The sequence below is a fragment of the Ischnura elegans genome, chromosome 8, assembly GCF_921293095.1.
Source record: "Ischnura elegans chromosome 8, ioIscEleg1.1, whole genome shotgun sequence".
In the NCBI taxonomy this organism is placed as follows: domain Eukaryota; kingdom Metazoa; phylum Arthropoda; class Insecta; order Odonata; family Coenagrionidae; genus Ischnura; species Ischnura elegans.
Genome location: NC_060253.1, coordinates 41,809,953 through 41,954,131, shown reverse-complemented (window position 1 = coordinate 41,954,131; position 144,179 = coordinate 41,809,953). Strand labels below are relative to the sequence as shown.

At 38.8% G+C, this 144,179-nt stretch overlaps 4 protein-coding genes across 4 annotated transcripts; 1 reads left to right on the top strand and 3 right to left on the bottom strand.

Annotated features, from left to right (window-relative positions):
• Positions 1-40,382: 40,382 nt before the first annotated feature.
• LOC124164108 (protein RCC2 homolog) lies at positions 40,383-77,223 on the bottom strand. Its single transcript, XM_046541285.1, has 9 exons — positions 77,041-77,223; positions 76,532-76,763; positions 64,563-64,694; positions 63,091-63,179; positions 60,522-60,636; positions 57,388-57,554; positions 55,264-55,444; positions 45,721-45,899; positions 40,383-42,810 (listed from the first exon to the last, which is right to left on the bottom strand). Exons 1-9 carry the CDS (start codon positions 77,221-77,223, stop codon positions 42,640-42,642), a joined length of 1,449 nt encoding a protein of 482 aa, XP_046397241.1. The 3' UTR covers positions 40,383-42,639.
• A 530-nt stretch (positions 77,224-77,753) lies between these two features.
• Positions 77,754-86,409, top strand: LOC124164109 (zinc finger CCCH domain-containing protein 10-like). Its single transcript, XM_046541287.1, has 4 exons — positions 77,754-78,071; positions 78,677-79,111; positions 84,004-84,300; positions 85,829-86,409. Exons 1-4 carry the CDS (start codon positions 77,754-77,756, stop codon positions 86,126-86,128), a joined length of 1,350 nt encoding a protein of 449 aa, XP_046397243.1. The 3' UTR covers positions 86,129-86,409.
• Positions 86,270-99,513, bottom strand: LOC124164110 (dephospho-CoA kinase). Its single transcript, XM_046541288.1, has 5 exons — positions 99,245-99,513; positions 91,916-92,075; positions 91,631-91,834; positions 90,378-90,465; positions 86,270-87,001 (listed from the first exon to the last, which is right to left on the bottom strand). The coding sequence occupies exons 2-5, from the start codon at positions 92,025-92,027 to the stop codon at positions 86,725-86,727; spliced, it is 681 nt and encodes a 226-aa protein (XP_046397244.1). The 5' UTR covers positions 92,028-92,075; positions 99,245-99,513; the 3' UTR covers positions 86,270-86,724.
• A 6,023-nt stretch (positions 99,514-105,536) lies between these two features.
• Positions 105,537-117,582, bottom strand: LOC124164111. The gene is made up of 2 exons (XM_046541289.1): positions 117,150-117,582; positions 105,537-106,050 (listed from the first exon to the last, which is right to left on the bottom strand). Exons 1-2 carry the CDS (start codon positions 117,406-117,408, stop codon positions 105,719-105,721), a joined length of 591 nt encoding a protein of 196 aa, XP_046397245.1. The 5' UTR covers positions 117,409-117,582; the 3' UTR covers positions 105,537-105,718.
• Between the last annotated feature and the right edge of the window lie 26,597 nt (positions 117,583-144,179).

Here is a 144,179-nt window from a genome sequence, read left to right as displayed (position 1 = left end):
ATTGCCATGAAAAAAAATGTTTAAAAACTAACAACAGTGTTTACCCCTAATTTGATGAAATAAGAATAAAATATCAATTTCAGTGCTTATATAATACTGAAATATGTATGAACATGATTTCGAAACCTCTAAATGACGATGAGAAGTACAATCATTTGTCACAGATTCAATCTTTCGTTTAGAATTAGAAGTGAGGAGACTCTCCACTTCCTATTTGTATTTGAAGTCAATTTTGAGAAAGAAATACTAAATTTCTGCAGAGATAGGATAAAAGTGGGTCCAGTTGACAACGTGACAGCGTGACAACATCCACCGCACCGCAATAATATAAACACTACTGAAAAAAGACAAATAATCCTTAAATAATCTGCACCATGTCTACTTATTGATTTATAAAAAGTCCTCCACCAACACACGCTTCATTTCTCCAGCTCCCGGACATTCTAAACGCAAATCGCTAATTGGCGGATTTGTGAGGACAGAAGTACTTTTATATCCACGATGACGAGGACGAAATAATGAAAAGCGGGGAAAGATGGATATCAAGGATTTGCAAAAAAAAATTAAAAAAGGGAATAAATTATTTATCCCCACCCACGATCAAAGCCCCAACCTTCATATATTTCCCATCTTTTTTTTCTATTCCGCAAGGGAGCAGCACATTCGTCTCGAAATTGCAGCGTGGGGAATGCCTACGTAGTTAAGCGGAGAGGATGTTGACTCGTGGGACCAAGTGTGCGCCTATTCCACCTCTTTTGTTTTTTATCTCCCCGTCATCCTCTCCCCTTTACCGTTATGCACTTGCAACCAACCCATCTCGACTCACACCCAAAGTAGAGTGCGAGTAACATTTCAATTTCCCTAACAGAAGTCCCCCCTTCCTTACCCGCCTTTCAGTATCACTCTCTCCCACCGATCACGAGATAGAAAGCTTTACCAAGCTTCCCAACGCTCCAACCGTTCAAACTCTTTTTTTTTACATTTCACTCGAAAAACTCGTCCTTCCCCACGCTGATATCCTCTCGATTTCTCTCTTCGATTTTTAACGGGTGGTTAGGGGCTTATTGAGGATCTTCCTGCTCGATGGCTAAATGAGAACGGACTAGAACGCAAAATGAAAGGAGAATATTTTAAAGCGAATGGTCTTAGAAGGAAAAATCCGCTGCGACACACTGCCAGCATCGGCGTCAGATGGATGTTCATCATTGATGAGGGGTCGTCAAAAATGGAGGAAATGCGTTCCTAGGTAGAGATATTAAACTAGCAGCCACATGCTTCAATCGTTGGGGGCTCAACTTTGTAAAATTTTGCCATGATGATGGCAGTAATTCATCATAACTGGTCAACAATCCTAGGATTGGTTTGACGCAGCTCTCCACTCAGTTCTCCTATCACCTAATCTTTTCACACCTACGTATTTCTTCTCTTTCACATCCTTCTTTACTTGTCCCATATATTTTGTTCTAGGTCTTCCGTTTCCGTTCTTGCCTTCCACTTGTCCCTCGACGATTGTCTTCATTAGGCCATCATGTCTCAAGATGTGGCCTATAAGGTTGTTCCGTCTTCTTGTTAAGGTTTTCATGAGGCTTCGCTTCTCTCCTACCCTTCTTAGGACTTCCTCGTTACTAACTCGGTCGATCCATTTGGTCTTCATCATTCTTCTGTAGCACCACATTTCGAAGGCCCCTATCCTTGCTTTCTCCGCTGCGGTCATTGTCCATGCCTCACTTCCGTATAGGAGCATACTCCAAATGTAATGCCAGTAATTACGACCTAGTAATTTTCCACACAATTTATATTTCTCTCAACCGGTTTCGACTATTACTGTGTTATCCCCAAGGGTTTATCTCTTGGGTACGGTAGAGATGTAACAAATAAATCCCTTGAGAGTGTCACACTTAAGAGTCGGAACCGGTAGGGTTAAATATGCGCTGTATGGAAAAAATACTAAGTCATTATTACTCCCTTACTGCCTTAATCGTATTACCCATAAGTAAAGTTAAGTTAAATATGCGAAATCGCGGCCGCAATTGAACTAAATGAGCTAGGATGAAAATGTATCAAAACATAGATTTTTTATTTATTTGATATTAAGGCCTCTAAGGTCAGGGTGAGAAAGTGAGCCAAAATTAACTGCCAAAAGTAGCACAGTGGGCGGAAATCGGAAAAAGCCGTGCAAAATTACAAAATTGCTTCTTTTGAGTTATAAACTCGAAATTTCGCAGTTATACTAAAAAATAATTGAAATTTATGGATATGTACTTCATTTGATATAGGTATTACCCGTTACTGAGATGCAGAGGCTCAAACGTGAGCAAATTTCCATAAAAACGCCCGTCTTCAATTTTCTCTGAAAATATTCCACAGTAAGTAGATGGTGAAGCTATAGGTGGATTCTTGCGGAATAAAAATCCCAGCGTAGATTGGATACCCCTGAGTTAGGAGATAGCAAGCGAGAATTCCCTCTGACGCCTAGCGTCATTATGACTAAATTCTGGATGCATACAATGGGAATATGCATAAAATTTAATTATCGATTATATTTAATGTACTCGATGAATAAATTCCATAAAAATGCATTTATCAATATCAAAAAGAAACTACCAGCATCGGTACTCAATGACTGCGTATCGCATATGAGAAGTCGTAAATAATTGGCGGAAACATCTTACTTTTTCCAGATTTTAAACCATTACCCAAGAGTTTCCTGGAGAAAATATTCGACAAATCACCACCCGAATCGCATCGAGATAAAGGATTGAGTACAGACGTTTCCTCAACTAAAGCCGAACATCATTATGACCAAAGTCGAGTAAAATAAATTCGCAATAAGTAATATTCATAATCAGTATTGGAGAGCTCAGAAGCAACTGCATGTCCATGCACGACAGAAAAGCGATTTTTAACCATAAATAGTTAACAAAACGTGTCTCTGAAACAAAGGGATTACACGTAACCTTGACTGCTATTTGGAGCATATTTAGCAATCAAAGAAACAAAGGTTCTGGGGTGCCTCCGATGGAAAATTACCACTCATGAAACGCCAAACGGTGTGGTGAAATAAAACCTTAAATTTAAATTATAGATTTTATGAAATACAAATTTTTCAGCACAAAGATTATAAAATTCTATGGTTTCCAAATATTCGGTATTTTAATTAACGAATATCTATACTGCAAAGCTCACAAAAGCCTCAATTTTCACTAACCACCGTAAATAATTTGTAATTTTGGCACCGATACTATAGACATCATAAGCATAAAAAAAGTTCATATTAATTTTCTGTTTTCAATTCAGCCACTCACAAAACCGTACAGGCATTTATGAAAACATATCGTACTCCCACATTATAACATTTTCCTCATTAGTTGTGTGCCTCATAACCTGGACTAGATTGCAAAGAGAGACTCCCAGGGAGAAAGTCTCTGTACTATGCTTCGAAATAGATTTTAGATTTTACATTTAGATAAAGTTCTGACTGCATTTTCTACTCCAGGGATCAGCAATCCATTAATGAAGGCAGCCCTTGCGGAAACTGAAATAACTATGTGGAAGGCAAATACCTGAATTACTTATGGGGACTTTTTAAAACATAAAATATGTACAAATTACGAGAATAACACTCCTTCTTTAATCAATATCACTAAATCAAAAGTTCAAACAAATACTAAGAAGTCCACGACAGTCTACTCCATCCTAGTACTACGGCCCCTGTTAAACGACATTAAATGGGGGTCTCAACCTACTTACCTTACCCAAATAATTATATTTCTTTAGATGCTCCCACAACAAATTAAAATGTAGACTAAATTCATTCGTACATATTCATATGTTATTCTCTCCTAGATTCCTCCGAGAGATTTTGTCAATCGTATGAAATGAAAATGGTTAAAATAATAAATTTGCCATGATTGCAACCATTTCAAGAAATAGCAACAAGATTTACGCATAATCAACATTCGTATCGACAAATGAATATAAAACGTTTTAAAATATCCATGAAAACATTATTGCAGTTTCTAACATTTTGCCTCTTGGATCCCATCCCCTCCGGTTATAGAGATGGATCGAAAAGAACCGAACTACCGTCACGAACTGTTTACTGAATGAACCGGTTCAAAATAAACTGTTCTCTTCGCTTCCTTGTTCGCTATTCATGCCTGCACTGCACTAGTCCGGCGTATTCGGACAAGTATGAATTCTCCTCAAGAGGTACTTTGAACTGCACCTCAATCGCCAGCTTACTCCGGCAAGCGCGTTGTGGTTATTTAACAATGGATGAGAAGAACTCGTCCGGAGAAAGTCTACGGAAGAATGCAATCATTATTTCCGGGGCAATGAAGAAGTACCGTTGTCAACCAAGTCGATTTTATTTTACGAAACGTTATTTGACGACATGTCCATGTAAAGCTATTGTGACCACTACACTGAATTGCACACAAACAAACCTCAAAACTTAAGCTCTCTTTCATGTTTTAATCTTCACCGCGTTGTAAGTAATACGGATTCACATTAAGACAAAATTTATTTTAAATATTTTAGTAAGATATATCATCATCATTAGTCAACAATCCTAATATTGGTTTGACGCAGCTCTCCATTCCTCTCTCCTATCCACCAACCTTTTCATAGCGACGTATTTCTTCTCTTTTACATTCTTTTATAACCTGTCCTATGCAATTCATTCGGGGCCGTCCCTTGCCCTTTTTCCCTTCCACTTGTCCTTCAACGGTAGTCTTCATCAGGCCATCGTGCCTCAAAATGTGGCCAACTTAGTATATACTTGTAAAAATAAATAGTACCAAGGAAGGAGAAATAAAATTAATAAACGTTGGCCGAAAGTAAGTTCTAAATATATATTTGAGAAAAGAGCGTTTTACTTCTTGGAGAGTGGCGGCAGGGTTAAGCCTTTGCCTGCGAAAACATAAGGTCGCGGGTTCGAGTCCTGGGTAGGTTCTCCTTATACCGGGCATGATTGTTTGTGAATGTTCAAAGGTCCCGCTGTAAAGGCCTTAAATGAACTGTTTCCGGGGCGATGAAGATCGACCAACCTTCACAACACGGTTTAAAGAATATTATATAACGCGTCAGGAAATAATGAATAACCATTTTCTTCGCTTCATTTATTTTTTGCATAATTGTAAAAAAAATCAATCGTGGAACATTGTAAGAACCACGTATTTGAATCGCATATGCAATTTAGAGAGATGGGAACTGGACTTTCGAATTGCTGAGTACAGAAACTTCTAGGGGGAAGATGAATTTACCGGCTCTCATAGTAAAATATAGGAATAGCATTAACATTCACCGTTATCTCTAGCAGGGGCAAAACGTGAGAGCAAATAGTTAGGAAAAATAGAACTGCTTTTTCTATGCAATATGATGATAATGAGCGGTTTATCAATACGAATAGTTAAACTCACCTCAACCCTCCAGAAATTACGGAGGGAATATGTACTCATCCTAACGAAGATCATGTGATTATTCGCTCAATAAATCTTAAGAAATCTCAGAAAATCTCCACTTTATTCATACTATAAACAATGAGTAATATGCATGAATCCACAACATGCTTTGCAACACAACATTCATCATTATGTGTTGTCATGGTATCCCACAAAGGGCCAGCATCGCACTATACTGGCCTGTGTTGACGGGAGAATTTCCAGGATTTCTCTAGCGATATCTTTGCATAAACAACTTCGAAAGGCACACTTATAAAAAAATACATGCACGTAACAAGGCGAGATGGTTTTTTTTTCCTACAGTATCTGGTAGCACGTAGCAGGCTCCGTCTCTCAGTGAGTCCTACGTTAATGAAGCGCTGAACCACGAAATATTATTCCATCCGCTCCAGGTACGCGTCCATATTTCACCACCTCTAGTACGCACATCTGCAAGTCCGAGGCTTATTTAAATTTTCATGCCAAGGGAAACACCGACGGTTTCATGAATATGAGGCTCCTCACGGTGTAGTGCGACAAGTCCCATGCTCACGGATGCTTTTCCTATAGCATCCCTAAGCAAATTTGCGGTCGCAACGCACCGTTCTGTGACGCGAAGTTCCATCACAGTGAGTAAGTAGAATAACTGCGAATATATTTCTAGGTCAATCAGCGCATTCAAAGATGAATGGAGATATTTCACACGAGTAATTCACGGGGTATATCAACGCTAAGGGAGCACTCACACAAATTAGAATTATAGGAATAATATATGCATTGTGAAGCCCTTCCATTATTTCTACTGAATCAATTCTTTAAATCTCTTTCAATGACTTCTTTGTAACAAACACCCTCATTCAAACACTTAACTATAAACGTTATACTAAATTTCTGAATTGCACTGACAGTTGAAATCGTCCGTAGTAACAGTAGAAGATTGTATAAAACAGTGAAATTAAAAGAGCAATTAAAAAGATATTGTGGTATTTTATATCACTTATATTAGATTAAGAAAGGGAAAATTACTAAGTCAATATTTCTTCCATCATATTAGCCATATGTTTACTTGAATTAAAGTATGCAATATCACCTACAAAACCGAACTTAAAGAGTTAGGGCAGAGGTCTCCAAACTATTCAGCCCGACGGGCGACGACTGCATTGACTATTTTACATCTATTAAGTTTATTATCTACGATTACAGCTTTAGTTTATATTTAAAATTTCACTATTTTCTCGTACTATTAAGGATAGCAACGGTGTCTCAATTACTAAAATTAATGGCGACACTCGCTAGGAAGTATCATTGAATGATTTTATTTTTCCATTGCTCTAACCTTGAATGGAATGGCTATTGGAATTACTAATCGTTGGTTAGGTTTTCTATAGCATGAAAGTGGGTGCATATTTTGTTATTATGCGTTATAGTTTTGGGGCCGATTATCGCCTTCATTCGAGATCCAAATAAAACAATCAAAACATAAATGTTTTTAATTATTCATTTGATTCCAATGTCCTATTTGGGCCGGATAAGACAGAGTGAAATGCAGTATTCTGTAGGGCCGCCCTACCAGTTCATTATTTTCCGCAACGCCTTGATGGTATGCAAAAATCATTACAGTAATGCATCTGCTTAGGCAAATAGCTTTCAGATATTCTCCGATCACCTCTAAACGTTGCTTGCTTCAAATGAAAACTTAAACTGAAGAGCTACCTTATTTCATACCATCTTTTCCATTTTTCCACAAATTACCGCCCTCACGAGACCCCGACGAGAAGTTAAAATCAAATACCCTATTTTTGTGTTGCAACATACGACGACAGTTCAGGAATTCATAATACATTGACATTCAACGTTTTTTAGCCCACGGTTACCTATTATCCGTTTCATATTATTAGTAGCCATAGTAACAAAGAGCACAAAGATCGTATTGGCAAAATATCAATCTAAATGGATGGATTTAGGATGGGAATCTTTACAGAAGCGTAGAGCAAAGTAGAGACTAAATTTAACTGGTAAATTAGTAGAAGATTTTTCTCAGAGGATGTGAAAAATATGCTCCGTTCACCGTCGTAATACTTTAGACATGATCACGAGAAAAAAAGAAAAGAAATAGACTACAAAACAGAGAGATTTAAAACGACATTCTTTCCTCGTGCTAACAGGAATAGCAACGGTGTCTCCATTAATAGAATTAATGGCGTCACTCGCTAGGTCGACTTATTGCATGTTTATATTTTTTCCTTTGTTCTAAACTTGCACGGATTTGCTATAGGAATTACTATCCGTTGGCAACTGTTGCCTTTTCATGAATTTGCACGCATACGAGTATGCTCGTATTTTGTCATTAAGCATAATATTTAATGATCGCGAGGTGTGCATGTAGCGGTCCTCTTCCATGCTGCATATTGGTGATAGATCAGCCCCTGCCAAACACCATAGAGGTGGCTTTTTGTAGGTCCAAGGCTACTTTAACGCCTCTTTGAGACCGCGTGTGGGTGCCGTGGCACGCTTGTTAAAACGTCTATGTTGTTTCGTTTATATGTGACGTAAGCATTACGATATAAAATGTAAATATCAAAATGCTACATGTTCCTCCTCGTATTTTTAGAGACCTCGTAAAAACAATACCAGATATCAGAAAGGATGCTGAAAATAAAATGTTATTATGCTTAATATTTTACAGCCGTGTCGTGTTCATGTGGCGGTCCTCTTGAATGCTGGTGACTGATCACCCCTTGCCAAACACCTAGAGGTGGCTCGTAGAGTATTATGAAGATGTAAATTGTCAATCATGCTTGAGGACATGCATATACATCATCATGTGGTTTAGAACATTCTAGGCGAGTTTATGTGCACAAAAGAAATTAATTATATTTTCCAGGGTTCTCCATGCGAGAAAATACTTTCCCAGGTCGCACGCTCGCTCGACGTCGATATGAAAACTTTCGCGAGGGGTAGAGAGGGAAAACGGGGGCGGGGAGGTAGAGAGGTCGTGCGCCCGGGGGTTTCGGGTTACGCGAACCTGAATATTTAATGGACAAACAAGAAGGCCGCGGAGGGGAAGAGAATCAACAAATCCAGCACATCATCTTGGTCCAGCCTCCCGAGGAACGGTAAGAGGCCTGGGGAGTAGCGAGAAATAGTCCAGAGGGTCAATTTCCAAGTTTTGTGGTGAGTAAAATTAGTCCGCATGGACTTGCTTCGATTTTTTTCGCGAGGGTTTCTAGATTGCTTATATACAATCCCTAAAAATGTAATCTTTCACATGAATTTTTGTGAAGTAAGGGACCCGATGTGTATAAAATATTTTTATGACCATGTGCAATGCATGTGGTGGTCCTCTTGCATGCTGCATATTGGTGATAGATCACCCCCTGCCATGAGACCGTGAGATTTTGCTAAATACGATTTAGAAGATACAGATATTTTTCATTTATTATCTTGTTTTTTTAGGATTTGAGTTTACGTTGTATGCTACCTTGTTTGGGAGCTCGGTAGTCTCTAAATATCCTGCGAGTCACGTTTAAGGCGTTTGACAGGGGATGATTAATCACCAGCATGCAAGAGGACCCTCACATGAACACCATACGGCCTTAAAAATATGACGCATAGCAACAAAATATACGTCCACATCCATTCATAGGCAAAACTTGCCGACGGTTATTAATTCTTATATCAAATCTACGCACGGCTAGAACAATGGAAAATAAAAAAATGCAATGAGTAGTCCTAACGAGTGACGCCATTAATTTTATTGATGAGACACCATTGCTTTCTTTAAAAGCACGAGGAAAGAATGACATTTAAAATCTATTTTTCAGTCCATGTCCTTTATTTTCTTCTCGTGTTCACGCCTGCCATAGTGCGAAGGTAAGCCAAGGATACGTTTCACGTCTTTTATAGAGCACTATTCTTACAGCTGAAAATACCAGCATAGAAGTAAGGAAACAATTCATCAGATGCTACATATGGAGTATGTTTCTCTATGGAAGCGAGGCTTGGACGTTGACAGCAGCAGAGAAGTCAAGAGTGGAAGCATTCGAAATGTGGTGCTACCGAAGAATGATGAAGATAAAATGGATTGACCGTGTGAGTAACCATGAAGTGCTAAGGAGAGTAGGAGAAAAGAGAAGCCTCCTAAAAACATTAAGCAGAAGAAGGGACAACTTAGTTGGCCACATTTTGAGGCACGATGGTCTGATGAAGACAATCGTTGAAGGACAAGTGGAAGGGAAAAAGGGCAAGGGACGGCCCCGAATGAAGTATATAGGACAGGTTATAAAGGATGTAAAAGAGAATAAATATGTAGCTATGAAGAGATTAGCGGATAGGAGAGAGAAATGGAGAGCTGCGTCAAACCAATCTTAGGATTGTTGACTGATGATGATGACAGGTCAGAATCAACTTTAATTTCCGGAGAACCTATTGTAACACCTAATTTTGAGTGGTTTGTTTTGGTTGTTGGTGTGACGAAATAAAAGCAATAATAAGCAGCAGAGGTGGAGTGAGGTAATTGTTGGGTTTGTTGACGGCGCGGGAAGAAGTGAAAAGAGGGGACTCGGATTGTAATAGTTATGGCGGACGGGTGTTCCCTCGCTCCCGAGTATGTATTATTTAAAGTGAAATAAAATGTTTGAAAGTAACGTGAAAACGAAGTGAAATTAATTTAAACGTTACATTTTGGCGCCGCAACGTGTAGGGCACGACTTCTCGAGAGGATCGAGACCACGGAACGCCTGAGGAACGAGTCGCGTCGTAGAGAGCGGGAATTCAAGATGGTGGGAGTGAAAAAATTTTACGAACTGAAAAAGGTGGATTTACAAAGTTTGTTGAGGGATCGGGGATCGACGACCCAAGGGGCGAAATTTGAGCTGCAGGAGCGTTTAAAAGCGCTTTTGATAAAAGAAGGGGTAGATATAGAGACACATGAGTTTGAGATGGAGACGCAGGACCAAGGATACAGTGACCTACGGGTGCTACTAAGACAGATGCTAGAAGAACAGAAGAGTCGAAATAGAAAATGGGAAGAAGAACGGGAGAGTCGAGATAGAAAATGGGAAGCAGAACGGGAGAGGCGAGATAGTAAACAAGAAGAAAGAGACAAAAAGTTGGAGGAGACAATGAAAAGCATCAACGAAGGGCTAGCGGCGTTTCGGCGAGAATGTGAGGGGAGAAAGGAAAAACAAGCGGAGGAAGTGCCCGGGAAGATGGCGGACGAGATAGGACAAGAATCCACCACAAAGGCAGCTGGGCTAGATGAGGAAGCAGTCCAACGCATCGTGCGTGAGAAAGACACGAGACCCAGCGTCACGATGGCATCCGCGGTACAGTTGAAGGTCCCGACGTTCGATGGGAGGCATACATCAGGACCCCGTGAGGAGAGTGCGTGGAGGACGTCGGGAGGCGCGTTCCAGCACAACCAGCAGCACGGATGGGACTCGAGGAAGTCGCAGCAGCAGGAGTGGCAGGCGTCGAGCCAGCAGAAAGAGGGACGACGAGACAATGACTTTCTCGGCGATGGATACTTTCACCGGCCAGGCGAGAGATCAGCTGATCAGCGGCCTGCACTAAACAATGTAGCGGAGGTGCGCCAACCGGAGCGACAGCACCTTGTCAATTCCATGATGGCGGAAGGAAGCAGTCACATAACCGAGCTTGGATCGGCGGGAGAAGGTGACTCTGACAATGAGAGGATCGCGAGAATATTTAGGATACGTGAAGGTAACGTAAGAAGGGACGAAGGTCGGGTGAAGAGAAGAAGGAGGAAGGAGAAAAGGAGGAGAGTAAAATTTAAAATGGGGCAATTAGATAGGTGGCGAGAGTGGTTACACCCTGGAGAGACGGTGGAAGGGTGATGTGACAGGAGAAAAGTGAGGGTAAATACATGTGTAATAATTTGATATGGAGGATTGCAGGAGTGTTTGTTGATTGTTTATTAAGTGCATGGTTGGTATTTATATGCTTGGAATGAATGATGACAGTGATGAATGAATGAGTAAAGTGAACGGAGAAGGGGAGTGATAAGTAAGAGAAGTGTGACAGATGGAATAATGAAATGCCGGTGTGTGAAGTGGAGTGAACTGTGTTTGTGTGATGAAAAGGGGGAAGTTCAAAACTGAAGGCGTTGGGGCCACGCCTGTAACCAATAATACTTTGTTTTTGAAGGCTTTGAAAAAGAAAATTGCATGTCATTCCATTTTCTTTTCCAATGGGGCAAATGTAACACCTAATTTTGAGTGGTTTGTTTTGGTTGTTGGTGTGACGAAATAAAAGCAATAATAAGCAGCAGAGGTGGAGTGAGGTAATTGTTGGGTTTGTTGACGGCGCGGGAAGAAGTGAAAAGAGGGGACTCGGATTGTAATAGTTATGGCGGACGGGTGTTCCCTCGCTCCCGAGTATGTATTATTTAAAGTGAAATAAAATGTTTGAAAGTAACGTGAAAACGAAGTGAAATTAATTGAAACGTTACACTATCAAAACAATCTTGGTATCACATTCATCGATATTATTGAAAGATGGAGGCCACAAAGAAGGCTGAGAAGAAATTAGACCGAGAAAAATTGAGGAAAAATTAAACTTCAATCCCTACGAAGCACAACTCAAGGGCATGGGCGTACCCAGCAAGGGGCAGTAGGGGGCTGGTGCCCCCCCTAAGAGCAAAAATCGCAAATTTCTTTAATGAAAATAATATATTTTCAAGAAAATAATTTTAAAAACTAATGAAAAGCTGTTAAAGTTTCCTTAAAATGTTGGTTTCATTCACCTTTTCCATGCCATAAACTTACCTATAACTTGAACAACCATGGCTTGCCCCCCCCCCCCCAGTTTTGTTCCTGGGTACGCCCCTGCTCAAGGGGAATGCATAGAGGAGGCCCAATACCATCCGATAGGAGGGTAATTTCTGTTGCCACTTAGGTCACATTTTAATCGGTTCCCAAAAATGTCCGCGGCGCGGTGATGAGTTCAAAGCGATGCACTTTTTTCCCAGTGATTTGCAGTACAATTTTTGAAATGGCGAGGATTGGCATTGAACTTTTGCGACTTCGATAGATTACATCACCATTCATATATACATAAATTTCGGATAAAACTCCTAATCAGGCCTTATTTCTCCGTGGAATTCGGATCGCTTTGCCCGTCAGCGACGCTAGTGGCGACTTTTGCAAACACATTTAAATACGCTATGATTGACAACACATTTATAGGAAGACTAGAGTTTGTAATATTCATGGTACAACTATTACGTTGTGTGCTTTCCATTCATCGTCACTTGTCGACACAAGTCGACTTGCGTCGCGGTTTTCGTGTTCCATTCTATGTGTCGGCGACTGTTGTGACACAAGTCAACAAACGATTACGCGCAGGAATTGGAGAGTTTTAAATAGATGCCGTGATTCGACACTAGTCGACGCGTGAGTCGCATGAATCGAAAGCACCCATTCACGTGAGTCATTTATTTTTTGGCATTCGGCCCCGTTCACGGAGATACCGTTGCTATGTGACCATAGCAACGTTTCATTTGCCTCCGGGGCCTCCCCCCGAGGTGCCTTAGGAGAAACCGAGAACAGACCATAATCCAGCCATTTATACCTTCCTGGAAACCAACGGCTCAATATCCCGTAGTATCGCTGAAAGGGGCTTAATTGTGCAGCTGCTGTAGCCGGGATAATTATCGCATGCTGATGTAATGAACGCCTGCAAGCTTTCTGCCGATCTAGCACCGCATGTTCCAGACCCTGATCGATATCTTACACGCATGAAGTATGCAGCCAGTGGATAGTCCAAGAATATCACAATAGAGTACCCTCTAGTAGACCCCTAGAGGTTTTATCACCAATTGCGCCTTTAAATTGGTTTGCAAAAGTTGCCATTCGCGACGCTGATGGTAGATCCGAATTTATCGGGGAATCGATATATAACTACGGCTAATTTACGATGTTAATATTGTCAAATTACTGAAACTTTCTAGGTCCATGTCCGTCAAAATTAATGGCTTTTCGGTTAACCTGCGTCACTATTTTAAAATGACCCATTAGCACAGTTGAGGTCTCGGGCATAGGATGGGAAACATTGGCAATTTTAAAATCTGGACGCGCGTTACCCCAAAACCCATTAATATTGACGATGCCAATAATCGATATTATAATATCTAACGGATTCATAACTTTTCATTGCTCTTCCTTGACAGTTGAAACACTATTGTAAACATTGAGAATAAATGGATCGTTCTGTGCTCATCGCCGCTTTTCGGACATTTTTAAGTAACCGAAATGGTAGCATAAATCAACCTTTAAAGGGAGGGGGCATCCTCTGTGTAGTCTCATTGGGATAGATTGTGGAGATCGGAGCATTATACTACAATCTATATCATCTAAATTAACATATTACCCTGCCAGCTACCTAAAGAGGTGATGGGCAGGGTGTGAACCACCACCAACACGCACCAGAGGAATAAAATTTACTTCCACGAACATGCGCTACGCAACTATGCGCTATACAGACTGTCCCACAGGTCGTGTGTCATTTTTGACCTCAATGGTTAGTACTTTTACGTCGAGCAATATTGATGAAAATTGGCATACTTATGGGGAAAGGTCCTAAGTTTTGTTATGTGAAAGAAAAATTTTACAATTTTGACCCCTTGACCTCACAATGTGGGTCCAAACCAAACATTTGAATTTGCCTAATGGGGTTCCAATGTTTAAAAAGTCGAGATTGAAAAAAGTCTAAATTTCATTTACCAAGATGTCGATTCTTAGGTTTTTGGACACGATAAAACCGAAAATAAGACTTTCATTCACGAAAATTCAACCGGTGACCCTGTGAGGTCACACACGCAATATAGGTCACAAGGGTGGCAAAAAGAATAGCATCAACAAAGGTGTGGATCCATGGGTTTTAAAGGGTGCCGAAGTCAATGGCATTGTCCTAATACCCCTATTATCCACTAATTGACCTCAAAGGTTAATACGGAGGTCAAAGGTCATCGAGGTAAACGTAACGCGACAACCAACGTGTAGATTCATAACCTGTACATGATACATAAGCTATTGGATTAACCAATATCTTACTTATGAAGGCAATCTGCATATGAAGCTAGAACATGCGAAACATGCTGTTAGAAATACTAGGGATATTCAGAAACATGTATTAAGAAATACATAATTAAGCTGCAATGCCAGTCAACTAATGTATTTCTCAGTCTTAACGCTGCCGCTAACACCGCTTATCAATCGTGAAAAAAACGGGATTCTAATCTATCTATATATCGTACAGTCTATCTCTCTCATTTTATTTTTATGGTCTGATGTATCGTAGTATGTTGGCGTTCGTAAGATATGACTAGCATCGTCGGAAACTTAACTGCTCTTAATTTACATGATACTTTAAGTCTACTTTTCAATCTACGGACTGACAGTGGTTTCTACCTGAGTTGTTCTAAGAGGTCAGTAACACTAACAAGACTATCGCAACGGATTTTCACGTACCTGGCAGCTCTTTTCTGCAAATTTTCTTATTCTGTTTTTAAAACTATTTCATAAGGGGGTGCATTAACTCAGCAGAAACTAACTAACATTTCTTGAAGTAATAACAGCGATTACACCGCTATTTTCGAATTAAAATCTTGCACCTCTGTATTTATACACATAAGCGTACAATATATAATATACTTACGAATATTTTGAGTTTTATCGATAATATCGTCCACATAGCAATAAAAAAATATCCGTAACATTCTAAGTAGTGTAGCTCATCATTCTTGAATGAAGTAATGCATACTGATCACATTCGACGATAGGGCCAATATTTGCAACTACTTGGTGAAACCTTAATTTTATGGGTCGAAACTGCAAGAATGAATTTTGAAACTCTTGGGGAGGGGGAGAAACGCTGGTTTTAATTCTAATTATCCTTAGTCTTATTGCTGAAAATAATGTCCGGCAATAACCACAAAAAAAACCTTTCTGACCTAAAACGTAATATTAGGTTTTGGGTATGTAATGGCCAAGGTTACACAACGAATTGAGATATCGTGTTGGCGTGCAGCGATGATTTCCGCCGAAATAGCGAGCCTTCTTAAACACTCGTTAAAACTGGTAAGCCGAAGTATGAGTGCAACTTTTTTTACTTCAGAGCTCAACTCAAGCACCGGCAGGTGAGACATGCTAAATTACCTCGATAAATTCATATTTCAAATTGACAATACTGGGTGCTTTCTCTGCGCGTCGACTGTGTTACTATAAAAATGGAATCGACAATAGAGCAAAGTTTAAGTTTTGTGCTAAACTGAAAAATCTCTTGAAGAAACAAACAAAATGATTCGCGAGGCTTTTAGAGACTCTTCTCTGTACTACTCACAAGTTTTGAGGCGGTTAAAGGCCTTAAGAAGGTCCGGGAAGAGGTAAATTCCCCAAAATAGCAAGAATGAGCAAACCAAAAGTGAAATCAGTGCTCATGGTCTTTTTAGACAGCAAAGGAGTGGTCTACAAGGAATTTATTTATCAAGGAAAGACTCAGAATCACAATGCTGCCTATTACAAGTAATTGCTGGAAAGACTCCGAAAAAGGGTCATCAGGGCGAGAAAAGACATCTCCGCGACCTGGCTACTCCATCTAGAAAAAGCGCCTTTCCACAACGCTCTACGAGTCCGCGAGTTCCTAGCAAAACATGAGGTTCAAACGATGCCCCACAACCCCATAGTCCAGAAGTCATCCCAGCAGACTTCTTTCTATTACCACAGATTAAGGCAGGACCAAAATGAACCCAATTTTCGTCCTTAGAAGAGAGACGAGGACTTTGCGAGAGGTCCCCGAAGAAGCCTACCTGGCCGCGTACCGGTTACAGCAGATTCGTTGGAAGAAATATCGATGACTAAGTTCTAACAACACGTATCTCAAAAATAGCAGATCTTCAGGAGAGCAAAAAAACGATTAATATTTGTTAGTTGCACACTGAAGTTAAAAACCAAAAGTTCATAAAATTGATAAAGAAGCATTCATTTGCAAACTAAGAGTTGCTTTTTGCTTGTATTTTATTTTTTAATGCTATTACGCTTTGTTATAAGACGCCTGTTTCAAACCGGCCGAATTTGAGACACGTGTTGTTAGAACTTAGCCATAGATATGTAGAATCACAATGGAAGTACTTTGAAGAATTTAAAGTGATTGTGCAAATATGTTCAATAAGTTTCTTTAAAAAAACTAACTGCATTACTTTCGGAACGCACCCTGTAATCCACCCTTGCGTAGAATATGAAATAATAGAAGTGTTTTTGTGAGCGACTAAAATCGAAATATTTACTATAACGGCTTGCCATCACATAAAGTACCTGCGCAAATACAAATGATTTTTATTTTTAATTCAAACAATTGTTTTATTTTGGAGATGTTGCCACTAAAACAGCGTCAAGTTTAAACTAAAATGTACACAAATTAATAAAAAGCCCTAATAATCAACTCATAACGGATAAAAATATTAATTTATAATACTAGTTAGATAATGAGGGATATAAACATTGTACATGCTTTGTTTGCAGGTACTTGTGGAAAGATTCAATGAAGTTTCCCCCAAAGTTACTATGCAGGCTTTAGAGCCGTTTCTTTTATGCCAGGCGTACAAATAGACAATCAAGGAATCCTCTCGTAGTGCTTATGAAATGAGCTTTCAACAGTAGCGTTAAAGAAGCCGCTCAGTAATTGTTTGAAACAAAAAAATTGAATTTCACTCGATGTGTTTGTCGATTCTCTCATTAAAACATTTCAGCTTCAGCACGTGAGCCTCACTTCTTTTATCCTAGATCCCGAGTACTCTGCTGTAGGTAATTCCCCAAAGTGAATCATAAAAGTCAAACAGAAAACAATTCGTATGCTCAAAGGACTGTTGTTGAATGATTTATATTCAGTTCCTGTTTGCATCATCCCGCAGGTAACTCCCCAGATCCGTATGAAAGACTCCACCGGAGAAAAAAATTCAGCCGTTCTACAACTCACGTTCTATTTCTCTCTTTATCACCTTTCTTCTTTTCTTCGTTCCAAAAATAACGCTCTTAAAAAATCTGAGCTGAAGTTAACTTCAAAAAGTGTTCGCAAGTCGAGTCTTTATTCGGCAAAATAATATTTTAGAGCAGAAAAGTTGCCTCCAGTACAGCCTCCATTAACATAGCAAAGTCAACATTTTTTGGAGTTCTGATTTTTTTCTTTCGAGATGTACAGTACATAGTGAAAAATACTGAGTATTTTAGCTGATACATCTACTTTACGATCAGTTGGTTATGTGAGAAAAATTAGCTGGTTTCAATATAATATTTAGCGTAAATGAACATAGCTGAACTTGATTTTGTTCTAAGACGAGGAGCCACCAATTATTATTATTAATATTGAGATGGATAAATTCACTGAGAATTGTATGATATTAAAACAACTATCGGAACTTATTGATATTATAAAAAATTGAAAGGCAAAAACTAAGAAAAATGATATTCAGTTTCCATTTGCTATCGCAAGAAGTAAATTTCACGATTATTTTTTTTATTTTTCAACAAATACTGCAGTTGGCGGTTACCAGAAAAAAACTTTCCTCGTACACTATTTTTTCAGATAAAATGGCAGAAATACCTATTAAAGGAACAGTTATTTACTCTGTTTCTTTCCGAGATTTCGTCAAAAGGAAAGGTAGACCCAAATATACTTTGCAATACGACTGCTGGTGAATTATGAGAAGCGACAAGATAATTCTGAAAAGCTCATAAATATTACATTTCTCTTGGCAAAAATCGTGAAAATTCTAAATTCATCTCATTATTTTTGCCAAAATGGTAATAAAACGTGCAATCCTCAATTCTCTTAAAATTTCCATACCAGTATAAAATCTACAGCTTCACCGACATTTTATAAATCTAATTGAAAAACTATTTCTAACCGTAACTCGGAAGAGGGTTAGAATAATGAACTACTTGTCGTTTCCAAATACATGAGGGGGTTTAGAGAACTTGTTTTTGACATTATTCCATCCAGTGGTGTAGCCAAAGGGGGGCTTCAGGGGGTCCGAACCCCCCCCCCCCCCCCACCCCCCCGAAATAAAAACTCAATAATTTCATTTCATAAAAGAAAACAAAATATTGAAAAAATCACGAATTTACAAAATATTTCTTTAACAAATGAAGTTTTTTTTATTATGAAATGTGTTTAAATTAGTTTAAAACCCATTACTTAGTACCCCGTTTTTCAAAAATTTTCCCCCCTGGTTTTGAACACCCCCTTCCCGAACGATATTCCTGGCTACGCCCCTGATGCCATCTGTTACATAAACATTAGACTTCAAATATAGGCGGGTGAGAGAGTACGTTACTTGTTACATGCAGTGCTGGGATATGCACCTAGAGAAAATCTTTTCCCCTTTAAATATAAATACGTCACATTCACTTCAGTCGTTCAAAGGAAGGCTGTACTCCTATTTGAAGTCTATGGCTTAAGTTAGTCTCTTCAACTTATTGAAGTTATCGTCTTAAACTTGTGAATTTACCTAAAATTTCCACATGAATATACAGACTGTCCCAAGGGTCGTGTGTCATTTTTGACCCGTTATTTTAGTAACTTTCCATAGAGCAATGTTCATGAAAATTGGCACACTTATGTGTAAAGGTCCTAAGTTTTGTTGAGTGTAAGCAAAATTTTACAATTTTGACCTTGTCAAAGGTCATTTTGACCCCCATTGTGACCCTCGGAGGTAAAAAAAACCAACAATACGGATCTATGAACTGCCTAACCGACTTTTGCACCCTTCAAAACCTATGGTTTGACACGTTGGTTGCCGTGATGGACCGACGTTTAACTCCATGACCTTTGACCCCCGTTGTGACCCTCGGAGGTCAATTAGTGAATAATACGGGTATTTGGACAATACCAATGACTTTGGCACCCTATAAAACCCATGGATCGACACCTTTGTTGTTATGCCATTCTTTTTGTCACCCTTATGACCTTGACGGTGACCTTACTGGGTCAACGGTTGAATTTTCGTAAATAATAGTGTTATTTTCGGGTTTCTCGGGTCCGAAACCCTAAGAATTGACATCTTGGTCAATGAAATTCAGACATTTTTCTATCTCGATTTTTTTAACATTGAAACCCCATAAGGCAAATTCAAATTTTTGGTTTGGACCCAAATTGTGAGGTCAAAAGGTCAAAATTGTAAAATTTTGCTTACACTCAACAAAACTTAGGACCTTTACACATAAGTGTGCCAATTTTCATGAACATTGCTCTATGGAAAGTTACTAAAATTACGGGTCAAAAATGACACACGACCCTTGGGACAGTCTGTACATATGTATGTGTGTGTTCATTATGATCTATATTAAAACTTATATTTTTGTGTTATTAATACTGAATTTTTTTACATAGTTTGTCTAAATATCTACTACTTGTTAGCCTATCAAAAGTCTCCATAATGCCATATTTTTGTCAAAATGTCATTTATTAATAGTAGAGTATTTCCTGTATTTTCTATTTTTTTGCTCTCTTAGGTTTTACCTAGAGCATAATAAAAATATTCATATTCATTCCCCAATCACTATATCCCCCATTTAGGTAGCGTTCCTTTAAAACCTTTCTGTGCACTGTCCATCATCATTTCTCTCCCCTGCGGTAGCAACATAATCTTCTTCCCTAGGATGAAAGATACGAACATCCTCTCTATGGAAGGAGTAAAAATGGTCCATCTATTCCAGTTATCCTCCAAATTAGTTTTGTAACTCGCTTTCATTACCTTGGAAGACCTCAACAGGATCACTCTTTTTATTTACATTATTTCCATGTGTATCTATTTCCACTTTTATTCACTCTGAAACACAACAGTAAACCCCACACTTAATTTAATTTTGACTGACTTGGGTTTTGGCGGCTCAATATCACTTTCTAGGTACTACGATATCCTGTGGCGGTTGGGTGTATTTAGGTAAAAAGCTTTGAAAATAGATTTTTCCTATACCCACCCAAACACCGCAAGGTATTTGTACCTATAACATGACGCCCAGCTGTTAAATATTAAATTACGAGTGGAGTTTACTGTTTTGTTTCACAATGAAGATTAATATCTTCCACAACGTATCGCCTCAGGCGATTTCTTAATTCCCCTTAATCAGACATATTTGCATTATCTTTCACGATACGAACTCCATTTTCACTTTAATATTTAATAACACGGCTGTTGAGAATCATTACGGATTATATATTTCAAAAAGGCAAGATAAGAAATTTATAACCCAGGAACCCAGCAGGAATAATCCTAAACACGTCTATGCTGTTAGGTACATATTTTTATAGATATGTATCCATCATTCTCAAAACTGAAAGCAGTAGGCAATTACGTAGTAAAGCGCTAATTTGTTCGAGAAACAGTCTCTATGCTAGGGTGCGATGGAGACGATTTGCGGCGATCGCAACATGGACACACGAGCGACATAAACCATGAAATCGGTCGTTTCGACAGTCGTTCAGGAAGACGTGGAATTCCTGCCGGCTCGGCCGACCAGCAGTTTGCATACTTCGGTAATGACGTACACACGGCGATCACCTGGGAAACGGGCTGTCGCACAGTTGATCTCAACAGCTCTCCGTTTTAATGCCGCACGAGACGATAAGGATCGTAAAGCGGAATGGGCAAGGTATATGGAGCAAGCGAAGATGCTCCGCCGGTCATGAAACATGAAGAGGAGGTCCCCGAGGGGGAGGTCTCCGGTGAATGGAATAGGGACTTCCCGGAGGGAAATTAAAAGCCCTAAATGTACTCCGGCCCCATGGCGAGATGCAAGCGATGCAGGTATGCAGGCACTTTTATGCTCCCCTCGACATCCTCCTTGCGATAAGAGAGCGTGGCGCTAGCAGGTGTCCAGCAGGAAATCGCAAGTAGCTCGACGTGTCTTCCATAAAATGCTAGCAGGCCACGCAGCTTTCCTCGGGAAGGAGAGTACCCAAAGAAGTTGAGAACCTTGGAACTTGGAATGCATGGTCACATGACAGTATTTTAAGCAGGGATGGCAACAGAAACTAAACAAAAGTCAAAACCAGTAGAATTTTATTAGTTCCGTTTCCAGGAGTGAAATTTATTTGTTTTATTTATTTATTTCCTCACCCACGAAAACAGCACTAAATGTAGAAGAAACGAAACGAAATGGATCTAAACCCGTGGAGCTAAACGCAGGGTCGAAAAAAATCAGAGTGAAAACTACTTCGGGTCGAAACTAAACTAGAACTCTGGGACGAAACTTAACGCAGATAATGTTTCGCACCGGAGAAACCACGTGCTTCACCTCCGAATGGTTTCGATTGGTTTCGTCCCACACACCGAGTACGAAGCACGGTTGAATGAAGTAGAGGATCCACCTATCGCCATTAGATGCATGGGGCACTCATATTTTCACCGCTAACAGGAGAACGGTGAATCCAATCTGGCCATTCGATTTTTAAGCTAAATGCTAACTACACGAATGTAAAACGTAATGAGTCGAAGCTATTCTTTCTTATCCCCTTTCCAATCAACTTTTGGGATCGAAACTTAACTATGAGCAGCGGAGTTTCGATTAATTCAGTTTCATTCTCGGGGGTAAAGTTTCGTCCCGGGTCGAACTAAACTTCTTGGTGATTTTAATTTCTTACAGGAACGAAACTAAACCTAGGCCTCGTATTTTCGTTCCCCTACGGGTCGAAAGGAAACATTTTCGTTTCGTTTCATTTGCCATCCCTAATTTTATATAAAGAAACAATGCAGTTATGAGATGGTACATACATATCAGCAAACAATGGAAAAAATGATTTCCGTGTACCGCGCACGGGATCAGCTTATACATAAGCACACGATGTCGATTCGCGAGGTCGAGGGTTAGCAAAGAACCGGTGACGTCACCTTATTTAAAGTCGACGCCCAAATTTCATGACATCATCACAGTTCCGGTTCATTAACTCTCGGTCAGGAAGGGCCGCTCATTAAGAGAACAATACGCTCACAAGGATGTTAAAAACGACTTATCACACGAGTCCAATACGCGAGGCAGAGTAGTAGTAAAGAAGTAGGGACCCACATGAGTTTGCTACGTCATCAGCTTATCTGAAAAAGGATTAAGGTCGTATATTTTTCGCCGCGAATAGCTCGAGAAGCTGGCGACGGATTGAAGCAAGGAATATTACGAGTTTCTTATGATAAAAATCTCTATCGCAATCAATTATTTGAAAAAAATTGGCGGACGAGTTTTTCCACTACGATCCACATGATATAGTTGTACTAATACTGCGACGCAAGCGCTAAATTATACACGCATAAATGCCAACACAGAAGTCAAAACATTTACTTCATCTGATGCCGCAAGTTTAGTTATTTATAGCCGCATAGCGCCATGAATCTCGACACAGATTTAGAATATGGGGTATTCAATGTGCCTAATATTTCCTATACCATGAAATAGGATAATTCACTCGCACCTGAAATTGCAATTCCTTGAAGATGGAAAGAAAAGAAAAGTTAAAACGGAAAACATACCTTCCTCAATTAGCTATTCTCTCGTAAGTTTATAATGAGAAAACGAAACGTTTCCACCAACTTTTCATGAGTTGGTGACGTCATTATTTTTGATTCCAAAATTCCTAAAATTAAAAAAAAAACATACCTATCCCGCGATTCCGAAAATGTAAAAACAATACCCGATTTGTAACATCGAAAACTAAGTTTCTAAATAATTCGTTATCTATAATTCCATATCTGTGATAAAATTAGTGACGTACTGATTAATTGTAGGATCAACGGGTTCTCACGATTAAACGGTAAAAATTTTGGATTTTCAAAAAAAAAATAGTCGCCTCCTATGGAGAACAACAATTTTATTCATCATCACAGACTTCACATCAACAACGATCCAAAATTTTAATGAATATGCATTACACAAAGTATCTATAGAAATGACAGCAGGGCGACTGGATTTTTCCGTAACTTTAAGCGATTTAAATAGGAATGAGATTAGGAAAAGCTGATTTCAATATGATTTTGGCATACATGTTCAAAAGAGATTTCCTTTGTCACACGAAATAAACGGCTTTCTTCGAAGATCACCAGTGATCGGTGATCACCAGTTGAGATAAACGATTAAATTTTAAATTGTGATAATGTTTAAATGAATCACTCTCAACCACCGGCGCACAGTGGGCTAGAATAGAAAAAAGCTGGCCAAAAGTCTCTAGAGTCTAAGTTATTAGTAAATTAACGAAACATTTTACAAATTGTGTATTGTAAATGTGCAATTTAACTTATTTAGGATTATGTAGGCCAAAATGTTGTTTAGAAGGGTGATAACAATTAAAATAGGCGAATGTGATGCGGAAAGCAAACTCTACAGGGGCACGCCTATCTTCTGCTCAGGAAATATCAAGGGAAAAATAGAATTTTTTCTACTGCTAACAACGTTAAAGCTATCAAATAGTCGTGCATAAGGCAAATTTTGAGTCAAAAAGTCAACTTTTCTGGTATGTTTTACCCGATTTTTTCTAATCTTCTAATGTTCTAATCCTTGTGTCGGGCTTCCAATGCCTCTTCGGAAAGCTGCCCAATAGGAAGAGTGTCAGATTTCACGATTCCCGCTCCATGTATAAAAACTTTGTGAATAGTTCCCTCTCTATTTGCCAAGACGACACTATGTAAATCTTGACTAGTCACTGTCGTTGTATCCATAACTGAGCAACTACTCTGTGGACGTCCTTCGGCAATTCGACAAGGAATACTGAAAGGAAACTGACTCGGCTAGAAATGAGCGAGCCAATCGCTTAGACGGCTTATTTTGGGAAAATTAAATTTCTAGATTGGAAAAATTTGCACGTGTTCAAAGTAAAAGAACAAATCTGGGGACACAAGTGGGCAGCCGCCGAGTGAAAAGGGCTAGGAAAGCGCGCGAACCGTTAGGTTTATTACCGTCCGCACGCGGCCTCCGCGCGAAGACCCAAGGGTAAAACCGTCAGATAAGGGTACATACCATAAAGTCACCGCAAATAATAAGTAGTTGAGTGATATGCAACATAAATGTAAACCAGTGGCAGAGACCATAATAATTTATAATTTTAATATTGAAGAAATATTAGCTAATAATTTCACTGTCAAAAACTTGAATCAAAAAGACATTAAAAATATCAGGTAATCAGTTCCATCGAAAACCGAACTATCATTATTCTTACATGGGTAGCAAAAAAAATTGCGGACTACAACTAGGAATCATTTTAAAAATTTTGCTTAACTTCGAACTGCTACTCGCTACAATAGAAAGTAAAATCTTTTTCGATGGATGCGACGAACACTTATTGAAGTCACAACGAAACGGAGGCGGGTGCAAGGAGGCTTTGGTTCCCAGGAACAAGTAGGTAACTATATCCTCTTTTAAAGCGCTATGTTCACTCGACACTCTCTCTAGGACAACTGATGGATGTGGTACGCAAAAACAACCGAAAAACCCTAACTAAGAATTCCATTTGTCGGAACAATGGCGGTAAGGGTCGGCAAAAAGAGACAAAAAAGTGTAAAAAGCATAACATGGGATAGCTACCGATGAATTAGGGGAAGTAGAAAAGAGTCATTACTGGTAAGGTTGTAAAACCAGCATTGTCGGGCCAGTAAGTACGGAGGGTCGCAAATCCTCAACCATTCGACGTGGGCGCCTGTCGCTGCACGTGCATGACCTTCCTAAACCCCTCGACCGCAGCCTGCCCATGATGCATTAGGGAAATCCGAAATTCTGAGAAAATCCTTTCAAATATATTTTAGCCATAACTCTGCCGAGGATCCTTCCAATGACCTAATCGTAGAATTGCCAGTCACCAACATAGCAAGAAATTGTTATTTGCGACAAGATGTTCGTTGAATTTAGACATTTACAGTATAATGTGCAAAAACAATATGACAATTATTCATAAAATATGTATTCAAGTGACAAATGTCATTGGACTTTTAGTATTCCGTAGTCTTTATGCACGGATATCATATCCTTTCTTCGCTTAGTCCCGCCGCCGTTTCGTGGCCGCCACAGTGGACCGTGCGGCCGGGGTGGATTCACAGAAATATGGTTGTTAAAATTAGGATCGCAAGTTATCGCAAAAACTGCATTCTGGAAATTATTCTATATGCTTTTGTCTATCTCACAGTGCAAATAACTCCGTGTATTCTGATGTATATACAAACGATAATTGCCGTTAAAAATGAAATTCAATGAAAAATCAACACAGTTTTTGAAAAATTATAAAAATATGAATCAACAAGTAAAATCAAACAAACACTGTCCATATTCATTTTATGAAGACCATTTTTATGGATAAAAATACATTGAAACCAATATTCGTAACAACGACACTGTAATGAAGCTACAAATTTAGCTATTTTCAACGGAAAAAATTTGGTTGCTAAAATCACTCCGACATGCTCTACTTTAAACAGCTGTAAAAATGATATTAACGTATTCCATGCTCTGTATGGTATCCTATCTTATAGAGTACATGCTTAATAATGAATATCAACTGTTTTTGGTTGATTTGCGCTAACTTCATTTTTCGACTTTTGGCCAGCTTTTTTGGATTTTGGCCCACTGTGCGGCGCAACTCTATATTATTTGAAATACTGACTGCATCTCATTATTGACCGAAAAAAGAAATGAGGACATAAAGATTTCAAAACCTTCATTTTTTTTTTCTTCCTGAAATTCTCATTTTATCTAGAGAGAACAAATGAAATGGATCAATAGAGATATTTCCCTAGGGATGGAATAAATATTAATTAATGACAGTGATCTGGAATATATAATGCGATTTCCGTCAAGCCTAGATGTTGCATGTTCTCCTAGCATAACCAGGATATCGATCCGCTAAAATTCAGGGGCATGATTGTGAAACTCTGGAAGTGTGTTAAAATGACCATATTAATCGGACGCAAGCGGAACCAGGGGCGCAGCGAGTAATTAAGGCTGGTGGGGGGTGCTTAGGTGCAACTAATACCGGGGTGTGTGGCGGTATGGAATACCCCCACACACCCCGGTGGTACCAGGATAAGCGGTATAGGTGCGAGATTAATAAATTGCGGAATTTTAAGATAAATGGTTCAAAATAGTGAGTTTAACGGCTTTCTGAGGAATATTTTATTAATCCATTTACTATTCTATAAGTAATATCAATCCAATAAAGTGAAATGGATTAAACTTTTTAAAAATTTCTGAGCTCTGGGGGGTTTTTATCCCCCAAACCCACCCCTTCGCTGCGCCAATGAGCGGAACGACCTTATTAACGCTGGCCTACTATAAGCTAGATCAGTTAATCATATTAGCTAAGCTGACACTAGGCAATGTCAAATAGTCACGCACTCACGCACATTATGGTACAATTTAAAGAACGAAGACATGGTAAGACACTAAATTACAAGCGAGGCTTAAAAACAGGATGATCACAAAGAATAACATTATTTATAACAGACTTTATGCTTGACTGAGGTGAAATTAAGGGATAAGTTTGGTGTGCCGATTATCCGTGCCCTGCTGGCCTCCGGCCCAGAGGAACCTGGTTTAAACCTCAGAGCGGCAGTGTTGGACATTATACAGAGGAGGCCCAATCGCTGATTGGCTGCTATGTTGAAAGCACTTAAAGAACATTCCGTCGGATATAACGCTCAGCCGTGTTTCTTTATTTCTATAAGTTAGAATTTAGATAATACCGACCCCGGGTTTCTCTATCCTCAGGAAAATTGTTTCTTGTTTCCTTTGCCTTGCATCTCGACGGGAGTCAAGTACATATCGCTTTTCGTTATTTTGCCACAATTCGCAGGCAGAGGGCAATATCCTGGATGCTTCGTTTTGCGCTGGTTTCATATGCGTTTAATGCGTATTCACTTTAAATTCAAACAGAATGTCATGGCATTGAACAGGTGGGTTTACTAGGGTTGGGAAAGTGGTTAAGGTGAAGGGAATATTTTTAAGGAAGACTGTGTTTTGGTTTCAGTGGAAGGTGTAAGTCCCAGAAGTGTTTCAATAATTCATCATCGGTCGCGAAGAAAGGCTTGGAAAATTTAGTAAGGATAAATTTCAAATTTATTTCCATGGGGATTTATCAAGTCTTTCCTGATATTTCTTCCGCTGGCGGCCCACGGTGAGCTATTCATGAAGGAATAAGTGTAGGAGGCGCCCTTCGCCACGATATGAGCCAGACCAGTGGCGCAGCGAGGGGGATAAACCCCCCCCAGAGCTCAGAGAAATTTTTAAGTTTAATCCATTTTACTTAATTGGATTTATATTACTAATAGACTAGTGTAATGATTAACAAAATATCCCACAGAAAGCTGTAAAACTCACCATTTTGAACCATTCATCTTAAAATTCCGGAATTCGCTAATCTCGCACCTACAGCTTATCCTGGTGGGTATACCATACTCCAACACACCCCGATATTAGTAGCACCTAAACCTCCCCCAGCCTTTATTCCTGGCTGCGCCCCTGAGCCAGACGACGCGTTGCCTCAAAGGTAGGCAAAGAAGAGGAAGGGAGAACAACGAAATAACCCGCGCCGTCACTAGGGAAGACCAACGTTCACATAGAAGTGATGCCCCAGGATTTTTCTCTCGAGTATAAAGAGTTTCAAAAATGTGCGGCAAAAATTGAAGGTGGACGCATTCCTGGCACGTAGACAAAAAGATAATGAAACGTGAACATGGGTATGAGGAAGTGCTTTGTTTCCATGTCACATCTCAATTACAGATTCTGCATTTCAATTGCAGATTCAGAGAGAGCTGAATGGGTACAGGTGAATAAAATTTCATGGCCTAGGAACTCCCCGGAACTAAACCCACTGAACTTTATTTTTTGGGCCATTTTTGTCATCGAAACCCAGACGAGATGTTCAAAGGCCCTTCGTCAGTTTTATATATAACCACACGAAACCATACAACAAACCTGCGAAGTGCATCAGGGATACATCAGCGCGTCCGAGATTAACGACGACGGCGCGCGTTCATACGGAGCGGCGGCTTGCTCGGCGTGAGTTTGTGACGTCATCAACTTATCTGCGAAAGGATTAAGGCCGTCGATTTTTCATTGTGAATAGCTCAAGAAGTAGAGGGCGCAGTGGCGTAGCCAGAAATTTCGTTCGGGGGAGGGAGGGGGGTCGAAAACCAAGGGAGGGAATTTTTGAAGAACAGGGCACTAAGTAATGGGTTTTAAACTAATTTTAACACTTTTCATAATTGAAAAAAACTTCATTTGTTGCAGAAATATTTTTTAATTTATGATTTTTCAATATTTTGTTTTCTTTTATGAAGGAAAATGATTGTTTTTATATTTCGGGGGAGGTCTGGACCCCCCGGACCACCCCCGTGCTGGCCCCGGACCTGGCTGTGCCACTGAGAGGGCGGATCGAAAAAACGGAAAAGTATGGGTACCTCTATTTTATCAAACTCTACCAAAATGATCGGCAATAAAAAAATAGGAAACAAGCCCATTGAAAAGAGTGTGTGTGAACGGTGGCTGGAGGGTTGACTTTCAACCCAGAGGAACCGGGCTCAAAATTTGGCAGTGGTGGAAATGATTTAAAGGAAGCGTGATCTCAACCTGAGAGCTGGATAGAGGGCACTGTATCTATCAGATTAGTAGTTAAGGAACGGTCCACTCCACACCTTTCACTAAAAACGGTGTAATGACTCTCCCCTGTTTCATCATCCACCGCTAAGAACTGTATGTAATGTGGACTGTGTGGTGCAAACTTCATTCCTTCGTTCAGGATTTCCTCTTCCGAGAAAGTGAAGATGTGGCTTGATAGGTTCACCATCCTGGAATGAAATTTCAATTCTGTCTTGTCTAGCTCAAGTTCGTGCTGAGACCCTGAAGAGTAAGCCCGCACACAAGTCAGTGACATTGCTTCAAAGAAAAAGACTACCATTGGGAACAAGTTGGATAAGCTATGACCAGTGGCGGATTCAGGGAGGCCTTAGGGGTCATGCAAATGACCCCCCCTTAAATTTTATTTTAAAAAATTCATTTTTGTTACTTCCATCAATGAGAGTGGGAAGAGAGGAAGTGGAGGACTGGCAGCCATCACTGTAGTAGGGGAGTATGCTATCGGCCCTTTATGGAGTAGCCCTCCCAGCACCATGCCTCTAGCATGTGGCAATGTGTCACTCTCAAATGTTCAATGCTTGGTTTTGGTGCTGCTGATTGCTGATTAATGTGCCGCCACCTGGGAGTCAGACTGAGATCAGTGACGTACAGAGCCGCCAGGGATGTGCCACCCAGGTGGTTCCAATCCCCTATTTTTTCAAATTTAGTTGTCTAACTATGCTAAATTGTTAATCTCAGGAATAAGGTTGAATAACACACTGAGAAAATGCTTTGTGTTAAAAAATGCCTTGCAGAAAGGTTGCTTCTCATCATGTAAGGGTTATCCAGAAAAAAAGTTTTATTTTTATTGTTAAAAATATTTTTCAGAAGTTTTTGTACCCTTAAATGTCTGAAATTGTTCCATATCTCCTCTTATTGAGTATAAAAATGAAAATTTTGGGCCCCAAAAGGCAAGAAAATGGGTATTTTAAAAAATTTTACACAAGATTACGCCCCTTTCTCCCAGGGGGTATTCAATGATCCCCAGACCGAGGTCATGACCCCCCCAATTTGATGCCGTATCCCCCCCTGGTTATGCCAGCAACAAGACTTCCCGGATGCAGCCATGTCATCAGCTGTGGACCAGACAGAATTCAAATTCCATGCCAGACATGGTGAACCTATCATGCCGCACCTTCACCATCTTGGAAGAGGAAATCCTGAACAAAGATATGAAGCTCGCACCACACAGACCATTGTAACATGCATGTGTGAAAAATTTAATAGCGGACTGTGAAATATCGCTCTGGAGATAGAAGAATAACACGAAGCTAACTTGTGGGAGATAACCTTAGGAAAAACATTCTCACACCCCCACACAACAACAATGTACCTACCTCCTCTATTCACAACATAATAGACTAAGCAAACAGTAAAAAATAGTGATCACAAAATCAGATATAAAGGGAACTCCATCATGACAATGGACAGGAATGCTTATGTTAAGAAATCAGAAGTGGCAACAAATTTCAACTCCTACATAAGGATCCCACAATCTCATTCCAAAAGAAAACACATAACATGATTCATACGAGTAACATACCGTTAAATCCAGGGAAAAGAAGTTGGTTGTTGCAGAAGAACCCTCTCCCACCCCAGTTGTATGGTTTGATAAAATTACACATGGTTAACTAGCCAATCAGGCCAGTAATTCCCAGTACATACTACTTCACCAACACATAAATTATCAGCAAAACTGAACCATATGATTATAAAGATTACACTAGGAAATATGGCTTGAGTGCATCACCAACTCTAGGCAACGGCAAGAATACGGACCCATTTAGTCACACAGTGCAGAAAAAGTAGTAAACCCACAATAGGGTAGTTTCCTTCATCAAAGAAAACGATAGGCATTGATTGCGATTCGTTGCCCACCATTAGTGTATTCATAATACACAAATTATTTGGTTTTTGAAATACCGGTTTAGACGAATGGCAAGGGTCAAATTTTATCCTCATTTGAAAAAGGCCAGATTGGCGCCCATGCGATTCCGCTCCGCGTGACGTCACAGGGACCTAGTTTCTACACGAGAGGATAGGAGTTATACATCGTCTGAGGTTACCAATGCATGCATGAGGCACAGAGCTCAGGGAAACATGTCTTAATAATCACCTATTAAAACTGGCTAAGGTCGGAAAGTTTTCTTCGCTTGATAAGGTATTAATAAACCTTTTTTAAGCCATGCGCTACCAGACAGGAAGGTACTCAGCTATCCGCTAGCATCCTGCGTCCTATCAGCGCTCAGAGCCTCGATCAAGGTCACTTCACAAGGAGAGAGGGGGAACCAGAAATGCGGCGCACGGACTTTCCTACTTACGCGTCGCGTTTTTGCGCGCTTGAAATTTTTCACTTTTCATTTAATCGCGAAAAATAGATATCGTCATTTAAAAATCTAAAAGCGCGAAATACGTACTCCAGGAGTAATAATCTTTCGATTTAGGCAATAAAAAAATAATAGGAAACCACCCTATTACTGGAGGTAACCACCACAATCTTAAACCAGGAAGGGAGATGTTATGTCTTGGTTCTAGCTCTTGTGGGTTATTGTAACTGTTGTTGATGCTTTTTTCGGGGTGCCCCACGTACTTATGAATAAGTACTCAGGGCCCACCCAAAAAATAGCAACACAAAGGGAGATTCAGCTCTACAGCAAAAGTGCTGAACACATGACCACAGTCTTGATTTTCTAGGGTTTATAGCACAAGAGAGGACATACACAATGAGAGACAAGCAAGAATACCAAAACTCATATCAAACATAAAATCTGATCAATAGGAAAAATTGTGCGAGGTCGGCAACTCCCAAGTCTCCTAGCTCTCTCACAAATGTATAAATGAGTGATACTGATACATTATCAGAAATTACTGAGACTTTTCCTTTAACAAATTAGAATAAGTAGGCCCGTGAAATACTACTACTGATGATACAGTTCATCCTGCAACCCTTCCTTTGAGGCAGGCTGTGTGTGGTGATGGTCATACCAGTGTAGAAAGCAGGGATAGAATTTCTTATTTTTTGTTCAAGATTTGTTTGGCAATTTTGTACTGCATTATGCCCTACGGCATTGCCTCTAAATAATATATTATCAAAATATTTAACATTACAAGGTATATGTGACCTAAAAATTAGTTTTTTGATCAGACTGGATAGGCCTAAAGGTACTAAAATTACATGAGAGTAAAACATAATTCTCATGTCGATATTAATTGGATATAAAAAAACTTAAGACGTATACGTGACCCAAAAATCATGAATAGAGACCATTAAATGAATCACCTATTTCGTAGTATTGCCCTTAATTGCTCTTTTGATCATTAAGTGATCATAAGAACCAACACAGATAAGATCATTGAAGTCCTCACTCCTTTACATGACCAATACGCAGATACGCGCGCACCACACAAAAAAGTGACTGCGCCACATGAGCGATACTGATACATTAATATTGACAACAACAAACGACTATATTCACGTAACTCAGCATGGAATGCGTTAAGTTTTAAAAGGTCCAGTGCTCAACTGCAGTCATTACCAAGAATCCATATATTTACGTCTCTCAGAGACTTCAACAGCCGGTATCTGTAACTAAAAAGCTTTAAAATGTTCCTTATACGTTTTAAACCATAGGAAATCATTTCACCAGGAATATTGCTCGTTATTAGCAGGAATTATTGAGACTCTTCCTTCAACAAATTACTCCTGTCTTCGGCGAATTCCGGCAAGGCTCAATATATAGATTCCACATAATGTAACACCGATAGTTCTACGATAAGTGTAACATAAATATTACTGAAGAGCACTCACTGGCTTTTCACTTTAACTGTAAGTTTTTTCGAAATTTTCAAGTCAAGAATACCTATTCTGATGGAGCACAATTTAAAAAATTAGGGTGCGATTCATAGACGGCACTTTAGGCTAAAGTATACTTTAGCCGGGCTAAAGTCTGCTTTTTCCGTTTCATAAACGCCACTTTAGAGGAAAAATGGCCGAATCGTCACTTTACCGTAAAGTGCCCAACCGGAGCTCACTTTAGGGCTAAAGTGTCCTTTACGGATGAATAAATATGGCTGCACCGGCTGTTATTGAAGTTGAAATATGAAGATATTTGGGTTACGGAAATGAATATGAACTAATTTTTTGGTGAGAACACAGCAGCAAACTGGCGCGTTTCAAGAAATAACCATACAAGTAACATATGTCTTTTCCCTGAATATATATCGAGTCGGTATTGATGGAGATGACCCAATTCTTATATTTTGAAGTTTAACTCTATCGGTCGTGTGATAATTACAACACAGTAATTGGTTGAACAGGTTGGCATAATTTATGTTGATTTTATATACAAGTTAATTGTTAAGTTCTTAGGTTATTTATACGTTCATATTCTAGAATTTTCCTTAAAGATACTTGAATATGATAGCAAAATTCTGTTTACATTGGCGTCAATAGCCTTCGTAAACAAAGACTTGATTTTCATATCGTTTTGCCAGCCAAATACTAGTTTCTACACCTTGCATTGCATTTTAAGCGTTTTCATTCAATATTTGCTTAATGTACTCTTTCCGTATGCCTCCATATCACGCTTAACATGTTTCTGTGATTGTGAAACTAGAGTCGAGTTTCTGTTTCGTTTTTCGACTATACATTTGCATGTTTACAATGATGATATAAGATCTCGTCATGAAAGGCAGCAATAAAAAGTAAAACGTACTTTCCTTCATAGCCATATTATCAGCAGCAAAGCAATGTTTTCTCGAGGATGTAGGATTGTTATGAAATGTTATTTACGCAGCATCACAGACTTCACTGACATTTTTTACTGCAAAATTCGTGAATGGATACTCGGGTTAGGTATTCACATATGTCGAGGCATCTTTTAAAGTAGACAAAGAGATATTTATTGATATAAGTCCATTCTCACATTCAACATGTTTCATTGCGTGGCCATTCATTCATTGGTTTTGATGATATAGATATTCTTGACTGTACATTCTCGTCGATTTCTCTAGAATATATAGGTAACCCCTTAGGTCAACATTCCAAGAATTAAAATATTGGTAAGCACAAAAGAATACAACAAACACCCATACCTCATTCAAAATATGCGTCCAACTGAGACAACCACTGATCGGTAAATCTTCAAATTAATTGGCAGTTTCAAGTTAACGCGAGAGAATTTCACTATTTCACCCACCTTCAATGAACGTACACACATCAAACTTCGACTAACATGTAGTCCAAACAACCGTATGCAGTTAATCATAGAAAATGATCATAAAATGACGTGAAAATATCAGCATTTGAATATTTACTTCGCTGGGAACATCGAAGGGCATTACCAATGCACGAAGCTAATTAAAATTGATCTTTTATTCAGCCAACTCAGTCATTAACGTACAAAAAAGCTAGTGGGGAAAAGCTTTCAATGACGCAGTATTCATTTACATTTGCACATAATATGAGAAAACGAGAAAATACAGCTTAATAAGTCTTAGCAAAATACAACACGAAAACCCAGTCGCCAGAAACATGTAAACAAGTACGCATTTAATATCGTGTGTCATCTTTTTCTTCACTTTTTCGCAGCGTTCATTGCCAACACTCAAAAATTTCAATGCATGATCGAGACTTTAGGAGTTAAAGTTCCACTTTATAAAGTGAGATCCTTGGAACGACTCTGAAACGAACTTTAGCTAAAGTCTCACTTTACCGTAAAGAGAGACTTTGTAAAGTGAGCAATTTCAGTGTCGTCTATGAATCGCACCCTTATTGCCTGACGATACCCCACAAAGATATATAACTATCGATCCTATACAACTTTGTCTCGAAATGAGAAAACATTCATAAACTACTTAAGTATTCACAAACAAAAATCTACATGAAATTCACAGTTATAATGTTAAATACACTGTTAAGAACATTTAACACTCAATTTTAACTCACATGTGCATGAACTGCATGAACATCTCAATAACTGAACATCGCGCCCATTGTAACAAAAGACGGTGCTGTTGCGATAGTTATGGAGCTATATATTAAACCGCTAACTTTAAAATTCACATCGATGACTGATAATCATAATCTTCGACCAACGTATGTCTTGATGGATATGATACTTTTCTTCCAATTATAAAATCAGAAAAAAAATTTAACGAATCAATTCTTTTGCCAGCGAAAAAGGTTCTTTTAAAGCATTTGCCCTTTTTCCATTACTTTAGAATATTATTTTATTATTAAAGAGTTCTACCGATTAAGTAGGTTTCATTGGATTACTTAAGAAGAATTCTGGGAGCCTCCCCTTTCATCAAGCTTCCAACTCCCTTTCATTCTACCTAAATATCCTATTCTTTTCCTTCCTCTCATGGGCGTAAATGTCTTTAAGGAAAAATAATATTTTTTCAAGCAAATAATTTTAAAACAAATAAAGAGCTGTTACAGTTTCCTTAAAATGTTGATTTCATTCACCTTTTCCATGCTAAAACCTTACCTACAACCAGTGGCGTAACTATGCGTTGGGGGGACGGGGAGATGAGAGGGTCTGGGGGTGAGGCCCTGGACCGTCTGAGCCACAGGGGTCGGGGAAAATTTTTGAAAAATTACATGCCTGGAAATACATTTTACATCATTTTGGCACTTAAAATTTCACTTTGAGTAAATGCAGTAATTATAAGTCAAAAATAGCCAATAGTTTCTCTAAGGCTTTGGGGGGGATCTATCCCCCCAAAGTACACCACTGCCTACAACTTGAACAACCATGGCTTGCCCCCCCTACTTTTGATACTGGGTACGCCCTTGCTTCCTCTCCCTTGTTTACCCAATATTCTACCCACTAACACTGTTTTCAACATCCCTTCCCCACTAAGTATTCGCTCCATCCATACCTTCTGCCTCCTCTGTAGCTGCTCAAGTTTTTGACCACCCATGTCTATCTTAAGTCTTACATTCCTCACTTGTGATGCTTTACAAAACCACATATCCTTGGTCTTCTCAACATTATATGTAAAGTTACTGCTGTAACATCAGCCAGCAGTCTATTAGGTGCTACCATTAACATCCACACATAACATAATAGTATTAATACAAAATTTAGCTACAAATAAAAATCATTATCACATTTGAATGCCCACCCAAAAATTTCATTTTGTCACCACTGCCTAATAAGGGTTGCCTTTCTATTATTGCAGATTGCTCCTTTCCTATGGAGGCATCCCTAATCCTGATGAATTATACCGCAAAAATTAAAACAAAAGAATTAATGATATTTAAGCATTCCCCGACAAAGATTTACCAGCACACAAAATAGTGTCAAAAACCCTTTCGCTACTAACGATGAAAATATCCGGCAGGATGTTTCTTGACTCAGGAGACGAAAGCCGCAAATTTTCGTCCGAGATTTTTCTATGCAGGAGAACAAATGCCGAAAATATAAGTTTCCTTACTCTCTCCCTTTTATGAGTCACCTGTTTGCGAAGTCTCAGTTTCGGGACCCAACAAAGCGGGACTGAGGCCACACCTTCGAAATTCGGGAACAGGCACCCTCGTCTTATATAACCCCTCTTTGTGGTAAGGGACTGCAGTCATTCAATTGTTCATTCAGTCAGTTTTTTAAATAAATATTTGTTCCTTTCTCAAAAAATATAAACTAAGAATTGAATTCTTTGTCTTTTGAGCAGCATTTACAATTTTCAAACAAAATTCTACGATAAATATTAACTTATATCTTGAAATCCTTAAAACATCAACATGGAAATTGTTGCTGCATTAAATGCGTTAACATTGATGGTAGAGCTTCGTTGAAAATTGGACAATTCTAAGGAACTCGATTCTGCAAGTCTGCAATTTACGTGCAAGCAACAATTATTCATATATGTTGGTGCGAAGGCTTCCGTGGTGCGCTGGTAAATGCACCTACATTATTCATATACGTAGCTAATTCATATAAACAAAGCACGATTGACCACGAAGCAATGGTAGGGTTATAAAATCCCAAAAGGAGGGAGCCCAATTACCCTCGGGGCCTGAGATAAAGCGGAGTCCCCACTAGGAAGGGTAAAAAAAGGTTGGTGTTAAAAGTGCATGATTTTCAGCGAACCCTTCTTAACAAATGTCCAGCAAAAATGCTCCGTACAGAGGCGACGAACGTCTCTTTGGCCTCAGTACAGCAGTCATGCTAAGGAGAGAACTCCACCGTCTCAAAGGGTTAAAGGAGTCATCCAACTAACATATCTGAAATTTGGGAGGAAATGGAGTCCTCCTCATCTAAAGTTTCATAATCGAAAGGCAAGGAAGTCCACATCTGAAGAGTCCACAGACTTGTTCATATAAACATCTGATAAATGAAATTATTTCATTTTATCTCGCAGTTCAATATTAAAACTTTATTAACAGAACATCAAAAAAGTGCTTACCACAGCTGCTGTGGGAAATATCCTCACATCATACATCTTCCAAGAGGACTACCTGGTGAGCAATTCATTCTGGCAAAAGCAGTCTGCTGAGGATCCAGACCCTTCGCCTGGATAGCTGTATACATTTTTGCAGCTCTTGTGAGAGCCAAATAAAAGGCACTGCCTTACATTCTGGCAGCACCATTATCATCTTCTGTGAACTACATACATCACATTTTTATAAACTACTACATTGCTAGACATCTTGCTACCCTGTTCCACTATATGTATAATGAAGAATCATTGAATAATTCTATAATGCCTGCAGAGCTGTAGCCACATTTGTATCATGAGCCCTAAAAGTCATGCTTAATTTAGGGATATTGAGAGCTTTGCTTCTATCTAACAGGTTATATCTTGCAATGAGAAAAGGGATCGGTAGGGAAAAATTCCTGGAAATCAGCAGCATAAACTAATTATGTAGTACCATTAATGATGGAGAAAATTCTGGCCAACCACTGTTTCACCATCTTGAGTTCTCAAGTTATTGATCAACACACAATGAATGATTTGGCAATTTTGTTGAAATTTTACCACAGCTCAAGTAAGGACATTTAAAAAATGGCAACCCCACCTCTGAAAAATACATACTCCCTATTCCCTTGAACAACCTATTTTACAGCGTTCTGGTTTCTATTTCCAATAACCCTCCTCACTACTTGTTAAGGATGATTAAAACTTCTAATCCTTTCAAGAATACGCAAGTGCTTAATTTGCCCATGCCCTTGAAAATGCAAGAGGCTTGAAGATGTGAATTAAATATGTATAATATAAAGATTTGTAAACCTGTACACAGATGTATTTCAAAACCCTAAAAGTATAATACCAATGGTGCTACCAGGGTAATTTCTTCTTCCTTCTTGTTCCATTAACAATAGGATAGTTTCCTTCATCAAGTAAAACGAAGGGCATTGATTGCGATTCGTTACCCACCATTATTGCATTCATATTATTTGGTTTTATAAGTCCCAGTTTAGACGAATTTTGATAGTCAATTTTAACCTCATTTTAAAAATGCCAGATTGGCGCCCATACGATGCCACTCCAGGTGACGTCACAGGGACCTAGATTCTATACGAGTAGATAGGAGTGCTACATCGTCTGAGATTACCAATGCATGCATGAGGCACAGACCTCAGGGAAACATCTCTTAATAATCACCTATTAAAATTGCCTAAGATCAGAGTTTCCTTCGTTTGATAGGGTATTAATAATCCTTATTTAAGCCAAGCGCTACCTGTTAGCAAGGTACTCCTATGCTACTGCCATGCTCGGCAGCAAGCAGCCTGCATCGTAGCGGTGTTCATAGCCTCACACAGCAGTAGACAGATGTCACATGGGCTTTTCCCAGCATTCATACTTAGCTGTCGCGTTTTCGTGCGCTTGAAAATTTTCACTTTTCATTAAATTGCAAAAAATAGATATTGTCATTTAAAAATCTAAAAGCGTGAAATACGTACTCCAGGAGTAAAAATCTTTCAATTAAAGCAATAAAAAAATAGGAAACCACCCTATTGTTCATCCTTATACACAGAACTCTTTCTTTCTTCAAGGTGATCATTGACAATCCTCATCATCAAAGGGGGGAAAACTAAAATTGAAACTCTTTGTGCTAGGGGGCAGCGACCATAAATACCGTATACTTCCGAATATAGTCCCCCCCCCCCCTAATTTTGAGGCTTTAGTTTCGGGAAAAGTTAAAAAAAAATGTGTTTGAATATAGTCCCCCCTTTACATTTATCACAGACATTTTTGGAAAAAAGGGAGGACTATATTCAGACATATACAGTACTAGTTTCAACTATACTTGCAGGTGAGATACCATTGTTTCAACTAGTTTGGGAGGGTGCCTGCAGTTCAAGCCTGGACACTGCGGGTGGACTTCAAGTATGGGGGAGGGGGAGTACCGGGAGAAAGACAAGGGCAAACTTGGTGTTTCCTAATGTGCATTGATTGATTGAATAACAATGGAGCAGAGGTCGCCATGAGGACTTACACCTAGGCAGTCCATTGTGCTATATAGCAATAAGTGATCACCAGTAAAGCACTATATCCTAGCTGAAGGATACCTCATCCACAGGTAAATTTCTGATCTCCATGGGCTCCATAAATGGTGAGCCCAGGTGCCTGTTTTGAGTCCTCATAATGGCAGGGCACTTGCTTAGCAGATTGTTTTGTTGTTGGTGGTTGGATTGGTTGCTTCCTCCTCTACCTCACATATCTGCACCTAGCCGAGTCTGCAACTCCCTGGAGATGCTAATGTCTCATCAGATGGTATTGCCCTCCAACGAGTACTTTGGCCTGTCGTAGACTTGGTGTTTCTTGCCAGAGTATCTTTGAGTGCTGGGCAGAGCCCCACATTATGATCTCTGCAATCTCAAAATGCACATACTGGCACCTATTTTTTAATTAAAAAATTCAATAATTCATGCACTTGGGTCATCATTTCCAGATGGGAAATTTAAGGTTAGCTGACTAAGACAGTAGACTAACAAGTTAATACGATGGAGATAGGGGAAGAATACAATTTCCCAGGCCCTAGACCAAGCCTATCTTCATCTAATTGCATTTGGGAATGCCATGCATGCCAACAAATGTTCCCTCTGCTCAGCGTCACTTCTTACAGCCCCACCCACAGTGATAACTGGAGCCATGAAGTGTTAGTCCTGGGCACCAAGTAGCCTACGAAAGCTGCTGAACCACACTAGTGAATATGGAAACATAATGAAAAAAGGTATCTTTTCAACAAACTCTTGAGGATGAAAATGAAGTTTAAGTACCATGCGACGCCTGGTTTTGGTTTAAGTCATTAAATGAGAATGTTTATAAATTGATGGTAAAAAATTGAAAATTTAATATTACTTTGCTCTGTATAGCTAATGCTATCTTATATAACACTCAATACATTTCAGGAAAAACATAAGTGACACACCACAAAGTATCAAAGGGTACTGGATGGAAAAATGAAGCACTTTACATGCTCATACACGTTACAACTTGCACCATTTCTGTTCATTTATGACTTCACAAACTTATAATTGCCAGTAATAAAAAGAATAGCATAAAGTTCACCAGTATGAATAAATAATAAATTACAGATAAAAATAGCTTCACAACCAACAATAAAAATGAAATTATATTGTCCCTCATCCTGTGGGCTTCTCCAGAGGAAGAAATTGATTAAAAAGAATTTAACTTGGCCACAGCAGCAAGCAAGATTTGAAGTCAATGAAAGGAGCAAGATGAAAGCACATAAAAAATACTTCCTTTTCTTTAAGAATAGACAATTCCATTGCCATAACACAACACAAGCAAAAAAATCTTCAATGATAAAAACCTTCGCACAATGTTTTCTTTTTTAATTCTCAAACACTCATACATTCTTCATTCAATATAATCTCTTCGTGAGAAAACATTCTGACTCTCGGTCATATTAAAGAGATATCCAAGATATTACATTACCCATTAGAAATCCTCACCCCATCATGTAAAAAACTAACAATGGCTTGATCAATTGAGGTAGATCTGTGATGCCTCAGAGTCTACACCACAGAAACAATTTTTTAGTACACTACATGCAATATAAATCCATCCTTTCGAGCAATCCAATAGAAACATTAAGAGCACTTTCTTCCCGGTATAAAGACATTGTTTCACTCAAGGTTAAACCCTCATCCGATCAGACTGAGGCCACAATTGACAAAACGACAACACCATGTCCCTTGCATAGTAATGTACTCTTGCCCTGTAGAGTAATAAAGTTACCATTTTTCTTAATTTTTTACTTTTAATACCAATATTTCTATTCAAAGATTTTTAAAGAGTTTGATTAGGATGTTTTTATCATCAAAAAATCACATTAAGTGGGGTTTATCACTCACCACAGCAACCATTGACACAACCAATGAATAATGGAGGTTTTAACGCTCACCATATACAGTTCAAGTACAGGAAAAATATGAAATGCAAATATTGAGATCCTTCATCACCATAATAAAAGTATATCTAAAACGTAATACTGAAAAGTTGGTCAAAACGTTGGTACAATGTACATTGCAAACATATTCTAAGTTCAGTTCAATCTATAACCCTACACCAATTGCGGTCGTTGAGTATGTACCATAAAGAATGCTTGGAAGGATATGGAATCCTCGCCAGCTATGACAACCCAAACGGCAAAAAGGACTATCAAAGCTTCAAAACAGCACCACATTACATCACTCTTCCCATTCAACCACTAGAAAACAATCTTCTCCTTCCACCTCATCACTCAAGCACAGTTTCTGAGAAATACTCTGAAACCGAATACAAAATCCACCTTCATTGCAAAACTAACTCCTGGAACATCAGCGAGAATAAACAGCCAAATATAAAAATGATTTCATTACCTTCCTTATATTTAAATACTGGTAGCTCAAATGTCTTAAAAATAAAAATATTACATAAACACATAAGGTTAAGTGCTGGTATCTACTCTTTTGGGAGCGATCACAGGTTCTCTTTAAAAAAAATGACCTCGCACAATTAAACACTACATGACGTTAAATTAAGAAATACATAATAAAACTAAAATGGAGGGGTCACACCAATATTGACAGGATGGAAAACATTTACATGGAATGCTCCACACAACATGCGAGACAGTAGAGAGCTTGAGGAGTGACCAATATACTGTCTACGGGGCCAATCTCAAAAGAGAATGACCGGCACTAAATCACAAACCAGACGAGAAACAGGATTCATCTGACTTGTCACACCAAATAACCTGCTCATTTACTTCTTTACAACTATTCGTGACAGAGAATGATGGAAATACGAACATAAAAGTACAGCAGAAGTATCGTTCAAACAAGATGTGTACAGACGGGAGGAGACTGGCAGTGGGATATATATATTGGACCCTCTACCAAATGCTTCATAAAGGGACTTGATGACACAGTTAACCAGATTTACATAGAGAGAGATAGAGAGAAGGGGAGCCCACCGTTGGAGCTCTTTTTTTTTGCCTGAACATGCTTGTCTATTTGGACCTTTTTTTCGCCCTACTCAGCGCCATGGGTGGGGTGCTCTCATACTTCGTTGTGCTCTCAAACGTTGTAAACTGGAAGTTTCTGAATACGGATGGATTCCTGCTCCGACTCTTCCCTGGCGATCATCACAGAGTGACCCATCCCGCAGGCAACCTGCAAAACGTGGACTCCTTCCAAAGATTTAACTTCAATCGGGGTCGTGGAGGACTTGCGGATCTCCCCAAAACCCTGAAGTAGATAAAAGCATACATTAGTTTCTAAACCTCTTGGCTTCAACAGACAAAATAGAGAGGGAGGCATGATAGGATAATAATTGGATATTTTCACAATCTTTATACATTATTATATTGTTAACTGCTGAGGTCTCCAATTAATGCCTACAGGCACCAGAGTTAAGGCCCTCTCAGTGGGCCTCAGGGTTAAAGATATTTTTTTTGTCTTAAGAAAAAATAGAATTTTATTAAACGACAGCTGGATAAAATAACATGAAATAAATAACAAAAAACCCACGTTTTCTTTTTCACTTGGACCTTGAATATGAAGTCAGGTCCAAAACTGCCCTATTGTTGAAAAGTTTGGAAACCCCAGGCTAACAGCAATGGTGAGCAGCTCATGGCCACCACAAGACCCCAGAAGGAATATCACTTGCCTATGCAAAATTTGGTTCAAATAACTTCAAACTCAAAATAAAGAGATTAAGCTCTATGAGTTTCTATTATTTATTAATTTAGTACACCAACTATACTTTCATTTACTACCCTCACAGGGAAGCCAGTAAGAAAATCCATCCCAAGAAAACATAGTGATTTAAACAGAGAGCCTACAGGTGTAAGAAGTTTGCCTTTCTCTGGCTTTGAGGATCTTTAAAAATGCACATTCCCAAAAAAATTCATTTACACAGCCTTACCAGGATAATAAATTATTAAATTAGGTTGAAGGGGCCTCATGAAAATTGGGAGAAACAGAAGGTGATTACTGTGATAATTAGAAAAGATCATCTGAAATCACACAAAAAGGAATGAAATTACATACTTATAGGCAAGGAGAAAGATTGTCTGAGCAGGCAAATTTCTAAATGGCAACTTCATTGATTCTATAACCAATAAATTCTGAGGATCACTCTAATTTAATCTTGGAAACCCATTACCATCATTCTAGAAAGACATATGTAGCATGATAAATATTTATGTAAATCTTAAATTCAACAATATAATGCAGCTAGAGATTTGAATTATTAAGATGGAAAATCACAGGTTACATTTCAAATTCCTTAAAGGTCAGTCATGCTGTTACAAGATTCATGAATTCAAATTTGCTGACATTTAATGGACATTATCTTCATTCCCCCTGACTTCTTCTCACATTCCTTGCAATCCTTACATAACATTTTTGAAGAGCAAGAGTCAAGTACACCATCCAATAATATACAAGCCATTCATAATATACCATTGTTAAAATATATTTGATTCTTTGCAAATTAAAATGCAAAGATAAATTTTTCTATAAATGTTGATAGAGGTTCACACCCTGTCTTTCTCTACTATGATGCTATAAAATCTCCTTTCTTTAACCCTTTCGCTGCTACAAGAGGGAATACCCGCAAAAAACATTATGGTTATTGCCTGCGACATGCGGGGATATTCCACGACTTTCAAAAAACTTTTCCTTTCAACACGACATGCGGGTAAATATCTACGTTTTCGAAAAACCCTCCCTTCGGTCGTAGGTGCTGTCATCTGCTCGAAATTATAGCGGAACTACGTCCATTTGTGCGGCGACATTCAGCGACGTCAAATGAATGATTCAATTCATTTTTTTCTGGATAATAGGCAAAATAATGGAACCGATGAAAAATCTATTGAAGCAGCAAAAGGGTTAAAAGGAACTAGTCCATTGGCTACAGCATTCATTGGAGACAACCTCCACACTATTTTCTTGTGTGAACGGTGCACAATCGGCACGTCACACGGCACATCGGTGCACAATCAGTTGGTATATAACTCACAAATTGGTAGATGATGCTAGAAAATTGAGCTCTGGGAAATGGAAAGGGCAAAACAATGATTAAATATACATTTTTCCTTCCAGCACTCAGTAAATGTTGGGAGTTTCACTGTCTAAAATGCTGGTTAACGTGAACCATGCATCAGTGGCTACGTGACACACAAAGTGTATTCATGGATCTGGGAAAGAGGTTTGCCAGGACGCATCAAACCACTGAGCAAAGTCAGGAACTAAATTGTACAAAAACATGCCACTCAGTAGCAGTGCACATAAGTAGCCTAGGAGGAAACTACTGATGCATTTCCCGAGATCACAGAGCAAAATGTGGGCCTGCTCCATCCGTGATGTTTGGAAACCAGTTTCTCAGAGTTCCTGTTAAGGCAACTGGTATGCAAGGATGCTGTCAGGCAAGTAGTAGGCTGGTGAGCAGTTGCAACATCTAGGGGAGGCTGTAACTTCAATTTCAGCTTGCGAGCAACCAGAATGCAATAGACGACCTTCTGAGTGAACCCGTTGCTTTCATTTCAGCAATTTCAACCCATGCATCTGATAGATTAGCATTTTGTTCCATAAAAATAAATTAATCTACATCAAACTAAACTTTGAAGGTCTCCATAGCCAATACAGTATGGAAACTGCCTGCACGATGAATACAGATTCTTAGAATAGAGAAATAATGCACGGTGTCCTTATTACACGCTATTTAATTAAAGCATGACCAGCTTCAAAATTAGCAAATTATTGTCCATTGTACAACCTCCCAAAGATTTTGATGTGCTGGCAATGAACCAGGTTGTGTTAAAATAAACGTTGTAGAATTTGCAGATAGTGTTTCTTCCATTGTTTACCTAATTCACATTTTCCCTGCCAGGGTAACTTGTTTCAAAATTTCCTAAGTTCCTTGTTTTATACACGTAAGAGTGGACAATTGGTTTTTTATCAACAGTTATCCATGTTTACAAACTAATGGCCCTGGTGCTGATGCACAAATAAACCATAACTTGGGAAAAGCTTCTTTTTATGTTACTTGGCCTAACCATCAAGGAAGTTTTAAACTGATTCTATATAATTGGACAACTTGGATAATAATTTTGCAGCACTCCAAAGGAAAAAATTTCAGAAAGGATTACATACCATTTCTCCATACGTGGGTGAAGGCCCCCACGCAATTACTGACTCATCAGCAGCCACCACGATGGAAGTGTGGGAGCATCCAACTGATCGGATTTGCCATCCTGCTAAGTCCTGGACTGGTTTGGGATACATGTTTGCTTCACCAGTGCGCTTTGTCTGACCCCATAAGTACAAAGTTCCTGAGATGAAATAAAATATTTTAAATTAACACTAAAGATTTTGTTTCAGTCATGCACATGAACAAAATTAAAGACACTTGTACATATATCCCATCAAAAAATGACACACTTAACCGGCTGAAATAGATATTCTGCGTTAATATATGGTCAAACGATGTCAGTCTTTCTTTAGGGCTACAGTGACTCAGGCTTAAGTATCACAATAGGGTGGTTTCCTATTATTTTTTTATTGCTTTAATCGAAAGATTATTACTCCTGGAGTACGTATTTCACGCTTTTAGATTTTTAAATGACAACATCTATTTTTTGCGATTAAATGAAAAGTGAAAATTTTCAAGCGCACGAAAACGCGACGCTTAAGTATGAATGTCGGGAAATATCTCCGTACGTCGTATTTCTGGTTCCCCCTCCCGCCCGGTGAGGTGACCTTGAGGCGAGGCTTAGCGCTGATACGTCGCAGGCTGCTAGCGGATAGCTGAGTACCTTGCTGAATGGTAGCGCTTGGCTTAAAAAAGGTTTATTAATACCTTATCAAACGAAGAAAACTTTCCGAACTTAGCCAGTTTTAATAGGTGATTATTAAGACATGTTTCCCTGAGCTCTGTGCCTCATGCATGCATTGGTAACCTCAGACGATGTATAACTCCTATCCTCTCGTGTAGAAACTAGGTTCCTGTGACGTCATGCGGAGTGGAATCGCATGGGCGCCAATCTGGCCTTTTTCAAATGAGGATAAAATTTTACCCTTGCCATTCGTCTAAACCGGTATTTCAAAAACCAAATAATTTGTGTATTATGAATACACTAATGGTGGGTAACGAATCGCAATCAATGCCTTTCGTTTTCTTTGATAAAGGAAACTACCCTATGATTACTTGAGGAAAAAAAGTATTAATTTTTCTAGACAAGCTGTATTTTTCTTGGCAGCTCCGAATGATTTATAAAGAGAAAAAATTCAAGGATGAAGATGGAAGTCTTAAGTGAAAAAAAATGGATTTCGAGTTGTATGATCCATCATTCTCATTCAAACTTGTTTAAAAGTTTCACATTCAACATCACGATGAAATTTGATGAAGGAGGGAACTTAATGCATGATAGGCATGAAAATAAATGTACGGAGTACTGAAAAGGGTTCTAATCGAGAGCATCAGGCTGAGTAGGGATAGTTTAAATATTAGAATGCATTTTTTTGTGCTCAACAATTTTTTAAATATTTTACTGTGTGTTTCACCATGTTTCCGTTTCATCAGGGTATTATAAAAATCCATACATATACATATAATAATTCATTCAACACTGTGGTTGACCAGTTAGGGAGCTAGAAGAAAGGTTGTCACAGTTGGTCGGTCTGTTTTGAGTTAGCTAAGATGGAATATGAAGGTGCGTGGACATCAAAAAATCAATAAAAGTATTACAAATTTCAGTATTTTTCTCCTTATGGAGGTAAAGCACAGCAAGATCAACACTATATTCCAACCACCACCCTGTTATACACAAAGGCAGAGTGCCAGGGGGACAAGAAAGTCTTCATATATAGTCTCAACTGGCATGTGTGATGTTAAGAACTTTCTACGTAAAATCTACCATTTGGAGCTAAAGTGGTGTAGACATTTGCAAGCTTGAATGAAGGGTAACTATCTATAGGGCTCCTACCTCAGTAGAAGCCCAGTTTAACGAGTGCTCATAATCCCTCCGAAATTACCCGCAAAAGCGAGTGCTCATTGTACCCGAAGGTGTTGAATAAACCCACAGAAGTCTTATAATCATTCGTATTAACAGTTTTTCTTTAGTTCCCATGGTATTTAATGAAGTTAAACTGGAAAAGAGCCATTATCAGGCACAATCTAGTTGAGTATCAACATATAAAAAGAAAGACAAGGGGGATTTTCAATTTTATTAAATATTAATTTGTGGTGATTTAATAGGGTAGTTTCCTTCATCAAAGAAAACGAAAGGCATTGATTGCGATTCGTTACCCACCATTAGTGTATTCATAATACAAAAATTATTTGTTTTTTGAAATAGCGGTTTAGACGAATGGCAAGGGTCAAATTTTATCCTCATTTGAAAAAGGCCAGATTGGCGCCCATGCGATTCCACTCCACATGACGTCACAGGGACCTAGTTTCTACACGAGAGGATAGGAGTTATACATCGTCTGAGGTTACCATTGCATGCATGAGGCACAGAGCTCAGGGAAACATGTTTTAATAATCACCTATTAAAACTGGCTAAGGTCGGAAAGTTTTCTTCGTTTGATAAGGTATTAATACACCTTTTTTAAGCCAAGCGCTACCAGACAGCAAGGTACTAGGCTAGCCGCTAGCAGCCTGCGTCGTATCAGCGCTAAGCCTCGCCTCAAGGTCACCTCACCGGGCGGGAGGGGGAACCAGAAATACGACGTACGGGGATATTTCCCGGCATTCATACTTAAGCGTCGCGTTTTCGCGCGCTTGAAAATTTTCACTTTTCATTTGATCGCGAAAAATAGATATTGTCATTTAAAAATCTAAAAGTGTGAAATACGTACTCCAGGAGTAATAATCTTTCGATTAAGGCAATAAAAAAATAATAGGAAACCACCCTATTCCCGTTATTACATTTTTTGATCGCCGAAGAAAGGGGTAAAAACAGTGTAACTAGTTGGAATCAATATGTTTGGTATGTGGTGGAAGTTTTTGGATAATTCTGCGAATACATCATGACAACTGTTTGGTTGTGAATTTCCCAGACAAAGTCGAGCCTTGCCACCTGTTGGCGATACCACACGTATTCGGGTTTTCGTTTCGTTTTTGTTTTTTTTTGTCACTCCGAGAATGTGAGTGAATTGTGCAGTCGTCCAGTGAACTTCGCAAGCGCATGGTTGGAGAGCAACCCAAGGAGAAGGAGCCATGTCGCACCCCCGACGGGAACAGCAGCGGTGAGTGGTATGCCACCGGCCCGGCTCGACTTTGATTTTAACAATATACAGTCCACATTTATAATCACGTTCGAAAGTGATCAACAACAATATCAGTTTTGTCGAGTTTTCGAATGTTCAAGCAGTACATCAGTCAGTAGAAAAAATTGGCCGAAAGGTTCAATGAAATACACCTACAGTAAAATGGTATGATAAATTAAATACAGTGGTCAAAGATGTTTCTCCCCACTCGAAATGTAGTTAGCTTTCGTCTTTAACATCCCACCATTTATGGGCAATCCTGTAGACCTTTGTCCACAAATACACTTGAATAGTGCAAATTTCATTTGCGGATGCTCCCCCAGCCGCTAATATTTTTGGCTGCTAAGTGTTTCTAGTTTGTTCACTGCTGCATGAATTTTATCTTTCTTTAATATTGTTAACAACGTAAATGATGAGACACCAAATTGCCTCCCGATATAAGTCTTTGATGTCCAGCTACCTTCGCACTCATCTATAATTTTAATTTTCGTTTGAAGGTCCAAAGATTTAAGGTCCCGGACATGATGCAATCACGCAAACCCCCTAATACTACTACGCCCCTGATACTGAGTGAACTCCGCCCCTTATCCACACCCCAACTCTCCATTGCCATGTGATTGGGCGCATCCAGTCGATGGGATGGTAGAAGTTTTTCAATCACTCTCTCCTGCTGAATGCTGAGGTCCCATCAACCCTCTGCCTTGGATCGTGCTCAAAGGATCGGGTGCATTGAGTTCACCCCTCTATACAGTGGATTCGGGGGCCCCAGGGCGGGCCCCGCAAAGGATACGCTCTCGAGGGCCGGGCACCAAGTTCCGAGACTTATACGCCCATGCCACTTCGAGAGGGGGAGGACAGAGGAAGGATAAGGATGGGAAGCATCGCCGCGACGACACCTCCAGGGGAACGATAGGAAAGGAAGGGAGGGGACGAGGAATCCCGCACCGTCACAGAGGCGGGCGGGTCCTACTACTAACAAAACCAAGCTTACGCAATTAATGTTCTAACAATCTTGGAGGACCATTCTATGAGGAAGAATGATCTAACGATCAAATCGTTAGATACCCCTCTATACAGTGCGGGCGCCGAGAATTGTCCAATGACAGGCAGAAGAGCCTAGTTCGGGGTAGGGGTTTAAGTCACCAGGTAAGAAAAGAAAACGCCCATGTTACATGTAAACAAAATGCTTCCATGAAGGAGGAGCCGGAAGGGACGACAACCTTGAAGGACCCAAAGGAAAAATCCCTTGTTTTGGTGTTTCAGGCTTGTTTCTTTGCTTCATATGCAGGTGACAATGTTGCATGACTAGGCAAGGGTGTGAGGTGCATTTTGGGAGCAGTGACTGGCAGCAAACCGTGCTGGTGCAAGGTTCTCCGCCCCTCCTTTTGGGCTGTTATCGGACAACTTTTGCCAGCCGGACTGTAGTATGAGAGTTTTTTGGATAGCGATTGCGAATATATTCATAAATATTATACTTAATGTACAAAATCTTCAGTTCCTGAAAAAAATAACCCTGGTCGGTTTACATACCTACAATAAAAGCACTGCATGGAAACGGATTAGCGAGGACGCATATGCTGCTTCGCAAAATTCAGAGCGGAATATTTTGGAGATTGTATATAGGCACATTTAATATCATTGCCAATAGATTCAAAGGATCTGCACCCTGATTATGTAACTGTGAGAAGGGTGAGAGCGATGTCGTTGATAGGGGCAATGCGATTCCCACGATGGAAGGTGATAGCAGCGATTATGAAACCGTGATCGCACTCTTTATTATGTTGCGAGCGTCATCAGCCTATCATGTTCGAAACCGATGGTGACAAGCATAGGCTGACATAAAAACGAGCACTAAATGCATATACAGTAAAACCTCTATGTAGTGAACCTCTTTACATCGTAAACCTCTATACATCGTACCAACCCTCTGGTCCCGTCAGATTTACATGTAAAATTATAGGCAAACCTCTCTATAGTGAACCTCTTTATATCGTAAAACCTCTATATATCATAGCAACGAGACACCCCCGAGACGGCCTAACTACCTCCGTATTTCGTACCGAGACAACTAGAGACCATTAATGCAGCCGCGATAACGAACATGGAATGACATTTTCAGCAATAAATGTTTCACGCTTATTCTTTTCTTTTACACCTTTACTATACTGTAATTTTCATGTTAACCATTACCTAGGGCCATTTTGTTCCATATGAGAGCATACCTAACAGTAAATAAGAAAAAGGCAACGAACTATCCTAATCATTTTAAGTGCCAGTAAATGAAGACAGAACGCATCGTTTTCTCTCGAATCATGGTAAAATTGCGCGATAGCACTCGCTTTCTGTTACTTATGGCTTTATTTTCCTGTAAATGCTTACATATTATGTTCAATTAATATAAGGGGCGATCAGCGCAGCCTATAATCCTTTGTCGGCGGAAATATTTCAACTAACTTCACTCCCATTCATGGAGACAGAATTACTCAACCGCATTGCTACTTCCGTTTATAAAATGAAAATATTTCATGAATTTACTGTGACTCGAAATAAATCAAATACAGTTTTGCAATTATTTTATTCCCATATTTCCCGGTGTAGCACTTTCTCACTGCCGCCTTGGTATTTTTTTCGATGCTTACGTGAACGATCGCATATTGCGCTTAGCGACAGTCATATGTCTTGCGTGCGTATTTATGCCGCGAAATCTGACTCTTCCATCGGGAGTCCGGGACGTCAATTTCAAGCAATACCGAACGAACATCACTCCATGCGCGACAATGTTAGGTGAAGGAGACGGCTAATTAGCTGATACGCGGTAGAGCAATGAAATTTTTTACCGTAGCCGCCGCATTCTGAAGTAGTTCCCCCAGCATTCTCACTAGGAAATCATGTCGTTTTGCAGACCTAGCGTTTCTTTGTGCCCTCGACAGAATTTTTCTACAGAACTCTATGAGCATTGTATTTTAGAGAAAGGGAATTCGACGAAATTTTCAAAATTACGCTCAATATCTTGTTTATTTTTTGCAATTGTTTATTTATTTTTTATAATCTTTAACAAGTCATACGTTATAAGAATGATAAATCAATTTTCTAAAATATATTATAAGGAGTATTTTCAATTGTTTGCCATAAAATATGAAAACATACGAAAAGTACTTAATTAATTATAAGCTACTGATGACGGATTCGACAGATAAAACAAGGCGGCTGCTTGACATTACCACATTCTGAGGAATTTTCCGAGCCATCGACGAGGGCATGCAGGAGAAAGATGTAGCAGTGACCTTTGGAATGGCATCATTTACCCTGACATCTATTTTAAACAACCCAGGAAAAACAGAAGAAACTGTATATCTAGGCTGCACAAATAAAAAATGTGGGCAGTGAAATAAGAGGATTAAGGAATTATGTTAAGAAATATAAAAGTTGTGTACTTCCCTCCAAACACTACTAGTAAATTACAACCCTTAGACCAGGGAATTATTTCTTTGTTCAAAAGACAATATCAAAAACAGCTGGTGATTTATTTTTTATGGAGAGTGAATAGTGAAAACGACTTTAAAAGTGCTCGTGGAACATCCTTCAGACTATGAACAGGCTGTGCCTTTCGTGGAAGGAATCAATATCCTCAATTTTTGAGAAATGCTTCATTAATGGTGGTAGCAAACAGGAGGAAAGTGAGATATTTGAGAATGAACCTACAGAGTACGATAAAATCAACAAAATAGTTGACACAAATTCAACATTTGAAGACTTTGTAAATGCTAATAATGATTTATTCATATGTTCCCCACATGAGTTGGAAGGTAGTGGTGAAGGAGATGTATACATATTGCACGATACAGGAAAAGATGGATTTAGAGGAAGATGTTGGTAATGAGGAATCATTAAAGTTCCCACCAAAAAAGAGGTTGAGGATTCATTGTATGTAATTGAATTGTTTTTATCAAGCATGGAGGAATGCGATCATAATATGATTATATTCAATAGAATAGAAAACATTATATCGAAAGAGTTTCAAACAAGGCTTAAGCAAACCCAATAACTAATTTCTTTCCTAAAAAGCCCTCTTGAACAAGTTACTATTACCTTTGTATGATCATTAAATTGTAAATATATGTTCACTAATGCATGCATGTATGTTTAAATATATTATTATTATGGTTTGTTAATAAAATGGTTCCTATCACTAAAACCTCTCTATAGTGAACCTCCATACATCAAATTGCCCAAATTTTGGTCCCCTCCATTACGATGTAAAGAGGTTTTACTGTATTAGCAAAAAATTATTGTTTATTTAATTTAAAAATGCCCTATAATCGATTAAAAGCCAATAAAATTCTTAATTATTTCTACTGGAGTGCTCTCTTGACATTATTAGTTGTCCACGTTGTTCAATTTTTATATGCACACGGTAGTGAATTCGATTGAGCTGCTTTATTTCCACACAGCAAATTGGAAAGTACTGCTAATTGAAGTACATCCGTGATTCAAACGTCAATTACTTTATATCGAAGTTTAATTATCAACATTTGCCAAGTACCTTCTCCAACATATCAACATCGTTAAACTCAAATGATTTGGGCGTTACTTGTTGGAACCATGAAATGTTCATGGTTCCAACAAGTAACGATGTTCATGGTGAAACAAAGCTCAGAACTATTCCACAACCTTTTATTTAAACAGTCAGGTTAGTCTTGATAATGACGGTATAAACGTCGAAAATAGTAGACTGTTAAAATAGAAGTTTGTGGAATAGTACTGAGTTTTGTTTCACCATGAACATCGTTAAACTCCTTTTCGATTTTTTAATCATCATAAATCAACTATTAACTACTTACCGTTAATCACATAAATACTTGACTATCACATAAATGTCTTATCACGTAAATCACATAAATACATAATACATAACTGGGTTTAGGTGTTCTAGATCTTTCACACACCTTGTATTTATAGTTAAATAAACAGATAATACAAAACATTATAGTTAACCCTTTTACTGCCAGCCCATTTCGAGTGGGATGTTTAAAGACTGCCAAGGCTATTTTCCAGAATTTGCAACATTTCATATTTTAAAATTTTTCAGCTACTTAATTTTATTTAATACATCTAGATTTTTCCCAATACTTAAGATATATCAATATCTTTTAACCATAGATATATTATGGGGGTTTACTTAAATTACAGCCATTGAAAAGGCCACAATCACAGAAAAAAAAGTCAAATAAGTCGGGCCGATAAAGTGGCCCCTGGCAGTTTTCGCTCAACCAGTCAGGGCCAATATATCAGCCCAGTGGCAGTAAAAGGGTTGCAAGGCGGTTCATCGCCCTCGAGAAATATCTGACATAATATCAAGCGTACACAGTGGAAGGAAATTTTAGACCTCGCTAAATCTGATTTATTTTACATGTAAAACATGGGCTCTTTGGTGGTACAAAGACTATCCCTTGCTATAACACGATTCTCATAAAACGTCATACTCGCTAAACCGGGCTTCCACTCTATATACATATATGTTGAAATGATAATTCAATAACATTTGGCAGCCTCTGAGCTTCTTCAGGTCAAAGTGCCAGGATTAACAATATCCACTTACCACTCCATCGAAGTGCCCAGATCACCCTACCATTTGGAGCTTTTCAAACCATGCTATGCCAGCATTTTCTGGTAATCTCAAACCACAGCAGCCGGGACAACCGATCTTGAATTTGCTTGCAGGCAGGTCAAGCTTTTCAAGATTTTGGCAGAAGAGGCTCAAAAATCCATTGTGGTGGTTTGTCATTGTCTTCATTCGATTGAAGTACATTGACTAGTTGTGTTACTTAAATGCTGTTTGTTTTATGCAGAGTTACCCTCCCTTGTTGCCACAAGTAATTAGAAATATTTGTCTTCAACAGGGAATAACAGTAAGAAACTTCCAGTTGAACACCTAATGCCACAATGCATGATGATAATTCATAATTAGCCTTAATGCTATGACTTGTCATGAAAATACAAGCAATTAATACCTTAATTATCCTTAGATACAGTGCAACCTCGATATAACGACATCCCACGGTGCACTAATAAACACTCGCTATAGCGAATTGTCGCTTTACCGGAGGTGGAGCAAATAATAGCCAATATACCTGTTGCGAACAGATATACAGGAACAGGAGTGGTGCGGCGACAGATTAACATCTATCCGATAAACGTAAGCATAAATCCAGACGAAAGGCGAAGTTTTTTTGCATCACTAAATTTCCTTACTCAAATAATGACTAACTATTCAAACAATTTATAAGCGCCGCACTGAATAAAAATCATGCAAAGCATTGTTTCGTCAATCATTATATTTATCGAACGACAGTTTACCACATAAATTTGAGACTGAGCACTCCATTAACTTCATATATTACTTTTATCCTAACTTAATCTCACCAAGTTCCGTTAGAGCCATACTGTAGGAATTGCCTGCAAAGACTGAGCGCACACCTCGAGATTGGGCATCAAAAACCTTAATGAGACGTGGGATCATTTCATCCTTAGGCTCAGCATGGCCCAAACGCCCATAGCCACCAAATCCCCAAGAGAAGACTCTCTTCTGGGCATCCACAATGACCTGAAAGTATAGGGCATAAAAATAAAATTTTACAATGAGAATAGAGTAGACTGGAAGAAGTAATTATGAAGAAATAATAAATTGGCAATTATGCATTTCCTTAACATATACATAAATATATAGAGATATCCAGGAAAAATTTATTATTATTTCCTTTACATCCATTTTTGAGTACATATAAATATGTACTAAAGTTCTGAGAATACAACACAATCACATTTTTTCGCTCCTTGCAAAGAGCTTTCCTTTATTGCTGCTTAATTACCCTTGGGAGAAGTAATATTGTTTTTTACAAACAAGGGTAAAAAACTCAACAAAAAATTACTACCAGTGACGACATGTTTACAATGGTGGTTTGCTTTATAAATGTATTTTTTTTAACTGCACATTGCATTGGGTAGAAAGATTGGAAAATGGACATTACATAGAACAACTGGCAGCAGACCGAGGATGAATGTTGTGGGAGGGCTCATAAAACTCTCATAATTTACGCAAGCGTCCCAACTACAGCAATTTCTTTAGCTATGTGGTCATTTGGGGTGTGTTTTTCAGGAATTCTAAAATGTGACATCATGAAGCAGCACAGGTAGTTGATTGCCTTAATGGGGAAAGGGACAACCAATTATGTACCTATCGTAGTTCACAAGGGATAGGAGGGAAAGAAAAGGAAGAAGAGAAACGAACAACAGATAATCCCAACATCTAAAGCGAGAGTCAGGTCATTCAAGGTTGGATGAAGTACTTAAAGCCTATTTTTGAAACCAAACTCGTAAAATACTGTCCCCATCACTTGAAAATAATTCCTTCGTAATTAACTGCAAAAACCTTAATGTCCTGGGTCCTTTCTGGCATAGGGCGCTACTTAGGCAGTGCTCGTGTGATCCTTTATGGCACTATGACATGAAATCATCCTGCACTATATGTGTTGTGCCTAACAAAGTTATTTGAAAACAACTGTAATATTTTTTAATGCTGGCCAAGAAGTGCTTAGAATCATTTCCCATCTTATAAACTAATGAGCGTAATGGATCTGGCGGTGGCACCAATCGTGGCAATTTCACTTTTCCAACAATGCAACATAATCCAGTAGATTCACTGCTGTAATTAACGCCTCACGATATTGAAAAATGATTTCCAATTTCCCAAATGTTAGTGATTTGACGGCACAATAATCTACTTCCAGATTGTGGTTGAATGCTACTCGTTCCAGGATCACAGGAGCACTGCGCCCAATTGTGAGTAGAATACCTCAATTTCATTGCGTTGTGCTAGCTGTTGTTGTGCTTGATGTGCACGAACTCATATGTAACTGGTTGTAACATAACATAAACAAGCCACCATATTGTTTTTATATAATTTAAAACTGACAATGGTAGTGAGGGACTGTTGTAACATAACATAAACAAGCCACCATATTGTTTTTATATAATTTAAAACTGACAATGGTAGTGAGGGATTGTTGTGAAGGAAAAGGGGAGTTGTGTATAGGGAGTTGAAGGAGGCAGACGTGTTTAAAGGAAGGATCGGGATAAGGACTAAGAAAGGTGGCGGTGTAGCAGAGAAAGGAAGAGAAAGCAGAGAAGGGGAGGCGCCTACGAGAGGAGAAGAGAGCGGGAGGAGAGGACTATAGCGGAACTCAGGATCCACGCTGATGCAGTTCATGGCGGTGGTTCAGAAGAGTGGTGGTGGTAGATATAAATGGAATTGTGATATCATGGTGGCTTTTGATGTTGGTTTTATGCTCTAAGTTTGAAAATATAGAGTTTGTTTAGAATTGTATTGTAATTATTTGTTTATAAAGCAGCGAAGATTTTTAAAAAGTTACATGGTGGTGGCAACAATTATAGCAATTTTACTTTTTCACCAGCCCAGCATAATCAAATGCTTATGTAAACTTACACAGAATTAAGAACATTAAGTGCAGAAGCATGTAAGTTACTTACCGTATGGTTTGTTCCACACGCAACATCAATCACCTCAACACCCTCAACTGGAACGACATGACCATCCCTTGCCTTTTCCACAAAGAAAAGAACACGCTTTGGAGATGTGACACAAGCAAAAGCTAGTTTATTGCTGGTGGCAAAGTATTTCCCATCAGTATTGTGGCCTGAAAAAAATCAAAACACATAATATGATATGGAAAGCAAAGCCAACACAAAGAGTATGAATGCATGGATTAAATGAGACTTTAAGCAGTAATTTGATAGATGCAAATGATTTTTTCTCTGTGGATTTTTTGCTATGGCAGAAACCACACTTCAAGCATTGAAATAAAATGAAACATGGAATCAATTTGCCCTTGATTAAAGCTAGCATTAATCTAATATAATAGCTCAATCAAGAGAACAGATTGAGAAATAGGTATAAACTCATACGTCACTATAAACATACAGAGGGGAAGAACAGGTACTCCTTGACATAAGATCAAGATATGAATACAGTAGAACTTGTTTAGTAAATCTCTGAAGGGACCACAAAAAATGAACAAACTAAACAGGAAAACCTGTTAACGAGGGACGTAAATAGAGTGAGTCCTCGTTAAACGTCACTCACCGTTCCTGAAAAACGTGACGATAAACGAATTGACGTTAATCGAAACATAATATCCCATAAGAAACAATGTAAAAAGTGAATATCGGCTCCTAGACCTCACAATTCCTACGCGAAAAAATTTTTAGCGTATCATATCTGGGGCATTTTTTACGATGGGAATGCCAAGCTACGGCATGAATACGAGTTCCTGTCTTCATCGACGACAATAGCAGCAGAGACGTAAATCCTTCTCCATTTATGGTGGTCGCCTGGGCGAGCGTCGCCTGGGCATCACCATCGCTGAAACATCGTCGCAGTTACAGGAACCAAAATTATTGTGAACACAGCGAAAAAAGTGACCACAAAAACTCCGAGTTCTACACGGAAAAATTCCTTGAAATAACTTTTTAGGTTCCTGAAAACCATTATGTCAAGTAAAACCTTGCAGCACCTACCTAAGAATTCATTTTGCAGAAAATTTGCTAAAACCGTAATCGCAATTAGCAATAAACACACCATTTTACACTTCATTTAAACTGACTGTATTACCGCCCACAAAACGAACAACCTGCAACGCCCGCCGCTTCGCGTTTTTTTCTGCACGAAATTTAAAAGCCTTGACGTTATCGCGAAGCGAAGGTGCGATAAACGAATGACGGTCTCAAAATTTTCGTGACGTTATTGCGAAATGACGTTAAACGGGGTGACGTAGAACGAGGACTCACTGTAATAGTAGTTGGGGTGATTTCAATCTGTGGAAAAGTCGTCATAATTACAATAACTATCGGTAGTTCTGGTAGGACCGCCTTCCTGAACTCTTTTCGCATTTAAAATCAAGAAAATGAGCACTACATTAGAAAACAATACCATGTGAATAAAAAACACAACGTTTCATAGATTTCCCTAAGACAATTACATGAAAATGGCATCGATCTCCCGTGATTATCCATAAATATATTTATAGAAAGAGGACAAGTGAAGCTAAGTCATTTCTTCTTTCTCACAGCGTACTCAAAGATAATAACCACAACCCTGAGTATGTCAATGGGTTGTTTTCAAGCATCATCAAAATTGGGTAAAATTTCATTGACCTAAAATTACAGCAACAGCCGTACACATTCGCTTCTGGAATGAAACCAAATCAATTGTTATAATGATTGATATATCGATTAATAACACACAAGATTATTTATTAGATTACAACATCATTACGAAAAGATTTTTATATAATACAGTTGAAATTTACTTAAAAAATATGTCTAATGTCGTCTGCTTTCTATTTCTTGTGCCGAGATAAAGTATTTTTACTATAAGCTTCACGTGGAGATCCAGAGCATCGTCTGCTCCCGTAACAGTAGTCAACTAATGACGCACGTACTCTATAGCCTCGACTCCTTTAGATAGAGCGGGAATTGGTTAATACTCATTTCCTTCCTCAGTATTATTTTCATCACTTCCATCTTCGTTTTATTTCAACTCCTGTTCGTGCATTTCATCGATTGACATGGTTTGTTAAACAGTGAGATCATCATCAAACTCGCAATACTCGTTGTAATTCACCTCTCCAGCAACCTGATGCCACTCTTCTAGAGGAAAAGGAGTAATTTCTGCTTCTTCTATTGAGTGATCCACTATTTCAATTAACTGCCCTCACTATGATAACTCGTGCAAGAGCAACAACTGCCCACTCGTGAAATTTGTGCAGTGTGTGGTACCCCGGGTACTCCAAAGGCAACAGGAAGTGAGGAGCTCGGGGTGGGGAAAATTGGGGCTTCTCATTAGCTGCAGTTTTGCATAGTCAGACATCCCCAAAAAATGGCCGCATTTTATTATTCATCACGTCACAAGAATTGAAAAATGCATTTGGATAAATCACGGTCGTAGAAAGAGAGATGTGGAATGAATGTAAGAATGTTAATGGCTGCTAATAATAAATTAAATCATGAATTCGGAGGTTTAACACCCTTAAGAAGATACTGGAGAACGAATTGTGGTTTGCATCACAGCAAGCAAATGAGCGTACTAACCAGGAAAGCTCAACTTTTTCAAACGTACTAACCAAATACTTTTACCTGTATTTTGTTCGGATGGTATCGGGATCAAGAGAAATCGCTTTACTAAGGAGGAACCCATACTAAAGAGAAACGTACTAATCAAGTTCCACAGTATTAGGCTGGCCCTAATTTTTCATAAATTTATGAAAATTAGTAAAAAAATTTCAAATTTCTATTCCTTCTTTGTAATCAACATGAGCTCTTGATGATATTATTCCCCCAAAACTTCTCAGCAAAACAATTTTGTGATTCATATTGCAATGCCATTATGAGACAAAGTAAATTGCTGATTTTATATTGATTTACATTTTAGTCTGATTAGAGAAGCTATGGCACCAACCCAGACTTTCTTGTCACTATGGTACTGTGAACTATTTTATCACTAGGAATGAAAAGCTATCTCAATAATAGCCGACCATAACAGAGCATTTTGGTGTAGTCCTTCAACCACCACAGGGCAGGCAAAGGTATAGGTGATAGTAACTTACCCAATTGACCATATTCTGGACATCCAAAGGAGTAAAGACTTCCCTTGCAATCAAGGATCATTCCAAATTCACCACCACAATCAACTTTTACTATGGGGGGTCCTTTATAAGCCAGCTATGAAAAAATTGAGAATAAAAAAAAATTATTTCCACTCAAGGATGGTCTTGCATGAGTTATAAAGACTGAATTATGATGTTTGTAAAGGAAAATAGCAGTATGAAAAGAGAAGTTGATGGAAGAATTGAGTGAACTCTATTGCAAGCTCCGTCAAACCAATTCATGATTGTTGAGCAATGATTATGATATCTACCAATTAACAAACTTTAAAATTTCACACAGTCACAAATGAAACAAGGATAGTAATGAAGCATAAATATTTCACTTAAAACTAGCAGAACTTCAAAAAAATTACCTAAGTAGGTTGGACCATCTTTCAGGCTTCCACCATGTAAGTGTGGTTATGATGACAACAGTTTTACAATATCTCAGTCTTTGACCAGAAATGATGTTAACCTGAAGATGCACAGACAATACCAAATGGAACTGTTGCCAGCACATCAATAAACTCGCAACAAACCCAAAAGATGGTTGACCTATCATTCAAGCCCCATGGACACCATTGTGAGAAATTTAACATTTAAAAAATTAATAATAGTACAGTGGAAGCTTGGTTCCACGAGTGCCCATAATCTCCGGAAATTCACTCGCTACTTCGGGTGCTTATTAAATCTGAAGGTGAAGAAGAAGCCCCTCAAATCCTGTATTCAAATTTATTAACCACTTTCATTTCTCATTATGTGGTGCTATTTCACAGATGAGATTTGCCTTAACCTGCATATAATTATGAAAATGAAATATTGAATAACAATGCAATAGTTTCTGGCACAACTTTGTGGAAGTTGAAGTTCACAAATGACAAAACGGCTTCATTTTCTTCCACGGATTTATTTTCTCGGTACGACATGTTTCATCCTCAAGGCACTTGAATATGGTACTTGAAAATAACCTCTTGAGGCTGAAATATGTCGTACCAAGAAAATAAATCAATGGAAGAAAATGAAGTCGTTTTGTCATTTACTGAATAACAATTATTGGCACACTAAGTTACAAGAGAGGCAGTTATAGCATGGCATGGTTACATGACCATGCTTCGCAATTGTGACATCAGCAACACTCCAAAACAGTTTACATTGAGATCTCATGAAGGCAGGTAATGCACCATCATGCAACATGCAGCCAATTACACAATTCTTAGATAAAAGCACTTAAAGCTGCAAATATTTTCATCAGCAAGGTTACCATTGCTCATTGTTATCAGTGGGTGTGTTTAAGTTTTACTTTTACTCTTAAAAATTGAGAATGACCGACACAATCTAGCATGTCACTTTCACACGTCTTCTACTATAATTTACAAGTCCAAAGACATCATTTTCCAGTGATGAAATCCACAACGATATCATGTAATTTGATAATTGACATAAGCATAACTCACATGGAAGTGGAACACAGAGAAAATAGGAAAATAATCAACCAATGGCGACAATTGGTGTAGCAGGGAAGGTGCAGATTGAAGTCGACTACATATTTTCTTTTCCAATCAGTATCACCAATGAACACCTGGCAAAACTCTTACTCCAAGTTTATTCCGCCCTTTACCCATACCATCACTCTTAGCAGTCATCAAATTGGCTACAAGATTCTCTGCTTTTCGCTCTATGCATGTGGATTAAAGAAAAAAAAACTACAAAACACTGCAAGCTCTTCAAAAATATACCTGAGAAGACAATCAATTTTCGGTGATTGAATCATCAAGATGTATTTTTTGCATCTGAGATGGCACTCTGGTAACACTGTGGATTTATACAGGATGAATTTGTTATTAACATTCAAGGATTTTGTTTCAAGAAATTAAGAGAGGAAAACAAAATTAATTTCCAAGTGATGAGATGATTTAATGAACACCAAAGCCAGGATTTGAATATAACGCAGTGGTGGTTACGCCTAGGCTCAGGCTTAGAGTCTGCGGGATGGCAGCGACAAATCACTTCTATCAATATGCACCTTACATTGTACGAACATCACCAAAGTCCATCCAGAAAAGTTTCCTGCTTACTATAAGATTAATATCAATATTCTTCCTTAAAAATAGAAGTAAAATACTAAGCAATGGAAGCTGAAATTCATTAAAATTCCACCATATTAGGAAATTTAAATTTTTTGGCAGTCTTAAGGTAATGCTATTTCATGCTTGGAAAACTGAGATAATTAACACACGAGCAAAAACTTGACTGGGATCTAAACTCAGACTAGCCAGCCATACGTATGATACCATTATTTATATTACCAGGGTACCATTTTTCAAACCAAACTTCAGACCTAAAATAATTTTGGCCACATATCAATCTCAATGACAATGTATGACCTGGTAAGAGTGTGTAAGGGTACTTTGTAGTTGTTTCATGCAATGCTCAACAGAGGTTAACATAAGGTTAGATACAGCATAATTTCTTAGAGTAAAATGCATTAAAAACCTAATCATGTTACGTATCAATGCCCAAAACTACACACCTGAGTAGGGGTGGTGATTGCTGGATGCTGGCTACCAACTCCAACCTGTCCCATCTTGTTATCGCCACAGCCATAAACCACACCCTGATCTACATTTTTAAAGATAGTTAAAAAGAAACGGTTACAAATACATAATTGCATGTAATTTATAAGAAAATTTTTACACATGACAAGATACAATATGATTCTACTAATAATAAAACAGCTAGGTAAAGGAAGGTACATGGAGCTTCAAAACAACCATATTTATCATGATGAGAGAAGTTAACGAAGAACATACAGTAGGAAATCATGTAGATGGTGCAGTTTATTTTCAAGAAATTAAAATCAAAATTAAAGGTGTACCTCTTTCACAATCCCTTATCTACTAGACCTACTCTCGTTATTGCAAAAAAATTCAAACCTCATGATACTTACATAACTGGTTTTAGGATGAAAAAATTGCTTTGCATCTAAAATAATAAACCCATAGCCAGACACAAATGAAAGGCTCTAGAAAAGACTAACAAAATGTGGAAAGCCTTTGCGAACAGAAAAAAATATTTGGCTCTTAGTAGCATGCCCAGAGTGTCAAAAGTTAGATGCATAAATAAAGTTGGGGCCTGAAATGGAAAACCCTCCCTGACTTAATCTCTCACAGACTTCATCAAGATGAAGATGGATCACAAGTTTCCAAATCTCATCTCATGAGACATATATAGGCCACTAATTCATCGAAACCAGTGAAGGTACCCAGAATTTATGATGCATTAAGAGTCAGCAGTCCCTTTAAGTCTCTGAGAGAACTTTTTTCCACATCACCACCAGCAGCCACATTAGCTGGTTACAACTCCTTCCATCTCCTCCCCCATCCTTCACTGAATTTCCACTCATATGACTGGAAACAATGAAATCACCACGGCAGGCTGTCTTTTGCGGCAACTGCCGACCCTGTTTACTCTTCAAGCTTTGCCTTGCCCAATTCCCTCTGCCTGAAGAACATGTCATGAAAAGAGGGCCAGTAGATACAACAAGTGCACTAATGTATGGTACCAGAACTGCATGTATGTGTTCTGCTGAGTCATTTGTTGAAATTAAATGCACTTTCTTGTCTTGGAAATCAATTTTACTGGTTCATGCTAATTCAACTCCATCAGCGTTCTGTCAATTGTTGTCAATGGCTTTCGGGATCAGCAGCTTGTTGCACTTTATCATGCAAGCTTTCACGTCCATTACAGGTCGTATCATCAGGCGATGAAACTTCTGTCAATTGCCCTTGCCATGTTATGAATTACATATGGAAAATCAGTAGATGGGAATAGTAAGTGAATTTACAGAATGGTCACAAGTACATCCTGATATCCCAACATCTAATATAATAGTATTAGGAAGAAAGGCCAAAAATCTTTACTCTAACTCCAGGCTAAAAAGAATGGTGCACCTCTTGCATGAGTTTATTTAGTATTTCAAAAATTCAATGAAAACTAGTTTACCTGTAAGGAGGAGGGTATGGTTTCTCCCACAAGCAGCAGCCACAACAATTTCATCTTTGAGGGTAGAAATTTCCTCAGGTGTATCCCTTCTTAGACAATCACCAACACCAAGCTGGCCTTTTTCGTTTCGTCCTTGAAAATATTAGAAGAGAAAATAATCAGTAGACAGGACATTGGTGAATGTAAAGTACATAATGATAACATAAATTGGAAGGGCGAATAAAATATAGCAAGTGGTTGTTTGAGGACAACCTTAGTAAGACCAACCTTTCAAATGCTGATTGAATATCCAGGTTAAATGGAATTACAAGCCCAAACTTGATTATTACAAGCCCAAATTCAAACTCTTAGAATACTCCAAATGATGATGAGTACCAATCGCTATCGCATAGGGTTGTGCGAGAAGTGCTTTTTGATCTCGAGTAGAGTGTCAAGTCAACTTGAAAACTACTCGCAAGTATCGAGTCGAGTTTGATCATTTCTGGATCTGGCAATATGATAATATATATGCCACAACATATTCTCATTTTAAAATCCCTTTGTGAATTTTCTTTTCTGAATGCTTAGCTCGATGTAAAAAGGAAAAGATAATGAGGAATATTGATGGTAATTGTTTCAGTATTGGGAGATGAATGAAAATTAACATGTCTTGAAAAGTTCCATGAGCACTATTGAAATGAATTAACCTCTAATAATATATGGTCAATTTAATTAAGATATATGTATCCAAACTGCCAGAAACAGCATTGAGTAAAAGAATTTGCACCATAGTGATGATGTTTTATGATAGCGCTTCCTGTCGGCAGATTTCTGAACTTAATGGCCCTGACAGCTCTGTAACAGAAACTACTCGACTTGAATCGACATTCTTAATGCTACTCGAAGCACTCCAGTCGAGTACCAACTACTTGACTCGAATTTTTGAGTACTCGCACATCCCTACTATTGCATGAAGAGCTCGGGAATTCTACTGGCAGTAAGAAAGTTTCTGACCCAGTGGCAATCCCTAGAACTCTTTACTTAGTCTATTTACTGGGAAAGAATCAAATCTTTCTTCACTGACAGCTACTTGGAAGAGATTATATTAAGTAAAAGAAGGACACTGTGGTAGTAAGGCAATGGGGTCATTCACTCAGACCTAGAATCGCAATTCATTAAATGAATTTGGTAAATGAAAGAGAAAGGTACTTCACAATGAAAAGAATCTTACCCATTCAGCCGTTCTCTCTTAAGTTTAAAGAAAACATTTCAGTTGCCACCCAATTTTCACAAGTTGGTGACATCATCAGACTTCTGGTACATCAACTCATTCTGGGAGAACCTTTCATTAGGGAAGAAATCGCTCAGGAGAGAGTGAACAACAACTATATGAAGCAAATACATGATGCCAAGAAAAAGCTGAGAAGCAGTTATGTGTTGGCAAGAGTTGATGACTCATCCGTGAAAGTGTAAAAGCTGAGGATTTTTCACTGATAGCTTGAGAAGTGAGTGACATATTATAAAACAGAATGATAAGGATCTTCTAATGTTTCAAACACTACCATAATTGATAACAGTTAAAATTGGTGAATGACCCAATCACACTCATTATTTACCAAAGCCACAGGAAAATTATATGAATATTGGAAAATGCTGAAATACTAAAAAATGCTAGATGAATGCAAGTATATTATGAGAGGAATGATGTATTGCATGCAACTTAAAACCATTAGCCTCACAAAACACGGCCTCTTCTTCACTCACAAAATGAAAAGTTCTAAGGCTTGCTCATATTAATGCGAGAGACCTTCCAAGTGTTGCTGCCCACATCGGCACAAGGCAGACAATTAAGCACAGCAATCAAAATGACATTCATCAGGTTATTGCTCTAAAATAAGCTAAGATTCCACTCTGCATGTCCTCAGTAACTGCATATATTCATTTATTCAAAATACATGTCCCCAATCATTAAGTATTTTCAGCGACTGTCATTATGTACGACAATAATGCTCTAGTTCTATAGTTCCATTTATGCATTGTATAAAAGTAGCACATGAGCTTGAATTAACCCTTCGAGGAACTTGTCTTCATAGACAATCCAAGATAAGAATTAACTTTTCTTGGGCTTGTCACCAGGTAAGAAAACTTAAGGCATAAACATCACACTTGTCACCCATTCTCAAGGCAACTAAAAATGTTAAGGCTAATGGAGGAGAGCCCAAAAAAGTTGTTATTGCATTCATTTTATTCGCTGGAAAATGTTAAATCATAATCCAGTACATATTTTGACATAACAATTTAATTTGCAAGCATATACATCACAAATATTCAGAACTCTACTCACACATGTAGCTTATCATTTAGAACCTCATGGAGGAAGTCTATAAAACATATGGATGGATAGACCTGGTAGTTGCTCATTCCGAACAAAGCCCAAGTGAACTGCTCACAGAATAGAGGTACATGTAGAAAAATTTCATCCATTTAGAAAAAAGACCCCTCATAAACAGCCACCCACTTAAGTCTAAGAGCTGCTTGGGCTCGGACCATATTGAAAAAACATACAGCTCAAATATTACTCAGGCATAGGCTTCAACAGTAAATGCTACTTAAAAAATAGCATTTAAAATTTACTAAGGAAAAAGAATACATTTACTTAATGCTGCAGCAAGACATAATTTTAAGGTACTGAGGTTGATGTGGTGGAATTGATCCATAATTTACCGTTGAAATAAATGCAAATTTACACTTTTTTGAACAATTCAACGACAGGAGTAGTTTCGATTCACAGAGCCATTTTTGAGTCTGCATTTCATATAGTCAATAATGTTAAACGTAAGCCAGCTTGGAAAATACACATTTCAAAATTAAAAACAATAAAATTACTGATGTTATCAACGGTGTTCGGCGAGATATTGTGGAACATAATGATACAATGGTAAATGAAGAGCAAACTTAGTGCATGTCCACAGTAATTTTATTTGGTACGACGCGTTTCAGCGACCTTACTTCGCTATCATCAGGTACAAAATGCCATATTTTCGTCAAGAAGTCATATATATATACAATCATGTAAATGGGAGGGGTATATTTATGAGTCGGCGGAAGTGGGAGAGGGTTTGGGGGGTAAAGGATGGGGGAAAGGGGTGGGGAGGTGGTTAGGATACGTAAGGATTTGGGTTTCGGTTGAAGGTTTGAGAGGGGGGAGGGCTAACAATTAAGTAAATGTATTCTTTTTCCTTAGTAAATTTTAAATGCTATTTTTTAAGTAGCATTTACTGTTGAAGCCTATGCCTGAGTAATATTTGAGCTGTATGTTTTTTCAATATGGTCCGAGCCCAAGCAGCTCTTAGACTTAAGTGGGTGGCTGTTTATGAGGGGTCTTTTTTCTAAATGGATGAAATTTTTCTACATGTACCTCTATTCTCTGAGTGATTCTGTGTACCAAATAAAATTACTGCCCACCGTATTTGCAAGGGCTTCGTGCTGACTGCTACAGTTTATTTTCAGCCATTTTATGTTTCTTTATAGGAAAGTTTTTTGAGACTTTGTCAATCTTGTTTATGCAAGAATTACATAATCACATACTGAAAAGTCATATTTTATGAAAGTCAATGTTGGAAATAATAAAAAATATTTCGCCACCTGCATATCACGCTGATTTTTGTTCTTATAGCAAGGCTGCAAAAATTGTCCAAGATGACACAATCCAGTGATTTTGAATGGTATTTACAAAAAAAAAAACAAATTAAAAGACCAGGCGATAAATTTAAATGAGCCTCGGTACAATTGCCATGAGAATTAAAGAACCTGGATAGCGTAGTGGTCTGCGCATTGGCCCGGAAAGCCTAAGGTCCGTGGTTCGATTCCCGGTCCAGGGGAATTTTTTCTCATGGCAATTCTTGTAGAAAAATTTAAAAACGATAATTTCAAACATATTCACCCTATCTTACACTGAAAATACCTTTTATTATTTTCAGCACAATGATATTAACCAATAACAAGAGATCATTTTAGAATGATCCCACCATTAGCCAGATAAGGAATAAGGTGCTTCTGTTGGAGCAACCAGAATTTTCCATCATCACATTTACATTCGACGCACCCCAAAGAGGTCAAGGGAGGCATCTGGCCCACCCCTGCCCGAGATGTTAAATATATAATAGCCATGGGGTTGGAGGGATTTTCCAAATGCCCCTCCCCAACATGGCAATGTGACGTATTAGTTGATATTTCCCCTAGATAATTTGCACCGCCCCAAAACTAGATTCTGAATTCGCCACTTGCTGGAACGAGTGATTAATTCCAAGTCACAGGCCTAACGCTATCCACGCAAGTGAAATTCCACGCGATAGGGGTGTTTCGACGGGTTGCCTGCGTCCCAGGAGATAACAGAGGCCCCCGAATTTTCCAATGGTCACATTAAAGCGTCCCTCTGATCATGAGCGCGAAATATAGAAGGGAGAATATACTAATGAATAATACTCCGCATTACAATGCATACTTAAACATAAAAATTACGTCGAAGAAACATCAGATGACGAGATGTTAATGAATTTCCACTCGGGCATATATCCAACGACGCATTCAGAAGTGCACGACCGGTTTAAACCCAGGCACAAAAAGCATTTCGCCGCGTGGGTTGGCGTTTGAACGAATGCAGAACGAGTGCGGTGAGTTAACCCCATTCCGACGACCAAGGCGAGGCTTCATTGAAAATTTTACCCCGTGAAGAGAAATTTCACACAAATGCTGACTGCTGGCAGGAAAAATATCCCCATTTTATTTTTTTCGCGCACTCTTGAATACACGAAAGAATGCTTAAATTAGAATGAACAATGAACTGCCACAAGTAAAACAGCCTTTATGAACAGGTGCATTTTTTTCTAACTCGCGTCCATACATTTACGCAATCGTTTTCAGCTACATTTCATTGAAAATAATGCAATTTTCACGTAAATCATTGTACAATAAAACGCAAGTAAGAAGGCCTTGACGTAAAGTGCTACATCGCACGCTTTTGCATGGATCCTACGAGTGCATTGTCTGAATACAACATGCGTTCAAGCATTCGTGCATAATTGCGCTGCTGCGTTTGAATACGCAGCAATTTCGGAGTTGAGTTAGCCCATGCTTAACTACCGAAGGTACGTATACCGTCTGCACATGGGAAAATGTAGACAAAAATAATACGCCAGCTTTGAATGTCCATAATTTCGAATTTGACTTGGCCCACACTTAAATGCCGAAGGCACATATATCGTTTAGACATAAGGCTATGAAGACGTACATAATAATAGAGCTTTGGATGTCCATTTCAGTTTCAAATGAGCGTAGATGACATCGTCAAAGGATGATGGAATTAGCGCGAAAAATGCCACGCCTAAAAATGTCTTTCATCTCTAGCATGCAAGACCTGGTTCAGCAAACACATTAACATATCAAGTTAAACAACACAATCCTCGATATGACGCCCGAAATCAATTAAATGCACCTCTTCCACCCCACTTCTTTCGGGAGAGGGCGATAGACTGCGTATGTAACGAAACGCCACCTCCCCCACTTGGCCCCATACAAATTATTCCTAATCAATATCGCGAAAGAATAGGACGAACAGGCCATTTACCTACGCACATATTTTAATTCCCAGGCTCAATTATAAAAAAAAACTGTAAAAACGCTACAAACTTGCATTCGAAATAATACAATAAAAGCTAACGAGTCCATATTATATCAAATTCATGTTTCGGTGCGGGGCCGGGAAAGAAATCTGGGAACGATAAGATAATCGCCCGCGCCGGCTTTCCATCTGCTCCCCTACCCGGCACCCCTTGTGCAAGGGGGGGCTCGCCCGAAAAAGCCCAGTCAGCGGGAAGGCCGTCGACTCATTTGCGAAGCGCGCAGTCGCTCTGAGAATGACGCGTCCAATATTGGAAATGAAATGACACAAAACCGCCGCCGCCGGACGACGCCGACGAACTCGCTTCGCGGTACTGTTTCGAATTGGCTGGGTATTCAGGGGAAGCGCCCGGGGCTGCCAGCTCGTTTGCACCGCTCACAGGGGTGGGTAGGCAAGCATCCGGGAATCCAAGAAACCTCGACACACTACTTAATACATCGCCTACATTGGGTTTTGGGGGGAAAAATAATGATGATTAACGTCTCGGAGCATAGGTCCGACAATTTAATGCAAACCTGTTCGCCAACGTTTTAATATATTTCTAATATCTTTTACAGGACTTTGAATGATAATGATAACAATAAATTGCTACATGAAGGCATGAAAGATTGTAACAATGTTTTTGCAATTTAATAAAATTAAAAAAATATAAAAATAATTCTAATTTACCAATATAAATGAAAAATAAGAGACAAGAATTTTGGCATGCTTTAATTTTTCCAAAAATAATGAGACAACAACACAATTGCATTTGTTGAGGCTGGGTGAACCCTGTGAACTGATTCGCTTATTGCCCTACGTTCCTTGGCCATCGCCAGTCCTTTTCTGATGGAATAAGCTAACTTGCGAGAGGAGGGCATTTATAATGGATCATTGAAGAGAAGAGGTAGAAAATGGAGGGGTAAACGGGTTTATGATTTTCTTCAACTTCAATTCTAAAAAAAACTTGAAGACTTATAAAATGGACACTCTTTCTATCTCTCCCCTTCCAATCACCTTCCCTCAGGAGAAAAAAATAGAAATCACAATGCCATTTGTTGTTGCTGGGTGCACCCCGCATACTGATTCGGTTATTGCCCAACATTTTGCGGCAGTTACTCATCCTTTTTTGAAGGAATAAGCTGATTTTCCATTGTAGGGTATTTATAATGGATCATGGATGGGGTTGCATATGGAGGGGTAAAAAGGATTATAATGTTTACATCAATTCTAATAATTCTTGGAGTCTGATAAAATAAATACTCTCTATATACCCTTCCAACCACTTTCCTTACATAAACAATTATAAATATCCTTGACAATAAAGCTAACTTATTCCCATAAAAAAGACCAGCATTGGCAAAAAAATCAGGCAATGGTATAAAGTAAATACAAATATATATAAAATAAAGTTTCATCCTTCCACCACCTGAGAGAAATTTCTTCCACTGAGGACGTATACATAACCAACTCACGCCACTATATTCATCAATAGGATAAATACAATTGAATTTTGAGGACTTTAAATTGTATATTTTTTAAATTTGGTGTTTCTTGTCTTTTTTACTTTGGTCTTATTTTATTATTGTGTAAAAATGGATTTTGAGGGGAATGTAAATGCAGACATGTATTGTTTTTTTTGCTGATTTGGTGCTATGTGGACATTCATTGTGCAAAATATTTGGTGCTTTGAGGACATGTATTGTGAGTGTGAAAAATGGTATTTTGAGGGCTTTTTAATTTTTTTCTCTACTTAGTATTTTGTTTTGTATTTTGGGTTATGTATATTATTGTGTCTTAAAGCACTTCCTAAATCTATGTTACCACCCGACTTCATGGTCGACTTGTAACTAAATATTTTAATAATAATAATACGAGCATGACCAACAAGTTAAATGTAAGAGAGGGGTTTATGATCAGAAGACAGAAGGGAGATCAAGTTCAAATCCAGGTGGAATGGGTTCAAACCAGGGGGGATCAGGTTCAAGTCAAGGTGAGATCAGGTTGGTGTGATGGACAGTGTTTTCATTCCTCACCATGGGCCCTGGTTCAAATTCAAGCTGTGGTGGAGATTTTTCAGAAACCACCATATCCCAAATTGGCTCTTTTTGGTAGACACTTGGAAAAACTACAGCACTCCACACATCAGAAGTAATGTTAATCCACAATCCCTCAAGTGCTTTCCATTAAAAGCAAACTGAACCCTGATTTCTCTCTACCACTTAATCACTCATCCCATAATTTCAACACTCTCATAATCCCAATGGCATATTTGATTGAAGCAGTAGCTCACCTCAGCCTTCAAATACCAACACGATACCTCCACTGCATAAACGCTCAACAATTGCCCACCGATTCAAATCCGCTCGTCTAGATAGCCCTTATAATACTAGATGATCGGATTCTATTCGGTGGGCGATTGTTGAGCATTTATGCAGTGGAGGTACCGAACATATCAATGGCAAAGTTCTAACAACACGTATCACAAAATTTGGCCAGCTTGACATATGTATCTTAAACTAAGTGTAATAATATTAAAAAATAAAATTCAAGCAAAAAATAAACTCTTTGTTGGCAAATGTATGCTTCATTTTCAGTTTGATGAATTTTTGGTTTTTAATTTCAGCGTATGATTAGAAAAAAATTACTCGTTTTTTGCTCACCTGAAAAGTTGCCATTTTTGAGATATGTGTTGTTAGAACTTAGCCATCGATATGTATTTCATATCTGGGTGAAACCTTTTGATACCCAAAACAAAAATCCTACAATTATGAGGAGGCACAGAGGAAGTAACTGGCTCCCCTATCCCTAAAGTGTGAAGTTCACGCAATTGTCACCTGAGGCTCTACCTACTCAAATTATCCTTCAGGTTGAAGTATGGAAAGGGATCCCTTTTATGAAAAAAAAACAAAATATGAATCATGACTGCATTGATGAATGATGCTAACAACATCCTCGGTTTATTCCCTGCTAAATAAGTAGCATTTGTTTTCATGTCTCACATTCTTGGTTAAGTTTCACAAATTTGTTCTCTATGGTTTCAGGTTGGGAAGGTTTAACCTCTTGGTCCACTATGAAGACCCTATAAACAAAGTAATTATGCATCAACACATCAGAAACTATGTATTTGGCCTAGGTTGGTCAGTGAACTTAGTCACCTAATCTTCCGATAATCAAACTGCATAAAAATGTGTGGCTTACGATTTATATTTTCAAACAATGGGAAGGGTGACTAATTTCAATTGAATTTCAATGCAGATCAATGTGAGGAAACATCTAGCACAGATGAAGAGGCAGAGAGCATGGATGGAGAGAGAACTAAGAAGGAAAAAATACTAAAAATGATGCTTCAGGGAAGCATGTCCAGCAAGTGGGTGGGGGTGGAAAATAATAGAATTTACAGATGAAATGAAAGGTAATAGGCCATTTTAAGAAGTTCAATGAGTGAAGCGAGACAAGTCCGAGCTGTTACCAAGATGATCCCTAAAAATAAACCAACCAAAACTTTCGCAGTTACTATGAAGGGACATAAATTCGTACATAAAGGCTAACACACATTATAACCTACTAATTTAATGGAAGCTTAAAACATGACAATGAATAGCACCATGAAATCAAACATAAGAGATAAGTCCTCTAACGGAATTCATGAATTACATTAAATAGCATAATTTAAACATAATATCCCAAAATCAAACAAAGAAAATAATAGCTCAATTTTTGTAAAAATCAGTCAAGAGCAAAAAAGGCAGAGAATGGATGATAAAACATGATTAGAGCTGAGAGTAACAATGCAAAGGGCTAACCATCGCTGACATATTCAAGTCTTATGAAAACACTACACATGATAAAATCGCCCTTAAGTGTTAACAAAAGCATTGAATCCTAATAAACTGATGCATCCTGGAAACAAACTTCAAGACTTTCAACAACTAACTGACTTTTCTGCTGAATTCATCGAACTATCTTGAGCCAGTTGTGCACAAGGCAGGTGCATACACCACGTAAAGCAGCCACAAATGTGCAGTTCCAAATGTACTGTGTAAAGCTTATATTGCATGGATGCATGCCAAATATAAGAATGTATGGAGGCATAATAGCCCCTGCTGTACTTAAAAAACTATTGCATGCCCAATTGATAAAATGACAAAGCCTAAAAACACATTTGCAATTTCATGCCCTGTGTAAAACAGGCTTAATTTAGCCCTGATACCTACTAGTCTTCCAGCCTCTGTTCAACAGTAGGATATTCAGGATGGGGGAGGGCCAGGAAGGGGAAATAATTTGCCAAAATTTTTTCTAAGTCAATAGTTTACCACTTTGAAACTGACATCATCTATAGATGCCATGCCAAATTTGCAGGCTTTCAACTTGGGAAAATAAAGAAATTTTGCCATCCAGAGGACATAAAAATTAAAACTTTGTTTTGACTAGATTTATTAATTGAACATTAACAGTGACCTACCCCCAGGTAATATAAAATTGTAAGATATTACTAACTTTGGGCACCACAAAAAATAATTTTAGCCATCAGAGATATAGCTTATTACTTATTACTGCTCAGGTCCACAAAACAGCCATTCTTCTCAAGGGACAAATAAATTCATAATTGCTAAATTACAAATTGGAAGAAATTTCATTTGAGTTGTGACAGACTGACAACTATGTGCTCCAAGGGGAAGAATAATCCCACCCAAAGGCATTGTTTCAATTTAAATCTACAATAGAGATTCGATTGAAGAACCTTAAAACCACAGGTAAATATTCATGAGGTGTTCCTTTCCTAACAATTTTTAATTATTTGATTGGGCAGCCTTCCGTTCAATGATTTCAAGAGAAAACGAAGATTAAGTTTTTGTACACTCTGTAGTAACCATTATTGAATGAATTTTATTTGTCCCAAATAAGAGCATCGAAGATCATCTAAGACAGGATTAGAATAGATAAAAATATATATCAGGGATTTAATATGAGTCAAAGCATAAATAAAAGGCTACAACCAGGCTGGGAGTCACCCCATGGTAGAAGGGGTGAGTTCATTGATTACTCTCTCAAAAATCCTGTGTAAATTGAGAAGGTTTAGATTTAAATGCTTACAAATGAGTTTATTCCGTGAAAAATTTTGCTGACCTTTAAAGAACCCCCAGACATTCCTCTCCCCAAAAAGAAACCAATTAACTCTGCTGGCACACACTGCAGACCATAATACTAATCTGTCCTTACCGTGCAGAAAAGTGAGTGGTTTACAATTTAGATTTTTCAAATAGCAGATACGATCCAGATACGATAATTAGAGAAAAATAGCACTAAAAGAGTACTTCTGCCACCAACTACACTCAATTGCAACAATTCCCCCATTATATTATACTAAATTCGCCTCAGTTTGAGTCGAATCTAATTTCATCCTTCGATGATAGCAAGTTAGCCGATACTAAGGAAATAAGATCATTGAAATGAACTTATTTTCAACTTAGTCGTACATCAAGGTTCTTAGACGGTACTCTTACTTTAAGAACCTTGGTCGTACATGTGTTTCAATCGTAATGCCATGAATCGCAGCTCGGTCAACAAACATAACCATGAAAGTTTTGCGATGGGCGAAAAATTAAATTAACATCACATAAAACCGACAGTGATAAGTAAATAACTTGTCCGCCTTTAAGGATTTTAGGCGTCCTCGTTAGTAAAGACACATTGATTCCCGGATTCGACGAAGCGAAGTCCAAACTTATCTACAAATCAAAAACTAATTTCACCACTGAGAGCGGAACAATATTCCACAATCCTTTCTTTAAACAATAGAGAAAACACTAAACGAACTGCACCAGAGGTGGCTGGCTGAATCGCCGGTAAGAAATTCATCAGTTAAGGACTCACGAAATAATTACCCTTCCACGCATACAAGTTAAACGTTTTGATTCCAAACGAAATTATTCAATATAAAACAATAATTTTTTCCCGGGCTTTAATCTATAAAAATAACCACTGATATTTACGAAAATACCATGGTATCAAAATGTATCGAAACGTAAACTATGACAATATTTTAATATGCGTCTTCATAATTTTTTAACGAGTAGCCATTGGATTCGCCAAAAAAACAGGCAGGGCTGCAGAACGCCGCAATAGCTGGATCGAAAAACGGTGCGAATAGCGGTGTGGATGAAAATCTGAGAATTGATGCGTTTTAACTCCTCATATGCGCAGCGAAAATGCCACAAAAACAATAACAAACGATGTCATACCATGTGAGCAAAGAGTAAACTGGTACTGGAATGCAGAACTGACCATACTCAACGGTACTACGTAAATAAAAAAGCAAAACACTCACCCCAGCTCAAAAGTCTTCCATCCTCGGTTACGGCAATGTTGTGTGCGCACGTGTTTCCCGTAGCGACAAATCGTATTTTCACACCGCTGAGTGGACCAAATCTATGAGGAACCCATAAATTTCTTCCAGAAGCAGCTTTGCAATTCTTAGGGAGTTCTCTTCGTCCGATAAGATCCCAATTAGTGCTTCCACAGATGAGTAGCGTGCCGTTGTGCTCTGACCCCTTCACTTTCTGTCGAGGTTAGCCAACATAATGAGATGCGTCACGTTAGAACTCTTGACAGACAATTGTCACAAAATGCACATAAAACATAGAATAACTATAACGACAGTTGGAATAATCATGCTCCAACCACAGAAAAATTCGACGAAACATGCTACTTCAACGGAGGCTTGTATTCATGGATGAAATAATAGGAATTAGGATGTGGTACACAACCAACACCTGTTTGTTTCAACTAGATTAGGTGCTGGGCATGGTTAAAATGACACGCATGCGTATCACCTACCAACTTGTTTTTGTCAGCCTGATCGACGCCTGTGCCAAAACCATCGCGACTTCCTTCTCCATTATCAGAGGGTTTCGGTGATTCAGGTTTGTCAACTTCTTCGTCGTTTTCTTTCGATTCTTCCAATTTCCTCTCCTTATTGTTGGAGTCCTCAACCTCTTCATTCTTCCGTTTCGTGGACATAATCACTCAATTTTATATCAATATCACACGGGTAATTCAAGCTATTGATTGCCCGACTCTTCAATAGCTTTCAGGAGCTTACCGGTTATTGTTCCTTTAGCTTTATTCAGTGATATACACGCCGCTACGTGTTGAATAAACGAACTACTTCGGGATAAGAATAGTATCTAATAATTTGTGGCTTGTTGTTAGTGTTTTTGCGAAACTTAAGATTTAAAAAACTGCTAGGAATCGCAGTTGAGTGGACCGAAAGTAAAACTATAGTATTCAAAGCGACGATTGGCTGTATTATATATCCATTTCTGGTACGCAAGCTTGTGAAAAAGACTGTGTAACTTCCTTTTTCATCCGAAGGTCAAGCTCCTTTCAAAGCTTCTTTAATGCTTGTTTGCGAAAAAAGCTGACAATTTTTATTGGATTGTTTTATAAATTATTCCTGGAATCGGCTATTTAACAACTCGACGGTGAGTAAGTGCTTAAACGAGGACCATCAAGAAATCGCTCTGTCTCTTGTGCAAATATTTGTTCCTATGAAAATGATAGGTGAGGAAAATAACTCTTCTATTTCTGATAATGGTGACTGTGAACCAGAAAATGTGTGTCGAGACTTTCTCAGAAACGTTTGCCGTCGAGGTAAACGATGCAAATACTTGCATCCTGAAGAAAAAGATACCTTGACGGTTGGTTTACGCCAAGAAGTGAATTTAATGAATGGACCAGTAGCAATTATTCAACCAGTTGCTCAGAAAGTGGAGTACACATTTTGCCATGACTTCCAGAACAAACAGTGTACTCGTAGTGCCTGCAAGTTTGTTCACTGCACTAGGGAAGAAGAGGAATACTACAAGGTAATCATGCCCACGTTCGCGTGTGTACTCATACTTTTGAATCTTATGTTTAACTTGGTGTGGATGATGGTCAAAATGGCTAGGGTGAAAGAAGCAAAATATAATTTTTTTAAAGTTCGTGTCATAGCGATTATTTTGGAACATTTTAAATCGTTTGTTTACAATATGAGTTTAAGGTTGTCAATTTGCGATGAATTGGCCCACTTTGGTTAAATAATAAGTTGAAATAAATATATTTAATTTTTCTTATATTGGTGATGATTTAATTAAATTTGTAGCATCCTCTTGACAGCAACCATAGATCATTCGTAAGAAATTTAATTTTAAGTTTATATCATTTATATAAATTGAGCTATAATTTTTACAATATAGCAGGGTGTTGAAAGAGGCAATTTTAAGGAAAGTAAACGTAGATTAAGTGGGGTAAAGGGAAGGGAGCCCTCAATGATGGTTATGCCATGCTCACGCGACTTGAGAGCTTTTGTTATGATGCGGGAAGCATCCATGCTTGTGTTTACGAGTTTATGCACGTTTGACCTTGAACTGGCGAGGAGCTTTTGAGCAAGCTAAATGTTATGAACGACTTGTTCTGTTTCCCGCTGAAGGCGACCGGTGAGCTGCCGCCGCATCTCGTGACGGAAGTTGAGGTGCCCATTTGCAAGGACCACCTCAAAGGGGAGTGCCGAAGGGGGCCCTCCAGGTGCAGATTCCGCCACCTCCCTCCGCCCCCAGCACCTGCCCCCGACACCGTAGCGGCCAGCGTTCAGCAGCCAGAAGGGGTGGTCGGGGGAGTGGTGCTGGAGCCCGTGGTGGGCCGGGTCAGGGTGGATGCACCTGGAGGCGGAGGAGCGGGAGGAGGGCCGCCCGCAAAGAGACGCCGACGGCACTGCCCCCCCATCCCCCAGCCGCCTCCCCCACCGCCGCCGCCGCAGATATTATACTATCCGGAGGCGGGAGCCGCGGCGCGACGGGCCGAGGCGAGGATGCTGGAGGATGAGAACGCCGTGCTGAGGAGGAGGATAGACGAGCTGAGGAAACAGGTTCGCTCCCCGACTGCCGCCGCGTCGCGTTTTGAAATGAATGCCGCCGTTGCGTCTCCAGTTCGCGGGCTCTTTTTCGGCATTAAAACCGCTTGTTGCGTGGACATCGGTCGATTGAATGCCAGTTTTATCCTTCACGGTGTCAATTGACCGGGATTATCGGGAATTATGCATGAATTTTTGCTCTGGACTTGGGGTTTCAAAATCTTTTTTTCAAATTCATTTCACATAAAATTTTGCCAGTTTGACACCCATTTTGTGGGCTAAAATGTGTTTGTCGTAATTTTAAGTGCAGTAGCGTAGTAGAATTTTTACAGCCGCATCGAAACGTGAAATGTCATGCTAGACATCAGAATGAAAATTTCTAGCACTCTTGACTCATGTAAGATTCAAAAATTCAAAGAATAGAATTTTTATAAGACAATTTAATGTACGAATATGCTTTACAATGTATAGAGTACATTTTAAAATGAAATTTATGAAAACATATATATATATCTGTATAACTCTTTAAATTATGACAAATATCTTGAAGCGCCAAGGCATTGATGAATTAAGTGTAAAATTTCTATTGCTAACAAGTGTAAGTATTCAAATTAGGAACGTAAAATAATGCATAAATATAATATTTTTTTTAAAGTATTGAAGCAATTTTGGGAGTTTTAAAATTCTTATACATCTCAGTAGTAATTGCCTGAATAACCAGGAATTGTGCTGAATTTTTCTTCTATGATTGACTGGACACCCTGCCCCTGATAACGGCAGTTTTTGATAGAAAATCATTGTTTCCAGGATTTCACTCATTTTTTTCTCTTCAATGGTTTCAGGAGTAACCTGGTTAAAAATAATAGAACCACTAAGGGGGTGTCCAGTAATTACGTGAGGTGATTTTTAGACCCCTCTTGCCCCCTTAATGAGATATCGTGGAGATTTGGCTCAACACTTTGGCCCTCTAATCTCACATGAGATTGTTCAAAATGTGTATTTTCAGTGTAAATATGTTAATCTGTGCTTCCATTGCTTTGGATTTATTAACCCTCTTAGCACTATCCTGCAAGAAATGCAGAGGATATTTTCATAAAATGTGACAACTAGGAACAAAGAACAATACAAAGCTATTTTATTACATTTCCCTAAGCGTTTTTTTAATGTTGAGGTTAAACTGGATAGTGTTGAGATAATATATCAGTGTAATAAGTTATAGCAAATTAAATAATGTGCAGCACATTCCCGAATATCCGGGCTAATGATGGGGAGAGACGGCACGAATAATCGGAAAACACGGATAACCCAAAATTTCACTTAAATGTCTTAGATTGTTCATAATTTACGTTAAAAAAATATTATATTATTTACTCAGTTATTCTGTTATTTTTGAGTGCTTCCCGGACTCATTGTGAGCTTTCTTCACCAGTGTGCAATCTTTTTAGCAGCGATAACAAGCATTTACTCGTATAATTACGGTTCCATATATGAACTAGTTTCGAGAACCATGCATCTGCGACTCCATGATCACATATACAGAAAAGTGGTTTGCACAAATGCTTCAAAACCACTTCGCAACATTTGAAGCAACACTGTCAGGCACATCGCCATGTAGTCGCGTCTCGTACAAGTTGCCCAGGTCATGGAGCGCGTGGGGTGTGATCATGGAGCACGATCACGCACTGTGAGGCTTGAAAAACAGAAACATGGAACACCCTTGAATGCAGGTAGCGTGCAAACGCTTCCGTTTTACGAAGGGGAAGTCTAACAGAAATAATAGGCCCAGTGTATCCTAGCATTAAAATACAGTAATTTTGGTGATTTTGCGTCCACTTTTATTTTTCTATGAAGATCGCGGAAAATATTCAGAGAGAGTGAAAATCATGCATGGATAATCTGCACCACGGATATAGTGCAGCTGGATAATCTGGAGTCCGCTGTAATATGTAAGGGCCAATACATCAGCCCACCGCTCTGAAAGGGTTAAAAAAAAATAATTCATTTAATTTTTTTAATATAGAAACACGTTTAGCCATTCAACCGCATTCAACCCATTTTTCTCACATTTTAAATCTGTTTCTTGTGGAAAAACATTGGTGTTATACCTCACTTACTCGTATAAGCCCCACCCTCGTATATCCTGCATACCCCCATTTTTGGGCCAGTGAGGAAAAAAAACTTTCCTAATGCTTTTTGGGTGCGGTATAATATAGCAACTCGTGATTCATTGCTAAATCGATAAAGTTACGTTTCCATGATTAATAAGGTTAAATAATGTTAGAAATGTAATTCCTGCAAAGCTTTCCTAGTTTCAATGCTAAACTCAGGATAAATAAACGATAAGAATTTGAGGGAAAATGGAACACGGCTTACATTAAAATTTGGACGATTCGTGTTGGCCGTGCAACCCCATTTTTTTTTACCGTCATTTCCAGAAAAAAAGGTGCGCAGCTTGTAAGGGTAAATACGGTACTTACAGGATCCCTTCTCTCCCACAAAATAGATTAGGTGAGAATCAGCTTTAACCTCTCCTCCCTTAAGTGCCTCATGTACTAAATTAATGGATGCCCCTTTATGTGGACATTGGGAAACATGGCAGTTTTGATGGAAAATGATTTTTTTGTCCAGGATCTTGCTCATGACCGGTCATTTTTATCTCTTCAATGATAGCTTAGTGGATTTTTGCTGGTAACAACCTGTCTAGACTAAATGGTTTCTGGAGTAACTTAGTCGAGCTCAACTTAATAGAACCACTAACAATTGACACTGAAATTGCAAATTTCCTCTATGGGTGAAACTGGTTGCGCACGCTAAAGCCTGAATAAAACAATCATTTGTTTCATCCCTCTTAGTATTCACTTGAATGATGGCTTTTCGGGACTGGAAAAGTGATCGCTCAAGTGATCATTTTTCTGAATCACACGGTCCTTCCCGTCCTAGCTTCTCGCATCATTTCTGGTATCACAGTTCTATGTTGTTACTTATGTCATTTTCATGATTTTCTAACGTTTTGCTGAAATTGCTCCATATGGGTATGCATTTCAATTGGCTGATATGTATTGGGTTTCAGTGACAAAAAAGCGACCAGACGAGTAATGAAAAAAGTGATGGGAATCCTCATCATTGGAGTGATCGTAAAAAACAATTGCGGGCGATGATCATTTCGGAGTGATCACTTGAAAATGACAAAAAAAATTGTGTGATTTAGGCTTAATAAATTCAGTGGAAATTTACTAAGTGATAAGTACAAATTCAGTGCAGCAGTAGAGCAATCTTGCCTATTCAGATTCTACATTGTCTTGTTCAGTGGGGTTGAAAGAAGGTGCAATACACCTTGGAAGTGCAGAGGGCATGCACCGCTCTTAAGTCTTCTATCCCATGGTCATACTTCTACCTCAGGGTATCCCAAATTTCCAACCCCACATACATACCAACCAACTCCCACACTACCTCCCCCCACCCCATAGCTAATTTCTGGGCACCGGCCTGACTATGGTCAATGCTGTGCAACTTGGTTGTCCTTTCAATCAGTGGCGTCATGGTACATAGTCAAATATCATTTTTATCAATTTTGTAGCCACAAAATTTCTAATCCGTACATTCATAACCAAAACAAAAAATTTTGTAATAAATGTAAATAATAACTTGTAATTTTTAAAAAAACCGTAGTATTTCGCTTCTAAAAAAAAGTTAAGAAAAGTGCATTCGACCACTGCCAATTTTGCCATGACGTCACTGCTTTCAATGTGTGCATTCTTGGTGATAATAATTATTTGGAATCAAAAACATCATATATTGACATAGAACCTCCTCTCTATTATCATAATGTTGTAAAATAAAACCTCATCCTGAATGCAAGCCATTTGCATGATGGAACCAAGTCATTCTCAAATTTCCAAGTTGATTTAGAGATGATGTTTTCTCTGTTACTTGAGAGTATTTTAAGAAAGGATTACAGATATCTCTTCCATAGACCCTGTTTAATTAAAGAGCTGTTAGTTTCTTCCAAATTAGCAAAAGCCAAATTTAAATCTACATACGTATGATTTGCTTAATATCAATTCTCAGCAATCAAAACTATAAACAATCTTGATTTTAATAATGAGCGACATTGAAGTGGGTATTTTTCGTAATAATTAGGATTTCTTTCTCTAAATACTCACTAGTCTGCTATTACCAAACAAATGTATTTATATCTCATAGCCAGACCTGAGATTAGATTGTATATATGTGCCCCGATGTGATTCTCATATTATTGTGAACTAAATTATCTGAGCTTCAATCTGTAACTCAAGTGCCAATGCTTAAGTTGTCCCAACAACTTTATTTACTTACCTTTTTGTCACTTTTTCCACAAATTGCGCTCCGGTGGCATCATGCACAATATAGGTCTCCTTTTGGTCACGCCAATGACCTACCTTGCATTAGTAATACCATGGCTCCTAGTACATATAGCCTTGCCGGGACCGAAGAAGTAATCACTCGATCCTTCATTTTCTGAATTATATGGTCATTCAGCCACCCCTTTTTATTCCATTAAAAGCCAAATGTGGTGTTACAATGCCTTTTAACCTTGAGATTGACAGTTAATCTTTGAAATCTAGGTCAGTGTAAGAGTGGGAAATTACAAAAGTGTATGTGTTCTTTTATCATAAAGCTTTCACTGTATTTAATAGTATCTGGACAAGTGTTTACATGCAGCTCGTTTATCATTCAGTTGCAGTTGCTTGGGTGATTACTTGATGACCAGGAGGTGATATTTTTTATATAATAATGGAAGAGAAGAGGTGTCTACTGGAAACATAACCTCCTAACTTATTTCTGACAATGGCATGCAGTTAAGTAATTTGGATTCACCTTTGGGCAACATGCATTATTGCTCATACAGTGCGTGGTCATCCTTGTAGGTGACTGGACTTTCGGCTACGAATGAGTTCTTACTGGAGCAAAATGCCCAGCTGCGGCTGAGCAAACAAGCTGCCGCTGGTACAGTCACTGCCGTGACAGTGCCGGCGGTTGCTATAACCAGCGCTGCTGCAGCCCCAGCCACGGTTCAGGTACACCAGCCACTTGGAGGGCAGCCCACAACAAATGGAGGAGGCCCAGCACAGCAGCCTACTGCATTAGCTTTGCGAGCCGTGGCTACGGTTCCAGTCTCAATTGCAGCTGTTACTCCAACCCTGGCTCCTGTGTCAATGGCTCAGGTTTGAAGTTCTCATAGTCTTTCCAAACATCTCCTTCTAAGTAGAACTTTCAGGCTGACAATTCAATGTTATTTTTATATTTTTGGTATAGACTTTCATTTCCACATTCATATAAACGTCATTGCCAGTTCTAATACCAACGGATCATAATCTATTTAGCTAGATGGATCATAACATGCTCACAAAAGTATCTGTGGAAAGCTTACCGATTGCTTTTCCTTTCCCATATTTTATTTGCTAGAAAAATTCAATTTTTGTCGCTGAGATTATTGCTAAGCGACAATTTTTCCAGAATTAGTTTGTGCCTTCAAAAACAGTGGAGTGCAAAAGTTAATTTTGAACACTTGGATTTCTTTGGACTGAAGAAACCAACTTTTTAGTTATATTCATGTGATTTTAGAAGTTTCATTAATGACAAAGGCTATATTTCAAGTAAAAGAAGAGTTTAGGCATTATTTCAATTGGTCGTTGATAATTGGCAACCATGTACTTTAATTTTGTCTTATAAAAGTCTCAAAGTTGTGGGATGTATGATTGCATAATTTTTAATAATCAGTGGGACTTTTCTTAGAAATATTGGTGAGGGAAATTTTTTGAAGTATATTTTGATTTTTGTCTCATTAAGTATTTTCATATTTCAGTGATTGAAGTACAAATTACTTTTAAAATATGGCCCAAAAAGTATTTTTCTAATTGTTCAAAATTTTTCTTTTTTGCCTAAAATCTGTGGGAGTAAAGTAATGGTAATGAGTATATTCAAGCACTAGTTACTTTTTTCCCAAATTTTATCCAAATATTTTTGGGTAACACATAGAGAAATATGGTCCTTTCGTTAGATTTATGAGAAAGCGGTGTGTTCATATTACCCACCATGCAAACCTAATTGTATTCTGTTGATTAAAGCTTTCTACCTTGAGGAGTTCCATAATTGTGTGGTAACCCTTTCCCTCAAAATCCCTGATTCATGTACTCAAATATCCACTATTTTAGTACTACATATTATCAAGGGTATTTGCGCCTCGTGTGCATTGAAAGCCAAGGTTAAAACATTAAACTTTTATTGTAAAATATATTATCCAGTACATGAAATATTAGGCCATTTGAGGCATCTTTTGTCTCTAACATTTCCTAGTCACTACAGTCTTTGGAATGGAGGGGATCATTCTCTAATGCAATTTGTTTACTATAATTTTGCATCCCCATGGACTGAAGTACAAGATAAGATATTTATCATCATGCTAAAAGTATAGAGACAATTAAAAATCATATTGATTGTGCTTCAAATTGTAAAAATTCACTTCATGCAATATTGGCTTTGATTTAACAATCATATAGCGATAACAGACATACTGAACTCTTAGCTGACATTGTCAACACTTTCACATCACTACATAATTACGCAAAATTATGCACACATCATATGTATCAGCAAAAACTATACTGACAGAGAATCAACCAGCATTGGTCTTAGCACTTAAAATTGGCTCCTATATTTTTTATGTAATCCATTATCAATTGCCTTTTTTAGGTGTCGATGGCCTCGGTTAGCATAGCCCAAGCACTTCCTGTGGTAACCATGGCTGCTGGACCTCCAGCTCCTGGAAGACCTCCTCCACCTCCTGGACCAGGGCCAGGTGCTGGAGGACAGCCCCCTCCACCTGGTGCCGGTCCTGCGCCGAGAGTGGCCGTGCCGCAACCAGGACCAGGGCAGCAACAGCCGCAGCAAGCATGCCCACTGTCCATCAGTGCGTCTTCGCCTCTTGTCTCATACTCCATCGTGACGCAAGGCATGAGGCCAGCCCTTCAGAGTGCCATGCCCCCGCGATGACTTTAAAGACCCGTCACGGGTCACAATCCAGCGCATGCATCGTCTCGTGCTTGTACATTTGGAAGCATGTGTACAGGTTAACTTAGTAGCCGAGGGATGGAATCCCTGGAATGCGTCTTCCCCATGTTTTTGCTGTGCGTGTTATGTAATTTTCAGGGGAGACAGTATTCCGCACCATGAAGATATTATGATTGATGGAGGTATGAGCATTACCAAGCTTCGAAGGGCTAGCTGGGCATGCTTTCTTATTTTTGGGAATCTCAGGGTTAGTCTGTCACAAAGGGTAAAAATTCCTGAAGCTGTGAGTTGATGCCAAATTAATTAAATGCAGGCTCGTTTTCATAAAAAGACTTCTGACTGAATTGAAGAAGAAAGAGTGATTTTTTTGATTGTGATATTACTTAAATAATTATTGGTCAACATAAATATCTTTATATATATTTTTTGCATGCAAGTGTCAAACATAAATGCTTATGCAAACAGTTGCAAATGTTTAGTTTTGCAAACAGATTGTAAATTAAATAGATGCTTAAGACTTAAAGTGTGCCAAGCCTTGAGACTGATGTCCTAAACAATGAGCATTCGTAAGAATTGGATCACCATATCAGTGCCCTCAAGATGAAAAGTATGGAAACAATTACACCCAGGAAAAGTAAACGGAGTCTCCAGTAGGCACGAGATTTCTGCAGCACTGACAAGATGCCCTCGACTTGCTGCCTTGTTTCTTCCTCAGAGCCGGAGTTGTTTATCACGAAATTTGCTCTCTCGCATTTCTCCTCCAGAGGCATTTGTGCATTGATTCTTTGCAGGGCTGCGGACTCCGACATTCCCTGACCTCTGGCCATCAAGCGTGCCAACTGGCACTCCTTCTCACTGTAAAATATCATACTAACTTTGAATGGAACCCTGTGAAGAGTCTATTTTTATTTGAAGCTAATGAACGTTATTTGTATTTCTTGAATATTTTCATTGATGTGAAATGTATCATGCAGAAGTTGAGCATTGCATTTTTACTGTACATACTGCAAATAAAAGGTAGTGATATAGCCAAAGTATTCATTTTTTGTGGGACCAATGAAAAATTCTCAATTGGACATTCCAAAAATAGAATTATTATGGAAAAACTTAATACCAAATTTAAGGTGTTATAAGTTAATACCAGATGAAATTTTCTGACATTAGCTGGAATTTTCAAACTGATTTACAATCACATTTTAATTTATATTAATTAAGGAGCATATTTCGACATTACTGTCATGTGATGAAAGTAGCATCTATTAATCGCAAAGCAAAATAATATCCCTGCCATTTCAGCTCAGTGCCTTAGTGAATGAATATTTTTTCAGGTCCATTCCTTTCTTAAACAATTATTAGAAAGATCAAGCCAAATCTATTGGCAATTGTTGCTATAATATATTCTTATTTAATGGAACAAGAAATATTTAAGTATGAAAAACAAGTCGATGACAAGATGTATAGTAAAATACTAAGTTAAAAATTTTTGATGGCCTCACCAAAATCACAAGGAATAAAGAAGAATGAGACCTTGTGCTAAAAAGAGCCCTGAAGAGTTAGGTTCTGATTCACTTTTGTCTTAAACAATCCCTTTAAAAAAATCTTCACAAAGCTGTTCGTTACTGATAAATATTATTCTTCATGTATTTGCTAATTGGACCTATTAGTAGGAAAGAAAAATTTGTAAACCCCCACTAATCATGTAAGACTAATACTACAGCAGAAAAGTGAAATATTGGTTGGAAAATGGCATTAGCGAAACTAAATTAACTAAGCCAAACCTGCAATGGCTAAGTATGTCATTCTTCTTCAGGAGAGAAACATCTGACTAGGTACTCAAATGGAGCTCAATGTCTATGTAATTGCAGTGAAAAATCACATCTATGATTATCATTTGCCTATTTTCCATTGAATTTCAAGGGTATTTTGCTCCCCATTCCTATCTACCTGGCTTTATGAGGACAATATATTTTTTCAAAACTAAATCCTTACTTTTCACAAACCAATCCCTTTTTCCTTTACTAAATGACTAGAATCTCAGCAAATCACTTATAATTTAACTTCAATTCTTATACATATTTGAGTACTTTCTGAAGAACGATATAAATCATGCATTGTGATGCTGAAACCCCACACCATTAATCGAATCCGTGACCATTTGAAATGTGTACAGATAGTAGATTGGAAAATTTTACCAAGGCCTAAAAATATGTATGTACATGGAAAATACGACTGTAAACATGTATTCTATAAGCATATTACATAACTTATTTTACTGCAGAAAGTTCATGTTAAACCTGTCAGCTCAGCAGGGAAGACAGAACAAAATCATTTGTCTCTCCAAGCTTAGGAAATGCCCACATGTAGTTCATGCAGCTGACTTCATGCATGCATTGATAGCAAATACCTATGCACAAGAAATAGATTGTGTACAATTAACATCAATTACATTATATGTATACAATTGTCCATGTCTTAGAGGTAGTAGCCAATCAGTAAACATTTGTATATCTGTACTTAAGTAATGAGTCTTAAGCCAAAAGAATTATGAGCATGCATCTAACTTAACAGCATATAACGCAGATCTACCATGTTATCACCAAGGTACGTATGTACACATACATATTTTTTTGTTTTTAAACGAAAGTGAAACAAAGCCAAAAGTTGTTAAATCAAGTACATAAGCTGTAAGTTGCAGTACGTGCATGTATTGAATGCATAAAACAACGCAACTTCTTGTTCAGTTTACATTTTATTTTGATGAAAAAGATTGAGCGTTGGATAATAAAGGATTTACTAAGCATCCATTTGATGTCATTAGGCATTCATATCATGGCATTATACCATTCATCAAGTTCTCTCTCTGAGATAAAAGGTATGAAATGTACCATAAAATTATTCTGAATAACGATCTGTATTCAGAAATAGAGAGAAAATAAATATTTTCGGATGTTCCTTTCCTCCACACCCCCAACTTCCACTTCTCTCCCACATTATCCCAACTTCCAGGTAGTCAATTATAAGTAGTACCTCTAATTACCTCCATTATGCTTCAATTATTATTGATTATAACTTCCTATGATCAAGAATTCAATACCATATTGGCCAGAAAGATATCAAAACTATGCATTACCTCAATCTCACTGATGCTACCTATAGAAAGTTTAATTTTTATCCAATGATAAAGTTAATGTAGTGAAACAAGACAATAAATCAGTGGAGGAAAACAAGTATCCATTGTGAATAGGCTAAAAAACCTCAATTCATACCATCATTAAAAATATTGTAGATGCTTACAACCTCAAGAATATTAAGCAAGAAAAAAAAGGGTCTCACCTGGAGTTCACATATAATGATAATACACACCATTATCTACAAGCATCTAGAGTAAGTACATATAAAAATATACTTACTCTATGCTACAATGCTAATGAACTTATTGCACAAACAATGTACAGCAAATAATTAACATTGAATAAAATTTTAAGAAATATAAAATTATTTATTCTATTTCTCAGGTCTAAGAAAGAAAAGTCAGTGACACTTTTCTACCATATCTCTGCAGTCTCATAGAATATTTGTAGTGAAAATCCTATTAATATTATGACGCAAACTGGCTAATAAGTAAACTTGTCCATAGTGAAATTCAGGTAAACCTGCAAAAATTATCTAGTGTAACCACATAAAGTAATCATTAAAAAGAATGTTTAACTAGGAAAAACCACTAAAAAAGAATATTACTAATAATGTATTCCATGAGAAAGCAAGTCTGTGAAATTTTATCTCTAACAATGAACACCTCCATGCTCAACCATTGTAGCTACAATTATTATGTATGATAGACAAGAATCTACATTGAGCCGAGCACAAAAAACCTAGCTATAAGACTCAAGCAACAGAAATTCCAATAATACATTATCTGACCCCACCCTGAAATTCTAGAGAATCTGCTGAGAGAGCTTTGATGCAGGAGCTACAGACGACCACATATATTTGGACACAGGGGAATTGGACAATCAAGCAGAAGTAATGCTCTTTCTCTTCAGGTCCTACTAGAAAGACAAATGTGAGGGTTCCAGAACACCAACATTTGTTAAGAGTCAATGAAAACGTTAAAACACTAAAGTAGTAAATAGTATTAGACAACATCAGTGACACTGAATACATTTTTAATGGCCAAATATACGAGGAAAGTATATATGTTTTCCTAGAAGTAAAATATAATAATACTCACCAGTCAACTACAATGACTTTGTGCAAATATTTTAACATGGCTCCAGTCTCATATAGCAAGGGAAGGTCCATTACAATAAATTTCTCTCCTGTGAAAATAAAATCCTAATCTTATCTTTCCTTCTACAAGAAAAGTATTACCTTAACTCCGTTCCAAATATCTTTGTGAAACTAAATAAAATGGGACAGGGTGACTTAAGTTTAATACATTAATAATTTGCATTTAATGTGAAGGGCTTCGCAGATGGGGGAGAGGGGTACTGAGAGGAGGACATGAAGCAACTTGATGTTGCTGAATGCACACACTCCTATCTTCTAGCTTGACATGTTGATGACCATGCTGGTCATAGTAATTTGGGCAATGAAATTTCCCAGTGTGCCATAGTGACTGGCCAGAGGGCCCCAAATATTCCAGTGGATTTCTGACGCCACAGGTGATCGCTAAAGACCTGCAAGTGGTTAGGAAAACCTTTGGTCACCTCTGTGTGAGTGTGCAAGAGATAGAGCATGTCCCAAAAGTTCCTTACTGTATTTCAGGCCTCTGATGGCCTCGGAGACCAAATGTTGACCAACTGAGTCAGCCAGCCACGTGGCCACCAAGCAGCCCAGAATAGCATTCACTCAAAGGAAAACCTTTTCGCAGGCCCTTATAATCAATGCCACCACCTCACTTCTTTCCACAGGGGTTGATGGTTTTGAGGGATTATTCATATTTATGGCAGCTATGGTAGAGAGCCAAACACCAGGTAAATGGCCACAGTCGGCCAATTCCTTAATCTGGTTGCCTGCAAACACAAACTCCGACAGCTGAGGTGCATAAGGGGATTTCCCTGACATTTTCTCGAATATTTCCATGACTTCCAGTCCCGATTTTTATTTCTCTGACAATTCCATACTTCCCTGACCATTATAAAGCATGAGTGGGTGAAAGGCATACCTGCTCAATGGGTCTAGATGAAAAAGAGCACCGATGAGAAATGCGAGGCTTGGCAACACAGCCAGTGGATTGAAAAAGTTAGCAAGACTTGAGCCTATGAGGGATAGAATTCTCATGATCTTAGGCCACACCTGTAGCCATCTACATATATAGATTACGGGAAATTCAGGTTCCAAGCAGCATACCTTTAGCCTCAACCTCTTACTCACCCAGATATTTGGAATGGAGTGCATAAATATCATTATGTATGTAATATTGGATGTAATATAATAGTGTATGGAACAGAGACTCAACGTGCATATTGGTGGATCACTCACCGCTGAAGAAACATTTGGTAGCAGCAAAGAGCATTTCCTTGTATATTTCTGGGTGAGTGATTTGGTTAAGCTTTTTCCTTTTATCCACATCTTGGAAGACAATATTCCCCAGCGCTTCTCGATTCAATTCTCCATTTGAGTAAAAAACTCCATCCCCAAACTCTTTCCTTATCTTACTCCATGCACTCTGCCCAGGCTCCACAACTAAGAGATTAATTGCTCATTATACGAAGCAGTGGAAGCAGAATAAGAAAACCATATTCAAATTGCACAATATCATATTACCTTTCCTTGCAATTGTATCAGCATCAATGACAGAAACTCCATTTTCACGGAGAATGGAAGTCACTAAGCTCTTGCCGGTGGCAATACCTCCAGTTAATCCGACAATAAACATGATGAACTTTTGTTTAACTTAGGCACCAGTGGACTGAAAGCCTTGTTTCTGTCAAGGAGTCAAAGATAAATTTTTTAAATTCTAGATCTGTTATTAATTCTAGTTTGAAGTGACTGTAAGGAAAGGTTATCATATAAAGGTTATCACTTAAAATGATGAAAAATGGGTGAAAAGTAAAGGCCTGTGAATATAATTAAGTTGACTAACTAATTAGCTTGGGAAAATACATCTAAAGACAGGAAATCTGAATGCCTTCACAAAGAGACTTGATAGCATCAATTTTATCAGAAATAGCATTAACATATCAATAATCCTACCAGCATATCACATGTAAGTATCACAATATAAGCAACAATTTTCCATCAACTGAATTGCCATATATCATATTTTGATTAGTTTCTAATTGCATAGATATAATTATTTCATAAAAACTAATTTCTATACTCTACAAAGATCAAATGATGTACGTAGCATATAAATAAAGGATCAAGATTATCTTATGCAATGATAGTTGTATACAACATACAACAATGATTTTGAACTCTTTTCCAAAAAAAATCTGCCTTGATTTGAAGAGAGAGAAAGATTGGCAATATATTTAACTGTAAGAAGTACCATTTTAATACAACTATTAGGATAACCTATCAACTGTGTAATAAAAAAGGTTACTCAAACAGAAAAACTAGGTTATAAAAACAATTAAACCATTCATGCCATAATTTTCTTATCAAATACAATCATATCGATGCAGAGGCTCAGTAAACATTAATATCCAAGTACTATGAGCAAGCAGGATGCACTTTCAACCATTACCAATTGTTCACAGTAGAATTTTGATACCCACCTACTCATTGCACTAGTGAGAAAAAATGAAAAAAAGATAGTATTCCCATCTGTAACACCTGAACCATTAGTTAAGTCATGAAATTGAGTCATCATTAAGAGTCAGAGTCACTTTGATTAATTTCAAAGCAAGAGGGCAATTTGATAAATAAGTCACAAATGCCAAGAAATAAGTCACAAATATACAAGGAATATCCACAATACAGTCCCTACTTCGTTCCATGGATTTGCATCCATTGGGATCCATACTATAATATATAACTTTATTTAAGTGACTACAGATTGGAGGAATTTTCAGGTACATAAAAATACCTGCTAGGATACATATGCCTAGGTAGCTTAATTAGAAGAGCACTTGACATGGATTTGAGGGATCCAACTTCCAATCAAGGCAAATGATATTTTTCCTCTGTGAAATTTTAGCAGCCCAAAAAAATTATTTGGGCATCCAAAAATTATAAAAATATGATGTTGTACCTTAAAAGGATATTCATTGACTGGTAAAAACCTAAAGAATACTTCATTGTCAGGAAAAAAAGATGAGTAAAGAAATAGGAACAGTCCAAATTGACAGGGTGGGAATGAATGCAGAAATAGGGAATGAACTTCAGGAAGTAACTAATATTACTGATACCTCTTATAAGCTTTATCACTTACTCTCTTGAATGAATCGTGGTTTAAACTTTCCTAAATGCATACATTTATAAAGAGAGCTATTAAAACCATCGATTGTGGAAGCCATTGACTTCTGTGGCATTCTGAGCAGGAAAGAGCAGTGGAAGTCTTCCACCACCTGGCCCACCCTAGTGACTGGATTATATGTAGTACGCCCAGAAAGACCTCTCTTCCCTCTCACTATATGGTGCAGTTTCTTTTGCAAAACACAAAGGTGCATAATTAAAAGAATTATTATTATTACAGTATTCTACCGATTAAGGTAGATTTCCATGGAGTGTGCAAGAAGTGATTTGGAAGCCTCCCTTTCCTTCCAGCACTGCTTTCTTTAATTCATTGTAAGGCCTAATCCCTTTCAATCTATCTAAAATTCCTATTCTTTTCCTTCCCCTCCCTCGCTTCCCTAACATTCTACCCTCTAAAACCATTTTCAACATCCCCTCCCCGCTAAGCACTAACTCCATCCATACTTTCTGTCTCCTCCGTATCTCATCTAAAAGCTGCCTCTCCTCGCCAACCATATCCAGCACTTCGTCGTTCCTTTTCCTCTCCGTCCATTTCACCCACTCCATTCTTCTCCATACCCACATCTCAAATGCCTCCAATCTTCTCTCGTCTTCTTTCGTCAGTGTCCACGTTTCCGCACCGTAGAGAGCTACACTCCAAATCAAACTCTTCACTAACCTTTTCTTTAAACTCCTACATAACGATCCTCTAAGAAGCTCCTTCCTGTTCATGAACACCTCCTTTGCTAGTGCGATTCGCTTCCTGATATCCTTGCTACTGTGACCGTTTTCCTCTAACATGCTACCCAAATAGTTAAACTGCTCCACCTGAACAAGTTTTTCCCCACTTACTTCTATCTTGAGTCTCACATTCCTTGCTCGTGATACTTTACAAAACCGTATTACCTTAGTCTTCTTGTGATTAATCCTCATCCCATACTCCTCGCACCGCTCATCTAATGCATCCACTAGAGCCTGTAGTCCCCTCGCTGACTGGCTAATCAGCGCCTGATCATCAGCGAACCTCACCGATTTCAACATCATTCCGCCCACTTTCACTCCAGCTTCCAACTCGTCCCACGCTTCTCTTACCATCTCCTCAGCATATACATTAAAAATCAGCGACAATAGAGGACAGCCTTGCCTCACACTTCGGCCAATGCTTGCCCACCCAGATACTCCTCCGCTACCCTCACTTGCGCAGTCTGGGCCATATAAAGATTACGAATCAGTCGCCTATCCCTCCAATCTACACCTATTCTCTTGAGAATATCCATTAACTTAACCCAGTTCACCCTATCAAACGCCTTCCCAAAATCCACGTAACAGGCATATACGTCCTGGTCATATTCTAGGTTCCTCTCAACGAGGGACCTCATTATTGCTAATGCATTACGAGTTGACTTCCCTTTTCTGAAACCAAATTGATCTTCGCCCAAATCCTCGTTTGCCCTTGCCTCCATTCATCTGTTAAATATCCCCAGCACCACTTTCGCCGCATGCGATATTAGGCTGATTGTTCTATGATCCCCGCATTCCACAGCTTTCTTCTTTTTCGGAACCGGAATTAAAACTGTCTTCACGAAATCCTCCGACCAACATCCCTCCTCATAGATCCTGCGTGCTAGTTCTAAAAACCTTTTCTTACTATCCTTCCCTAGATTCTTCAGAAGCTCACACGGGATATTGTCCACGCCTACTGCTTTCCTAGCCTTCATATCACGAAGCGCTCTCTCTATTTCCGAATCGAATATCCCCGGCCCAAGATTATCTTCCTTCACTGTACTTTCTTCCTCTAAACTCAATCTCTCCCGCCTGTTTCTTCCGTCATACAGATCCTCCACGTATTCTTTCCATCTACTCTGTACCTCTTCTCGCTCGGTTAGCATCCTCCTATCTTTAGCCTTAATTTTAGACATGGCTTGTCCTCTTTTGCCGCCCGATAGCGACTTAACTTTAGCGTACAACACCCCTACTTCTCCATCCTTCTGGAACTTTTCCATTTCCTAACACTGTTCTTTTCCACCAAGCCTCCCTTGCCCTCTTAGTTTCACATCGCAATCGACTATTTGGTTCCCTATACTTTCTTTTGCCCTACTCTGTGTCCACGTTCTTCCACTTCCTTCTTTCCTCCATTTCTTTTACCATTGCCTCCGTAACCCAAGGCTTCTTTATCCTTCTGCTGTCAACGCAGCCAATTGACTTCTCCGCCGCATTGGCTATTCCCGTTTTAATATCATCCCATCTTTCCTCAACAGACTTTCAATCTCCCGTACACTGATGTCCACTAGTTCCTGATATTCTCTCCTCATACTCCCCTTCAGTGCTTCTACATTCCATTTCCTCACCCTCCTGCCTTTCATGAGTCTTTTGAATCTTACGTTGCATTTCATAAGTACTAGGTTGTGGTCTGAATCCACATCTGCTGCTGGCAAGCTGCGTGAGTTTTTCACACTATTCCTAAACCTCTGTCTTACCATAATGTAGTCTATTTGATATCTCCCCACATCCCCTGGACTTTTCCATGTGTATCTTCGCCCTTTATGATGATTGAGCCACGTGTTTGTGATGAATAACTTGTTCCTCTTGCAAAATTCTGCTGTTTTCTCACCCCTGTCGTTCCGAATTCCTAATCCAAATTCTCCTATTTCGTTTCCATCCCTCCCTTCCCCGACTGAAGCGTTCCAGTCCCCCATCACTACCAGATTTTTCTTACCCGGAGTTTCTCTAATTATTTCTTTGAGCTGTTCATATACCTCATCACCTTCTTCCTCCCTATGATTGCTAGTGGGCATGTAAACTTGGACCACCACAAGGTTTGTGGGCCGTGCCTCAATTTCTACCACCAGAATCCTATCGCTTACCTGATCTATACCTACCACACGCTTACCCATCTTCCCGTTTAATACTAAAGCTACCCCTCGCTGTCTTTCTTCCCCTCCACTATATATAACCCTATACCCATCACTCCAATAGTCCCCCCATCCCTCCACCTCACCTCGCACAATCCTAAGATATTTATCCTCCCTTTATCCATTTCCCTTTAATATTTTCTAACTTCTCCGCCCTCATCATAGTCCTCACATTTCCCGTCCCCACATTTATAGCTGACTTCTTCTTCTCCATCTTCTTGGTCTTCTTTTCTTCCTTCTTCATTGCTGCTGCTGCTGATGATGATAAGTCTCTGCAAGGATTTCGCAAGTTGACGACCCCGAGGACCTTGCCGACCATGCTGCCATGCCCGACACCCGCCCTTTGCGGACGGGTCCCAGGCGATGAGATTCCGAGGCTCATTTGGTTGTACTCCATGTTTTCAGGGAAGAGATAGTTGGTAGGGTTTCCCACTTCCATTCCAACAGTTTTTTTCACGTGACACCATCACGTGGACTATCTTTCGTCTGGCTCCTACCCTTCGACCTATCTGGCATGGGTGGCCCTATTGGGAATAATTTAGAATTAATCCCACCAGTGCAGCTCTAGGGGTCATAGGAACGCGCAAGCCCTTCCACCGAGATAAGGTTGTAGACCAAGGGAAAGGAATTAAAAGAATAACTAATGAAATTTTTTAAGCTCAATTTTTTTATGAAAACTCTCCCAAAATGGTGATTCATTTACAGCATGACAACCCTAACATTGTTTCATTGAAGTTTTCCATTTCCCTCTTTCTCTAGTATCCTCAGTTATCTGATGTTTTTCTTCCAAGTGTCTTTCTTTACTTGTCTCAAGCACTTACCTCTACGTCTTGCTTGGGGGAATTTTCCTTTAATATTTCTCTCCATTACATTCCCCACGTACTGGTGATGTCTTATGACGTGGCCCATTCATCAGGCACTTCTCTAAAATATAGGGCTCAACCATGGCCTCCTTTAATATGGGTATCAGTTTAGTAATTAGTAGGTTAATTACTATTAAAGGTGGCCATGGCTCAACATTTTCATTTCTCTTCTACTCCCCAGTCCACCTCCTCATTTACCATCCTATCTGTCCAATTCATCCTCAGTATCTACTGCCAGCACCAGGTCTCAAAGGCTTCCAGTCTTTTCAGGAGAACTTAAGGAATTTACAAAGTTTCTCATCTGTATAATAGCCAGCATTTCAAATCATCATATTTTTCTCATCAATTTGATCCTGAGCAGTAAATAAAAAGGATTTAATTTTTATATCATGCTCACTGGTAATTACACTGGTAATGCACGATTTGATCATTGGATTATTCTACCTCATTGAATGATCCTCCAAAATCGTTAGAACATTAATGGCTTTGCCTGGTTTCGCTATTTAGTTGGGCCCTCTTCGCTTCTAGAGCATTGAGGTGTTTTTCCCGCCCCATCCCTTCTGAACCTATCCTACCCCAGAGGTATCGACGGGCTCCTATCGTGGCGGCGCCTCTTTCCTTTAACCTTCCTCTCCAGCCCCTCCCCGGGTGATCGGGCATATAAGTTGAATTACTGGGTCCCTGCCCTGGTGGTTGTATCCTCAAAGGGCTCCCCTGAGCCCTCATCCGCTGGTAATTAGGAATTAAATAAGCTGCTAGACACTGGCCCAATGGAAGGTAATTTGAAAATGAAATGGTTTGGAAAAATAAAATCCACCCTTAAAACTCTCTGGAGGGATTGGAGCCCTCTCAGACACAAAGGGAAGTCCAACAGAAGGATCCTTATAGTTAGATTCAGCAAAGAGCACGCATAAATGTTCATTTCATCCACTTTTTCCATTAGCACACACCTCTTAAACCAGAGCTCTTTGTCTTTCTGATGTCACCCATTTCCTCCACAACCACTCTACACAGACAAGTTTATGGAAATTGACCTTAATTCAAGCCTCACTCTCATTGGTCAAGAAGCCCTGAAAAGATGCATGAGTGGAAATCTCCAAAATGACCATTTTGCTGTAGAGCTAATATTTTGTTTACTAAGCACATCCTTCAGTGACTACATTCCATTTGACCAACTGTCTACTATATACTAGACTTATTTATCTAATATTTTTGGCAGGTTATTCAATTTTCATCCAGGATGTAAACCCAATCTAATGAAAGCTCCAATAAAGCTACAATCGATTTTGAATCCTATATCAGCCTCAATCACACATGCTTGGCTATAAGGTAGTAACTAGTAGTCAGCAACATTTCCGGAGGTGATATTCATTCCAAAGACAGAAACTTCACAGTATATTCGCCTTGGGGTGTCTCCACCGCAGGCTACCAGAACTTTAAGGTGGCAGGAATCCAATACTAACATAAAGCAAACTCAAGTAACACTATCACCTAATTAAGATCAAAGTGTCTAAGACTTCTACACCTGAAAGCCATGGTGTATGAACTGGCAGCCATCAAAAGAAGTAGGTAGGTAGACATATGCACGATAAGACAAACGTATCAAGGAAATTGTTAGACGCTTTATGGAAAATAGAAGCAACATATAATGGGAACTAAACCTCAGTCTTGAATAAACATACACCCACACAGTGCATGCAAAAATTACTTAAGAATACCGGCAGTAAGTGACAGCAAGAATATCATTGAGAGGAAAATATTTGCTTGGACGGTGAGCTGAGTAATTTCAGCCAACTAGAGATTTAAAGGCGATGAACTACATCTAAAACAAGCATTGATGCACACTATTAATACAGACTATATGAAATGCAACTTCAATATCAATTACATAACAGCTGATATGGCCAATAATCACCTACCAATTACAGGAAAGGCTCGAAAACAGGAATAAAGGATCTTTTTCACTCCTCTGCATACAAGAAGTGTAATACGACAGCCTGGAGCTGATTAATCATGGTAGTTTTACCTAAAGATACGGTTTAAAGCACTTCGAGAAGAGTAGTTTCTTCCCAACGATGAATACGCTCACTTTAGACATTGATTGAGCTGAAGAATCACGTTTAAAGATAATCCAAAACAACCTTCCCCTTGAACTAACCTATCATTGCCTGCATCACCTCACAGCGGCGCAATGTGGGCCAATGGGTAAATTATGAAAAATTTTGATACTCTCCGAAGAGCACGCGTTTTATTCTAATCAAATACTCCAGTTTATTTTGCGAATTTGGAATTTATTTGAGTATTTGATTAAATTACATTAATATTTTTTAGTAAAATTTTATTATAGCTCAATAAATCCGATATTAAAGAGGCAAAAGGTAATGCTCTCCAAAGATACGTTCATGCGGTTTTATGAATTTCTCATCTCCATTCTGGACAGCCCGCCAGCTTTGAAACCGAACAATTTGCTAGACAAATGTAGGGTTAGTAATGATGTACCAGATTTTAGGACGATATTCATGTTTTTAGTTCCATCGATACTTCATTTAATTAAAAAACTTATTTATCAGGACCTTTATTAGGTTTTCAATACATTTAGGGCCGGTTTTATAATGTCTGGTTAAACTGGAGTTTAAGCTAAGCGTAGGTTAAGTCCCAAAATTCTGTTTTATAATCGATGGTTAAGTCAAATCTGAACGTTAAAGTGGTAGTCAAGCTAAACCATGGATTTCCCTCGGGTAAAAGGTTAACGTGAAGTTTAAATTGTTGAAAATGGCGGCTGTTTTGAAATGCTGAAGTAGCCTACGATAATATACAGAAGAAATAATGGACCAAGCGCAGCATCCTCCATTTTTATCCGTATATACGATATCAGCAATCAATTTCCAATATTTTTAGCAACATAATAACAATTTAATAATTGAAATATTTCCATAAGATCGGTGATATATCCAGAGCAGACCACTGTTTTCATGCTTTTCGATGTATTCTTCGGTAATAAGAGATCCTTACAAACCTATCTACTTTTATAATAATCACCTTCCAATAAATAATTGTCTATTTTGTTGACTGCAGTCGGAGATCGTGTGCTCAACCCCTGAAAATGTCGATGTTATGCAATATTTGTGCCGGAGGAGCGTTTGTTATGATTTGTGCCAGCCGACGTGAGTTGGTGAAAAATACTAGAATTACGTGTCGGAGGGAAGGAAGGATGTGTAACAGGAGTCCAGGTAATAACAGAAATCTGTTATTACCTGGTTTTATTGACTTCATCAACGAATTCAAAAAGTGACGGTGTTTACAAAGAGTTTGAATTAGAAGAACAGCCAAGTTTCGTATTTGGCAATCGAAAGAGAGAAAAAGATTGTACCTACTAATTGCATTCTGATTTACTACCATGTGATGTCGCTATAGAATTCTCCATTAATTGTGAGGATATATGTTATGAGGTGAAAGGGGGTAAGCTGTTAAAATATTTTCGTATTTCCTTTACCAAAGGATATGTCTGTCAAAGTACTAAGTACAATAAAAATTGTAGGTAAGTCCATTAACAATATCTGGTGTACGGCTTGGTATTTTTTGGATATAAATATATAGGAATGAGTGAGGCATGTGAAAAAGAAGGGATTTAGCACGTTTCGTACGTAGTATATACAAGATGCTGTTTGAGTTTTCTTTGGAAGTTGAGAAAGGCAAATTGATGCAACCATATACAGCTCGTGTGGGTAAAAAAAAGTAAGAATGACTGATTTGCTCATTAGATGGTATGACATATTAATTATTTATGAATTTGTAAGGCAAATGAGCATTTAGAGTGAGGAAGTTACTAATTATTGTACCTTTTGTGACTAAAGTTATGACCTCTCATCCTTTTGATAGAAAAAGATTTGGAAAGGCACCTTAAGCAAGAGAAGTCTTCTCTGCATGTTCTAATGTGCTGCCTTTAACGGAAAAATTGTGACTTTATATCCTAAGTGCTGTTCGTAGCCAAACAGGTTATCTACTATTAAAACCTCCTGGCAAACTATCTACCATCAAAAGTAGCTTCAGAGCCACAGAATTAGTGGTGCTCATCTAGATACCTCAGGTTAATACATAAGAATGCCAATTTGGTTACCAATTCTTAGTTATTTCAGGTTTGAATATTTTAATAAAGTGAAAGTAAACAATTATCCTGGAAAAGTTTGATTTTATTCCACACATTTGAGCCTTAATTCTAGGAGAGATTTTGGACCCTTGCACCTGAAGACTCATAGAACATCAAAGCCAGATTAATCAAAGAAATATTATATTAAGGTTCTCAAACATTGTCTGCTATGGGAAAGTTTGAAACAATCAGAGTCAGTTGTATTTCTTATAATATTGAGCCAACTGGGCTACTCTTGCTATTGGGGAAAGTTGTTGTCTGTGTACATATGTATTTGCTCATGAGGTTGAATTTACAGGAAATGACTGCATTCACCACTCACTATTTTCCATTCTCATCAGTGACCACTGAAAATTTGTCATCGATAAGCTCTTTCAAAGTATCTTGTATGATGTTGGGCAAGATATGGTGGAAGTTATTCATATTAGTAAAATTGGACATTGCAATATTTCCACTGAGTTTTATTATAATAAATTCAGTGGAAATATTGCAGTGTCTAATTTTACTAATAACTCTATCAAAGTCTTAAATGGGATTCTTGGTATGGTTTCTTCCTAAAATATTAAACTTAACTACTGCTTTTCGACTTTTAACTAACTAATATGTTTAATAAGTTTCAAAAGGATAAATGAAGACATATTCCTATAACAGCCAATTTACATCACATATCTGGTACACTTGTTGTACACTAAACCATGTATGACTAGATATCTCATTCCATTACTTACTGTTCGACGTGATCTACTCATTAAGGTTGACATAGTTCTTTGTAACATACATGGTTCTTCCATTTATTCCAGAACCATTGTCTACCTGACCTTGCTTTTAACTCAAACCTTACCTTAATCACAGTTGTCAGCATTTCAAGCTTGATGCACACCTCATCAACATCATTTATATCTAATTCATCTCCTGCATTATCTCTTAACAGACCTCTATTTGCATTTTGGTGCTGTGATTTTCCCTGTAATTCTCCTCGTTTTATTTATTGCCTATCTGTCTCGCTCCGATCTGCATCGCTAGAGATATATTTTAACATGCATAGCTGCAACATGTGTAATGAAAAACAGTCTATGATCATGTCACAAAGGCAAATTTTCTTAATAGATTTATGAAAGTGGAGTGGATGTGAGGGAAATTGCTTATATTAACACTTCATAAATAGAACATGGTACGATAAAATTCTGTGAGGAAGTCATATTATCGCATTTATGATAATGGAAGCTCATACATTAATTATAAGTGAGTTTTGTCAATGTGGTGCATTCAGAGATTACTTGGTACAGCATTCATAAGAATTACCCCAGAAGTAGGAAGTAAAAAAAATTACTGTGACACCAGCTAACAACATAATTCCTTTGAAAACCCATATCCCAAAAAGATAGGTGCAATGAAGGTCATCATGATGGAATCCTTATGCTTTACATTTTATACAAATAAATTCTTTAAATGCTATACATATAAATAACTGTATCTTTGAACAGTGGCAAATATATGAGGGAGGGGGGGGCTATCCAATTTACACTAGATAGAATGGTGATTTTTTTCCGACCCCCACTACAGCTGGAATTTTTACCTCACCTAGCCCCCCCTCCCCTTGTCCCTATCCTGGATCCACTGCTGTCCTTGTATAATTTAGTACTCTGCTAAATATTTCAAACATGTTCAATGAGAGCTTCATACTTTGTGGGCAGAGAATAAAAGAAAATATGTATGACATGTATAGTATCCATAAACACCACTGAGAGTTGAAATTTAACCCGTCAACGCCCAGTGCTGAGCCAATACTCCAGCAATGCATTTAATATGTGAATTTTAGCATACATTTCGGTGCACATACTTAGAGGAAGGTTTCCTCGATTACTCAGTCAGTTTAAATTATGTTCATTGTGTTAAGCTCATATGTATCATATTTTTTAAAAGTGAAATATGTGTGAATTTAAAAAAAAATTTGGGTGCTGACGGGTTAATGCTTTCATCCTGATTAGATATTCAACAGATTTTTTTTGTAAATTGAACCCAGCAACTTTAATATCTTTGCACCCCATCTTTCTCCTTAAATCTTTAATACAATACAAGCCTTTGCTGTTGATTAGATATGAAGTCTAGTTGCGATAGCACTTAAAACTTATTCTAACACAAGGTTTGCAAAAATAGTCTTTACATAAAGAATAGATCCCCCATCCCAAGCTATGAGCCAAAAAGAGTAGCAATATTTTGTTACAGATGCATATTGCTATAACAACATGCAGCCTACTTGTAAAGTATGAAAGGTTTGCTGCAAACTGTACATTTATTTAATAATTGGATGGCAAGTTTACTAGGAATGAGCCCTTGAGGTAACTGTGGTAAAGTTATCCATAAGGTATTCAAACTTTATTCATTATTCTCTAATTTTAATTTTAGACAGTGAAGTTACGTTCATAATCAATGATTTCTGAACATCAATTATTTTATGGTTGCAATGAATACATTCTCAATGGCATCACCATTAAGACTCGCAGTCCTCCCTTTTACAATATCAACTACACTATTGACAGCCAGTATCAAAATATGATTCACCTGAGACTCCAATGGTAAGGGCGAATTAGTGTCATGCAATAGGTTTTTCTCTCTCATGAAGAAATTTAAACTTAGTTTTGTACCTCATTGAAATTTTATTTGCCAGAGATTATGGATGGCATATAGCTGAAGATACCTCCTTATTGTGAGCATTTTAATAAAACTAAAAATGCTTCTATAAAAACACAAAAGTCATCAAAGCTAAATTACCATGAATTATTTAAGAATCAATTGATCATAACAATGACATCTTCAGTATGACAGCGGCCATTCTGCACTTTAACGTTTTTAATGAACACTGATGAATTTGTCTATTATACGGTGGTTGGTTGTAAATTATGTTATTTAAATTATGGCCATGGTGAGTACTTTGAAAACGGTAAGGTCTTTGGATGAGAGATGATGATAAACTAGCGTAGGGGCCATACTAACGCTAAGAAGATATATCTTACTGCAAAAGTAGAATCAAAATTTATCGTCTTTATGATTACATTGTAGCCTCAAAATGTTCCTAAAATCGCTCCGGTGGTCTACTGAATAGAAAACTATTTCCATTGGGTTCACAATACAAATGAGAATCTTCGTTCCCGTGCAATAACAAAAACAGGGTTTATTTCCCACTATTTCTTGCAAAGGGACTCCACTTTGATTCGATCCATTCACAAATAGTCATTCATTTTCTCCGTGTAATTTATGGTTTACTCGTATCGCAGCACTCATACAATTAACACTTGTATTTGCCAAATATTCACAAATCTACGCGAGTATTTTTATTTTAACGACACACTGATGATTGACCATAAGATTGGTCAACGATTAAAACCGAAAATATTGGCGTCATCCTCGTCTTCAAGGCTAACCATCACTTCAAAACAAACATAAACAAAATCTTTCACCATACTTCACACTCGATTTTTCAATTTCGACTTTCGTTTGTTTCACTTTTCGCGATCAATTTTTAGTATGAGAATTATAGTAGCTGCGCTTTCCTCTCGTCAAAGTTCCCATCAGCCAACCGGCGGTAGGATTTGCTTTATAAAACACAACCTCTCGTTAAACTCCACGTTACCGTAATCTCCACGTTAGTTAACGTGAGGTTTAACCAGACATTATAAAACCGGCCCTTAGAAGATACCACAGGGTTACTTATACTGTCACGTACTGTCGTGGAAAAGGTATACTGGTTATGCTTGGAACCAGATATTTTTTTGCATTAAGGCATTTTTAATTTACATTTTGTTAAAGTATAGAGTTATTCTGTAATTCTTAATGATTATATTACGGCATCCCTTCAGTGTAAAGGCCAACATTACTTCAGTTCAACAGTCTATTTTATTTTTATCTCCCCACACAATTTTATCGTATCCGGCTGTACATGGTGATACGTTTTAACCGTGTCAAATCATTATATTTGGTATATTGATAAGTTATTTTGAGTCAGAAATAAAAAAAATGGAAATCATAATTAATTTTTTATTTATTTTTCAGGAACATATTTATTTCTGCAAGTTTCCAAAAAAATTAAGACAAATTCCTTTTTTTTTGTAACATTTTCTGGACAAAATGCATTGATAATATACGTTATATACCCTTACATTCTCATGAACATATTCGTGATGAGGGGTGTACAGATTTAACAACAAACTTACTCCTTTTCTCTTTAATTCTAAATATTCTACGATCTTCACGGTCTTGATGGGTGCAATCTAATAGATTTGCATTCACAAGCGACATTAATGTCCATTTCCTCAAATCGCCAAACCGATCGTAAACTTTCTGGAAGAGCGTCATCTTCTTCGCTCTCTTCGTCCTCCTCTCCTGCCTCTTCGTTGGCCGATGGTAGATGTCTCCTTCGAAGGACGCGGACCTTGTATGGACGCTGTTTGCAGAGTATTCCTTGAGAGCAGTCGGAAGCGGCCACGCGGCAATCCACCGAGGGAAGGTAGCGTGGAAAGCGAGAGGAGCCCAAGTCTAAAATCTTCAGTTGGGTATCACACGTGCACGGTGCCGTCACTTCTGCAGGGATAGAGGAAAGAAAATACTTCATTAATTCTGCTCCCTTTACGTGGGTTAAGCAAGAACGACCCGTTGAGTGTTTTGCATCGATTAACCGAAATATTCTTGGCTTCGCGCCGGATAAAAATAAAATTAGCTGGTTGAAAAGAGCTCGCTGCGGGTGCCCGAGTACCGATTCAAGAGAAACATCTTGACCTGAGATAAAGCCTCCTCAGCCAATAAGGCCACTTAAGCCACCACTTCAATTTCATTCGGGCCTCCAATTGTGGCTTGCTTGAGGCAGGATATTTGCACTCACAGCTGCGAGGGTGGAATTTATTAGCCGAGATCGTTCCAAAACTGGAAGTCATCATTAAAAATTAAGGTTTTGGACACTATTAAAGTCAATTGATACATCGGAATTTTATGAATAAGTGATATTTGAATCGCTGAAGATAATTTTTTTTAAATCTTTTTTTATCTTCTTGGAACCCTCCTCCCAAAATCGTTCTCTGATTGCGCTATTGTGCGTACTCTAATGTAAATACCATCGTATTTCATCTGTGTACTATTTAGCAGGTATCTTAACTCCGTAAATAGCCTCAATTGGCGTCAGGCGAGTTAGTTTGGGCACCAGCCGTTAAAAAAACACATGATAGCATGTCTTTAGTATCAATAGATACGAAACAAGATGCTTATCAGATATATAGATACTTCTAAGCCAATTGCTTTTCGTTCTGCGTACCTCTTTTATAAGCAGTATTCACCGGGTGAGGAGAGCCTCGCGAGGAAGACTTTTATCGGTGAGGCGGCACGACAACATGGGGCAGAGGCAGATACATTGGCAGTGGGCGAGGGGAAACTGCCCCCCTCTCTCCATCGGCGGAATTTTGGAGGAGGACAGGGGGAGCCTGCCCCCCCCCCCCCCCAACTTAAATAGTTATTTATCAAAAATAAATACACCTACGGATGAAGTTGGCCATGAAAAAATATTTGACTTAGCCGAGATTTTAACCCGGATGTCCCGATTGCCAATCAGTTGTGTTTGCCAGTTACACCAACAAGCCATTTTCTCAGACCGAACTTCGGGATGGGTTTTACCGAACAAGATGCTGACGTCACAAGTATGGACGAAACATCTGCACTGAAGTACAATAAAAACAAAAACATCAAAAGTTTAAATCAATAGTTTTTAGTCTTAGATAGTACTTAAAATGCTATTTGCAGGGGAAAATTAAACAAATTTTTCAAGCGGAGGGCTCTGGGGACCCCCACGTTTCACTGTAAAGTATACCATAACCCCTAACCCCCCGGCAGGATTGCTCACACCCCCCCCCCCCCCACCCCAATATAAAACTCTGAACTCCGCCCATGCCTCTCCCTGAGACGAAAACTGTAAACTATTTTTTTTTATTTGAGAGGGTACTCCTAGTCCCCACCTGGTAACATCGTATGAACCTAATATTTTCCCCCCTTCCACCGCTGAGATAGATTTTCCCGCTCCATCAAACACTTCATCCTCGATCCAGCACTGACAAGGAGGGGCTCATTGTAGTTCCCACCGGGAGCTTAAGAGGTGGTAGAAATACCCCCGTTGGCGTCGAGTCTGACCTTTTGGAACCAGTGATATTGTTGGTTAAATACACAGAGTATTTATCTAATATAATTTACATAATATATAAAAATATAAATATAAAAATAAGAAAAATCCTCGCTGGCCGAACCGAAGGTCGCGGGTTCGAGTCCCGCCTTGATAGGTTTCTCCTATCCTGGCAACGGGTGTTCGTGATAGTCCATCATTATTGATTTTTAATTCCCTGATGTTAAGGCCATGAAGGGTTTTTTTTCGAAGCGGTAAAGACAAATTTAAATCTATTTATACAATTTGTTTTTTATGTAATATGTTTATATATATATATTTTAAATTATATTATTGTATAAAAAACCCGATTGTACGTTTTTTATGCATAAAAATTGTATATCGTTTTAATCTTTGTATTTTATATTGTTCATACTTTTTTCTTACATAGCCCTGATGATGATTTAAAAATAAATCGAAACGTTGGCTGAAACTTGTTTTAAAATTGACCTACACTCCAAGAAATATTATATCGTAACTAAACAAGGTCTAGAAAAGAAAAAAAAAAAATAATTATCTATTTATACATATATAAAAGAGGATGTCTGTTTGTCTGTCCACTATGCGTTCCAATAATGCTGCACGGATAGCGACCTAAGTTACTGCGTTGGTGCATCTCATTCTCATAATCCCCGTAAAACTACTTTCGGTTGCGTCCTTTACGTCGTCTTATCATTACCGTTCGTTACGCCACGTCATACAACCTCTGCGGTTGGACAGCCTGCCAGGTAGGCACACCTCTTGACACGATCAAGGAGAGAACATAAAACCTATACGATCATGAAATCCGAGTTCCAAGTTTCCCACTTCTCTGGGTACTATCCTTAGCGAGCAACGAAAATTGTGACCTGATAGTAACTTTTTGAAGCCATGTACTGTGAAAATGAGGTATCAAAAATACTGAACGCAGTGATAACACATCTATTCTTGATATTTTTATCGTATAATTTCTCTCAATGACTCCTCAATATGGTGATGTCCTTTACAATGTCCTAGAAACCTGAAATATTCTCTTTTATTTTTCCTTCGTCGTGGAAGGATATTTATCTCAGAAAACTTGTAACAAAAAACGGTATTTTTTTGGAATTTGTGGTCTTTCTCGATCATGGCCAATACCAGTTAATATTTAAGCGTTTCCTTAGTTTATTTAATCATTCGAAATTCCCACAACTTCTGACTGCATACACAAAAGAAATATTTAGCGAATGCAATAAGGCAATATATTTTTTATTGCCTAATAAACCAAATACCGGAATAATATAAACGAAGTGGTCAAAGAAGCATTCGCCATCAAAATAATTAATATCTATGCAATAAAAGATACATAAAAAACTCAAGGGGGGCGAAAAATATATCTTGAGCTACCTATACTTTTATCGTAATGAAAAATAATCAAATTACATGCAAAGATAAAGAAATTTTCATCTTAACGGATTGTACACGTATACAAAAAAATGCCATCTTATCATATAAAAAGTTGCAATTGTGATTCTGCAATGTTTGGCAATTCGGGCGGCCCCGCATTCCATCAAGCAAAAGTTTCAATCAAATATCTGGGGAAATACATTCATTAAGCCATAAGTATTACTGATTTTTCAGGGACGTACAATAATTATCTTATTTATCAATAAAATATTGTCAGAAAAACGTAAAAATCAAAGGATGCTGTTTATGGATATGCTGCGTAGCATGTATGGATCCTCATTTCGGAGGGAGGGCCTCGTCCACTCACCTTCTCCCATATATTCACTTCAAGATATTGTATATTCAAATATGTACGAATAATAATTTATATGCAATTCCCGCGCGAATGGTTCATTAAACTTATGTTTTTTTTATAAATTTTCATTTGGTTTCCGCATGGCTTCCGAAATTAAATTGTTGAATGAACTCATTGTGAAAAAGAACTCACTTTGTAATTTGATTTACAATCATTATTTCCCTTCTATTTTCAGGAATATCCGATCCATGTGCTGCGGGTTGTCGAGTCCACTGCAGGGGAGTACATTCACCCTCAGGTGACGCCACGCGTGGAGACCCAGATCGTGCAATCAATAAATACTAAAATAAATTGCTCAATTATGAATCATAAAATGAGCGCTATTTTATCGTACTTCACCAGAATTAATAGGCGGAAAATAGTGCAAGACTAAGGCTACAAGAATCAGTTTTCACATATTATTAATTGCTTAAAATATTTCGATTGCGATAGAAATTTTAAAATCTTTGTCGGGCCGGCGGCGTTGGAACGAACGCGGGCGCAATAATTCAAAATCCACAGATGAGACCGAGACTGCGTCGGAATTTATTGATTGCACGCAAATCGCTGATGGTGAGGAAATCAATGGCCTAGAGTTAAGCGGCGTTCAAGTACCTGCTTCCTTTCCACGACATCTGCGTTATCGGTGTATTTCCGCGGAACACATTAATGATTATTATCCTTTTTTCAAGCAACAATACAACCTCAGCCAAGGATATATACGGGGGGAGGGGGGAAATTTGGCATGTACCCAAAACATTTTCTCGGAGAGGGTAAGTCTCGTCTGATGGAAATCCCCTTTCAGAGCCGAAAGTGAACAAATCTAATGTAAGTATAGAACAATTTATTGAGAGATTTACCCAAAATGTTGAAATTTCATTTACAAACAAAACGCATGCTTATATCATTGATTATACAAAACACGTCGTGTTAAAATAAGTTCAAAGTAATTGTTGCAATGCCTTATTTTGCTCATATTGATAACTTCCACCACGTCGTAACACATATCATATTAAATATTTATTGCTTATTTTTAGGGATATCAAGAAAAAAAACTCCATCAAATATCTAAAGAAATTCAATTATTACCACCATGGGTATTATTAATTCTTCAGGGATATTCAATAATTGTCTTCTTTAGCGATAATAAAACCTCAGAAAAACGTACAAATTAAAGCATGCTGTTTATCGATGTGCTAATAGATTATACGCTGACTAACTCCTTGCTTCGGCAATCGCATACAATATTTTCTGAAAAATCTCAAAAAATTCGAAGGGTGTTCAAGCCCCCATATACCCTTACTGTCTACGTGTCTGGGGCCGAGGGGTTCCACCCCCCTGGAATGAGGAAAACAAGTAATATACAAGTATCGTAGTGTACATTCCTCCCATGTATCATCAGTGTTGGTAAGTAGTCGAGTAAAAGTAATCGGATTACTTGTAATTATTACTTTTGCAGTAATTTTTACGTGTAACGATTAATTTTTACGAAATGTATTAAATTCCTTACGGTGAAAGATGACTCGTTACTGTCTTTGTAGTCGTTACTTGCTCGTAATCAACGATTACTTTACTGATTTCACAGATTTACCTACTCCTACAAGTAACTTCGAGTCCCTCTGTACCATTATTTGCATGTTTAGGTTCATCCATTAATATGTTGTAGAATACTAATGATGGGTACAAAAAATGACGCCCCTTGTATTGTTAAACCAGTTATAATTATATGTATCACAAGTGAAATTGCAATTAGATATTTCTATGCCTAAATTATCGCACATTTTTACTGCAATATTCGACAGTTGCCGGGTGGTCGAGAGGGTAATCATACCAGAAGTAATTGTAATTGTGATTTAAATGATTACTTTTTGAAGTCAGTAATTCGTAGTCGCAATCAGTGGCGTAACTATCGGGGATGGGGGGATAGATCCTCAGCCTAAGCCTCAGAGAAATAAAAAAAGTTTAAAACTATGGACTAGTACTCCCCCGGAAAATTTTAAGAAACTGGATGCCCGGAAATGGATTTTGACGCTATTCTGGCTCTTAAAGACTAGATACAATTCGATAAATAATAGCAATTTCGCAAAAAAGTACTATGGAAAGTGATAATATCACCACTTATGAAATTTAATTATATATTATAGATCCATTATATATTTAGTGAATCTGCTCCTTGAAACGGCACTTAAATTTTAAAAAATCCTAAAATAATCTTTTCACACCAAAAATGATCAGGTTCTCTTTCATCTTCAAACACCTATATTTTATTTATTTTTCATGACGGAACAACCTCATAGGCCACATCTTGAAAAATGATGGCCTAATGAAGACGATCGTCGATGGACAAGTGGATGGAAAGAACGGAAAAGGAAGACCTCGAACAAAATATATGGAACAGGTAAAGAAATATGTGGAAGAGAAGAAATACGTAGGTGTGAAAAGATTAGCTGATAGGAGAATTGAATAGAGAGCTGCGTTAAACTAGTCTTACAATTAGTATTGTTGACCAGTGGTGATGATGATAACTTTTTTACTATGAGTATTTTTAAATAAAGTCATTGGCGTACCCAGCGAGGGGTGGCCTAGAAGAAAAAATCGCAAATATCTTTAACGAAAACAATATTTTTTTCAAGCAAATAATTTTAAAAACTAATAAAGAGCTGTTGAAGCTTCCTTAAAATGTTGGTTTCATTCACCTTTTCCATGCTTAAATCTTACCTATAATTTGAACAACCATGCCCCCCTAGTTTTGATCCTGGGTACGCCCTTGAATGAAGCTACTAATGACAAAGTAGAATTTTACTATCGCAAAAGTAATCGGAGTCTCTTTTTATTACAATTTTCACATACGCTTCACGCCAGACGCGAGCGGTGTTGAAGGCCCTCGGCGATTGCCGACCAGCCGGCCTGGCCAGACCGCCCCTTTTAGAATGAGTCGCAAATGACCTCCCGTCAAAGATACCTGGGAGCAGGGGCGCAGCTAGGAATTAAGGCCAGGGGGGGTTTCAGGCACAAAACACTGGGGTGACTGAGGGTGTGGAATACCCGCCAGGGTAAGCGGGAGGTGCAGGGGCCCTCCCCTGGAAAAATTTTTCAGATAAATGGTTCAAAATGGTGAGTTTTACGGCCTTCTGAGGGATATTTTATTAATATTTAAACAATTCTATGAGTAATATTAATCCAATTAAGTGAGATGGATTAAACTTAAAAATTTCTCTGAGCTCTGGGGGGAAGGGTTATCCCCTCCAAAAAACCCCCCCCCCTCGCTGCGCCAATGCCTGGGAGTGTATTTTCGCCAGCTCTCTTTTCACTCTCTCGCCGGAAGGCACAACAAGATTCAAGGAGTCATTATTACGTCTTGGAGTCGGTCTGACACAGGAGACGAGCACGCACGTATTGATCCACTCAGAAGAATCTCTTTTGTGCGACGGAAGGTACGTGTTGCACTCGGCTGAAAGAACTGGGATTGATGCTAGGAATTCGGAACATATTATTTTAAGGGTCGGCCCAGTGGAAGGTCCAGGAACAAGTCTCGGACAATGGGGTCAGGTAAATTGGCGTTGGGCAGAAACACAGGCCAAAACAAGATTAAAAAAACACACACTGAACTAAATCTTTGGTGGTATACATCCACCCTCCTCAGAGTTGGGTAAGAGACCGTAGGTAAAGGATGAAAGAGAGCTGGGGGAAGGGGAAATAGTGGGAAGCTAGGGTCCAAAAGGGAGGGAGAAAATATATACATATATACCGAGTCAATATGTATTATATATTACGAGAAAGGAATATATCTCCATCTACATCAGTGGCGGATACATATTGGGGTCGTGGGGGGCGCCCCCCCCCCCCTTTGCGGTGCCGCCCGCATTGCCTAACATTGCAGAACCACTATTGTAAATGTATTTAGAATTCTACTTTTGCAAAAAAACTTTGGTTCAAGTAATCGGAGTCTTTTTTATTACAATTTTCATATACGCTTCACGCCAGATGCGAGCGTTGTGAGGGCCCTCGGCGATTGCCGACCAGCCGGCCTGGCCAGACCGCCTCTGTTACATACAATAGATGGCATTATCTTGTATATGTGTATAATCGGTTTAAATACAGATCTCTTAAACTTTGCACGTGACTTTTTTTTTTATTACGACACTGCTGCGGGCGTACAGACTGCGTTACCCAGAGGTTAAGCGAATTAGGCTGGGAGCCGCTGGATACTCGGAGGCCGCGCGCTAGGCTTAGGTTGCTTGAACAATTGGGAATAGATATCTTTAAGAGCGACACGGAGGACATAATGTTAGAGCCGCACTATATTTCCAGGTCCGGCAGAAGCGATAAATTAGGAGATATGTTTTTCCGAACGGATAGATATGGGAAATCGTTTTTCCCCCGAACCATAAGGACTTTAATAAACGCCAGTCCCAATTTCGTTTTTATGCGTAAACGGCTGGTGTCCTAACACCCACTGTCACACGCCTTTTAGGCGGCTTGCGATGTAGTATGTAGATGTAGAAAAGTAAAGCTAGCTCAAGATATCTTCCCCCTTGAGTTTTTTCGGTATCCGCCTTTGATCTACGTGCCACCCCGCTAGCTGCCTCAATAGGCGTGTGACGGGGGTGTTTGGATACCAGACGATAGTAAATAAAAAGGAAGTGCTCCAACGAAATTCCGCCTACAATTTTTTAAAGTCCACCTTGTTCGGGGGAAAACGTATTGTCACACCCCGAAAAAAATACCTTCCTCAATTTATAGTTTCTGTCGGACGTGGATATATAGTGGGGTTCTTTTATGATGCTCTTTGTGCCGCTCGCAAAGATATCTGCCTTCAATTGCAAAAATCAATCTAACCCTAGCGCGCATCCTCCGACAAAACGCTGTCTGTACGCCAATAGCAGTTTTTGACGAATCGCGCAACCATCCTTTGTATTTTATTCAGTTCATGCATTAGGTCTTACTGCGCCGAATCCCATATGCTGGCTGTATATTCAAGGTATCTAACGATTTGATCGTTGGATTATTCTTCCTCATAGAATAATCCTCTAAGGTCGTTAGAATATCAATTGCGTACGCATGGTTTCGCTGATGGTAGGACCTGCCCGCCTTGTGACGGTGCAGGATTCCTCGTCCCTTCCTTCCTTCCCCGTCCTTTCCTTGGAGGCGTCATCGGGCTCCTATCGCGGTGGCGCCTCCTTTCCTTGTTCCTTCCCGTCCTTCCCCTTCTGGGGGCAGAGGAGAAAAGCTAATCGCTTATAGTCCTCGCCTCAGGAGTGTATCCCGCGAACCCGACCCAAGGGTTTCGTTACCATTGTATATTCAAGGTGTGATCGGACGAGTGCAAAACATCACCTCTCTTTTACCTCTTCATTCGAAAATTTTTCCGACAAAACACATGACGAATCCTTGCTTCTTCAGGGATCTGCCTCATATATCGGGGTTTGGGACACTTTCTACCTTACTCTGGCCATTACAATAACCAGGGCCTGATTTAGACTTGATAAGGTCCTATGTTGTTTGAGATAAGGGGTTCTTTGTAAGTTATATATTCTATGTTAGTTCCATGTATCAATTCGTTTGCGAAATTATGCAGTTGTAACGTTCAATGGCTATTATAATATATAAATGAAATAATTTTAAATACTACCGACATTACAGGCATCAGCTGTGGAAATTTATCAGTCATTTTGGTAGGCCTAATTAGCGATAATACTGGTTGACCGGTTGACGTAAATGCAAACAACAAGCACAATAGCGCTTTGGAAAAAAAACTAGGGCCATGGATAAGTGGGAAGATCAGAGCAGTGGGGCATACATATGGGGGGCGCGCCCCCCCTTTGCGGGGCCGTCCGCATTGCCTAACATTGAAGAACCACAATTGTAACTTTTTTGTATCATAAAATGGCGCTATCTTGCATATGCGTATCATCAGTTGAAATAAAACTTTCTTAAAGTTTGCATGTGACTTACTTAGTTACTTTTCATTTCGGCAAAAGTAAAGGTAGCTCAAGATATCTTTCGCGCCCCCCCCTTGAGTTTTTTCTGTATCCGCCAATGGATCAGAGAGCTCGCGAACTTCCCCGAGACTGGAGGCTTGGTATACTGCAGGCTAAGAAGATATAAACTGGTTATTTAATTGTGGCAAGGAGGCAGTTAGCCATAATGCTTGAGAAAAAAATTCTTCGATAACTCTCACTGTATTCACGCAAAGAGTTTCTACTTAAAAAATATTGATAGTCTTCCTCTCGTTTGAGGGTGGGAAGGGGAAAAAACAAGGTATTGTGACACCCCTTACCAACAATGGCGGATTAAGGGGGGTGATGAGGGTGGCCGTCCCCTCCCCGCAATTCACAGTAAAATATCAAAGATGATAATCATTGAGGTTGATCTCCAATGGAAGCTTTTATTTCAACAGCGAAGCAAATTATTTTGAAATATAATTGGAGGATATACAAAAGCAACTTGTCTGAGCAGACGCATCATCGATGAGAGGCACCGGGGAAAGAAGTGAACCCCCTTTCAACAACGACTTTCCCCCGAATGGTATGCAGATAAATGGCTCCCAACCCGTGGCGGTTCTCGGAACTAGTCACGTGGGGGCGCTATTGGGTTGTTCATAGGGTAGGGTATTCCCGTCAAGCAAACGGAGAGTGAGGAAAATATTTATTTCGCTCCGGCATGTAATAATCATAATGCTACATTAACCAGGCTGTCAAACTCTTCAAATGTTAAAAAATGCAAAAGTTCTGGATGCTATTTTACTTAGCCTAAAGGAATGGTTATAGGATGCACTAACAAAAACGAGTTATGGTGTCTGATTGCCTGGATGATTTAGGTAGACCGGAACGGTACATGTACACATGCATGAACCAAATGAGAAGAGGTTCTATATTCTTTACATGCGTTCGCTCCAGTTGGGTGGTTACACAGTTCATTTTGACGTTCATTCTCGTATTCATACATTTACCCAATGGCTCCCCTGACCACTGCCAATGTTCCCAATCGTTGTTCTGCAAGAGTCTTGGTATTGGTCCGCAGGACCACTAGATTTGCCCATTACTGGGGCAGATGATCCCCTGAGGATTAAGAGCAAGTCGTTCTTCGGAGCGTCGGGATCCATACGGTAAATTGCCCAGTGGAAAACCCAATAATCTTTTCCGCACATTAATGGAGATTTTGAGAGCGATGCGCGTTGAAGTGGGTGGGGAAAATATCAAAACCATTGACGCAGATAAATAGCTACCAGCCACTGACCAGCCATTGAGGACAGTGACGGATCCAGGATAGGGACAAAGGGTGGCTAACTGGAGGGTATAACCTCCCAGCCGTAATGGGGGTCGGAACAAAATTATCATTCTATCTACTGTAAATTGAATACCCAAGGAGGGGGATACAGCCCAACCAGGCCCCTCTCTGTATCTGTCTCTGGATTGTAACATGCCAAAAACGTGTAAAATAGGCTATAAGTTTAGGTATAATTTGTATTTCAATTAGTTAAAGCAGGTAAATATATCGGAAAATATAACTAACTACTTTTGTGCTAAGTGGCAAACCTCCAAAGATTTTGATTCTATCTGATGTGTTTCGTCCCAGCGGGCAAAGGGCCCCCACAGATCCGCCACTGCCCATCAGTGAGGATTTTAAAATGCGATGTGCGTTGAACTGGATGAGGAAAATATCAACCATTGACGCAGATTAAGTTTAATAGTAGCTATGAGCATGGTATTGACGACCCACCTTGCTGATTCCTCTTGGCGTACGTGACTTCGGGCACGTTGGATGACGGGCACTGCGTCCTCCGGAAGAGGGACCAGGGACCGCGGAATAGCGGCATCATCTCCTGGGGCGCTGAGGCGTCGGAAGTCCCGCAGCCGCTGGTGACCACGGCCGACGAGGAGCAGAGCAGCAACATGGCGGCCGCGAGGACCAACGACTTCCCTCGACAGCTGAACGCTCCATGAGCCGCTGGACAGTTGCTGCTTGTTCCTCGAGCCATTCGTCCCTCTGATCTGCTGTGCTGGGAGCTCCGCAGGGGGTATTTATCCCCGGGACACTTTTCCTGATCGTTCCCAAGGTAACGGGGGATGTGGAACCAAATAAGAACGAATCCGTTTCTTAATGGACGGAACGCCGACGCATTTTCTCCCGCAGAAAGGTTCGGTATCGAGTATCGTGGTGTTACTAAGTCATGTGGGGACAATAGCGCCCGTGAGACAATGGACGCGACGTAGGAGATAGGATATTAAGGGATAGGTAAGAGAGTCAGGGGTGTGTGGGGCTTCCGGTGCGATATGAGGTGAAAGCTCCTCCTTTTTCTCCGTAAATGTCCCTCCTCAGGTTCTCATAAATCCCTTGCATGGTGATCTAAAATTGTACCCTTAATACGCAGGAAATTTCTCCGGGAGGAATTGGAAAGGACGTCCTTCAGTAACATCTTATACGTTCCATCGCCATAGGCGGATCTAGGGAGGGGGGGCACGGGGGCACGAGCCCCCCCCCCAAACCCTTAAAAATTATGCAAGATTTTTAATACACTCCCATTATCATTGCGTTCGTTTTGCATTACGAGGTATCCTTGTGCCCCCCTCCCCAGAACAAAATCCTGGATACGGCCTTGCTTGTGCCCCCCTCCAGAAAGAAATCCTGGATCCGCCCCTGTCCTTACATCCTAAAATGATCATGGTTTTGCTTTCTCCTTTTTATATTTAATATCGTGGTTCGGGATAGGTAAGTTTAAATCCAAAAAACAGGATTTTGTCTAAAATCACAATATTTGGTGATTTAGGTTAGGGCAAGGTTGGAGGTATCAACTCCTTTGTCTCTACAACCCAAAATGATCGTGGTCTTGCTTCCTCTATTTCACATTTAATATCGTAGTCCATCCGGGATAGGTAAGTTAAAATCTGAGCTGATTGAATTTTTTCTAAAAAAATGAGGGGATCTCACAACAGTGTGACAGAGAAACAGAGTGCTTTAGGTTGGGGCATGCGTGGAGTACCAACTCCCTTATCCTTGCAACCCAAATGATTACGATCTTGCTTTCTCGTTTTCATATTTAATATTGTGATTCAGCCGGGATAGGCAAGCTTAAATGAAAAGAACCGGATTTTTTTCTCTAAAATATGGGATCCTCACAAAATTGGGTGGCCTAGGTTGGGGCAGGTTTAACAGCTCCTTTGTCCTTACAACCCGAAATGATTATGGTCTTACTTCCTCGTTTTCACATTTAATAAAGTTGGTGGTTTCCAGCGGTACCCTGCGGAATTTGCTGAATATTTTGAATGAATGACTTAAACTTTGTTATTCCACAGAAATTTATATTAAATCGCGGCCATGGTGCTAAAGATGAACTTGGTCATGATTTCATTAAAACATCTGTGGAAAAACAAAGTTCAAGTTATTCATTTAAAATATTCACATTTATTAATGTGGTCCAGCCGGAATAAATAAGCTTAAATCCCACGATTCGGATTTTTTAAAAAAATCTAAAATAAGAGTTTCACACAACATTGGGATTGGGTAATTCCCATCAAAGTTGGGGCAGGGGTGGAGGTAATGGCTCCCTTCCCGTGAATACGAAAGATAATAAGTACATACCTAGCAAAAATATTGGTTGGGGGCTTTGGGGGTATTCTGCGGATTGGGAGCTCATTGGGAGTTCAGATTGCGAGTTCAGTCACGTAGCCAAAAATTTGCTTTGGGGAGGGCTTAAGTGGCATACGGGTTGTCTATACAGGTAATTATCTGTTTAAATCACACGCATAGTAATTCATATAGGGTATCCCGGGGCGGAACGGGGTAGGCAATTTTTTAAGGACGAAAAAAGGTGCTGCGCAATCGGTAATAACTATATCTAGTCCAGATTGGTGTTTCTTATAAATTAAGTAACACCAATCTGGACTAATTATAGTTATTGCCGCTTTTTTTTGCACTTAAAAATTGCTTACCCCGTCCCGCCCCGGGTTCCCGTATTTCATTGAATAAGCTTATATAACTTTCGTATATATAATGCTGAAAGTTAAATCCATCGTTTGCTTGTGCTAAAATGGCCGTAGTTACTACTAAGGCCTACCATCCGCCACTAGCGGATACAAAAGAAAACCTTATGGGGATGGTGGCCCAAAAGATATCTTGAGGTACATTTACTTTTATCGTAATAAATACATAATCAAGTCACGCGCAAAGTTTAAGAAAGTTTTATGGGAACTGATGATACACCTATACAAGGCAATGCCATTTTATAATATTGAAAAGTCACAATTGTGGTTCTGCAATATTCAGCAATGCGGGCGGCCCCGCAGGGGTACGCCCCTTGCGTCCCCCACTTGTATCCACCACTGCACCCCGCAGGCATTTAATCCCGAAATTCGCATGATTTTTTTAAAATGCTTTAAATTTTAGGGCTCTGACGGCACTCTGTAAAAGTATCCAATTGAAAAAATAGTCTTCATACAATTTTCGACAATTAAATACTCGCGTGTTTAAATTATAGGTATTATTTAAACCAGGTTTATATATATTTCAGTGTGGTTAGAGCAAGGTGGTTGAGTTGAGTCAGCGGACAGATTTCCTTGGGCTAGTCGTCTCCATTCGCCATAAAGGAAACATTTTCGTGGAGGAGGTCTGAAGCCGCCTCACCCCCCTACCCCTCTGGCTATGTGCCTGCGGTATTCCCAAGGGCTTTTCACCTGCCGTTAAAAGTACATCTAGTCCTCGATCAAAAGTTAGGCAGCGGAAAAATAGCGGAATATGGACGCGACTGAATTATGAATGCTTCTGTGAAAATAGTATTTTTGCCATCGAAAACGCTGAACCCATCGCTAAGAATAGATGAAATTGAAGAATTTTATTAGGAATTATATTTTAGCATGCTGAGGCTGAAAGGAGAATGAGATTTAAATGGAAGTAAACTGTTTAGAGGAATCAAAAGGAGCAGTAACTCATAGTGGCGTCTGCGTCAATGGATTAAAAAGAAACTACGGATGATTTAATGTGGAAGGTGCGGTGTTTAAACGTCCCAGTTGATTTTTATTAATTTATTTATAGAGTATATCTCATCGCTCTGAATTGATAGTGTACACTAATTAGAAGTTTTCAGGGGTAAGTATGCTAAGATTTTACATAGTGGTAATATATTTTTTAAGCTTGCAAATTCCTCATAGTGAATTTGAGTTATAAAACGACCAGGGATTCAACATTTTGGCAGAGAAAGAGAGTTTTTAAAAATTTCCATCCTGGAGAGCATCCGGCGATTTTGAGGAGACCAACAATGCCTCAATTGTAATATTTCTTCAACTATTACTAAATTTCATTACCACTAACTAAAACTATTTTACCAAAATTTACGTGAATCTGTTCAGTGCGTGAACTTCCGTTAAGTTACATAAAATTCAGTTAACTGAAAACTTCTCTTCGTGCTCAATCACGCAACTAAAAATTAAAATGAAGCTGTTGAACGCATAAAATTCAATGTCGAAATGATATAAAAAAATAAGCGTAAATTATTGACAGCCTGATTCATCCGACGCATCAGTAAGGCTCCCTGTAAACAACTACAGAAGAGATACGTATTTTTAATGTTTGAACCAAGAAATCCCTGCTATTGATCAAACTCAGAATATTCAAAAGACACTAATCAATAATGGGATGGAGAGTTATTTGTATGAATCGATAAACTTGAAGCATGAATGTATGTGTAGATCGAGTCCCTTTAGGCTCTCTTCGTTTTCTGTGGTCAGGGAGACGGGTGCGATTCCAGGAAATTTCTTCGTGGAGGTTTAGAAAGGAAATGCCCTTTGGTAATATCTTATCCGTACCTTCGCCCTTTGTGCTTTCAAGCCAAACTGGTAATGGTTTTGCTTTCTCGTTTTCTTATTTTGTATTGGTCCTGGGGGAGCGCGGTAGCATTGTGAGTAGAGTGCTTGACTGCTGATGAAAGGGAAGGCCCGGAGCTAGGGCGCGCCCTAGTATATTGGCGCGTATATTGGTGGTATATCTTTATATATCTATCGAATATGCGTTTCATTATCAAGTTTCGCATTTCACAACGCTTATGGACATTAAAGCAGTGGCGTGGCCAGGGGGGGGGGGTCCGGGGGGTCCGAACCCCCCCGAAATATAAAGGCACAATTATTTTCCTTAATAAAAGAAAACAAATTATTGAAAAATCATGAATTTACAAAATATTTGTTTAACAAATAAAGTTTTTTCGATTGTGAAAAGTGTTAAAATTAGTCAAAAACCCATTACTAAGCGCCAATATACTCGCCCGGGCGGGGCAGATAGGGCGCGTGCCGGCAGATTTCAAGGGGCGGGAAATTTTGAAAAGTTTACAAAAAAGTTATTAATTTAAAAAAATTACATTATTTAGCAATAATAAATAATAATTTTTAGCAATAATAATTAATAAATGTTAAACTATCAAACAATATTATTAATAAAACTTCTTAACAGCAAGAACACGGTGTGTAAATTACCGCACCACAAAAAATAGCTTACGGATGCATTATATTTTAGTAGTGGTTGGAGGGATAGGGTGGAAGGGATCTGGGGAGAGGGGGCGGTAAACTCGATCTTTACCTCCTCCCCCCCCCCCCGATCAAACTCCTAGTGCCACCCACTGGCGGCCCGATGGGTCGCCAGCGGGTGGCAGCCCATGAACTGGCTTTGGAGGTCGGGGGGCGGGAGTTCCGTGAATGTGCGAATTTACACGCATGTGACTAATTCCGGGGTGAGCTCTACCCCAACATATCCAAACCAACCTGCAGTTTTTATCACCTTCTAAGTGATTCAGCTGGGTTCATTACACACATGTCTACAGAACAGATTTTTTTCTCCAAGAAAGAGGTCAATCAAGATTAAGGGGATTTCAAGCCGTTTATTTGACTTTTTCCGAGACTTAGGGTTAGCTACCCCCTATGAAAAAATTGTATAAACCTGTTTCAAATTTTATACATTCTTATACATTGCCATGGTAATGTATAAGAATTAATAAAAACTTGAAACAGGTTTATACAATTTTTTCATAGGGGACTGTTCCAGTTAGCTAACGATAAGAAGATAATATAGCAATCGTAGCGATTGTCCCTAATTATTCGCTCACTAGAGTTTAAAGCAGTTAACTATTGTCAAAATAAACGCCCTTCACCGCAGAGGCGAAAAATGCATAATATCAATAATGTTAGAGGGAATATACCACAACCCCGACCTGGTAACATGGCATTTAGCACCCTTTATCTCCTCCTCCCAAATATTTAATAATGGACACGATATTGTCAGATTTAGATAGATTTTCACAAATAAGGAATTAAAACAGGCTTTACTCAACTATGGAGATTTTCAGAACTATGATGTTTTAAATATAAAACGAGCTTGTTACACTGATGGCCACATGATACGCAGTATAGTAAATCATCGTCATGGTGATTGAAAATTTCATTCTCCGAGAACATGTAGCATATCTAAGTGGAAGGAAAATTTTCGTAACCAACGGGTGGTAAAATAGTGGTATAACCAATAAGCAATCTCTTTACTTACCTTAATTTTAATGATAAGCAAATAAAATTGTTGGAAAAATCTACAAAAGCGTTTATCATTTTTTTGTCATCAAGATGTAGATACACGCATAGCATCATGACAGCTTGAAATACATCTTCACTGCAAAATCAAATTCAAAGTTATTATATAGTAAAATATCCAAAGAAAAAAGGTAGAGGGTATCCTCCCAGGTGACTAGTGCTATCTGAATTAATTACGCAGGGGCAACAATGTATTTCTATGAGGGCTATCCTCTACAGCAACGAATAAATTTGTCGTAACAATGGTATATATCCGTGGTAACAAGTAGTGACATTGGTGAAGGATCCTCCTCAGTAACAATCGGATAGTTCCTTGGTGACGAATGCTACCCGTGAGCTGTGCTCACATGGAGGAGTCCATGGAATAGTCGGGAAGGGTATAATTATCTTGCTAATCACAATACGCCACTTAACAACCCCACGTTGTGAGATTGGCTGGGTGTTCCGGCCATTCCGTCTCCATTGAAAACAGCTCTCCTGATTAGGAAGTAAAGACTTCTTGGTGACGAAGGCAACAATCTAAGGACACGAAAATAATGCCTGCTATATGCAAACTTGTCTGGCCTCATGGGCGTACCCCGGGAGGGGCAGCTGCCCCCCCCCCCCCACCCCCAGAAGCGAAAATCGCAAAAGTCTTGAAGCAAAATCAGTACTGAATTGAAACGAAAGTATTCAACAAATTTTAGTTAAACCCACGAAAAATTATATGTATTAGTATGAATTATGTAACTAAAATAAAACTATTTTTATTTTATTTTAATACTCTCATAACCTAATAAATCGCTGTTATAATTTTCTTAAAATGTTGGTTTCATTCACCTTTTACATGCTAAAATGTCACAACGTGCAGGCTTGCCCCAACCCCCCTCCCTAGTTATGATCCTGAGTACCCTCTTGCTTGGTGACGATAGCAACAATCTCAGGACACGAAAATAAACCATCATGGCTGCCATATGCAAACTTGTATGGCATTACTCACAGATCTACCATAGATCAATTAATTTTTATTGGTATAAATGGACCACTGAAGCGAGTGAAATTTTCGCAAACCTGAGTGTATGAGCGCTCGAGATTTACGCGGAAATTTGTTCTTTAAGGCCGTTTTACACGGGGCACGGAATTGCGCATGTTAGAGCTGCATTAATTTCTAAAATGGCCTGGAATTGCGCGAATGCATGAACGAAATTAGAACAGGGGCTATTTTGCCGTCTCGCATCCACGCATTCTCGCAAGTGTTCTAGCAATTCACCGCTTTACACGACGCAATTTTAATTGCGTCTTCGCACGTACGTCAGATTGCGCCATTCCGTGTACCGTGTAAAACGACCTTTAGAGTAAATCTGGTAGGTGAGCGAGTGAGCCAGTAAGTTGTGATGGACAGCAGCTACGCTTTCCGCTGAAGTAGAGACTCTTTCCTCCAAAAGTGAACATCTTCAGTCTGTTCTTGTCCTTCATCAGCAATCTTATCATTTTGTTAGCATACAACTGATAACTTCGGGCACGACCAGGATTTCATAAGATATTCAGACCTGAAAATGTAACTATGTCATGAAACTCGAATCGTGCCTATTTAAATATACAAATGAAACTAACAAAGTTTTTTTCATTTTATTTCACACCATTAGCATTTTCTTGGCAACTAACAACATTACCTCACTTAAGTGCTACATTCCTTGGTGATGGTTCCTAACAATCGCTATTGAAATCTCTTTGGTCATGAGACAACAATGCTAAGGAGAGCTTTCTTGGTGATGAGAACCTGCCCATCGCGGCTAATTTACCTGCAGACGAAAACGAAGATGATCCTTCCGTGCGATTGCTTGCATACTAGCTTGGTGTCAAAGGTGATCCTTACGTACTACTCTGTCAAAGGCTTAGTGTGCATCGAACGCGCTCACTTCAATTGCGTCGGAAGGGTTACACTAATCCCTTATACTAGTTTATGATATTTTTCCCCTTCGCCCGCTCTATCGCACAGTCAATCATAGCAGGGGGCAGGAGGGGGGGGGGGCTGCCCCCCCCGGAAGCAAAACTAATTTTAGTCAAAAGCGAAAGTTTCGAACAAATTTCCTTTAAATCTAAGAAAAGTGATGCTAGAGTAAAACAAATGATTAAGATAAAATTATTTTCTTTTACAGCAAATAATTTAAAAAATCTAATAAAGCGCTGTTGTAATTTTCTTGAAATTTTGGTTTCCTTCACCTTTTCTGCGTTACAATTTGAATGACCTCGGCTTGCCCCCCTCTAGTTTTGTTCCTGGGTCCGCCCTTTCAGTCCCGCTGAAGAAGTGGTAATCTAAACACCGGCAATTTGGAACCTGAACCCGGTATGTATACCGGGATCAAAATTGCGCTGATCAGCTATGTCTCTCCAGTCTGGTTAATGGCAAGACTCATCTTCAGAAAATTCAAGAGACAGAAAACGTCCTCATAAGAAAAATTGCAGCAGCGCCACTGTTCATCCGAAATAAGGACATTCGCAAAAACCTCCGCATCACCCCAATCCTTCAAGAGTCGAAAGCCAATCTTCATATTAAAAAATCACTCCCCGCACTGAAAATATTAAAATAATAATTCTCTGGAATTGCGTACCAAATCAATCAGCAAGGCACAGAAACCCAAACTCCGCATTCCCTCCCTACCACATATCTTCCCCTTAAAAAAATTCCTGCCATACCGTGACAATTTAATAAAATTTTACCTGAATTCGGCTTGAATACCCACTACGACCAAATGGTAAAGCGGCCCTTCGTCGAGGCGAGATAATTCAGAGGTGAAAAAGACAATCTCCTCCGGTGGCACGGGCTTGCCTCTTTGATCGAGGAAACTTCGACCTAGCAGCATTATTTTCATTAAAGGTATTCTACCGTTTTAGCAAGGCTTACATAGAGCCAGAGACGTTTATACAGGCTATCGACCCCCCCCACCTCCTCCGAAACGGGGAATCTAATAAAAAATTAAGCACCTACCGCAGTGCGAACAAGTTCATGAATGACCCGCGAGGGCACGTCCGCAGCATGCAGTGATACTCGGTCAAATTAATTTTAGTCAATCGTATTTATGTAATAAAAATTACTATTATCACTTATCATTACTATTGATTAATCTCTGACTACTATTATTTCATTTTTTATGCAAAAAAATGAAATCTTTGTTGCAACAAACAGAAAAAAATTGCAACACAATATCTTTCGATGCGACATGAAAACCTTACATGGTATGAAAGCTACAATAAGTAGGAAAAAATAAACAAAAATATAATTATAAAAAATACAATCTAGGATACATAGTTATAGACCACATAAATATTTACAATAGAAGGGATTACACTACCAAATATTATGCTTGATTTATAAAGTAATGGGTGTAAGAAAGCCTCTCACCAAATTTTACCACTGAGCGCTGAATAATTTCGCCCCTAGAAGAGTTTGAAGTTTAAACTTGAATTCCGCGCCAAAAGCGTATTTCTCGGACGACGCCATGTTGATGACGTGTGAACCTCATGATGTCTGTATTGCTTGCATAAGGAGTGCATTATCGTAGGCGTTATTTCGAGTATAAATAAATGGTAGATGAAACGGAGAATTTTAAGTGAGTGGGGGGAAATCTTGCGTGTACTATTGTGTACCTAATGTGAATATACCTCTCGTCAAACACAAGAAAAGTATTTTTTTGTTGTGCCAAACGACCCAGATCGAGGTAGGCGGTGATACGACAGCGTATTCCTTCAGAGATGGGCTGTTATAGAATTTGTGAGAGCCATTTTAATGTAAGTCTGCTTCTCAAAGGATTTAGTTTCCATTACTCCTTTTGTTGTCTTTGGCCACACATCGCAAAAGTTCGTATGTGCTTAAATACATACGCGCTCAACGGGAAATTTTACTTTTTAATCCCAAATATATCATTATGTTTCAATTTATGTTGAATTTAATGATTATTTCGTGTGCATTTATTATGTTTCAATTTATGTTGAATTTAATGATTATTTCGTGTGCATTTACTACATACCTATTTACCCCGGTTTTCACTCTTTGTTTCTTTCTTGCGCATTAAAAGCCAACTACTGATGTAACGGAAATAAGGGTCTTTGACGCTCACCTGGTGATGTGTCAAATAGTGCAAATTTATACATCATAATCACAAATGTGTGCTCCAGGAAATACTACGATATCGTATTACTCACAACAAGCAGAAATAAGCACATTTGAGTCACGGTGCCGCCAGGTTTATAAATAGAAGCACAAATAGTAAATAATAACTTTTCTATCTTTTTTAACTTCTATAATCTTACAGCAAAACAGAGAAACCAAAGGCGAATGCGTACTGAATGAATACTAGCAAATAGTTTGAACTATCATCAATCGAAAAAGAATAAGTTTCAAATTATACAATGTAATGTGTGACTCCTCTCGATAGACTTCAAACTGTACGTTAATGCCGACGTCATGGTCGTATCCACCATTTTTTTTTCTTAATTTAAAAAAATTTCATTAGCTTCAATGAAAACGAATTAGCAATGACAGCGAAATTACGAATACAAAAAAAACTGTAAATAAGAAAGAAAACGAGAGAAAAATCGGAAAAAAATATGAAAGACAGTCCCGATCCCTCAACCTTTACTAGCACAGTTCAAATCGATGGCCACTTGGCCGCCTCGGTAACATAAAAAAACAAGTATTATAAAAAGTAAGGGTGAAAACAGGTTCAAGTATGCAGTAAATGCATAGGATATAATCATTACATTCTGTATAAATAGAAGCGGAATTATAAATTTTCAGTATAAAATCATCCCTTTGAGTGCATATATATTCACTCACAAGCGGAATGTTGGTGGAGCACAGCAGAAAACTACGAAAGTAGTATAGGATACTAACTTTTCTTTAGAAGCATAAGTGGTGCCACAAAATTTGTTCTAAAACTTTTAAAAGTGACTGTACGTGTAACTCAGATGTAAATATAAGGAAACTAACGGATATTTTCACGTAAAAATCCCCATCTCTGCGTTCCTCTATCATTTTGATGACAACTGCTTACCATTTTTTATAGTACGAAACTGATTTGAAGAATTATCAGGAGCACAGTTGACCAAAGCGAGGCCTCTGCTTTAAAAATGCTGTTCCAACGAAATTTGAATGCTAATCCTAAAAGAAACGGAGAGAACCCCGAACTTCCTCACTTCAGAGAGCATGTAAACAGCTATAACTATAGCACATTTTTAAAATTTATTTCATAATTTACAACCGGAAACCAAAACCATTCATAAGTAAAGGATTTTACGATAGTATGTCCACAAATTAAAGCATCCACTACAATTGCCATGATTACTGTATCTATCAAAACTGTAAACATTTCATCTTAAGAAGTTTCATTTCAATGAAATGATTCGTTTTAAGACAAAAAAATTGTTCATCGAGCCTCGGTTGATAATGTCAGTACATTTCGATAACCAGCCAGAACAAAATTAACGTTTTTTTTCACCACGATGATAAAATTTTGGCCTCTATTTCCTCGAACCCAATGTGTTTACGGCTTCTTCAAGCGTTACTCCCGCGGCATTCATGAGGTTCACACGTCACACGGCGTCAGCCAATAGAAATACGTTTCGCGTCGTGGGCGTGGCCAAAGCTCCTAGCGGACTTTTAAAGCTACTTATCTCGGTTAAAAATTGAATTTGAGCTCTGAAATTTGGCGTATGTGTTTTTCATTCATATCTTTTTGGTTTAAAATAACGAAATCCAATTTCTAATTTTGAGTGTTCCCTCCTATTTAAGTCCTCCTTAGCCAATGGCTCATCAAGAGGTGCTTATATTAACACACATATTGAGGACAAGAAATACGCATTGTGACAATGGACCATTTACCTTAAAACTAGAAAAATATCTAAAAAATAATTTTACACTTGTTAAAAATAGGTTCAAAATCTATAATTTACAAAATAATCCATTCTCATTAGTTTTTTTCGTTATTATTTTACCAATAACAGTTTCATACATATTCTTTTTAATTCCGAATAAGTGGTTCCGAATGTTTTGATAACTAATAATAATGTATGAATAAAATTATTTATCTATTAAAATATCGAGCGTTTGCCGTCAGTTTGGATGATTAAAAAACAGTATTAGCTAAAGTTTAGTATTTAATTTAATTCCATATTCAGGAATATATGGAAAGAATCATACGAGGTAGAACACCTATACATCTCATAGCTTATTTAACAAAATCTATGCAATTTCAATCGCCCAAACTGAATACCTACACTCGATATATTTGATGGATATATAAATCAAGAGGTCAAGGAGGAAGATTACATTGTATAATATGTACTAGCATTGTAAATAATAGTAATAACAGATGTTTTACATTGAAATAAATACGAAAATTACGGGGGGGGGGTCCGTAGACCCACCTTATATACGCACCTGACTGTATTAAAGCCTTCCTAAACCCATTATAACCCAATGTAGCTTCTAAGTAACACCAAATATTTATACATTTTTAGCTCCATTCAAGGAAGATTTAAACTACGTGATCTTTCGTGTTGTAAAGTTTAATGGCGGAATATGTAGCTTCACATTTCATTCATATAGTTTCAAATTTTTAAAATAGGAAGTCCTGATACTTAATTTCTCCGAGAAGCAGCTCTGGGTACCTTTCATAAAAATAATCCTGCAAGCTCGAAGTTTCGTCGAGGAAAGAGGCTAGACACTTATACGCGAGATTGCCGTTGACGCCTCGACGCGACACAGGGACGCGTTCATTACTGTGATGCCATGATGATGAACATCATGGAGTCTCCATATTTTAAACTAGTTAACATGACCCCACAGTGATGTTACCCGTGGCCACTATCATCAATCCACCAACTCAAGGTATTGCCGGAACTATTTTTCCGAGTACGAGCAAGAGAAAGGGGAAAAACCCGAGGGGCCGTAATTGCTTACTTAAATTTGACAGATATTCCTGAAGAGTTCTGACAGAGGGGCGATAGCTTCTCATCACCGTCGTCACCCTCGGCATAGGGCCACACCAATTTTAGAGTTGCTATAACGGCAGTCCCTTTCCTTTGGGCTACAACCTTGTCGCGGTGGAAAGGCTTCCTCGTTCCTATGACCCCTAGAGCTGCACTGGCGGGATTAATTCTAAATTATTCTCGGTAGGGCCTGCCATGCCAGATAGGTCGAAGGGTAGGAGCCAGACGAAAGATAGTCCACGTAATGGTGTCACGTGAAAAACACTGTTGGATGGAAGTGGGAAACCCTACCAACTATCTCTTCCCTGAAAACATGGAGTACAACCAAATGAGCCTCGGAATCTCATCGCCTGGGACCCGTCCGCAAAGGGCGGGTGTCGGGCACGGCAGCGAGGTCGGCAAGGTCCTCGGGGTCGTCAACATGCGAAATCCTTGCAGAGACTTATCATCATCAGCAGCAGCAGCAATGAAGAAGGAAGAAAAGAAGACCAAGAAGATGGAGAAGAAGAAGTCAGCTATAAACGTAGGGACGTGAAATGTGAGGATTATGATGAGGGCGGGGAAGTTAAAAATATCAAAAGGGAAATGGATAAAGGGAGGATAGATATTTTAGGATTATGCGAGGTGAGGTGGAGGGATGGGGGGACTATTGGAGTGATGGGTATAGGGTTATATATAGTGGAGGGGAAGAAAGCCAGCGAGGGGTAGCTTTAGTATTAAACGGGAAGATGGGTAAGCGTGTGATAGGTATAGATCAGGTAAGCGATAGGATTCTGGTGGTAGAAATTGAGGCGCGGCCCACCCACCTTGTGGTGGTCCAAGTTTACATGCCCACCAGCAATCATAGGGAGGAAGAAGGTGATGAGGTGTATGAACAGCTCGAGGAAATAATTAGAGACACACCGGGTAAGAAAAATCTGGTAGTGATGGGGGACTGGAACGCTTCAGTCGGGGAAGGGAGGGATGGAAACGAAATAGGAGAATTCGGATTAGGAATTCGGAACGACAGGGGTAGGAAAGCAGCAGAATTTTGCAAGAGAAACAAGTTATTCATCACAAACATGTTGTTAAATCATCATAAGGGGTGAAGGTACACATGGAAAAGTCCAGGGGATGTGGGGAGATATCAAATAGACTACATTATGGTAAGACAGAGGTTTAGGAATAGTGTGAAAAACTCACGCAGCTTGCCAGCAGCAGATGTGGATTCAGACCACAACCTAGTACTTATGAAATGCAACGTAAGATTCAAAAGACTCATGAAAGGCAGGAGGGTGAGGAAATGGAATGTAGAAGCACTGAAGGGGAGTATGAGGAGAGAATATCAGGAACTAGTGGACATCAGTGTACGGGAGATTGAAAGTCTGTTGAGGAAAGATGGGATGATATTAAAACGGCGGAGAAGTCAATTGGCTACGTTGACAGCAGAAGAATAAAGAAGCCTTGGGTTACGGGGGCAATGGTAAAAGAAATGGAGGATAGAAGGAAGTGGAAGAACGTGGACTCAGAACAGGGTAAAAGAATGTATAGGGAACTAAATAACCGATTACGACGTGAAACTAAGATGGCAAGGGAGGCTTGGTGGAAAAGATGGTGTGTGGAAATGGAAAAGTTCCAGAAGGATGGAGAAGTAGGCGCGTTGTACGCCAAAGTGAAGTCGCTATCGGGCGGCAAAAGAGGACAAGTCATGTCTAAAATTAAGGCTAAAGATAGGAGGATGCTAACCGAGCGAGAAGAGGTACAGAGTAGATGGAAGGAATACGTGGAGGATCTGTATGACGGAAGAAACAGGCCGGAGAGATTGACTCTAGAGGAGGAAAGTGCAGTGGAGGATAAAGAAGCCTTGGGTTACGGAGACAATGGAAAAAGAAATGGAGGAAAGAAGGAAGTGGGAGGTATCTTGGGCCGAGGCCGGGTAACGATAATCTTGGGCCGGGGATATTAGATTCGGAAATTCAGAGTGCACTTCGTGATATGAAGGCTAGGAAAGCAGTAGGCGTGGACAATATCCCGTGCGAGCTTCTGAAGAATCTAGGGAAGGATAGTAAGAAAAGATATTTAGAACTAGCACGCAGGATCTATGAGGAGGGATGTTGGTCGGAGGATTTCGTGATGATGGTTTTAATTCTGCTTCCGAAAAAGAAGAAAGCTGAGGAATGCGGGGATCATAGAACAATCAGCCTAATATCGCATGCAGCGAAAGTGGTACTGACGATATTGAACAGACGAATGGAGGCGAGGGCAAACTAGTATTTGGGCGAAGATCAATTTTGTTTCAGAAAAGGGAAGTCAACTCGTAATGCATTAGCAATAATGAGGTCCCTCGTTGAGAGGAACCTAGAATATGACCAGGACGTATATGCCTGTTTCGTGGATTTTGAGCAAGCGTTTTATAGGGTGAACTGGGTTAAGTTGATGGATATTCTCAAGAGAATAGGTGTAGATTGGAGGGATAGGCGACTGATTCGTAATCTTTATATGGCCCAGACTGCGCAAGTGAGGGTAGCGGACGGAGAATCTGGGTGGGCAAGCATTGGCTGAGGTAAGGCAAGGCTGTCCTCTATCGCCGCTGCTTTTTAACGTATACGCTGAGGAGATGGTAAGAGAAGCGTGGGACGAGTTGGAAGCTGGAATAAAAGTGGGTGGAATGATGTTGATATCGGTGAGATTTGCTGATGATCAGGCGCTGATTAGTCAGTCAGCGAGGGGACTACAGACTCTAGTAGATGCGTTATACGAGCGGTGCGAGGAGTATGGGATGAGGATTAATCACAAGAAGACTAAGGTAATGCGGTTTTGTAAAGTATCGCGAGCGAGGAATGTGAGACTCAAGATAAAAGTAGGCGAGGAAAAACTTGAACAGGTAGAGCAGTTTAACTATTTGGGCAGCACATTAGAGGAAAACGGGCACAGTAGCAAGGACATCAGGAAGCGAATCGCACTAGCAAAGGAGGCGTTCATGAACAGGAAGGATCTTCTGAGAGGATCGTTATGTAAGAGTATGAAGAAAAGGTTAGTGAAGAGATTGATCTGGAGTGTAGCTCTCTACGGTGCGGAAACGTGGACACTGAGGAAAGAAGACGAGAGAAGATTGGAGGCACTCGAGATGTGGGTATGGAGAAGAATGGAGAGGAAAAGGAACGACGAAGTGCTGGATATGGTTGGCGAGGAGAGGCAGCTTATAGATGAGATACGGAGGAGACAGAAGGTATGGATGGAGTTAGTGCTTAGCGGGGAGGGGATGTTGAAAAAGTTGTTAGAGGGTAGAATGTTAGGGAATTAAGGGAGGGGAAGGAAAAAAATAGGATTTTTAGATAGATTGAAAGGGATTAGGCCTTACAGTGAATTAAAGAAGGCAGTGCTGGAAGGAAAGGGAGGCTTCCAGATCACTTCTTGAAAACTCCATGGAAACCTACCGTAATCGGTAGAATACTATAATAATAATAACGGCAGTCCCCTCACGGTATCCCCCTATATAACGGTAGTCCCCTCACGGGCGAATACAATGGTGGGGATAGCCTTCCCCGCTCCCAAAATGACTATGTACAAACGTCACTGCATTGAGCATTTTGCGAACCACCTCGGACTGACCCCTTCTCACACTTAAATTCTACCTTAAGTTCACTATAAGGCCTAAATTTCAATCATTCCACTGATCACATTTTCTTTCTTCCCTTTCTCCGCTAAACTAATATCACAGTTTTCAGGGTCTGGTGCTCGCTTCATCTAAACCCGTTGTATCACCGGCCATGTCTATCACTCCCTCATTCCTCTTCGTCTAACTCACTTTCTCCATATTCTTTCATTCGCACATCTCGAACGACTTGTCTCTTCATGTTCTCCTTCCTCAGTGTCCACGTTTCCGCACCCGAAAGCGCTACGCTCCATATCTGAGGCTTAACAACCGTCATCATTACAACTAACAACACACATTGTTACGCTCGTTGTTGACGCGCACTACATAACACCATTAGGAATCAACACCATATGGTCACTATGGTGACGATACAGCAATCTGTGGCCATGAAAGAGTTTCCTTGATGACGAGAAATGAACTGAGGAAAAAAGAGAGAGTAATTTGCAGCATTTTTTTATTTCCACAACATTTTTCGCATGGCTTACGTACAGCTAATCATTAAAAATAGGTAACCCATATGGTCTGTGGAAGTTACGCGAAACAAAGTAATTTACTTCTTCCTTAGTGTCAGAGGCAACAATGGCTAACGCCCATGGTGATGAGGGCTGTTACGTTGACGAACCGCTGATGTAACAAGCGCAGGCATTTCCTATCCTTGTTGGATGCGCGGTCACTTCCAGACGACGAGAAAAAAAAACCAATGCTTACTAAGACGACCCTACTTGTTGATTTTAGGAAGGCCTGAGCGAAATATTGATATATGATGAAACGACACGATATTTATATGCATCGGGAATCCGATATTGATTTTTGAACAGTGGTGATAAATATTGTCCGACATTACCGGCCCCCTAAAAATCACCTCCCAATAAAATATCACGATGGTAACAATAAAATATCCATTAAAGAATATTATTAGGTTTGATATCAGTTATCGTTATAACCAATTGTCGATGATAAAAATTACCGTTATCCGGAATGGAGCTTTAAATATCGCCCAGACCTAACTTTAGGTAGCTACCTTTCGTAGTTACCAAGGTGGCCCTCCAGTGAGATACGACTGAAATGCATAAGACAGAGTAACATCCATGGTTATCACGTCTACGCTCTACTTAAGGTGAGGAACGCTGTGTGGAGAAGAATACACTCATCAGTCGCGCGAGTCCCTCCCGGGCGACGAGGGCTGTTGTCTTTATGAATTGGGAAATGAGCGTGTCGAGGTCTTTCTACATTGTGGTTGCGAAGGTAGGCGTTAAAGTCCTCTACTACAACGAGGTATGTAGAAACAAAAATTATGACGTTGGCTTTCTTTTATTTTGAAATTTTGGCGAAGTTCTTCCTGAACTCCCGGTCTGTTGAGAGGATTTGAATGCACTATAAAAATTGGTTAATAATCCTCTCCATAGATGAGAATATTACTCCATGTATAACTCATCATTATATAATTTTTAGGTAGTATTTATTATTAGAGTAAAAAAAGGGGGGAAGAAAAATGGCTCTCCTACAATGAAAGACAGAATTTCGCACGCTTCTGGCATAGTGAATACTACCCTCGCCTGCCCTAACTAACCTTCGGATTGGAGCACGTAGCGGATGGTATTTAATACATATATTCTAAAAAAAAATATCAAGTTGTCCAACATCTGAAAATTTGCAAGCTCTCACATATTTATAGGCTTTCCAGATATAATTAGCATTTTTCAAGGAGAAATCGCGATTTATTTTCTTCCTCATTATAAAAGAATATTCGGCATGCTTTTAGAATGATTTATGTTATGGGTTATTTTTAAACTTGCATATTTGGAGAAAAATGAGCAAAAAACAGCATGATATGAAACTTGAAAATAGTTCGAGCGAAAATTATGCCCCCATTCTTAGATTAATACAATGTTAAGCTGGCACTTGAGAAACAGGCTATAATGAAGCCCAGGGCCGGAGCTAGGAGTTTTGTCAGGAGGACAAAGAGCAGTTGGTCACCTCCCCTCACCCTCTCCTCGCCCCCCTTTCCATCACCCACCACTAAAATATAACAATCCGTAATCTATTTTTTGAGAAGCGTTAGTTAAAATTACACACCGAATGTTTGCTATCGAGAATCAATACTAATACTATTTGTTAATGATTTATAGATTAAAAATACTTGTTAAATAATTTAAATGAGAAATTTTTAAATCATTTTTTACAATGAACTTTTCAAATTTTGCCGCCCCCTGAAATTTTTCGCCCGGGGTACGTCCCACATAACCCGCCCTAGTTCCGGGTCTGCTGCAGCCAGACTACACTGTCAATGGAATTGTTACGATAAGGATCGAAAACTTGTAAACCTAAAGGAATTTAATTTATACAGAATAATTGACAAGTGGGGGGAAAAGGAAAAGAAACAAAATTCCAGAAAAATTGTATTCCCGAAAACGAAATGAATGGTAAAAATATGTGGCAATGCAAGACGAATTTGACTTAGAAACTTGCCGATTTGATGTACTTGCCACATTATATATGCCACTGATTGACAAACTATGACCAATGAGAACATGATGTACGTAAACAGAAAACACTGTACCTACTTTTGGCGATCACAGGAATGAAAACACGAAAAAACGAGGGCAATTTGACGCCAGGAACGGAAAATCACAATATTTCCCTAATATATTCAGTGAAAAAAAAAATCCCTGAGATTTTCCGGTTTTCCAGCAAGCTAGAAACTGTGTTTACCAGGTATTATTTTAGGGATTCCAAGCGAATGTAACGCTAGCATAGCTAAGATATAGAGATGGATTAAGGAAGATATTAATGTAATGAATTTAATTAATGTAATACTCGAGAAAATTGAAAAGATGGTAATTTTCAATGTGGTTCTCCAGTATAAGTTTTTATTTTACCATTTCATCAAACAAAGCCTAAATATAATTGACGAATATGTAAAAGCCGCTTTTTTACGCAAATATAAAACCTCATACGCGTATACGTTACGAGGTATTGCATACCACTTAGGGAGGATCCAGGTTTTTTTTCTTGGGGAGGGGGTTACAAGGGTCTGACATACAAACGGTCTTATCATATTTGGGATTAAGAACAGCATTCAATAATTATTGTAAGAAATATACTTTTTATTTTAATATAAAAGTTTTCAATATAAATAAATTACATACATAATAACGACAGTTATCTTTTATGTTTCATTATTCTTATATTACTTTATATTAACTCGCGATCAATAGTGGATCAATCAGCACAGATTTTTTTCATCCTTACATGGCATGCTCTCTACCGCCCTTAATGATTTTCTGACTTTTGCGTCATACCACATCGGTTCGCCACCTTCTTTATTTTTTACTTTGGATATGACTTTTGGTTTACGTGTGCAAGAAAAGATTTTAGCCCAATGGGTGTACCCAGTGGGGGGCAGTTGCCCTCCTCCTTCGAAGCAAGGGTAAATTTAGTTTAAAACGAAAGTTTCGAACCAATTTTCTTTAAATTCAAGAAAAGTGATATTAGAATAAAACATTTAATTAAAATAAAAATGTTATATTTTAGATCAAATAATTTAAAATGCTACAACAGCGCTGTTAAAATTTTCTTGAAATTTTGGTTTCCTTAAACTTTTCTGTGTTTCAAGTTGAACGACCACGTCTTGCCCCCTCCTAGTTTTCATCCTGGGTACTCCCTTACCTCTGCATCCAACTTGATCACTGATTACACAAAACATAACGCACATAATGATAACGGAACCGTATTAAAAATCCTGTCTATTATGTAATCGTCTGGGGGGAAACGTAAGCCCGTGCCTTCCCCCCTAAATCCGGCTATGCATATCACCTGCACCTGAACCATTGGGAATGGATATCTTAAAGAGCGACACGTAGAACATAATATTAGAGCTCCACTATATTTCCAGGTCCGATAGAAGCGGTAAATTAAGAGAGATATTTTGCCGAACGGATAGCTATGTGAATTCATTTTCCCCCGAACCATAAAGGACTTTAATAAATGCTAGTCGTAATTTCCGTAGAGTACTTCCTTCTTATGTGTAAACGGCCGGTGTCCTAACACTCCCTGCCACACGCCTTAAAGGCGGCTTGCGGGGTATTATGTAGATGTAGATAAGTAATGGACCGCTAACGAAAAAACAACGACTTTAATTCGCCCCAAGAGAGATCTACTGCTCGTAAACGTTATGCCTCGAATACGTCCGCCTAGCCATTCGATTTTTATTCGTGCCTCCATTAAATTGATCCCGACATCATTTCCTACCCTTCTCTTCGCGCCGCCGTATACAAGCGAGCATGACCACGATACGTCCCGCCTTCGGAGCAGAATCTCTCCCCAACTCGCTCCAGCCATTGTCCTTCGTCAAATCATTTCCCTCCCAGCGTTCTGAAAAATTCTCGCCGTTATTAAAGTTGATGTGCCTTTCCACAGTTAAGGACGAACATATTGACGTTCAATAATTATGATAAACGAGGGAATGCTGCTCATTATCCATTGGTCATTTGATAGACAAAGTACTATTATCATTAACGCTCCTTGAAATTCGCGCGAAGGAAAATTTTAGCAACGAAATTAGCGTTCGCAGTATGTGTATCATGAATTTAAGTCCAAAACATTTCGTGAGCAACGCCAGCAACAACAATGCGATTATCATTATCACAAACTTTAAGGGCTCCCTGATATTCTAGAATGAATTTTTTAGCAATGAAATTAACGTCTGCAGAGTGCTTATCCTGAATTTAGGTCCAAAATATTTTGAAATCGTGAATAACGCCATTAAAAAAAACATTGTTTAAAAACTGCGAAATCACATGAAATAGTGAAAAATCCCATCAACGAAAATCAAGGCGCCCTACCCATGAGGAACGAAAGTGACACTGGCGGCTGATGAACATAACATAAGATTGATGTGACTAATTCGGAATTTACGCGGATGCAAATTGCGTCAACATTCCGTACCATGAGCGTCGTGAACATTAGAACTTACTTTTATTACTTTCAACTACGCAACATTTTCAAACGCGTGCCGCTAGGAAAATATATACGGATATGGGAAAATATCCATAAAATATTACGATAATATGGCTAAAATTCGTCACGGCATGGAATTTGTCACGCTCATTAGACCCAAATTGCGATCTCCATGCCGAACTGCCAGTCGCATCGGCCAACTCCAAAGGCCCCAAAATGAATTTTTGATCACGTTTGAATTTTTCGATTGGGCATGAATATTCATATCCCTTAAAGTTTTTGATCGCATGTTCGTAAGTTGAGGACTCACTGTATACGCCATTGCTCGAATACCCCTGAGTTCGTCTTATATTTCTCAAGTGTTTAGACAGGGGAGAAGTGATCGCCTCTCGTCACTGGGCTCTCCGGAGAGAAAAATGGAAAGCAACAATGCGATCCCCAACGTCATCTACTGGCAGGCATGTAGCCACAGTGGGGGTTTTCTTTGGGAGATTCATCCAAATTTTTCCACTTTGTTGCAACCGCCCGCTTCACATGCCCTTAAGGCCGTTTTACACGGTACACAGAATTGCGCAGTCTGACGTACGTGTGAAGGCGCAATCAAAATTGCGTCGTGTAAAGCGGTGAATTGCTAGAACACATGCGAGAATGCGTGGATGCGAGACGGCAAAATAGCCCCTGTTCTAATTTCGTTCATGCATTCGCGCAATTCCACGCCATTTTATAAATGAATGCAGCTCTAACCTGCGCAATTCCGTGTACCGTGTTAAACGGCCTTTAGGAGACCAGGGGCGCAGCTAGGAATTAAGGCTGGGGGGGGTTTAGGTGCAACTAATCCCGGGGTGTGTGGGGGTATGGAATACCCACCAGGATAAGCGGTATGTGCGAGATTAATAAATTGCGGAATTTTAAGATAAATTGTTCAAAATAGTGAGTTTTACGGCTTTCTGAGGGATATTTTATTAATCCTTACACTATTCTATTAGTAATATCATTCCAATTAAGTAAAATGGATTAAACTTTAAAATTTCTCTGAGCTCTGGGGGGGGGGGGGTTTATCCCATAGAACCCCACCCTCGCTGCGCCACTGTAGGAGACAACTAGCACATGGGAACTTACCCTCAACCTAATCACAACTACTGATAGTTGTAGACTTAAACAAGGATCTCAGATCTGAAATTTGCTCAAAATGGGATTATATTAAGTAGCTACTGCTGTTAGATCCCTAAAGTTGATTTTTTTCAAAAAAACAGGCTAATTTCGGAAACAAACTCTCATGGAGACCAAGCCACAATAACTACGGGCGTTCCGATAAAGGTCAACGATGAATTTAAATTTTATCAGAATGAAAACGAAATGTATAGCTTTATTTATGAATTTCCTTTGCGTGGGAATTGACGACGTACTACCAGTGTAGGCAACACGCATACCACCAACGCCTCTCCAAAGGAAATTTCTAGCGGCGCGGCGTGCCAATCCGCAGGGGAGAGTAACGGGTTCCGAGCGCTCGGAACAAAGGGAAGTGAAGATTTCTCGGGTCTCACCCGGGTAAGTTCCTCAATATCTCCTTGCGACGTTTCTAAGCGTAACTCGCTCATCGTCCTCTAGGATTCAGGAGTTCAAAAAATTTTTTTGACCAGTAAATATGAAGTACCAAAAACCAGACATTAAATCGCTCGGTGCTAACAAGTAAATGGACACATGCCGAAGAGGCAGAGCCAGTCTCGTCTTGAAGCTGGGTGGGCGGGCTCAGCCTAGGGTCCTTGCCAGTCCTAGCTGAGGAACGACCCTCTTTTCCTTCGCTTGCAATACAATTCCTTTTAGTCCAATCTACAAATGTCAAAAATGGCCGAACAGAGGATAAAAATCGTGTACTACCAAACTTTTGGAGTGATAGAGTCGAGTATCATGAACAATCCAATAAAACTCCTGACCTCTAGATGTAAAGGGCCCCCTTAAAGATCAATATTAAGTTTTTCGTGAATTAATCGAATATCGGTACATCTAACGAAACAATACAAAAATACGAAATTAGACTGGATAAAATTTTCTGCAAAAATAATCTTTAAGTAAGGCGATATGAGTTGTAGTTTACGAATAGCAGAATATATATTAAGATCACCATCTTTTAATATTTCAATGGTATAATTGCAAAGTTAAGTGCTGACCAAAAACAAACATAAATTGAGTTATTTATTAACATAAAAAATCTACGGATGAGTGGTTAGGTTAGGCTCGATTTCCATAATTTAATTATGTATAAGGATTCTAAAGAAAGATGGGCATTACTGCTAAGGGTCATTAAGAGGCACTGCATATTCTCTACTCTCTAGCTGCAGGGGTGGGATGGGGTTCATGTTGGAGCCCTTCCCCGGAAAATTGCCTGCTCAGAAATGGATTTTGACGCTATTCTGGTTTTCATTAACTAAATGAAAGTTAAACAAAAGATACCATGAAAAGTGTGAGTTTCATAGGTTATAAATTGCAATAATGTATTATGGTTATATTATCAATTTAGTGAATTTGCTCCTTGAAACTACTGAAATCTAAAAACAATTAAAGTAACCTTCCGGAATAACCCTTTCAAAAAAGCATCAGGTTGTCTTTCATCTTCATTTTATATTTTTACACAGAGAATGTTGTAAATAAAGCAACTTATGAAAATGTAGAATTTCATAATTACAAAAGAACTTTGGTTCAAGTAATTTTAGTATTTTTTTAATTACACTTTTATGCATGCCTCACAAACTTCAGGTACGCTTCACTGTAGACTCGAGCATTGTGAGAGCCCACTAAGCTCAGGGCCCTTGGCAATTGCCGATCAGGCAACCTGGCCAATAATGACTTTTACCCTTCCCTGAATCAAAAGCAGCCTTCTGGGGGAAAAGACGACAAAAGTGACAAATGTGAGAGAAAGATCATCAGAATCAGGAGTTGGGGTAGTGCATAAAACCTAAAAATGCTGCAGCGAAAAGTTCTCTGCAAAGAGAGATTTGCATTTTTTACTGTGTACTATTGCCAAAAGAAAGTGCAGTGCCGGGGAGAGCAAGTGTGGATGATCCTTTTCCTTCAGAATACTTGAGGTGGTCATCTTCTCTGGTATAGTCCAATAGTCCAAGGGCGTACCCAGGATCATAACTAGGAGGGGGGAAAGCCATGGTCTAGAAGGGGGCAAGCCAAGTTGTGACATTTTTACCATGGAAAAGGTGAATGAAACCAACATTTTAAGAAAATTATAACAGCGCTTTATTAGTTTATGGCATTATTTCCTTGAAAAAATAGTTTTATTTTAGTTACATATCTTATACTAATGCATATCATTTTTCATGTGCTTATAGAAAATTTGTCGAATACTTTCGTTTCAATTCAGTACTGATTTTGCTTAAAGACTTTTGCGATTTTTGCTTCTAGGGGAGGAGGGGGCAGCTGCTCAACCTGCCCCTTACTGGGTACGCCGATGCACAACTTCCAAAGAAAATAGTGTAAACATGGTAGTCCAGGAATCCTTTCTAATTTAAAAATCCAGCAAGCGGTGAAATAGACCTCCTTATCAATCTACCTTATGGTTTATCTAACATTCTGTGGACTGATAATATAGGATCAATTCTTTATCCGCTGAATTTTAATTATTTTACTCTGTAAAGACTTCTGAAAGAGGTGTCAAATTGATTCAATATGAAGCAATCACATTATTTTTTAACCTCGGATATTTACGACACTTACAATATAAGTTACGACATTTCAGCATGTAAAAGGTGAATGAAACCAACATTTTAAGAAAATGATAACAACGCTTTATTAGTTTAAGAGATTATTTCCTTGAAAAAAGTTTTATTTTAGTTACATATCCTTTACTAATACATATCATTTTTCGTGGGTTCAGAGAAAATTTGTTGAATACTTTCGTTTCAATTCAGTACTAATTTTGCTTGAAGACTTTTGAGCTTTTTGCTTCTGGGGGGGCAGCTGCCCCTCGCTGGGTACGCCCATGGTATAGTCCACAAATTTCCATAGAGGGGAGAGACGTCTCTGTAGCTTAACTGGCCATAGTACTCAGCAGGAAATCAGGAAATTCAAGTTTGAATCCCAGTCAAAGCAATGATTTTTTCTCTGTGGAATTTTTTGCACAATTTGTGTATTGCAGGTGACTCCGAAAATTTTTCACCATAGCTAGTCTTCGTACACTTAAATTTTGGTTAATGTCGAGGTTTTAAAAATATCTCTAGGAAATGGTCTTCCACTGATGGAAACTAGATTTTTTGGTTCATTTTTACATTTTGTAGCATTTTCCAAAAAAATTATTAGAACTTAGCTGAAACAGTTTTTGAAAATTGATAATGCTTTTCTTATGACATTGACTTAGGAATTTTTTTTCACCAGCTTGCAATGACTGTCGGACAAATTCCTTGAAATGTATAACCCTTGATTGATTTTTGGTCTGGTGTCTTGGCTATCTCAAAATTTTCATACAATGAACCGATTCCGAGCAATAAGCGATTTTCGATTTTACATTCTTTTAGGCCGATTCCAGCCTTGACACTGAGACATTCACATAGGTATTTGGAACCTGAAACTGAGGACCTGAGGATGCTCATATGAAGAAACGAAATACTGGTGGCAAGAATTGACGAATTAAAATCTAAGTGACAAATCATCCTCATAATTTATAAAACAAAAAAAAAAAGAAAATTTCATTTTCAACACAAATTAAATAATGAAAAAATAAAATTGATTTTTAAATGATAGTGAATTACAATTTCATTTTCGTAATTATGGAAAAATTAATCCTGTGGGGATTCCGAGAAGAGTTAACCCACATCATTCGCCAAGAAAGCATCACATATTTCACAAAAAAATGACTAAAAATTACAACATAGTTGTTCATCGTTGACATTATTTAAGGGAATTACCATGGGCTAGCCAGCATGTTATCTTTTAAGGAGTCACCCGCAAGTGTGTTTGAACAGCAAAACTTCCACAGAGGAGTGGGAGCGCACTCGCAAGTGACTCCATGAAAGTATTCAGATGGCTAGCCTGTAGTTACCTACTTCCTTGAATAATAGTGGCAAGTTTCCTCGTGAAAAGAAAGAGGCATAAGGCCTCTTCCAAAATTGCACTTCTCATTAACCAAGCTAGGAGAAATTATACAATAGGGTGGTTTCCTATTATTTTTTATGGCCGAAATCAAAAGATTATTACTCCTGGAGTGCGCATTTCATGCTCTTAGATTTTCCAGTGACGGTATCTATTTTTCGCGATTAAACGAGAAGTGAAAAATTTCAAGCGCACCAAAACACGACGTCTAAGTAGGAATGATGGGAAAAGCCCATGTGACGTATTTCTGGTTCCCTTGCTGAGTACCCTGCTAGCAGTTAGCGCTTGGCTTAAATATGGATTATTATTCCCCTATCAAACAAAGGAAACTTTCCGAACTTAGGTATTTTTAATGTGTGATTATTTAGAGATGTTTCCCTGAGCTCTGTGCCTCATGCACGCATTAGTTATCTCAGACAATGTAAAACTCCTATCTACTCGTATAGAAACTAGGTCCCTGTGACGTCACCTGGAGTGGAATCGCATGGGCACCAATCTGGCCTTTTTCAAATGAGGTTAAAATTGACCGTT

What these genes read in the sequence shown, in the direction of transcription:
- LOC124164110 (XM_046541288.1), bottom strand. Translation starts at nt 92,027, where the DNA reads ATGTTTATTGTCGGATTAACTGGAGGTATTGCCACCGGCAAGAGCTTA. An exon ending in TGATACAATTGCAAGGAAAG is followed by an intron (nt 91,835 to 91,915) that starts GTAATATGATAT and finishes TTAATCTCTTAG; the next exon opens with TTGTGGAGCCTGGGCAGAGT. An exon ending in TACCAAATGTTTCTTCAGCG is followed by an intron (nt 90,466 to 91,630) that starts GTGAGTGATCCA and finishes TTATTTTCACAG; the next exon opens with GAGAGAAATTTATTGTAATG.
- LOC124164111 (XM_046541289.1), bottom strand. Translation starts at nt 117,408, where the DNA reads ATGGCTCGAGGAACAAGCAGCAACTGTCCAGCGGCTCATGGAGCGTTC. An exon ending in CGCCAAGAGGAATCAGCAAG is followed by an intron (nt 106,051 to 117,149) that starts GTGGGTCGTCAA and finishes CTATCCCTGCAG; the next exon opens with AAGTGACGGCACCGTGCACG.
- LOC124164109 (XM_046541287.1), top strand. Translation starts at nt 77,754, where the DNA reads ATGAAAATGATAGGTGAGGAAAATAACTCTTCTATTTCTGATAATGGT. An exon ending in AAGAAGAGGAATACTACAAG is followed by an intron (nt 78,072 to 78,676) that starts GTAATCATGCCC and finishes TTCCCGCTGAAG; the next exon opens with GCGACCGGTGAGCTGCCGCC. An exon ending in TAGACGAGCTGAGGAAACAG is followed by an intron (nt 79,112 to 84,003) that starts GTTCGCTCCCCG and finishes TCATCCTTGTAG; the next exon opens with GTGACTGGACTTTCGGCTAC.
- LOC124164108 (XM_046541285.1), bottom strand. Translation starts at nt 77,223, where the DNA reads ATGTCCACGAAACGGAAGAATGAAGAGGTTGAGGACTCCAACAATAAG. An exon ending in AGGCTGACAAAAACAAGTTG is followed by an intron (nt 76,764 to 77,040) that starts GTAGGTGATACG and finishes TAACCTCGACAG; the next exon opens with AAAGTGAAGGGGTCAGAGCA. An exon ending in TCCAGAATATGGTCAATTGG is followed by an intron (nt 57,555 to 60,521) that starts GTAAGTTACTAT and finishes GATTTTTTTCAG; the next exon opens with GCCACAATACTGATGGGAAA.